Source organism: Ammospiza caudacuta, chromosome 3, assembly GCF_027887145.1.
Source record: "Ammospiza caudacuta isolate bAmmCau1 chromosome 3, bAmmCau1.pri, whole genome shotgun sequence".
NCBI classification, from domain to species: domain Eukaryota; kingdom Metazoa; phylum Chordata; class Aves; order Passeriformes; family Passerellidae; genus Ammospiza; species Ammospiza caudacuta.
Genome location: NC_080595.1, coordinates 112,113,739 through 112,243,199, shown reverse-complemented (window position 1 = coordinate 112,243,199; position 129,461 = coordinate 112,113,739). Strand labels below are relative to the sequence as shown.

At 44.9% G+C, this 129,461-nt stretch overlaps 12 protein-coding genes across 15 annotated transcripts; 4 read left to right on the top strand and 8 right to left on the bottom strand.

Annotated features, from left to right (window-relative positions):
* Positions 1-15,061: 15,061 nt before the first annotated feature.
* Positions 15,062-37,451, bottom strand: LOC131555598 (24-hydroxycholesterol 7-alpha-hydroxylase). 2 transcript variants are annotated; one of them, XM_058801721.1, is made up of 12 exons: positions 37,264-37,451; positions 30,691-30,826; positions 29,722-29,896; positions 27,985-28,134; positions 27,061-27,154; positions 25,512-25,610; positions 23,540-23,630; positions 22,363-22,496; positions 21,435-21,530; positions 19,508-19,596; positions 16,602-16,689; positions 15,062-15,889 (listed from the first exon to the last, which is right to left on the bottom strand). In XM_058801721.1, the coding sequence occupies exons 1-12, from the start codon at positions 37,438-37,440 to the stop codon at positions 15,818-15,820; spliced, it is 1,401 nt and encodes a 466-aa protein (XP_058657704.1). In that variant the 5' UTR covers positions 37,441-37,451; the 3' UTR covers positions 15,062-15,817. The 2 variants fall into 2 exon arrangements, with proteins under 2 accessions (XP_058657704.1, XP_058657705.1); XM_058801722.1 differs by lacking the exon at positions 19,508-19,596 and having other exon boundaries at positions 37,264-37,440.
* Positions 37,452-40,726: 3,275 nt separating this feature from the next.
* Positions 40,727-48,445, top strand: SLC25A27 (solute carrier family 25 member 27). 2 transcript variants are annotated; one of them, XM_058801723.1, is made up of 9 exons: positions 40,727-40,962; positions 42,479-42,649; positions 43,446-43,530; positions 44,196-44,318; positions 45,025-45,137; positions 45,770-45,854; positions 46,445-46,537; positions 46,834-46,936; positions 47,359-48,445. In XM_058801723.1, the coding sequence occupies exons 1-9, from the start codon at positions 40,860-40,862 to the stop codon at positions 47,428-47,430; spliced, it is 948 nt and encodes a 315-aa protein (XP_058657706.1). In that variant the 5' UTR covers positions 40,727-40,859; the 3' UTR covers positions 47,431-48,445. The 2 variants fall into 2 exon arrangements, with proteins under 2 accessions (XP_058657706.1, XP_058657707.1); XM_058801724.1 differs by lacking the exons at positions 46,445-46,537; positions 46,834-46,936; positions 47,359-48,445 and adding an exon at positions 46,002-46,247.
* A 2,461-nt stretch (positions 48,446-50,906) lies between these two features.
* TDRD6 (tudor domain containing 6) lies at positions 50,907-61,228 on the top strand. Its single transcript, XM_058802707.1, has 5 exons — positions 50,907-57,516; positions 57,968-58,086; positions 58,987-59,076; positions 59,498-59,555; positions 60,965-61,228. The coding sequence occupies exons 1-5, from the start codon at positions 50,907-50,909 to the stop codon at positions 61,024-61,026; spliced, it is 6,939 nt and encodes a 2,312-aa protein (XP_058658690.1). The 3' UTR covers positions 61,027-61,228.
* Positions 61,229-62,097: 869 nt separating this feature from the next.
* On the bottom strand, positions 62,098-72,351 carry PLA2G7 (phospholipase A2 group VII). 2 transcript variants are annotated; one of them, XM_058801873.1, is made up of 11 exons: positions 71,898-72,351; positions 71,601-71,728; positions 69,421-69,571; positions 68,747-68,840; positions 68,046-68,114; positions 67,414-67,561; positions 65,911-66,024; positions 65,544-65,635; positions 64,962-65,135; positions 63,815-63,963; positions 62,098-63,469 (listed from the first exon to the last, which is right to left on the bottom strand). In XM_058801873.1, exons 1-11 carry the CDS (start codon positions 72,289-72,291, stop codon positions 63,366-63,368), a joined length of 1,617 nt encoding a protein of 538 aa, XP_058657856.1. In that variant the 5' UTR covers positions 72,292-72,351; the 3' UTR covers positions 62,098-63,365. The 2 variants fall into 2 exon arrangements, with proteins under 2 accessions (XP_058657856.1, XP_058657857.1); XM_058801874.1 differs by having other exon boundaries at positions 62,100-63,469; positions 71,965-72,196.
* Positions 72,352-72,484: 133 nt separating this feature from the next.
* Positions 72,485-75,368, top strand: IMP3 (IMP U3 small nucleolar ribonucleoprotein 3). The gene has a single exon (XM_058801875.1). It carries the CDS (start codon positions 72,494-72,496, stop codon positions 73,049-73,051), a length of 558 nt encoding a protein of 185 aa, XP_058657858.1. The 5' UTR covers positions 72,485-72,493; the 3' UTR covers positions 73,052-75,368.
* A 4,030-nt stretch (positions 75,369-79,398) lies between these two features.
* Positions 79,399-86,398, top strand: ANKRD66 (ankyrin repeat domain 66). The gene is made up of 4 exons (XM_058802726.1): positions 79,399-79,431; positions 80,074-80,290; positions 81,630-81,858; positions 86,218-86,398. Exons 2-4 carry the CDS (start codon positions 80,152-80,154, stop codon positions 86,396-86,398), a joined length of 549 nt encoding a protein of 182 aa, XP_058658709.1. The 5' UTR covers positions 79,399-79,431; positions 80,074-80,151.
* Positions 86,399-88,863: 2,465 nt separating this feature from the next.
* LOC131556065 (taste receptor type 2 member 40-like) lies at positions 88,864-89,823 on the bottom strand. Its single transcript, XM_058802462.1, has one exon. It carries the CDS (start codon positions 89,821-89,823, stop codon positions 88,864-88,866), a length of 960 nt encoding a protein of 319 aa, XP_058658445.1.
* Positions 89,824-91,902: 2,079 nt separating this feature from the next.
* LOC131556016 (taste receptor type 2 member 9-like) lies at positions 91,903-92,856 on the bottom strand. Its single transcript, XM_058802396.1, has one exon. The coding sequence runs from the start codon at positions 92,854-92,856 to the stop codon at positions 91,903-91,905; it is 954 nt and encodes a 317-aa protein (XP_058658379.1).
* A 3,365-nt stretch (positions 92,857-96,221) lies between these two features.
* Positions 96,222-97,175, bottom strand: LOC131556052 (taste receptor type 2 member 9-like). The gene has a single exon (XM_058802442.1). The coding sequence runs from the start codon at positions 97,173-97,175 to the stop codon at positions 96,222-96,224; it is 954 nt and encodes a 317-aa protein (XP_058658425.1).
* Positions 97,176-106,790: 9,615 nt separating this feature from the next.
* Positions 106,791-107,744, bottom strand: LOC131556089 (taste receptor type 2 member 9-like). The gene has a single exon (XM_058802501.1). It carries the CDS (start codon positions 107,742-107,744, stop codon positions 106,791-106,793), a length of 954 nt encoding a protein of 317 aa, XP_058658484.1.
* Positions 107,745-117,114: 9,370 nt separating this feature from the next.
* On the bottom strand, positions 117,115-118,068 carry LOC131556042 (taste receptor type 2 member 9-like). Its single transcript, XM_058802428.1, has one exon. It carries the CDS (start codon positions 118,066-118,068, stop codon positions 117,115-117,117), a length of 954 nt encoding a protein of 317 aa, XP_058658411.1.
* A 7,316-nt stretch (positions 118,069-125,384) lies between these two features.
* Positions 125,385-126,338, bottom strand: LOC131556117 (taste receptor type 2 member 9-like). The gene has a single exon (XM_058802528.1). It carries the CDS (start codon positions 126,336-126,338, stop codon positions 125,385-125,387), a length of 954 nt encoding a protein of 317 aa, XP_058658511.1.
* Between the last annotated feature and the right edge of the window lie 3,123 nt (positions 126,339-129,461).

The window sequence follows — 129,461 nt, the reverse complement described above, 5'->3', positions numbered from 1 at the left end:
AAACACAAAGAAACCAGAACAAGCCTCCTGATCACCTTCACTTGGCCTCTATGCTAATCTATTTAAAGCAAGCCCGTTTCATAAGGGGCACACAGCATCAGCGCGTCACCGGCCTTCAGCCAGAGCTGTCACCTCACACGGGGGTCACTGGAACACTCGTTCAGCCTGGAACCTGAAATTCAGAACTGTGCAGGAATCTCACCCAGAGCTACCTGCAGCAGGAGCCATCACAGGGCTTCACTCCTAGAAAACACACAATGATAACTTGGAATAACATTTCAAAGTTTCCTCCTCTAAAAGGATTTCCTGCTAGCACAGTCAAGTAATTTATAAATTATTTAATTAATTACTCCAATGCAATGACAACGTTTTCAACACAGACAAAGACAAACCAAGCTACTGAATCTGAACACAAGCTACAATACTTGGAAGGGGACAGACAAACTGAATCACACACCTGACAACTTCTCAGAAGTTTAAGGAGGATAGGAGAGATCCTGCTGTGAAAGGTACCAAAGACAGTTAACAGAGATGATCATCTACACAAAAATTTTCTTCTTCTGTCCTTGTTTACTGAGATGTGTTAGCAGTTTTCTGTAATGTTTGACATTCTCACAGTATTCAGACTTCCATCTGTACAAGCATGATAGGCAACCATATAATTTAGCTTCACTGCCAAGATGAATGCAGCAGTTTCTTTACACTAATCATGTATTTTCATAGAATAGCAGTTTTCCTTTTCATCAGGGACGGGTCTTTTATCTAGTTACACATACTCTAACTAACTAAAAGACCAAACCATTTCCAAGGGCAAAACTTGAAAGCTAAAGACAGAGGCTGGTGTAAAGTATAACCCCTGATTACACTACAATTCTCATTTAATATGATTTCTTTCAGCTGTATAAACTTATCATACATTTGTTTTTAGGAACCTTCATTAAACTCCAAACTCAAGAAATAAAGGAACAGAATATTTTAAAGAGGTACAAAAGAATATAGGAGAGGTGAGGGGGAAAAAACCCAAACCAGCGAGTTTGGAGAGCTATCTATTACATAAGCATTAAACGATATTGGCTTGGGATCACGGAATCACAGAATGGTTTGGGTTGGAAGGGATGTTAAAAACCATCTTGTTCCAACCTCCTGCCATGGGCAGGAACACCTTCCACTATCCCAGGCTGCTCCAAGCCCCATGCAGGCTGGCCTTGGGCACTTCAGGGATGGGATATTCACATCTTCTCTGGGCAACCTCTGCCAGTGCCTCACCGGCCCCACAGTAAAGAACTTATTCCTAATATCTAACCTAAACCAACCTTCCTTCACTTCAAAGCCCCTTCATTCCCCGTCGGCTACAGCAGCCAAGTTTAAAGCATCCCGAGAAAAGCCTCTCTCTCTCAGGGCTCCCGGCGCCGCCCTGCCCGGAGCTGCCCGAGCGCCCGGTCCGGGTCTGCATCGCCGCGACCCCGACCTGCTCCCAGCACGGCCGCAAACCCCTTCCCACTTCCCCATCCCTCCTCGCAAGCTCCTCCGCACCCCACCGCGGGAGACACCGGCCCCGGCCCCAATCCCTCCCGAGGGGCGGCCGCCGCCTCGCCGCGCATCCCCCGAGAGCCGCGGGTGGAAGGAACCCCGAGGGCAGCGCGGCGCCGGGGCAGGACCGCGGGGCGGTTGCGTAACCCAGGTCTGCCGGACAGCGCTGCGGCCCCGGCGGGGAAGGAGCCCCTGGAGAGGCGGCCGTGCCCTTACCTGCGGCTCGCTCGCCCTTCCCTTCCCTGCCCGCCCGGAGTCCGCCTCACTCCGCGCCCAACGCTCCCTCAGAACGCCCCGCGCCCGCCCGCGCCGCGCCCGCCAAGGTGGAGGACGGGGCGGCCCAATCAGCAACGCCTCCGCCTAAACAGGCAGGAGGCGCCACCAATGAGAACGCGAGGAGTGCTCTGGTCCCGCCCCCCACACCCCTGGCCACGCCCCGAGCTCCCGCGGCGACCCTCCGGGAATCGGTGACCGGCGGGGCCCGTGAGGGGACGGGGGACAGAGGAGAGGGCACGGGGATGTACGGGGACAGATGAGCAGGGCCAGGCGAGCCGGGCAGGGATGTGTGGGGACAAGGGATGACCGAGGACAAGTGGCAAGTGTGTGGGGACAGGCGGGAGGGACACAGGACAGGTGAGAGGGACACAGGGCAGTGAGGGGACACAGGTGAGCCAGGGCGCGAGCTCCTGACACCCGAGCACACGGAGCGGTAGAAACCGGACCGTGTTTGTTGTGTTCTCCTGGCAAAGCTGCTCTCCTTCAAGGTGTCCGTGCCCCCGCCCTGAGGGTGAGGTGGGATTGGGTGAAGTCAGGTGGGGTGGAATGGGATGGGATGGCTTAGGGTAGGGGAGAGATGGGATAAGATGGGATGGGGTAGGGACATAAAGGGTAGATTGGAATGGGAGTGACGAGGGGTGGGATGGGTGGAGTAAGGTAAGGTAGGGAAGAGATGGTGTGGGATGGAATGGGAAGGGGTGGAAAGGAATGAAATGGAATGGAAGTGAGGAGAGATGGGTAGGAGAGAGGTGGGATGGGATAGAACAGGAGTGAGAAGGGATGATGGGATAAGGTAGGGGAGAGGTGGGGTGGATGGACATCCTCACAGTGCCAGGGCACCTCGCCATGGTTTTAGTGACAGCTCCTCAGGCCCTCCTGTGGTGATGTTGCAGGGGTCTTAATTACTTTGGAGGATGAAGCTCCCAAGACTGGGTTCCCCTCAAACTGTCCTTTGGAGTGAGCTCCATCTGAGACAGAGCCAGATCTTCAGGCTCACAGGTGAATCAGGGGTATCTCCCCACTACAGATGATGCCAGACCAGAAGAAGCATCTGTAGGGCTCTAAAAGAAAGTCACGTTTGCAATAGAAAAGGGCTGATGCTGGTCATGATTTTAAAAAGAAGAGAAAGCCCTCAGATGCCCCCAAGGCATGTTTTATTAAAAGAAGGGCTATTTTCTCTCTTCCAGCTGCACATCTGAGCCTAGCAGTGATTTTCTGTGGTCTCTTTTCTTTGGAATGTAATACAAAGGGATTTAATCAATAGGGTGCTACAGAAACGTAAATAGGTTTTTGTAAAGATGGCTTTGAAAATCTATAGAATGTAATGAAGAACGAGAAGACTCCCATGTAATTATTAAATACCCTATAAAAATCTATGTTAGGAATAATTCTCCATTAGTTAAAAGATATATAAATAGATGTGTGCCATTTATAGCAGCACTTTCCAATAATAGCAGAAAATAAATAGTGTGAAGAATGAAATCAATAGTGTATCCCACCTCATCTCTAGAGACAGCAAAGAGCAATGCACTGGAGATTGCTGTATTTGCAACAGAGGAGTTTCTTCCTGGGCCCTTAACTAAATATTGATTTATGCCTTGATACCTTTCAGAGTTTCTGCTTCAGTTCTACTTTTATTTTTAAATGTATAATAGGTAACTTATAATAGTAATTATTATTTTCATTGATTTGTCCTTGTGTCTAAAATATTGATCCCTGACCATGATCTTACTGCTTTAGGCATTATGCAGAACAGTAAGCTGTGGAACCACAGATGTCACTATATAAACTAATCAGATTTTGAATCAAATTATCTGCTTGTTGGTTTTTGTTTTGGGAATTAAACCTGGTAGGATATTTTCCTTGTCTCTATTTATGTGTGTTCCCTTTGCATGATGTGTTATTTTAATATTCTGAGTAGGAAGAGCATCCACTGGGCTTTTTCTGTCCTGCATTTTATGTTATACAATTTCCTTGTGTCTTCTTATCTCCATCCTCTTAACTGTACCTTGTGTCTCAATTTTTATTAATTTTCATATTGGGAAGGATGTTTCCATTGTGATGAAGCTGCCCTAGCATATGTTTTCCTTGTGGTAAAATAGGAATCTCTGCAGTTTTGAAAGCAAGTTACCCAACCCATGCTCAGGAAAAATCAGGAAAGCCAAGGTGAGCCCTTTGGGTTTATATGCATCCTGCCACTATTGCTAAGTTGAAGGGAGAAAAACCTTAAATTTCCCTGATTGCAGTGAAATGTCCTTCAAAGCAGATAATTGTAAGAATGGCAGCAGTTGCAGGATTTTAGTATCCCCTGTTATAAGCATTAAAGATTTCTGTTAGGAAAGGTCACACAACAATATATTCTTTAGACATGGAAAAATGCTGTTGCAAAAATAATAGGATAAGAGCAATTGAGAGAAGGTCCTTTGTGGAGTCCCACCCTTCAGGCCATGCACCCTGTGCCCCTTGAAGGCTGTGGCCATCTTCCCACAGCCCAAGCAGCTGCAGGGTGCCAAAACCTGGAGGAAGCTGTAATTCTGGAAAGGATACCAAAGGAGGTGATAAAACAGCTGCTGCTTGCAGGATCCACAAGCAGTGCTGTGAGCTCATCCCACAGAACTGAGTGGGAGTTTGTTACTGATATCCCAGAGCACAGGCTTAGCCCGTCTCCTCCAAACCCTGAGCTGCTCATTATCTTCAGCCTGCACCTGCTTCCCATCTCCAGATTTAATCTGTAAGCAAAAGTGGCCTCTCAAGTGTGCTGAAGCAGACACTGAGAGTTTCAACATTACTGAAGCACTGGAACCAAAAGGTTTTGCCCCCTGACAATGTTACCTTGATTTCTGATCACCAGAATACAAACCCTGGCTAAGGCCTGCAGCCCTTGCAGATGTTCTGGTGACAAATTTCCCTTTTTTAGAAGAAACAAATAAGTAATGCCTGAAAATCTGTAGATGCTCAAGAAGTTATTGCTTCATCTTTTACATTTCTGCTTACTGGGATAATCCCAAATTCTTTGGCCAGATATGGATTATGATTTCTTGCAAATGGCTGAGTCTGGAGATTAGAAGGGATAAAGCAAGTAAAATTAATGTTGACTCTGTCAGCATTATAATCTCGATTGTTTCTGTTACTTTTTTAGAACATAAAAAACACAGTTGGATCCATCTAGCTTTGTTCTTTGTCTCCAGCAGCCAAGACTGGATGCTTAGTAAATCAGTGTAAAAATAGGCTCTATGTTCTCCTGTTTACCTTCTAATATTCCAGCAGCTAGGGAGGTAGGGATTTCTGGAATTCATGGTTGAATACAAGTTACTCCACATAGTACCTGCCAGTGGTCCTGTTCTCTGGGAGTTTTTGACTCTTTTCGAGCCCATTTGTGGTTTTGCTTTCCACAATGTGCTGTGACAGGATAGTTCTTCAGTGTATGAAAACTATTTCAAGTCTTACCCCTGTTCAAGTGTTCCTTTGTTTCAGAGGCAGTAAATTGATTGTTTATACCTTCTCACCATCATCAGAGGACAAGGTGGATTGACTTGAGATGAAGGAAGAGGGCAGGTTTAGATTAGATATTAGGAAGAAATTCTTCCCTGTGAAGCTGTAGAAGCCTTGGCACAGGCTGCTCAGAGAAGCTGTGGATTCTCCATCCCTGGAAGTGTTCAAGGCCAGACTGGAGCAACCTGGTCTAGTGGAAGGTGTCCCTGCCCATGGCAGGGGTTGGAACAAGATGACCTTATAGGTTCCTTCCAAACTATTCTGTGATTACTTTCTAGCCTTTAATTGGATTTTCCTTCACCTCTCCCTTTTTAAATTTTATGTGGTTTTCTCTGTTTTCACTGGGAGACTTTATCACCATCCTCTCTAGCCTGTCTAATTTTACAAGAAAACACTATTTTGAAACTTTGATTCTGCTAAAATGACTGTTGAATTTTGCTGGGTCTGGAATAGACAAGAGCTGTCTGGCCAAGGGACTTGGAATAACTCTGAGCATCTGGGCTAAAGAGTCCTGTGACTCTGGGGGTCTCCTCATCATCTAAGGGGGAAACTACTGATTTTCAACATTCAGTTTCCCTTTTTGACCAATTCCTAGCCCCACACTGACATTTCCAGAGGGCTTTCCACTCCTGTCTCCAGATCTCCTGCAGTGCTGGAACCAGTGTTCGTGTGTGTGTGTGGTTGGGGTTATTTTTCCCCTGTGCATTGCTTTGCACTTATCACTGCTGACCTTCATGTGCTGGTTTATCACCCAGTCACTCAGGGCAGTGAGACAGCATTGCCTCAACACCTCTCCAGTGTCTGTGTGTGCTCAGCAACTGCACAGCAGCTTAGCTGCAACACATTACAGAGAAAAGCAAAACTGTGCAAAGCAAACACTGTCTCTTCTTGCTTTTTATCTACAGAGCATTTTACACCATTCTGAGTACAGGAATAATAATTACACAATTGAAAAATTCCTGCTGGAAAGGAGGCTATCCTCTACCTGCTGTAAAATTCAGTGCCTGTAGTGCCCTTGTGCACATTACTCCATGAGCAGGTTATCATGGAGCAGAGCTGTTTCCTTTGGGGGCTTGGATATGCAGGGAAGCACGTGCTCCAGTGGGATGTCTGTTCTCTCCAAATCTGGTACATGTGGGTCAGGCAAGTGTGGAGCCCTAGAGAGAGCTTCCAGCAGCTAAAGGGGCTACAAGAGAGCTGGAGAAGGACTTTTAGTAGGGGCATGGAGTGGTAGAACAAGGAAAAGGACCTTAAGCTGAAGGAAGGCAGGGTTAAATTAGGTATTGGGAAGAAATTCTTCCCTATGAGGGTGGTGAGGCCCTGGCACAGATTACCCAGAGAAGCTGTGGATGCCTCATCCCTGGAAGTGCTCAGGTTTGGGTAGGATGGGGCTTGGAACAATGTTGTCTAGTGGAAGGTGTCCTTGCCCATGGCAGGAGATGGAATGGAATGGGATGATCCTTAAGGTCCTTTCCAATCCAAACCAGTCTGTGATTCCATAGGAACCTGTGGCACTCCTCTGGAACCCCTGAGCTCCCATATTTGCAGTAGGACACCCCCTGCATTTTGGCTCTGTTGCTCCTTAAATCTCCTCTCTGGCATATCCCTGTTGTTTCTGAGCATCTTCAGGAGCAGACAGAGGTCAGACAAGGAGCTTGTGTCTTTTAAGGCAACCAGAACAGGAACAAAAAAATCTTTCCATTTAACATCTACTTCAGAGAGTGAGAGCTGTTGGAAAAAAAATGAAGGGCTTTTTGATTTCACATTGCAAAAATTCCCTATCTAACAAAGTCCCACAAAACAGAACTTTACTATCTTATAGCTAACCCTCTGCTTTAAAGACAACAAAAATGGCACGTCCCCATTTCTGTGGAAGGAATATTTTTAACCGAGAGATGTTTTTTCAGCCTAGATGCATGATAGATCAAGGGGAAAAACAGGTTTCATTGACTTTTAAAACAACCTCCATTTGAAGAAAGAAAAACAAACCTTTTGTACTGTAACAAACAGCATCCTTACAGTACAAGTGCAACCCTCAGATCTGAAATATGGCCAGATGCAAATTGTCACATTTGAATGAGGATGCTGAAATAGAAGGTTTTCATTTTGTTCCTTGTTTCTTTAAAATTTCTTTTAAAACTCCTTATGTCCTTTTCCAAGTGCTCTCAGCAGAGTCCTGGACTGTTTATTGCATAATTGGTTCATTAAGGTCAAGGCCTGTAGAAGCTACTGTGCATATTCCAAAGCAATCTTGGAGGTGTAGCCACAATTCAAGAGCTGACTGATGATGTCAGCCCAGATTCCTCAAGGATAAACGTGGTTTGCTGCCATGTGTTAACAAACAGAAACACTTGGTTTCTAGGATTTACCCAGTCAAACTACAGGAAGCTGAAACATCTGGCTTGTCAGAATGGTCACAAGGTTACAGAGGCAACAACAAAGATGCCAGAAAATTCAATCCAGGAAATGAGTACAGTTTAACCACAAGATAAATTTGTCTCTAAACACACTGTCTTACCTTGCTGATGCACTGATTTCGATCTTTTTTAGATTTTAATTCTCCATGAATGAAACTCCATGTATTTTCAGGAAGTGCTAAACATCATGATGGTTTTTAGTAAATAATTCTTACTACCTCTCCTGCTATTTCTTACATCTGTGATAAGAATTATTAGAAGTGACTTGCCCATTGTGACCCAAATGGAAATAAAAAAATGCAATGAGCCATAGCTATGTGACCTCAAGCCAAACACTTCCAACTCATGTACCTAAATATAGACACCTAAATAAATGGCCTGGTTTTCAGGAGCACTGTGTGACTCTCAGAGTTGTAGGTGCTCTTAAAAATCAAGATGCTTATTTAGGTATCTAAATACAGACTGAGCTTCTGAATATATTATTTAATTTGCTTCAGAATGTAAACAACTAAGAAAAAAACAAAAAAGCTACGAGAAGTTTTATTTTATATGTGCTAATTAGAAGGCCACAGAATGTAATTCACTGCAAGACACAATTTACTCCTCTAAAGCAAATATTGTGGTAATTAACGTTTATTAATTGTTGAGAAGTAGAATTTAGGAGCCCTAGTTCTGAAGCAATGCTTGACAGGTTTGATGGAGAAGTCCACTGTATAAGATTTATTTCCTTTTTATTAATCTTTATCCTTAATTATGGAGATTGACACAGGAAGGCTTTCCAAAATGTCATTTAAAGGAGCTTTTTTTATATTGAGAGATCGTTAAAAAAATTTTGAATGTTTCAGTCTCCTTAAGTGTGATCCATAATCTTCAGGCTTCTTGTGTTTTTCTTTTTCCTCTGAAATTTTCATTCATTATTCTGGCACTTTTAAGTGACTACTGAAGGCATAATTGGAGTATCATGGGAAGCAGAAGGCTGTGTTATTAGTCAGCATGACACCACATACACATCCAGTTAATGGAAAATAAGCAGGTAAGTAACAATTGAGACTCTATTTCTGAACCTGAATTGTGCCTAGAAGTGAAAACTTAATTTTTCAACACTTCTACTAAGACATAGTTTGCTTACACACTTTATCTTTGGGTATGCTTGCATTTATATCATTGCATTATATATTTTACACTGATTTTCTAGAGATCACATCAGTGACTGAGAGTGATGATGCCAGTGCCCCTGTCCTGCCAGCCCTTGTGCAAGGGGAGCACTGGGGATGGCAAAATGGAAACAGTCTTGGTGACACAGACATTTTTGGGCAGTCACAGCTTCCACAGCACTGAGTCACTGCAGCAGAGCAACCTCCAAGGAGTGTCCTCCTTGCACATCAGCCAGAGGGAAGGCTCTGCCCCCTCCTCCTGCTCTCCCAGCAGTGTGACACAGCTCCAGAAGGGATAGCCAGTGCATTCAGGAGTTATCTCCTACTGAGGCACTCATCTGCCAGGCTTACCCTTGCAGTGCTGCACTGCAACTTGAAGCTTTTCAGGCATTTGGCAGCCTGGATGTCTTAAAAAACCTGAAGGAAAATGTAAGCTCAGCTGAGCTCAGTTTACAGCTGAGCTGGGAAAGGGGAAAAAGAGAACTATGGAAGTTCCTAGGGAGGATGGAAACAGTAAATGGAAGATAAAAAGGAAAGATGAAGCAAGGCCTCTCGTCTGATTGTGCCCTTTGACTGCTCCAGGGCCACCTTGGGGAGCAGCCTGCTGTGCCATCAATGTCCTGCTCAGCCAGCCCACCCAGATATCCAGTGGCATGGCACCTTCCCGGGCTGTGACATCCAGTGGCATGGCACCTTCCCGGGCTGTGACATCCAGTGGCATGGCACCTTCCTGGGCTGTGAGAGCTCAGAGCCCAGCAGGCAGGACAGCAGGACAGCCCAGCAGGCAGGACACCCTCAGCTTCCAGCTCCTTTGCCCAGCTTCCCCCCTTGACCCCTGTACAAAGATGCCAATGCTGGAACATCTCTGTGTGGAGGGATAAATGTTCCTTCCCATGGTGTGGCAGCTCAGGGCAGAAGGGATTGCAACAAACCACCTGGATTTGTCCTGGCTTGTGGATGTGTAGAGAACTCATTTCCTACAGACCCATATGCCTGAATGTACAAACTGTGCATGTGCCCAAAACCTCTGAACCAGGCTGCAAGGCCAGAATCCACTGGAAAAATTTAGCTGGATATATTGATTTATACCCAAAGGACAGAATAAAACCATCTCCTGCTGATTCAGGCCTCTATTATTTTAAGGAACAACTAGATCATTGTGCTGAAACTGGCTTTTAACCAAGTGGTGCTTGATTTTACTTCATGGTAAGCAAAGACCAGTTGCCAGGTTTTCAGATAGTAAAACATTCCTTGGTTTATTTTCTCAGAAAAAGGAACTCCAAACCTCAGCTTTAATGCCTGAAAACGCCCTAGTAATTATCCCCTTTTTATCTGCATATTATTCCAGCTCTATAAACAAGCTTAAAATAGTAAATTGTAATATTAAGATTTGGGCAAAAGAGCATCAAAGGCAATATCTTCAGCTCTAGTGAATTACTTAGAGAGCAGAACTCTTTGAGTATCTCAAGCTGCTTATCTATTTTAACCTGGGAATCACATTCAGGGGGCCATGGCCTAATACTGCAAATCACTTGATTTTCTTCTGGTGTCAAGCAAACAGAAGGACACAATGCTTTTCTGATCATTGATGGTCTTCAGAACCAAGGTCAGATAAAAGGCCAGTGCCTTGAAACTGCCTTTGCATCTGTTGTCAGCAGTTACAAAGACCAACACTATGAACCCAGAGTGTTTAATTCAAATGAGTCCAGTCTGGCTACAACTGAGACCTTTGAGGGGAAGGTGTGACAGAGCCCCATCTTCAGCTTGGATCCTGCTTTACCAGTGCAAGACCCCACAACAAGAGTGGTTTGGACATGCACTGCTGAGGGACAACAACCACAGAGCCTCTCTTGGCTCTTGTTTGGGTCAGATCTTCACAGAACTCACTGGTAATTGCCTCTGAGCAAGGACACAGGAAAAAGGGAATGCCAGTCTTTCCATTCCATAATTATGCTTTGTAAAGAACATGATCCTCCTTAGGTTTAGATTTCTCTGCCCAGCTGCGATTACACGATCTGAGAAATGCACTCAGAGAAAGATGTTTTCTGCCTTGTGGACTACCTGGAAGTTGCTTTATGGAAGCAGAATGCCCATATAGATAATTTAGATCTCCCGACTCTCCTGGTTTATGTTGTGCAGATTCCTGAAAAGTAATGAGGTTGTCTTTTCCTCCTTCCTTCACCCCAGGAATGCTCACACTCCAGAGCAAGAGCTTCTGTTTTGGAGAAATGGGCAATTTTATTGTTAGGACTATTCATACAGAAATATAATTTCAGTGCTTGGTAAAACAATTCCATTTCCTCATCTGCAGTTCTACCTCATTCCAGGTAGGAAGCTGCTCATTTTCCTTTCAGTCCACTGCAAAAAGGCACACAAAGCTCCAAAGGCCCATCCACTATTGGAGAGCTCTGATCTCTCTCAAATTTATCAGGAGCTGTTTGCAATGTCCCAGCCAGGGCTGTTGCAGTGCTATTGATGGGACATGTAGGATCTCCTCTCCAGGACTGAAGTTCGTGTTTTTGTAACCAAAATCCATGTTAGGGCCTTCAAGCAAAGTATCCCATGTGACAATCATTTGCCCATTTGCTATCACTCTTTCCTCACTTGCCTTTTTCAAAGCTGGAAAGATAATATATGGTGTCTCTAGAGCAGGGAGAGTGCAGCTAGGAATGTTAGAGTATAAATGTAGTTCCTACTCACAGGCAGCTGCTACTCAGCCTTCTAGACAATGCTCCTCCATTGGGATTGGTTTTATGAAAGGAAGTTATCTTTCCACTCAACAAGAAACTTGTCCATAGTCTTTAAATGCCAAGCTTTGCATTAAAAACAAATTATTTCTGAAGACTGTGGGTTACAGCTGTTTCATCATCCTCTTAAAAACTGTGAATTAAGAGATTTAAAATGCTTCTCCTGAGTGTTTTGACTGTAACTCTACAAGCAGCATAATTTACCAGCAGCACACATCAGGAGGACATGTAGCTCATCCAAAGCCTTCCAGGCAGCCATTGCTATCAATAACCAGGCAGGAGTGCTCTGATGAGTGGGAGCAACAGCTTTTAAGCCATACAGACTTTGCAGCAGTAGGTAATTGTCATTATTACCCCAGAGTGAGGAAAACAGGGATGAAGTGATTCACCCAAAGAGCACTGTGAGTCAATAGGGGAGCTGGGAATAGAGCGCAGAATTCCCTGCATTATCCATTGGAGGCCTCAGATAATATCATTTCATAAATGCTCTATCTTTGTAAAGACTTTAGTGCTATAATTATCTTCCCAGGACTCTCATGGAAACAAGATATTTATAACTCCATTAAGCCTTTCCTGGTAATTTTATGATCAAAGTGAAAAACCCAAATAATGCTGTGCCAATCAGTCGCATGCCCAATGTCATCCAGAAAGGCCACATGATGAAAGCCTCTCCTTGGCTGTTGCAATTAAGTGCTTGCTATCTTCTGACTGCCTTTTCTGTGTCCAATTCCCCTTCTACCACATGGTGGACAGGGAGTATTTTGTGCAGTGTGATGAGCCACACATTTAGAATGTACCAAATAACTGGGAAAGATGCTTGTTGCCAACAAAGCCTACTGGTTTGGGCTATAAATGCTTCCTAAAATCCTTCCATGTGTGCCAGGTTCACCTAAAATGAGCAAAGCCATCTCAGTATTTCCACTAACCTTTGTACGTCCTTAAAATTGCAATGCAGATGCCAAGACTAACTGTAAACAACAGGTTAGGGACTGAGGCTTTTAGACCCTGGTTCAGCAAAGCACTTAAGCCTGTGATTAAATCAAAATCCATTCTTATTCCCCAGATCCATTTTAAGTGTTTGTTTAAGGCAAAACACATGCTTAAGTTGAGTTTTGCTTGGCAAAGTGCCTAAGTCCAGCACGGAGCAAGGGCCTTAAAATTAATTTCTTTTTGAGGGAAAGTCATTATTTTTAGCCCACCTCTCAATGGCACAGCACTATCTTTTAGTCCCCAGACAGCTATTTTGAGGAGGGTTATGTGCCAAGCTGAAAGATCTGGGTTCTGTGACAATCAGTGGCACAGAAAAAAGAAAGACCACTTGAAATACTTGGCTTGAGAGGGGCCTTTGGGGAGGCTCATTAGAGGGAAGACATGAAAGAAGTTGTGATTATTCTGGGAGGTGGCTGCTGATACTGTGGGTGATCTTTTCACTGTGCTGACTGGAGAAGATTCACTTACAGGAGGTCAACAATTTTAACTCAAAATGTTTTCAGAAGTTTTGTATTTCCACAGGAAATTCATTATTTCAGTGAAAATGTTTATACCCTCTTCAAAAGTATATAAAAGAATTGTCTGGAATGTGTTAGTTTCCTTATTTTTTTTCCCTGAAACACTTCTCTGAAGTACAATTATTAAAGGAAAATTCATGTAACAGAGTTTTATTTCTCATTCCTTGTAACACTACATTTCCTGTCCCATTAAGACAATTCTTACCATTGTTTCAATGACTTTGACACTGGAATTTATCAGGTAGATCTGGCCTTTGACACGTCTGGAGGAGGAACAGTTACATTTTCTAAGATTTTTTTTTGAGGGATGCTCTACTACTTTCCTTTTAACCCCCAGACTTCATATAGAAGGTAGAAATAAAAAAGGTAGCTTGAAATACATTTTATTTCTCTGTGGGCTTAAAAATCTTTGGCTTCTTACAGTCTTGTGGTAATGGCATGGATAAAACCTTACTCTGATTCCTGCTATGCCCTGATATGTAGGACAGCTTTCTAACAGCAGGGAGAGTCAGGTAAGAGGACAGATTTCCCATGGAAATTTGGCACTGCTGTATTTAAAAGCTGATTGAGCAAGCACTTGAAGAGGAATAATTTAGATACTCTTAATCCACTCCTGCACAGGGTATCTCAATGACCTTTTAATGCCCGTTTAACCCTGTCCCATGGGAAAGTCTTTCCCTCCTCCAGAAGCTTCTGGATTATTTCCAGGCAGAAGACCCCTTTTAGCTCTATCACTTGACCATCACATTGCTTTACTAATCCACCTCCCTTGTTTTTTTCCACCTTGGAAAATACAGTGAGTGCCTGGAGCTGTGATCCACAGCAGGGCAGTGATGGGAACCCACAGTCAGGCCCACTTTTCTTCACCTCTGCCATGAACAGGTATTTCTTTCCTGCCAAAAGCCTGCACTCGCAATAAAAACATGTCCTGCCTTTCAGGACCAATATTTTCATGGCTGATTCACAACTGATGGGGAGTTGCTAAATCCAGTAGCCCCAGAGAGGTGAGGCTGCTGCAGCTCCACGCCTCTGCATCCAGCAGACACATCTACAGATGTGTAAATGTGTGTACCCACTGATGGTTCCAGTGGCCAGCTCAGACAGAAACACTCAGCACTCAAACAGCACCAGTGGCCTCAGCCTGCCCCCTGCTCTTGCAGATCAGGGTGGAGGTCTGGTCTGTGAGTGCAAAGTATTTATAAAAATCGTCACAGAACCACAGAATGGTTTGGGTTGGAAGGGACCTTAAGGATCACCCAGTTCCAATCCCTTGCCATGGGCAGGAACACCTTCCTCTAGATCAGGTTGCTCAGAGGCCCATCCAGCCTGGCCTTACAAATATTATGGTCATTTCCAAATTTTAAAAATAAAATATACACTTCCAGGTAATACCATGCATGAAATCCAAGGGAATGGCTTTCAGTTATGGAATAGACAGTGGGACAGCAATTAAGATTGCAACTCATACACAGTTAACCATTATGAGCTAAAATAAAAGTTGGATGAATCACTTTCCAGCCATATAAATCACTGAAGTTGTTCTATCCATCATGAAGGTAAGCCAACCATGTAATGAATTATACAATGTGTTATTTTCCTATGCATGTTGTTCCCATAGTTTGTTCTGCTGTTCAAAGTCTATTTGTATTTTTTGCAAATACTTTTAAAATGATGTATAATTACTTATAGGACTAAAAATACATGCCAGCTATTATTGTATATTCAATCTGACAGCAGTTAAAGTGTTGGTATCTGAACTTATTTGACAGCATCTTCAAACAACTTTTACTAGGTACTCTTTACAGGATTAAAAATTCTTAGATTTGTGCAATTTGTTCTATAACTCATGGAAGGGAAAGGAAAAGCATTCTAGATAAAATAGACAACCAGTCTCATGAGCAGGAACAGCTTTCCTTGCAATCATTTTTTATTGGGAGCTAAATATCGTCAAACTTTCATTGCAAATTCAGGCAAGGACCGATTCTGAATCCTGTGGAGCAAAATAAAGCTCAGCAGAAATTTCAGGTGTTCCAGTGGAACAAGATGCTACTTGCAGTTTTTCCATTACAAATGCATTTTATTCACAAGATGCCGGCACTGGTTGCAGGCAGAGCAAGCCAGACCTTCACCTGCCCACACAGGCAGTGACACACAAGTCCCCACAGTTTATCAGGATGGAGCTGATCCAGAGGTCTCTGCTCAGACTGTCCTGGATTTTGTGCTCACCAGCACCAGGGAGCTGTTTGTTGTTACCAATGTGATTTCTTAGCATGAGGCACCAGTCTGGCCTTGGTTTGAAGCACCCTGCAGGAAGCAGTGACCTGGCCCAAGGGAGCTGCTTCTCTGCTGGTACTGGCACAGCTTCCACACAGGATTTCCAGACACTGAAGCTTTTTGTCCTGAATGTTTGGATGGTGAGTTCAGTATATCAGATTTGCAAAGTCAGTGAGTAATTGGCCCACAAATTATGAATGCAGCAGGAGAGCCTGGATTGAAGCACTGGGAGCTGGGCAGCCAGGGCAGAGCACAGGTATGACTGCACTGGTTTGGCACAGCACAATGTACAGCACTGAAAGCTGAAATCAAGAACTGTGCAGGCAGAGAAGCTGTCTGAAGATGTGGGATGAGGAAGCAGCTCAGTAGTCCATCCATCCAGCCTGGGCTGGCAAAGAAAGCTCAGTGCTGGACAACTCTCATTCCCGGCATTTATACCGGACCTGTAATGGTGCCATGGGTTGCTGTGTCCCCACCAAGTGTAAAGGGCTCTGAAAAAAGAAGAAATTCAGAAAAAACACATCAGTTAGTTTAGTTAATGGAATTACCATTGTGCTTTAATGTTAAGATATTCTTGCATCTTCAGTCTTAGAGAGCCAAGACCAAATAACAGTAATTATTTCTTGGCTTTGCTGAAGCCATTGAGTAGGACCTTCATGGTTAATTATTATTCCAGTCACTCTGTCAGGGTGACACATGAGCTCTTAAGAAATCTCCACAGTTTTGAATACTTTCAAAATATTCAAATAATGAAGTGGCAACTGTGCTGTTCTACCATAAGTGTAAAACCTTTCTGTGTCTCAGCTGCTCATTCAGTCTCACTCTAGTAATTTCCCTTCCACCCCTGAATGTGGAGTGGAAGAGCATTACAAGTGTTACTTCTGGTTCCATATCTTTAAAGTATTAGTGATCTCACTCCATATTTACTGTTTTTGTGAGCAACAAGTATCAAATCTTTGGTAATGTTTAGGCAACGATGAGACAAAATATTCTTGTAAGCTCTTGGTTATATAGCCAGTGCAGCCCCCACTAACTGGAACTGCTGGAATTACTCTGGATTTTCTGAGTTAAAACAAAGATACATGTTTTATAATACTCCTCTCAAAATTTATGTAAGCACATTTGAGCATGGTTGTTCAGCTGAGCCTGATGAATTAAGGGTATAAAGATGGACAATGCTACACAAGTGCATGGATCTCTTACCTCCTTTGGCACTGCATCCAACAGCACAAATTCATACTTGTACAGGAACAGCACAACCAACAGCTGGATTTCCATGATTGCAAACCACCTGCATGAAAAAGGAGGAAGCATTGACCAGACTGACCATGACATGTGTGTTATTATCAGGTAAGAAACAGGGTGTCTTTGAGACATTTTACACTCTGTGCTTTAGTTCTGCCTGAAAGTTTATCTTCCATAGGGAAACTGCTGTAGTTCGGGTTTGTTGCTCAGCAAAGAACACGAATGTGGCAGCTGCCCCTTCTTTCTCTGGTGAAACACTGGACTGACAGTATCCTTCTGACACCTATTTTAAACCAGCTCCTTATCATTATGGATTTTTCCACTGTATAAACATTTATGTTCTCCTAACACTTGCTGACTTGAAATAACTTCCTAGGAGTGAGAAGGCAGTCAAACAGAAAAGGCCATATGACTAATTGTGCTATATAAAGTTATATAATACAGCTGGGAGCCTGGTGACATCAGAGAGCAGTGATAGTGGGAGTTATTATTTAATGCGTCAGCATTAGGATGCAGTAGGAGACCCAAGGGCACGGTTTCTTTTTTCCGTAACACTCTCCCAAAAGTATTTCTTAGGCCTGAGAAGATTTTGGATAATTGCAGGTGAAACACTCCAGGCTACTGGTTTTTAAAGCTTGTGTGTACAATGCTTTCTGCATTCACCAGTGTGCACCTATGCCAGGTCATGGGATTACTCACTTGCAGAGTTTAGACACAAGTCTTATATACCCAGTTAAAATAGTAACACCACCTTGCTCTTGTACAGAGAAATGCTGGGAAACCTGGATGAAATAGCTATGGGGGAATTCACAGGGGAAGAGGCTACATGACTGCACATGGAGTTGGCTGGCAGGTGTGAAGGGAAAATAAAAAGCCCCACAGACCCTAGGTAACTCCTGCAGAGCCACCAGGCTCTGCACATGGAGCCACCCTGGGCTCTGGAGTGGGATATCCTTGTTTGTTTCAGCATAGCTTCAGACGCAAATTATCCCTGTGATTTCACACTGCAATTGCCTTGAGCTTTTGGTGGCCTTGGCTCAGGGGAATGGAGTGCAGGGATATTCTGATGGTTGTTAGCACAGCTCAGGTGGGATGTAGCCCAAGCTCCAAGCCTGCAGCACCATGCAAGGCTGGGTCCTTCCAGTCCCAGCTCTGTTTGCACAGCAGGGCCCTGGAGCCCAGTGCTTGAGGGGACAACAACCCATGCAAGACAAGCACAGTCACACAAGCAGTAATCATCTGGTTTGACCAAAACAGTCAAACTGACATAAAATTTTTCTCTTAAGTAAAAAATATGGCACAGAAATGGCTATTTTGGAGCTCTTCCCACATCAGTTTGGTAGAATATTTGACAGCTAAGTTATTTACCGGCTTTCAGTTTGATTATAGTAGCTTTTAATTTTATGCTGAACTCTTGCAATGGAGAAACTAAATGTTACATATATTTAATTTATAACCCTTGTTAAGGAAATAAATAAAAATCCATCTTAAACTTGAAATAGCATTCAGTTGTATGAAGGTAATCTGCAACCTGAATCTTTGATACAACACTTGATTTTTCTTTTTTTTCAAGACCATCACATTATTCTTTTACAATTGTCGCTGAAAAACCTGAAGGTGTGTGTTACCATGTGGACTGCCAAAGGGTCTGAAAGGGCTTTTTTGTTTCTCAGCAAGAACAAGATTCTCCATCTGTTGTCTGTGTAGAAATGTTATACTTTCCTCTCTAAACAAAAACTTATTTGAAAGATGTTATCAGAGTTCAGAGAACAGCCTGAACAAAGATATAGGTCAGGATACATAAACAAGAAGCTTTCAGAAACATTGTTTGCAGCTTTCCCTGTACCTGCAGATGCCTCTTGTGAATTTTGCTGTTGCCCTTGCTGGGAATGAGGCTGTGCTCAGATTTAGCTCAGGAATGTGGTACAAGCCACCAAGGTACAGCAGTGAGTGAGCACTTCCCTCTGACAAGCCTAAATGGTGAAAGAAGTTTTATTCATTTTGCTCATGTTTTTAGTGCCTTCACAAAGTTTATCTGGCCCTCATCTCTAGCCTGCCATAGGGCACAGATTACAGAATGCAGATCCTCTGCAACACCCTCCTGATTCCTTGCTCCACATGGAACTCAAGGTAAAACAACTGGTTCTAAGGAGATTTTTGTCTCGGAGGAGCTCAGGTTTTGAAGGCAGAGGATTGAGCACAGAGATGTTTGAACACAGGAACAAGGAGCAGCTGGCTCCCTGGACTTTTTCCAGGAAGAGGGACAGCAGAGAAAACAGCAGAAGGAATGCAGGAAGTACCAAGGCTGGCATTGCTGGAGGAGTGAAGTGAGACAGGATCTGCAATTTAAGCCATTATACAGTTCTGTGCGCCCTAATGCAAAGACCAGATTCAAACACAGAGGAGACAGTTAGGATACCTGAAGATCAGCAGAAATATCAATGGCATCACAGAGAATGGAAAGAGTCTCAGACCTGAGAAATGTTCTGTAGGTCTGTTTAGAACTGGTTTAAGGCAACCTAAGTAACTGTGTCTGTAAAATGGTGTGTATGGAAGTGGAGCAACTCTCCTTTGATGAAAAGAAACCTCAGCAGGGGCAGAGCCAGGTTGAATTTCCTCCCTGGGTGGGGGGCAATATCCCTTGATACACTGGTCTCAGATTCTGCCTGTTCATTGTGACTTCACCTGTCTTTTCCAGGAGTGAAACCACTTTCAGATCAGTTTAAACAAGGTGCAGATGGTGCATTAGGAGACTGACAAAGAGCAAAGCAAACACGTTATCTCCAAGAGTAAGAGAAACCCAGTTCAAGAGAGTTGTTCTCTGCAGGATTTGGGAATAAATAAACTCCAGCTGTTTCACTGACCTTCCTGGACACTGATGCTTCCCTCCTCCAAATGCCACAAAGCTGTCCAAGAAAGCATTCTTCTCTAAATTTGCCTCTTTCCAACGATCCTGTGGGAAGAAACTTTTTTTTTCCAAATCAGCCTTATATAAATAAAGCTTAACTTTATTTCTTCAGGCTAAAAATGACCTTGGACAGCTAATCCTCAATACAAAGTTGCACTAATACCATTTTTTGCATTCAACCTGTTAGTATTAGAGTCTGGATCCAAAAGTCAACACTGAATCAGGGAAAGAAATGAGGGTCCCATTTGAAGAACATTTAGGTGCCTTAAAATGCTGGAGAAGTTTTCAAAATTACCCCTAAAGCAGTTTCCCTATACGTCCTCATTTCCTAAATCCTGCATCTTGAGCTATTAAAATGCAACCTTCTCTTTTTAAATGTATCTACAAATGCAAATGTTCAACCAGTACTGAGGGAAGCCTCAGCCACAAAAGTGTGCCACGACACACAAATAGCTCACACACATCTTGCACAGAAAAAACATTTCTAAGACAAATGCAAGGTCTATGAGCTTTAACTGGTGTAAGCCAGTGTGTGAGAAGATGAAAGACTCTCCACAAAAAACAGCTTGTCTGTACCCAAAGGGATCCCTGCTCCATCCTAAATTGCTTTGAGAGGAAAGGGACTACACAAGGAACAAGGCAATACTGACTGAAGTTCTGGTGGGTGACACTGAGAGAAGCAAATCTCATGACTGCTGGGTGACAAACTGTACCAGCCTCCACAAACTCAGTGCTACTCTGCCAAGTAACACCCTGCCAAGCTTCTGCTGGTGAACTCCTCTGATGAAGCTGTCCCAGAGAAGACATCATCTTGCATTTATCTACTTTAGAGGTTTTTTTCAGCTAGGGCTGATTAGAGATTTCTGAGGAAGAAACTTGTCAGCATCAAAATCCAATAAAGAAGAAAAAAAATCTCCATGGTGATGAAGCAAGGTCATACATTTGGAATGACAATGTCCAAGGGGCACTCATCTATTCCTCTTGAAAAAAAGGGAGAGTTTCTAAAAATCAAACTAACTTGCTCTTTAGAAAAAAAGTTACTAAAAAAATAAGCTGCTGCATCAGAGTTTCAGCTTCAGATTTCAAAGAAGCAGGAATTGTTAAAAGGGATTTCAAATCAGGAAGAGTTTGCTAGAAGGGAAGTTTTGTTTAAATTACTTCTTGATGTATTTCTATAAAAAAGACAAACTGTTCTATATTGGATGGTGCTAAAAAGAGCAGTTACAAGCCTGCCCACACAGCCACCTGCAGTGGAATAATAATCAAGAAACTAGATTAACTACTGAATTAGCAGAGATAATACCTACGAGAAATCATCCAGGAGGGAGAGGAGAATACTTGGAATCACAGAATTGGTTAGGTTGGAACAGACCTCTAAGATCATTGAGTCCAACATTAACCCAGCACTGCCAATCCACCACTAAACCACATCCCCAGCTGCCACAGCTACACAAATCCCCTCCAGGGATGGTGACCATTTTCCTGGGCAGCCTGTTCCAATGCCTGACAGCACTTTCAGTCAAGAAATTTTCCCTAATATCCAATCTAAATCTTCCCTGGCACAATTTGAAGCTGGTTCCTCTCATCCTATCAGCTCTTACTTGAGGGAAAAGACTGACTCCTACCTGGCTGCAATCTGCTTTCAGGGAGTTACAGAGAGTGATAAGATCAGGATCAAAACGACACTAAAATAGTACCATATTATCTGCAACATGTCACTGAAATTAAAAGACATTTTATTTCCACAGGCTCCTCCTTTATGTCCCTGTATTCAAGGCCATTCTCCAGCCAGATTTAAGCCCATTCATCCATATACTTTTATTGTAAAATAAGTGAATGGAAGAAAAGGCAGCAAAATATCCACACTAAGAGTGACAACTTACAGGTTTGAACATTTCTGGGTCAGGAAAATATTTTGGATTCCGGTGCAACCAATATGGTGACAACATCAGCATGTCACCTGCAGGGATGGTGAAATTCTGAAAAGAGAAAAATCTCTAAGAAAAGAACTAAAAATCTCACAAAATAGTCCCTCCTTGGTAGTTCTCTTCCATCAGCAGAAGATTCTAAGAAAAGACAAGTGAGGGTGATAAAGCCATGGTGGCCACATTACATGTCTGAAGTTTCTTCTTGCTGCTGCTATTTTTTTCCATAAAACCTAAACAATGGGGAAGTTGGAAAGATTATTTGTGTTCTAATTTGGGTTTTTATATATCAAAAGATCAGAAGCATTATTTCTGTCTTTCCTGCTTCTTGATTTATCATGTGAGCTGTTTTCTTTTTCCTAAATATTTTGTTAAATACTTCCTTCAATGCAAAGAAACTCAAAGAAAGCCTTCTATGACAATAGATAGATTATACTGATAATTTGATCAGTAATCTTAAATAGTCACAAGCACTGATTCCTTAAGAGAGTGGATTTTTTCCCAAACATTTCTTTGCCAGATTCCTGAATGCTGGCACCTCCCTTCTGAATGGTAGTGAATAGGACAAAAAAGGAGTCTTATCAGTAACTAAAATGTAGATCCTTCAACTATTTTTGTGGTGTCTGATTCCTCTTTTATATGCCATCAGTATCTGTAGTTCAATTCAATTCAATCTCAAATCAATTCAAAACTGAAGGCAAGACTGTGAGCCAGACAATCCAAACCACTCATAAATTAATGATAAACAAATCTATTAAAAAGAATATATATGTGAGGCTGGGGAATATCTCTGTCACTGTAATTTTACCCAGATCTATTGGGAGGACCTTTTCCAGACAAATCACACAGCATTCTTTGGGGGGAAAACCCCACAACCAAACCTCACCTTAATTCTAATTGGGTTTATGACTTTCTTGGTGATGGCACCTGGAGACCTCAGCCGTATGGCTTCCAAAGTGCACCATTTAATGAAAGGGATCTTCTTCAGGTCTTCCTCAGACACCTCCAGTGTATCCTTACCTGTTGTGGCATGAGAAAGAAGACTCCATGTAAAAATTACATTTCATACTTGCTTTGATACAGGCTGGCATGTCTTGCTTTAGGACTGTGGGTGAAATACTTCAAGACCTCAAGGCATTGTTTACACCCAAAAATTGTCTTTATATTTCAAAGTAAATAAACAGACTCAAATCAGTAACATTTAAGAAAAGCCACTGGACATAATTCAATAACTCTAAGGTATAGATATGGCATTAGATAGAAGGGGCCAAACAAAGTCATGTTGGAAGTTAAAAGTCTTCAGAGTTTTTCTGTGCTTTCACAGGACACTGCATGGAAATCTCAGGGACTGTAGGCACCAAGACAAGAAGCCATGGCTGAGCTCTTGGACTCTGTTAACGTTAGAAAATGAAACAAGACCAGGAGAAAGACTTCAGGAATTTTTTTTATTGGTTAATTACTGGCATGTTTTAACCCATGTCAACAAAGAGCTCCTCTGAAAGTTTAACTCTGGTCCAAGGGACTGCATATGGGAACAACTACTCCCAATAGGTGACTGCTTTTTGAGGGAAAGAGGTTACTCATGGGGGGTCAACCATGCTGGAAAAATTTGCCTCTGATGACAGAAAAGAACATTTCCTGGTCCATTTTTTAACCATGAATAGCTGTAACTCTGGTGAACAGCACACCATGAAAAGCACCTGAACTGAAAGACCTCAACTATTAGTTGCCTGGAAAAAGCAAAAAAACTAGGAAATACAAATACAAATCTAAGTTTAAGTGATAGGAATGAAGAAACACATAGTGTTCTTTTCTGATAGGAACAAAGAGACAAACACATACTGTTCTTTTCCTACTTCCTTCTGCTAACATCAGAGATGGGTTTGCTTAGAAATACATCTTGATCATATACTGAGTAAAGACCTGAGAGCTGTCTATGCTATCAGTAGCACCCTTAATTTGAATACTCATTGTTCCCAGCCACTGACCAAGTGTGCCCTGTGCTGGGCCAACACAGGATAAATCACTTCCAGCTTCCAGAAGGACAAAATCACATTTATTACCTGCTTTGCCAAAAACAGAAGCCAGGTCTTCCATGACTTTCTTGTAAATGGCAGGATTAGAGAGTATGAAAGCAAGGGTCCAAAATGCAACCTAAACAGAATGGAAATCCTTGAACTGAAGGACATGGAACAGAATGACAGTATCTTTTTAGCAAATCACAGAGGCAGGTGAAAACATTTGGCCTTTTTAGTGTGTGCCTCCTGTGTTTGAGATGCATGGGAAGCTGTGCTTCCTGGGTAAATCCACATCTAAGGGCTCAGCTCCTGGGAGATTATGTCTAGTCATCTGCTGTGTACTTATCTTTAGGGAACATTATATAGCTTTGGCCTTGAGCTTTGAAACACAGAATCCTTTATTTTCAAATAACTAGGTGTTAAATGAACTACTAAATCATCATGCATGATTAGTTTTAGCTGCAGGAATGAAAGAAAAATAAATTCATACATTCATACTAGCATTTGCAGAAATGAGGTAAAATAATTTGCAGGGCATTGTCATAGTGAGTCACACTAAAATGGGCAGGAAAAGTTTTAATTAACAGCAAAACAAGGAGTAATATATCCCCTTTAGAAATAATTTGCTAACTGATTATGCAATGAAGTTGAAAATCAAAAAACTTAGGATAGGAGAAAATCCTCTTAAGCAGGATGAAACCAGAAGGACTGGCAGCAGTGCCAGGAGTCTCTCTCCTCTTGCTGAGCTAGCGGGAGGTGCAGCCTGCACACAGATCTGGTCGTGGGCCATCTGTGCTGGTGAGGGATGAAACTCTGACTGTTATTTCCCAAACACACTGACATGGATGCAGCCCTCCTTCTGAAAAGCAAATCATGTAGCTTAGCCTTCCTGTACAGCACTTGGACACTGTGGCTTCTCTCCATGGGCTAAGAAGGGATAACTGAATTGTTTCAGATAAAAGGGTTTAAAGTGCTTGTAAAAAATGCCCTTGGAAGGTGAAAGGCCTTTTCTTTCGTCATTCCATTCCCCAGAACAGTGGTTGTTACTATTCTGAGAAACAGAAAAATATCTGTATGTCTATTTACAGCTGAATATTACAGAAGAAAGTGTTGTGGAAGGAATGTCAGTTATCCTGATAACAGACAGCAAGCTATGCCTCCCACTTATGCCAACATGTGAATCCACAGAAACCTCACTGAAATGGATGAAATTCCCTTAGGCTAAACTGCAGTAATATCCAATCTCCAAAAAACATAGATATATCCGTTAGGGGAACATATAAAAATAACTCACTATCATGTTTTTCTAAATCACATCTGTAATGGACATAACTGTGCTGGAAAGAGCTTAGTAGTCATGGTAAATAAAGGATGTTTTTGCTGCTATGGATTTTTCATCTGAGAAATTCCTGTAAATGTCTTTGGTCAGCCTAAGCTGTCTTAGATATATTGGGCTTGTTAGCATACTTATATCAGTATCATTAATCCAGCAAATCCTTTTCTAACACAGAAAAAACTTAACAGCTCTAGAATCAAACTACTGCTTTTCTTCCACTGGCATTTGTACAGCAGATTTCCCAAAAATGAAAGAGAAAAAATCACTTGAGGGTTTACACACAGATGAAGTTACTCTATATTATGCTTTTGATATTCTTTACAATTGGTAACACCAGGGTATCTGAAATAGTCTTTTCTATAATACAGCCACAGTGCTTCAAAACAGAGTTAAATGCTCTTCACAGCTTAGGACTGTGATCTTAATAGCTGTGAGGCTTATGTTCCTGAAATGTTATGACAGGGGACAACATAATTTCGGAAAAATACAAGAAGAGCTTTTCTTGTCATTGCTTCTGTGACATTGCAGCCTGGGTATATTTGTAGTGATGCATGTGGGTGTGATAATCCCTTCTTTGGAATCCATGGAGTGTGTGTGACCTCTGCTTCAAAGCCTTTCCTCCCCAAATCCAGGCTTTGGAGCAAGAGAGAGAGAAGGTGTTTCTGCAGCTGATGTACTTACAGGCACAGCATTTGCTTGGGCAGCCCAGAGCATCAGGAGACCATACTTGGGAGCTAGATGTTTTCCCTGCAAGTTATCTAGGAGATGTTGTAGAAGTGTCTGTTAAAAATAAAAGAAAATAATCTGCATTTCCAAGAATATATTAAAATGTAGTTTGGGGCAGGGCTTACTAGAGCTCAAGGACTAGCTTCTCAAAGAGAAGTAATGTTAGTTATGGCTTTTTTGGAAGGCACAATGTAGAGATGACAGATATTAAAAGAAAGTGAGACTCACAGGCAGAGGGCAAGAGGAACTCAGTGCACCACTTGAATTCCTCCTGAATACTTTCACTGCTCTCCATTTCCTTAAAGTTTTAGAGGATTGAGTTCCCTCAGTCCCTATTGTTGCTTGTATGGAAAGAAAGGAAAAAAAAAATCTCTATTCCAATCCCTTCTCTACACCTCTGCTTTAAAGAACCTCAAAATGGGAATGAGCCAGTTGAACAAATGGAAATGAAGAAAATGTTCTCTCTGATCATGCCCAGAAGTGCTTGTTATAAAGAGATGGTCTGACACATCAGCAAACTCCCTAGTTCAGGCACCTTGTTGGCGACCTAAGCAGTGACTTCAATGGGCTGATATTTGGAACTATAGCAACTGTGCAATTAGGATCAGCTTTTGTTTATAGTATTTCCTTAAATGCAGGGCAACCATGCACTTGAGGCAAACCTTCCTGCCTACTTTTCAGAGGGGAAAAGGCCAATCTTGAATTTAAAAAATTGCTGATTTTTTCCAAATTCCCATCCAACCTAAGACACCAAGTTTGTGCTGCCCACTTCCTGCACCTTCTTTACCTCCCACCAGCTCCTCTCCAGCTTTCTCTTTCTTTCTGCTGATCTGGTTTATTTTATTAAATAAATTGCAGTATGTAAAGCTTTTGAAGTCTAAATAAAACCTGTTTTGTTTAATGATCTGTCCTACAACCATTTGGTAGATCAAAATTCCCAGGCCAGTCTGCCGTCACATCTGTCAGCCCTATCGGCAGAATTCCTGCCAGAGCTCAGGAGAATAACCAGGGGAACAACTTATCTCAGCTTTGACACAATCAATATTTAGGGTACTTGGCTCCCAAGCCAGTAATCTGCCATTTTCTACCAGTCTGGCTGTTGAAGGATCTCCTCACTCTGCACCAGGGTTTATAAATAGCACATGTAAGGTTTTGAAGTTTCACAGCACGGTGCCCTCAGTGGAACAACTGAAGGTTCTTTCTCTCACCTCTTTCAACTGCTCACTGCAGCGTGGGATTGCAGGCTCTGACCCCTTGCCTTAAAATTCCCCAGGGGAAGATGTTAATTCTCAGAATTGCTTAAAAGGAACTAAATGGAGGAACAGGAGTCTAAGTTATGGGTCTGTCCTTCTGCAGGTGCCAGCAATACTGGAACATTTGGGTATAACTATAAAAGCTGACATATTTGACTTACTCCTTCCAGTACTGAAGTAATTCCTGCCCTCCATTGCTTCAGTCAGAATATACAACAAAGTCATCTTATTTCCTAGCCTTGGATGTTTACCTTGGATGTGGTCTCTGAAGGGTTGGTCCTTTCAGCATCCAACACTACTTTCTCAAATAATTTTAGAAGCCATTTTTTGGATTTAGACCAGTTCCTGTAAAGAAAAGCAACAAACAAGAAGCACTTTACTGAGGCAACACAAACCAACATTTCCTTTTCCAGGAGAAGCCCTCCTTGGGTTGTTTTCCAAAAGCCCCTGGGCAGCAGTCAGCTGATGAACAGCCAAGTGATGACTGGCATGAGGAACAGCACGTCCAAGACCTTGGCCAGACCTCCTCTTGCAGCCAGGACCTGGGACTGCAACACTCCTACATCTTCATACTTTTTTATTACAGGTTTTCATTGTTGACTTGGACAGACTGCTTAGGCCAATCATCTTGAAGAAAATCAAGGCCATTTTTTTAGAGCATCCTCAATTCTTTCTGAAGTTATTCTGAGGTGCTAAAGGTGCAATGATGGCCCATGAGAGCACTGACACCATCTGGAAGCACCTCCCCAGGGTTTAGGTGTTTCTACCCAAGGTCAGTTCTGTGACAGTGCAGACATGTAACCTGGGATTGGTATTGGGAAAACAGCTGAGGTGTGGAAAAGAGCAGACAGACACCTCATTGGAGGCCCCCTGAGCTTGGGACTCACATTTAGGCTCAGGCCTTTGCTCTTTACCCCATTCTGCTACTCCCTGATAGGTCCAAGCTGGGCTCTGCTCACCTAGCCAGGTTATTTCTGCTTTATACCAAGAAAATGCACAAGACAAAGTCAGAACTTTTTTGAAGCATTTAGCTAAAAACCTGCTTCACCTGAGGGCACACCATCAGTATAAACTGGGCAACATCCAGGGGAAATGTCTCCCCTCCCAGGGTTGACCCTGCAGCAAGATAAATGTCTGTAGTGGGTACACCACAATCATCAGCTCTGCCCCTTTACCTCAAGAAGCACTCAGGCATCTGAGAAGCATATTCAAAGTCCTCATCATACTTCTGGAAATGCTCTTCAAACTCCTTGATTTCACTCGGACTGGTTGGGCAGATGCCCTTCCCAAACAGGGTGTTCACCACTGCTGGATACATGACATGCCTGCAAGGACAAGATGCCCAAGACTTAGGGGCCACAGGGAAGCTGTTGCAGCAGTTTTAGAGCAGGGTGCAGCATGTTGGATTGCCCACCCTGGAAGCTGTGGGACTCAAGGGTGACACCAGTATGGAAGGGTTGGCACAAGGCTCACATCTCCCACACTTATAAGCCCCACACTTATTTCAGATTTTAGACAGAGGCAGGAGATTCACAGAGCTCAGGCTGGTCCTCTACACATGGCTGAACTTCACCAGCTGGGGTTTTGTCACTCGAGTAGAAGCAGAAAGGCTCTGGCCACTGAGGTCCCCTTCTCCCCATGAACCACCCCTCTCATTTCAGTTTGACCCACATGAACCTTCTGGGCACTGCACAAACCCCTCTGGACCAAACATCCTGAAACATCCTCCCTCTAGCTGCAGCTTTCCTGGGCAGATAATGCTTTTTTGGTTTCTTTTCATCTCACTCTTTCATGCTTGCTCCTCTGTTATCCTGCAAACTCTGAGCTCCTTCCTCAGACCCTTCTGTACTCCAGGAAACTCTTGTGCAGCCTTTGCTGTGTTCCATGTGTTGCTAAATGGGTATTTCAGGGAACAGTGCTCACTTTTCTGATTTTCAGATTATTAGGAAGAGGGGGCCATCTGGTGGCTCTAAGGATTTAATTCTAAGACAGCTAAATAACATTTATTCAGAATGCTGCATTCCAATACTTTTACTTTGCCTTGTTTAGCAAAGCAGAACCAATCACCTCCTCCAAGATTTCAAAGCCCTCTCCTCCATATTTTTCCCAGTTAATCTAAATTGCAGTAACTGGAGTGAGAGGTGCCAAGTGATTTAACTGCACTAACAGCTGTATAATGCAGGAAAGGGCAGCAAAAGACAATGTGAATGTGAGGTGTTAGAAACAGGTCCAAACCAAAGGCAGTACCTGTCCCCATCCCTGGGAGTCTTCAAGGCCAGGCTGGATGGGGCTCTGAGTGACCTGCTCTAGTGGAAGGTGCCCATGGCAGGGGATGGAATAAGGGGATCTTTAAGGATCCTTCCAAACTAAACTATTCTAGGATTCCATGAATATTCAACTTGTAGTACAGATGGACAGACAAGATACAGGTGTTATCCCAGATAATCAGGAAGAAGAAAGAGTTAAAAGCTTTGTTGCTGTCACATGAAACAATTTTTTTTTAACGTGAAGTTCTGGCAGCCAAGTCAGTCGCAGAAGGTCATAGTTAAGCTTCAAGCTAAGCTTGGCTCAAACATGGAAACTTGTCAAACTGCAGAAGATTAAGCATTTTTTCTAAGTTCTTTATAAATAATGTGAAGCTTTTATCCCATCTTTTGGGAAACAGGGTTTGTTGGAACATGCTGTGTTTTCTTTTTTCTTCCAAACAGGCAGTTCAGATGCTTCCTCTAACTGGGAGAAACACCTTTCCATGAAACCCTGTCCACTCTGTGAGCCACTTTGAAACCATGAAGCTGTGATGAGCACCCTGACAAAACTTTTCTAAGACTTTTGAGCTCCAGCTGCTTTACAGAAATATTTCCCTTCCATGAAGGACATCCCTGAGTTAGAGATGTGCTGCAAGTCTCCCTTACCTTACCAGGGCATTGAGGTCTCCCGTGCCCTCTGTGCCCAGGTGAGCCATGTGCTCATGGAGCTCCTTACACAAAGTGCCTGAGAACATGTGCAGGTTACTGGGACTCATCTTCCCCTTCATCATGCTGTAGAGGTTACCATGGTTCTCATAAAATGCTTCTGCAGGAACAGAGACTAAATACAAAATGAAACAGAAACGTTTTGGAAAGCAGATTTTTCACTGAAAGATAGAGTGAACATTTTTACACTTAACTTCTAATTGAAATGCCTTAACCCTCATTATCCCAAAGTAAAATTCCCTGGAAGCTTCCTTGTAACCATGTAAAGATTTTGGTAATGACTCTGCTTCTCCCAGCCTGTGTAACATCTTCCTGCCTCGTTGAGCTTCAGTGCCAGAACCAACAATCCAGAGATTTCCCCCCAGTGGGATGTACAGAGATGTGCAGGCAGCCACAAAACTGAATGAAGTGAAAAAAACCAGTTTGTGTCTCCATGCTATAGAAGTACATCCTCATAAACACCTCATCCTTTTCTAATGACTGTTGCACTACTGTGTAGCAACTAATTATTGCTGCAAGTAATTATTGCTGCAAGTAATTATTGCTGCAAGCTGATTTTCCAGTGAAGTGATAGAATTACCTACAACTGCTCTTAACAAAGTACATGCATGTGGGGTGTCCAGCCACAGCAAAGGACCTGATCTCAAACTGGGACTGCTGGATGGTGAAAATAATAACATTCCCTGGATCAGAAACTTCTCATTCCTTGAGACTGAATCCAAACCCCTCAGCTGGTTTACAGTACTGGGTCATCATGGAGAAATTGAATTTCAGCATTCCACATCACAGTCATGGATTAAAATAAGCATTTAAGGCATGATCAAAAAGCCAACAGGCTTTTGGTTGGGATTTAATCTTCCTGGGTAACTAGATTTGGTTTCCTTTAAAAAAGAGACAGGTCTCAGTTACCTGCATTCTTGACAGCTTGCTGCACTGCCTGTTCAAAATTTAAGTCTTCAGATTTAAAAAATACTTCAGTTCCTTCTTCCTCAGTAACAAAAGTGAACCGTTTTCCCAGAGCAAATATTGTGAACACAGGTCCATGCTGGAACAAACAGAGATTTCCTGTCAGTACACTGTTAACACATTTTGCAGGAGCCCCAGCACGACTTCAGTGCTGCTGAGAGGTCAGGAGGGAGGACCTGGTCATTCCTGCCCTCTGCACACCTTGGCTCAGAACTGCACAGGATGAACATGAATCAGACCAAAATTTGCAGATTTATGACCAGAAGGGAATGTGCTATGTGTCTGACCTCTTGCAGAGTAAAGACATTTCTTCTCTTAAATTAACACTTTATATTTGAATTACCTTGCAGCTCAAGCAATACAACCTATGTGGATTTAGAGAAGTCAAGGTATGGGTTATTTTCTGCACACTCTGGCTGACACAGCAAAGTACCAATACTGTAAAAATCCATAATCCTACAGTTTCAGTCTACACTGTTTTAGCAAAAAGTCCATCCTCCTACATATTTTTAATATTTCCCTTCCCTTCCCCCTGTCTTTTCTCCTAATACCAATGATTTCTTTCTTGTAGAGATTAATATCAAAATAGCTAACAACCTTTGAGCAGAACAGATTGACTGACATTCAGGAAAGGTTTTTGATGCCATTAATCATTATTTCATCTTCCCTTAATCTAATATCCTATAGCGTTCTTGAAACTTCCAGCAATAGGAATTCAATTCTGAGTTCCTACATTGTCAAAATTAACACTGATGTTTGTAAATACTCTAAACTAGAAAACAAATGTGTAATATCTTCTGTCTGCCAGATGTAGGCATAAAAAGATCATTCTACCTTGCTCACATTGTTTATGCCATTGACTTAAACCATTTCTTTTGCTGTTGGTGTCTGTAGTGTAAATCCTTGCTTCATCAAAAGCTCTTTGAAGCCAAGGAGAAGATTCCTCCTGGCCTCAGCTGAATTTTGATTGTGCCCTTCAACTGCAAATTATTAAACAAAGAATGACAGTTCAAACTCTCTGGGGGATAATAAATAGAATATTGTTTTAATAACAAGTGTTCAAGGCCAGGTTGGACGAGGCTTTGAGCACCTGTCCACTGGAATTTGTCCCTGCCCATGGCAGGAGGTGGAACAAGATGAGCTTTAAGGTCCCTTCCAACACAGACCAATCTGTGATTCCATGACTCTATAATAGCTGAATTTCTAAGATGGCTTTTTGATGTCCATCTCCTCATCATCAGTCTGGATAAAAATCAGTGAATTTGTACCATGCTTAAAAATTAGATGTTTAAAATTTTAAATTAACATTAAAATGTACTTTAACTAATTTAAAAATAAAATTGAATTTGAACTAATAGCAGCCTGCAATAACACTTAATTATTCAATTAAGGTCACACTCAATTAACGATTGGAACACTTTATTTTAGGTGATTACATGTGAACAAGATGTCTGAGTTCCTATAATAGACAAAAGAAATGGAGTCTGTGCAGTCAGGGGATCCCGAACACCAATGCACCAGACCATCTCCTGCACTCCTGGTTTTGGAGGGAGCTGAGCTGCCCCTGGACTCCACTGACAGCACTGACTACCTGTCCAGAGACCATCTTGGTAACCTGCAAACACCCACACAACAATCTGGGTTTGAATCTCATCCAACTTCCTTCAATCAATTTAGAATCATTAAAATTAGACCAATATTTAACAAAACTGAAAAAGAAAGCTCCATAGATGGCCTTCTCCAGAATAAGTCAGCCTTACAGAGCAACACTGTCATGGCAGATATTCAAAAAAATCTTTCAGAAAGCAGAATTTTGTGTCCAAATAGATATGACATTTGATGAATGCAAAGCAAAATTAAACTACTAAGAAAGGTTTGAGAATCAAACTAATAAAGGCAATCTGCCTTAACAGAGGCAGATTAGAGACTTTTCCAAGCATGCCAGATGCAGGAAGTCTCCCAGTGTGCTGCTGAGCCTGATAAACACTCAAGGTGTAAGGAAACCAAGTGGGGAAGGAACCTGAGTTAGGATTACATCAGTGTAGGACCAGTCCCACCTTGGAGCCTTGCACTGAGAGTGAGGGACTGAGACCTTGTTTTAGAGGAAGTATTGAGCAGAACAGATTTAAACAAGTTCTAGGTAAAACAGTGATAAATATTTCAATTCAGAACTCTTGAGGAATTAAAATAAGAAGTTGCAGAACTCCCTACTGTGATCTGTTAAATCATTCTCAGCAACAGGAGGACCCACAGGCAAACATAGTGCCAGAAGGACCTGGGAAGCCTCAGAGTCACTTTGGTACTCAAAAAATTAGAGAAAGCATTATTAAAGATTGGAATTAGTAGTGGATAAATAGGATGTACTTCAAAAGAGCCCAGTACAGCTTTTACGGAGACATAAGGTTATGTGGCGTTAGAAGTATTTTCTAATTCATTCTTTGGAAGAAGAACTAAAAGTTTACCCGTGATCTGGAGTCATTTGAGAGTCTAAAAAATGAGAAGACCTAGAAATGTCACAGAAGAAGGCTTAGAATAATGACACTGAAATTACTCCAAAATCTATTTTGCAAGTGCTAATAAATGGCTTCAAACTGTAAGCAAGTAGGTTTGCACTGGATATCTGGGAGAAATTCTCTACTGTGAGGGTGGTGAGGCCCTGGCACAGGTTGCACAGAGAAGCTGTGGATGCCCCATCCCTGGAAGTGTTCAAGAGCAGGATGGATGGGGCTCTGAGCAACCTGGGATAGTGTAAAGTGTCCCTGTTGTGGCAGAAGGGTTGGAATGAGATGATCTTTAAGGTTCCTTCCAACCCAAACCATTCTATGATAATTAATCTGGAGCTCTTCTCTTGCTAGGAAAGGAGAGGAAAAAGGACAAGAAACATCTAAACCCATCCTGTGCTTGCATCTTTAATTTGTGTTTCTGCCCATTCCATCTCAGCGGGATATTCTGAGCTAGTCACAGTCAAAGGGATGCACAACATGCATGAATATTTCAATAAAAGGAGATTAAGTGAACTTAGATCCCAGGAAAAGATGAAAAGACAATCATTCTCAGTTCCTCATAATGTAAAAGCTAATGGGCTTGAGATTAGGAGTTAGATGGTTTAAAACCAGACAATACTTTATTTATATGGGTCATGATTAAATTAAGGATTCACTGCTGTGCATTGCTGTGAAGCCAAATTTATACATAGGGCAACAAAAGAGATTAGGTCAAATCATATAGATGCAAATTCCAGCCTAGCAAATCCCTAAACCAGGAGCTGGGAAGAAAAAGCAGGAGGACATACTCTCACCTGGGTGTGCTCCTTACACCCTGTGACTGAGCATCTCCTGATGGCTGCAGTCCCAGACAGACACCTGAATAACCAGATATAAAATACCAGACTGCTCATCTGTCAAAATGTGTAATTACATTGATGTTACACTGCAATAAAATCAGCTCCTGGAATGCACTTGTTTTATGGGAAGGTACCAACAGAATGCAGGCTCTGCTGCCAGCACTGCAGCCAGGTTACTGATCTGAAACAGCTTTAAGGACACTTCACAACACAGAGATATAGAAAGAAAAAAAAATCCTTTTAGGATTTATTGCTTTCACTCATGAAAGCTAATTTTTTTCCAAAGACTGGGAAACACTTCAGTGTCACAGTAAGAGACAGATTCAAGCCTAAAGAAAGTAACACTCCAGAGAAATAAAAACTTCTGAATTATGTTCTCCAAAATCCCAAAGGAAATCAGGGAAATAGTCATATTCCCCAGGGGCACTGACAGGGAGCAACCACTGTCAGCTGAGACAGCTGCACTGCACCAAGAGCTCTGCTGCGAGCTGGGAGCACTGGGTGGGTTTTCTCTCTCTCCCGTGGGTGTGCACACACACAGGGTCAATGCCATGTCCCCTCTCTAGCTCAGGGACAGCAGCATTTTGATCTTCTACACCTGGAACCAGTCACAGACCTTCAGGGACTCAGCTGTGGACACTGAGTATGGAAATGCTCTGCCAGAAGCCTTCTCCAGCCTGCTCCCCTCCACGTGTCCCTGGCAGGGTAACCCAGTGAGCCATCCCTCACCCAGCCACACACAGAAAGGCCGACAGTCCTGGACACAGCACCTTGTCCCAATTCAGCACTGTCTCTGAGAGGGATGTATGGATCCCACAGGTCCCCACACCAGTGCACAACAATCTCCTGGGTTTAACTGAACTTTTCCTGTTTGCTTAATCAGCAAACTGAGGAGAAGAATTTGAAATTTCTTACTAACTCTTATCATGTTAGCCAGGAGAACTGGGGAGCCACCTTTTGAACCCCTCATTAAGCAGATCACCCTGTATTTTATGGGGCATGGTGGTTCTGGTTATTTCCTGTCCTTTCCACACTGCTACAAAACTTGTCTCACCAGGCAGCTTTAGGAGGAAGAGGTGGTATCTTTTATTAGATGAGAGATTAAATATTTTATTAGAGTAGGGGAACTTTCTTTTCTTAGTCCCAGTGATGACACAAGGGGGAAAGGAGACAATTCTTCCAGCCCACATGTTCTTCCGTGGGAGGAAAATAGAAGCAGCAAACTCCAAGCAAAGGGCAGGCTGGCAGCAGTGGAACTTTACTGTGTTATCCAGGGCTTGAGAGAAAAAACAGTGAAGGACAGACACAAAAGGAATTAAGGAAGAAAGGAGTTAAGAAAGACATGAGTGTCACTTTGGCAGTCTGAAGGATTAATCCAGAGGAGGAATTGCAAGAGTCTCCCCTGAAGACAATGACCTTGCAGAAATGAGGAGGTTTCACACTGCCTAAAGCCTGTTTCTGTAACACCTTTTACGAGGGCAGCTCGCTCATATTAAGGACACTTAACCTTGTCCTGGCAGTATCAAGGAGCCTGGAATTATTGCAGATGGATTTTGCAAGCCCTGTAGTGCCTGTTAATGACCCCTCTGGCAGCAGCACGTGTTTGGTTTGGCTGTGCTCTCCAACAGTGCCTACTCTTTCAAAGGGAGCAGGCAGGAAAAGACTTATTTTCCCTGGCCTCAGGACAGTGTGCCAGTGTGGGAGGTGGGAAGGGAGGGAGACTTTCAGTGCCTGAGGAGGGTTTAAGGAGAGAAAGGGGACAACAAACAAGTGGCCTTCCTCAGAGGCAGGGAGACTGTCAGGTGATGGTGCTGCAGGCAGGTGGCCAACCTGGGAGGGATGGATGGAGACATCCCCCTTGGCCTAGGGGGACCACAGAGAGAGGTCAGAAGGAGATGCTGGACCAAAAGTCAAAGGAGAAGCCCTACCAGCAAACACACAGGAAAGGGAGGGATGTAAGAAAGCCTTCTTCTCCTTCTTTGCTTTGAGTTTTCAGCCATTGAGAATGTTTCTTGTTCTAGTTTCTGTCCCAACGAAACCAGAGGTTTATAAAGTCCTTCAGGTGTTCCTGGAGTGTGCAGATGTGTCAGCAGCTGCCACAGCATCATCCTGGATGATGATGAACACCAAAATTAATTAACCCAGAGCCAATGAGTGTGCATTTGCACAGATGAAAGCTACAGAAAAGACACAGTAATAAAAAAATAAAAAATTTAAACTGGCCTGGTCAAGCACAGAGAAGCCAAGAAACTCCAGATCATACCTCTAAGCTTACCCCATGATGCACCTAATGTGCTTTAATACAAGATTGACAAGCAAGCTCTTGTTGTTCTCAAAGATCAGATTTAATCCTCTGCTTCAACACCATGAGTTAATAACAAGACAAAAAGAAATACAAATATGAAATCTAGAAGCTCAAAATGAAAAAAGTAAATTTTAAACATCCAGTATTTATTGATGTGGGGGTTTTTTTTCCAAATTTCAGGATGTAACAGTTGTTTCATTTTTAGCTATTTTTTGCAAGTAATGGGGCTGTGTAGTCCTTCAGCATGAAACACTCAAGGTTGATGACACTGTAGTAGCAGGGGGAATATAATTCCTGAATGAAAGTGGGAAACTGGGGTTTATATCAGTTATTATTAAATATCTAGAAATTAAGAATTTGACCTCTTTCTATCCGACAGACACAGAAAAAGAAATTCAAGTCCAAGGGGTAAATCCTGACCCCTATGTTTAGTTAAGATTTTTAGGACAGAAAATTTGATCTGCCAAGCACATCTGTGTTGCTTGAATGCTGAGGGACTTTTTTCAGCTGGTGCTCAAAAATCTCAGCTAACTTTAGGCATGCAAATAAGTAGTTTCCTGGTCCCAGCACTTGGCATAGAGCTTTCCACATTATCTGAAACCAAGATTAACACACAGCCAGACTGCAAAAGCAAAACGGCAGAGGTCCAAACAGGATGATCACAGCACAGAGACCGTGCCTGGATCAGATCCACAACTCACCAATGCTGGTGGCACTAAGCCGATTCTTCACCATTTAAATGCTCCTGACGTTATAAAACATGACAGGAAAGGGCAAAACTGAAGGCAGGAGTTTCTGCTCGCCTTTCCCCCTGCAGGCAGCCACCCTGAGCACGCACCCACGAGCACCAGGCCAGCACACGCATTACCTCGTTCCTGGCTCGCTCTATGAACTCCAGAGGAGCTTTCCCGAACTGAAACGCAGCTCCGAACCAAGGGATCCAGCTCCTGATGCAAGGAGGCGAGCTCGGGTTTCTCAGCTGAAACAAAAGAGCCTTGACAATGAGAAGTCCCAGGAGCGCTGCCAAGAGCACAGCGAGATCCATTTTGCCTCTCGGCCGCTCGGCCCGGCCCCGGCCGCTGCTCCGCCTGCCCCGGCATGGCCGCGCTGGCCGCGCTCCGAGCTCATCCTCCCTGAGCGGCCCTGCGCTGCCACGGGGACAGCGGGGACAGCGTGAAAACCCTGAGCAGCGCGGGGCACAGCCCTTGTTCTGTTACAGGCAGAGCCAGTTCTGATCTGTTCTGGGATGAGGACCAACTGTGCTGCTTGCAAAACCTAGATATTGCTGTGGCAAAGCCTTGGACTTTGCAGTGGTTGCTGGAAGGCCACCCAGGCAGCCAGGGACACGGCCAGGGATACTGGCAAAGCAGTGCAGAGCCTTCTTCAATTTAAAAAATATGCAGTATTGAGATTACAAAGCAGAGAGCCTGTGAGTTGCAGACATTTAGCTTTCAGCAGGTCAGAGATGGCAAGAAACTTCTGCAGGCATCACCTGAAGCAGAAACCTTAAGAAAGAGATCTCTCACCTGTCTGAAATACCTCATAATAGGCTAGATGTGTGTCCAGTGTCTGAGGAGCAGAGACACTTCTGAGGTTGAACTGACAGATCAAAACCTGCTGGCCACCTCTATTATATCTGTGCCATGTCAGAAGACAAGGTTTCAGAGAGGTCAGATTAGTTTCTTTGCGTGTGTGAAAGCGGCACATCAAAATTACTTACAGCATACATTAAGTATAAAAAGCCCCTAGGAAGTGCTGTCAGCATCTACCCCCACACACCCTCAGCAGCTTTGAAGAGAGTGTGCTGCCGCTCAGGGGGACCTCAGCCGGCTGGAAAATGGGCAAAGAGGGACTTTTCTCAAAATCAGAGAATAACGGCTCAGAAGGGACCCCAAGGATCCCCTGGTCCAGCTTTTCCTGACAATAAACAAACAAACAAACAAAAATAAAGGACTTAACGAAGTTTGGCAAAGGGAAGCGCCAAGTTCTGCCACTGGGTAGGAACAACACCGTGCACCAGTACAGGCTGAGGGGGCACCTGGGTAGACGGGAACTTTGCAGATCTGGGGTCTTTGTGGACACCAGGTTGGTCAGAGATGAACCTTGAGCACCCTGGGCTGCATCAGGGAAAGTGCTGCCAGCAGATTGAGGGAGGTGATCCTCTGCCAAGAGTGAAGTGCCAAAAAGGGGTTGGAGCATCTGTCATTTGAGGAGAGGCTGAGACAGCTGGGACAGCTCAGTCTGGAGAAGAGAAGGCTCAGGGGATCTTCTCAGTGTCTATGAACACCTGAAGGGAGGGTGCAAAGAGGATGGAGCCAGGCTCTTCTCAGGGTGCCCAGTGAAAGGGCAAGAGGCAGTGGGCATAAACAAATACAGATACAAATACAGTTTAACTCATTTCCTATACAGGAAGAGGTGCACAAACAGGAACCTTTATACCTGTGCAGACAGGCAGTATGGTAAAAGTAGCACAGCAGAAATATACATGAATAGTAGGAGGTTGAGAGCTGTGAAAATTAGGTGTATGTTCTTCATTAAACAGTCATTTTGAAATACCTTGGGATGCTACATGTTGGTTGTAGGTGCAGAAGAACAAGCTCACACATGTCAGCTGTAAAAATTAAGGTGTTCTCCATTTTGCAAACTGTCTGGAACAAACAGATAAATCACTGTTAACTGTGATATTTCTACACTTCTGTGTTTAGCTATCACAGCTCTTTATATGTTTATTTCCTGGTTTTATTTCTCCATTAAAGTATTTCTCTTCCTATAAAGGGGTAAAGTGATAAGAGAGCTAAAGCCTTGTAATATTGGAGAAAATGCATCTTTTCATTATATGCATGGTATCTTTTCATTAACTGAGTAGTGAGTTTAAAGTGATCTATGTATACAGGTCAGACAATTCCTCAAGCTTCTGTGAAGACATTCATTAAAGGCTTTTGTGTTAGTTTTGGCCATTTTTGTTTCTTTTGTTTGGGTTGTACTTTTAGGGCATGATTTGGTGAAGCACATGAGATGCAAGGCACTGTTGTGAGGAGGACACAGCCAGTAGGAATGTGTAGCAGTCACTGCCAAGCTTTCCTCAGGCTGGGCAGTGGTTAATGTTTAATGGTTTTCCAAATGAACTAACACAGAGGCACTGGTGGGGGCACTGGGCAGTCTGGCTGCTTTCTCCAGCAGCACACAGCTGGCCCAGACCTGCTGCTGGGCTTCACCCCATCTGAAGTCCACACTCTCTCCCTCTGTATGCAGCCTTTGGTCAGACTGGCTTGGGACAGAAACCAAAAAATTCCATCTCACTGAGAATTTAAATAAATTAATAGGAAGGATCCTCTCTGCTGGTCCTGTCTTCTCAGAACTTGGGGATGTAGGAACTCCAGGTGTTTGATGGATCTCCATGAGTACTGGCCCTTCTCCACGCATCACAGAGCTGTCCATGCAAGCATCCACCTCTAGTCAGGCTCATTTCAAAGGTCCTGTGGGAAGAGAATATTCCTCTTCACAGCCATCCGCCAATCATCTGGTTTAAAAAAGAACCTATTTCTTCAGGCTAGAAATGACCATGGAGAGCTGCTCCTTCCATAGGATGCTGCAATGCTGTGAGGTTTATTTAAGGACAGATCTAGTTGTTGTTTTTTACTCCCTACAGCATGGTCATAGAGAAAACAGAATGACCCAGAGGTGTAGAGCTCAAGGATGGTTGTGAAACCTTCATCCTGGGAGGTTTTCAGGGGACCAAACAAGACCTTGGGCAACCTGCTGTAACTCCAAAGCTCTACAATAATTTAAGAGAAATTAGGACTGGCATACAACAGGACTTCAGCACTCCGCCAGGAAAAGCTTTAAACTTTTCACTTAAGAGCTCTGAGAAGTGATCAATTTCTGCCATCCCAGGCTCGCTGGGATCCTTGTTCAAGCTGCAGTGCTGCGTGCCTAATCCGCAGCCCCAGCTCGGCACGTAGCTGTTGCTAATGCAGCTCTTACCAAAGCAGATCTGGATCAATTAATCCCTCCCGGCTGCAGCCGCTTGACACGGGAACAGAATTTGGGGCTGCCCAGGCAGTGCTGCCAATGACTGCACCCCGCAAAGCAGACAGACCCCACGTGTAATCCTCAGCCTGATTAATGAGAACTTTAATTACTCTTTTTAATCTAGATAACGGACAAATCCGTGCGTGTGTCTGTACCTGCAGCGCCGGTTTCCAGGCACAGAGCAGCCTTGGTGACAGACTACATTTCCCAGGAGCCTGTTGAGTCGGAGTCTCTTGTGTCACTGCAGGAGGACCTGGCAGCTCTGCGGAGCCGCTCGGGCTGCTGCAGTTCCCGGTGCTGGCGCTGGAGAACCATGACCTTCCGCAGCTTGTCTCCTAAAGCACCCCGAGCTGACCTGCGCTAGGGCCCGCTCCTGCTGCGGACACAGCCGGGCAGGGTGGCTGGGTGCCCTCGGTTCATGTGAAATGCTAGATGTCACCCGCAGAAGAAGAGAGCAGCTTACCTCTTCCAGAGAGATGGCCCCGAGCCAGCAAATTCGCTCTGTCAGCCTGTGCAGCGGCTGTGGCAGAACTAGGTACAACTCACCGTGGTTTTCCGAGAGGGAAGGGGGGTCAGATTAACTTACGGGGGGCAGGGGGAACATCAGTCCCCGGATGCCTCATTCCTCAGTGCTCTGCTCCAGCAAATCTGCATTTCACTGTCGTGAACAGTTCCAGAGCTAGTCGTGGCTGTTCCATAATCTTAAGTGTTTTATGCCACCTGACTGTGGCTGGAGGGAGGGTTTTCCAGGATGAAATCTTTGCCTCGGAGACCGAAGGGCTGCAGTCATTATTAACTCAGTGCAGTTGTGACTAATTTAAGCTTTGCACTGGCTGGGTTTCCAGGGAAGGCCTGAAGAGGCAGGCAGATCTGTTGCCTAAGTTACTAGCAAGGCCTTATTCCTTCAGGAATTTACTTTTCATAGTCAATGAAGGTTAATCAAAGAAAAATCAACTCCTAAGTTTCTGGTCACAGTGGAGATGTTTATAAAAATGGAGTCGGAAAACTGCTTGGTGAAACATGGAATAGAAGCCCACTGGCATTTGTGCATCACTGCTTTGTGACCAAGTAACTTATTTTGAGTATTTTTCAGCACTTTCTTTATAATTTCTACAGGATCTTAAAGGCAAGTCAGTCACATTTCTCTAAGAATTTGTAACTTCTCAAGCTTTGTTAATCTTTAAACATGCATACCAAACTTAATGCACAAATAGACTGTAAACCTGCTGAGGCTTTGAGCAGTGAGTGCCTTCCCCTGGCACCTGATCCTGCTTTGGAAGGACCCTGGTGTGTCTCAGAGGTATCAAACAAAGACAAGCCCTGCTCCTTCCCTGCCACAGGCTGGGAAGGTCCATCACCAGGCACTCCTGGCCTGGAACTGAAATGAGGGCCACAGATATGTATCCATACTGTTTCAGGAGCTGTCCTGGCAAGCTGAGATCACCTTCACTGGGCACCAGTTATTTCAGTGAGAGAAATAACAGGCTAGACATTATTCCTGTGCCTGTATAATGAAAGCAAGCATGCTTTAGGGTGGTTTGTAGAACAGATAGGTATGTAAGTTTGTAAGGGAGTCTGAAAGTATGTCAGCATTATGATGACCTCTGTGGGGTTGTTCCTGACCATAACATGTGCTGCCACTGTGCTGGACAGTGGCTGGACAGAATTGGAAAGACCACATGATCAGTTGAGAGATATGACTGGTCTGTGTTCAGGGGGAGTAACTGCAATGGGATTTTTGATCTTGAGTCCCTCAGAAGGTACACATATTTGCATAACAAATCTGCAAAACTAAATATGGGAGAAAGTGTGTATGACAGGAATGTCATTTAGTTACTTGTGCCTAGAGCCACTTTTAACAGACCTGGATGAGAATTCTCCTTTTCTCCAGGGATCTCCTGGACCCTGTTGGGTACAGCCCCTGCTCCCTGCTGGTGCCTGCCCAGCCCCTCGGGCGCTGGCAGGGCGTTGTGGTGAGGCTGTTCCCGGCACGGGAGCTCTCCCTGCAGCCGCACTCCTATTCATGTGTGTTCCCGGCCCTTTGTTCCCAGTGACATTTCCCCTGGATCTCACGAAAACCCGGCTGCAGGTCCAAGGTGAAGCTGCGGCCGGGCCGGCGGTCCCGTACCGCGGGATGCTGCGCACGGCGGCTGGAATCGCGCAGGAGGAGGGGGTATGGAAGCTCTGGCAAGGAGCCACGCCGGCCGTCTACCGCCACATAGGTGAATATCTGCTCGTGATGGGACACGATGGGTCCTGCCTCCTGTGGCCAAGCCTTTTGGAGTGAGCTTGCCATGCTTTCTTGTACTTTAAATAAATCTGTGAGGAGTTTTCAGTCTAGCCCTGCAATCCCACTTTGAAATATACGAGATTTCAGATCAATAGCATCTCTTCCTTCCCTTTTCCAGTCCTTCATGGCCTTATTCTGGCTTCTGGGAAAACAAAATATAAGTTCTCTGTCATCTTTGCATGAAGGTCTTGTTCAGGAAGTCCAGATACTCAGAGTTCTCAGAAGAATAAATGTCTCATGTGTGAGGGAAGTGGAGACATATTAGGAAAAGGATGGGAAAAATTATGAGGTTGGAAGCACAAGGGAAAAATACAATTGCTTAAAAGAAATGCATCAGCGGTTTGCCACAAGTAACAGCTTTCTGTGCTTTAGTTGGAAATACAGTGACAAGAAGAAACCTCAAAAGCACTTGTGGAGGTTTTGTGCTTGGCATCAGCCCAGAAGGAGGCGATGCAGTCCCATATCCTTAGGGGGCAGGCAAAGCTGTGCTGCCTCCTGGCAGACTTGTGGCTCAGCAGAGAGATTTTTTTGATGCTAAGATGCCCTGGGTCTCCCTCTGACACCAGGCAAACCCCTCACTTTCCCCATTCAGATCACAAACATGAGAGCAGTGACCAGTTGACCCAGGCAAGCTCTGGAGTGCCATAAACCAAGGTCTTGGTCTCTCTCTCATTTTGACCTCCAGAAATGCAAACCCAAGAACTGTCTCCTGCTTTTGTTTCCCACAGTATACACTGGTGTCCGGATGGTTACTTACGAACATCTCCGTGACTCCGTGCTTGGCAGGGCAGAGGGTGAAAGCTTTCCTCTCTGGTAATGTTGCATATTCATGCATATTTATGGCTTGCTTGGGGATTGTGCTTACTGTAGGAGACCTACAGCCCTATCTTAGCTCTAAAATGTATTTGATTTTAGAATGGGATTGATAAAATCTACTACAAAATACTTGTCATGCCCAGTGCTGCAGGAAGGGGGACCTATGGATAATACTGAAATTTCTGATTTTACTAAAATAAACAGACCCATAAATTAACACAGTTCATCTAGTAGCAGTGGGAGAGTAAGAAAAGTTTTATATATCAGCAAGCAGTTTGGAATTTTAGGTGGGCATTTAGTTATAATAAATGAAGCATCATCCTTTACTTGTGTACTTTGCCATCCTGCTTTTAAACCTTAAGCAAAGAGCAAAATGTAACCTTGTTTAGTTTTTTTTTTCCCTCAGGTAAGTTTTAACCCTTTTTGAAAATTGACAGAAATATTACTGACTACTTTAACAACCTGTAGCCACAATTATTACCTTTGCTTTGGCTGTTAATATATGGAATAACCATTTACACTTGTTCCACCTGGGTTGGGGTGCTGAACTCTTCAGCTTGAGCCCTGTGACCTGTGAGGATTTTCAGTGTATTCTGGAGCATAATTTCTCTCCATTTGGCAGGAAAGCTGTGGTTGGAGCACAATTTCTCTCCATTTGGCAGGAAAGCTGTGGTTGGAGGCGTATGTGCGGGTGCCATTGGACAGTTTTTTGCCAGCCCAACTGATCTGGTGAAGGTGCAGATGCAGATGGAGGGGAAAAGGAAGTTGGAAGGAAAGCCATTGCGGTTGGTTCCTCTCAGAGCTGGTGTTTCTCCCCCTGTTACTGATCACTCGTTAGCCCAGGGTGTGTTGCTCTGTGTTTTCTGCCACCCCTTCTCCCCAGCTGCTCTGTGCCCTTTTACAGGGAGAGCACCCAATTGCTCTGGGCAGTTAAAGGGGGAGGGATTCTAGACCTCCTCCTTATTCCATTTGTACTCATCTTCTTTATTCTGATTTATTGGTCCCAGGGACCACAAACCCATCCTCTGTGCTGCAGCACATCCATGCCAGCACTGCACCATGGGGAGGGAAGGACACTTTCTGAAGATGGAAGAAAGCACGAGTGAAATGGCTCATGCAGGATGCATAGGCACAAGGAACGCTGCCACACAGCAAGGCTTGAGACTCTTCTGCAAATACCAGGACATGCTGCTCTTTGCATTTCAAACTGCTGCCATCATTTGGTGTCACATACATTTTGTATTGTAACCCAGTGTGGGATCTAAGGCTTGTCTGCTGTTAGGGACCAGATCACTGCTTTGCGAGGCAACTGGTATCTCTGGTAAAATATTGTGGCATGAAAGTCAAAGACAAATCCAAAAATGGATCTGGAGTGCCAGATCCTTGCATGGATAAGTTCCTAATCTTATGTGAGGACCCTGTGCAGCAAAGTACTGGAACATGCAAAGATTTCACTGGGCCATCTACCCACAGGTTTCATCTTGATTTCAGGTTTCGGGGCGTGCACCACGCATTTCTGAAGATCCTGTCTGAAGGAGGAGTAAGGGGACTTTGGGCTGGATGGGTACCAAATGTCCAGAGAGCTGCTCTGGTGAATATGGGAGGTAAATGGAATAACTTGGCATGCAGCTTTTTAGGCTCCACCACAGCTTTAAGAAAAAGGAGCTCAGCTGCTCCCTTTGTCTTAGGGCCCTGTTTGGAGCACCCTGCAAGTGACCTCTGCCTCGTGCACCTGTGTTTTGGTCCTGTGGAAATCAAATGGCTTAGAAGTAACAATTTTTACCTGAATTTAAGGTAAAGTGAGCCAGAAGCTGAATGGGTCCCATGGCCAGCAAAGCAGGGACTTCACCAGCTTTGTGCCCAAGTGAGGTGAGCAGGGCAGAGCCAGCAAAGGCAGCCAGGCTCACCCAGATCCAGATCCGTAGGGAAGTGTGTGGTGATGAGGCAGGTGTGAGACCAAGCCAGGAAGCTGAGCCAGCAACAGGGCTGGTGAGGGTCACCGAGATACAGCTCAGCATCATCTGCAAGGTAAATCAGAGCAGATGGGAGCAGGAAGGAGAATGTACTCACAGGTCTAAAGACAGGACTCGGGTGCCATAGCCCTCATTAAAAACGGGGGCAGAGTGCCAGCTGTGCCAAAGGCAGGAGCCTCAGTGGAAATGAACATCCTGTGCTCTGAACAGCACACAGCATTCACTCCTGACAGTGCTGATTTTTCTCATTATCCTTTTTACAGATCTGACCACTTACGACACAGTGAAACACTTCTTGCTTCTGAACACGACACTTGTGGACAACAGTGTGACTCACAGTGTCAGCAGGTGCCATATTCTCCAATTACCCCTTTTCCACTGTGGAGCATTTCCAGCCTTGCTGTCTTCACCTGCCTCTCTGTGCCAGCAGAATACCCCATTCTTTGATTTTGATACTGCTGATGAAATGCAACTTTAGAATTATTTTTTCCTTAGAGAACATCACTTTATAGAAGACACAAGAGAAAGGATGCAACCATTGCTACAAAACTGCCGTCACTAGAAGTGCCTTGTTGGTACATTTAAACACCTTTGCTCTAATCTGTGGGAGCACAGTGATACAACTTCTGCAGAACATCCTCTTTTACTCTCTTAAGTGATGAAAAAATCTGCTTTATATAAACGATATTATGAATTGCCTATTGTGGGTCCTTCATCCCTGACTCAGAACTGCACACAGAGGTGAGGGCAGCTGGCTCTGGGAGGACATGTAAGCAAGAGCAGTATTAGTAAGCCTCCCAAATTGAGTTTATGAGTTATTACTCATGATTTGATGATTACTGTTTTAATATATCTTTATTATAAGAACTGGAATCACAATGCTGAAATTTTTATGACACATCTTGGTTTCTTCCTTAAGTATCTGTTGCTGTTGGCAGTGTCTGCTCTGGGCTGGTAGCAGCTGTGCTGGGAACTCCTGCTGACGTGGTCAAAACCCGGATAATGAACCAGCCAAGAGATAAGCAGGGAAGGTATGGACACTTCACAGACCACCTCAGCAGCCCATTGAAACCATGGGGCTGACTGATTTCACTGGGAGTGAAGTGCTAAGTTGATAATTTGCTCTTCATCATTCTAATCAGATGATTTTACTGATTTAGTAAATGTCTGGGGGGTGTTGTTGTGATGGCCACCTACTCCAAGGAGCTCACAAAAGCACTCTGGCTTGTAGAAAAATCTCACCACAAATTATTTTTATGAGGGGGATGTCTTATTTTTTTAATTGTGTATGTGTAATCCTAACACTGTTCTCCTTGCATGTTGCTAGAGGTCTGCTCTATAAATCTTCCATGGACTGCTTGATTCAGACTGTGCAGGGTGAAGGGTTAATGTCTCTGTACAAAGGCTTTATACCAACCTGGATGCGAATGGTACGTGCTTTTAAACTCTCTTTATGAGAACAATTGGCATTAAAATGTGAGGAGTGTGGATGCAGCCCTAACCCTATGTAAAATTAAAATTTTTGTATGAAAGACATAATCATAGAATTGGTTTGGGTTCAAGAGACTTTAAAGATCATCTCATTCCAAACCCTCTGCCATGGGCAGGGACACCTTCCACTTGCTCAGAGCCCCGTCCATCCTGGCCTTGAACACTTCCAGGGATGGGGAGTTCAGGGATGGGGAGTTCTGCCTCTCTGAGCAGACAGAGGCTTGGGAATCTCTCTGGGAACCTGAGCAACATGAGACTGAACTTAAAAATATGATTTTTAAGAGGAGACAGTTTAATCTAATGGACTTCTTCTTGGGTTACTTTTGTTTTAAGCCTCTAACTTCAGTGTTTGCTTTCACAGGCACCCTGGTCACTGGTATTCTGGCTTACATATGAACAAATCAGAAGGCTGTGTGGAGTTACTTCTTTTTAAAACCTTCAATATTCACAGAGAAGAGCAGTCAAGCTGAATTCTCATTCCACAGGGTAGTAGGATCACATGCATAGCTTGTTGCTCCAAATCCAGTCCTTACTGGTTGGGAACAGCCATGACTTAAGGATACTATTTGATTGTCAGACTCCTACATGAAATTTATATTATCCACAGGATAAAACTGTCCCAACAATACTTCAGCTACCAGCCAGCATCAGCTTTCTGAACCAGAAAGCAGGAATAAAAAACATTCTACCAAGCAAATAGAACATAATACTGTCTGTTTGATAATGGAGATGGTTTCTATTGCTAAAAAACAAGAGCAGGTTGATCAATGCACTGAATAAGTTCTGTGGCTAAACATCTATAAAATTAATTGTGAATTTTTGTTGTTAATTTGCACACAGATCAAAAACTACCTCTCATTAGTTTGATATGTCAGCAAACCAAACCTGTAGTGCTAGGTATTAAAAAAGATAAAAGCAGTTACCTGATTCCAAATCTGCTTTGCACAAAAAGTGGAAGGGTTTGTGTTTCTCTTACTTCCCCAGAGACTGCCTGACCTCTCCACTCAACTCTTGAAGTAAGATCATGATTGAAATGCAGTCCTGTCCTCAGAAAATCAAAAGCCTGGTTTGTTCTGCAATGCTCAAAGGTCTCAGGATATTCCATAGGACCAAGGTGAACTACTTGTCCCGTGACAATCTCAGTGCTGATGTGGCAGGCTGGGTCATTTTCCATGGGAGTGTGCACTCTGCCCACTTTACATCTCAATGGAAATACAATGTTCTCTTCAATAATGCAAAAGGTTTGAAAAGGTTTGAACAGGAGTGATTTATTTATTTTTAAACCTAAAGCCTTCCAAATTTCACAGAGAAGGAGACTACTGCTGTTTGTCACTAGGTTCACCTTTGGCAATCAAGGGTCAAAAATGCAGTATTAAATGCAGCCGTGAGTAGATAAAACAAAGCTGGCTTTGATTTAGTAATATCTAGTAATTGAGTTAATGTAGAAAATGTGGCTCTTTGAATAAATACCCAGGATTTCTTCTAGTCTTTGCAGCCAATGTCTCCAATGTGCCATTTTCTCACTGAACACAGTTTGGGTGTTTTCTTGGCTTGCTCTTGTTTTTTCTGATTATACTGTAGTTCAGTTGTGGCTGTGTGCATTTGGGGTGTGCTTCCAGCTTGGAAAACATTCATCTCACCATTATTAGGGAGTCACAGAACCACAGAATGGGGCAGGCTGGAAGGGAACACAGTGGCTCATCTGGTCCCACCTTCCTGCTCAAGCAGGGTCAGCCAGAGCACAGGGCACAGGATTGCACCCAGCCAGTTCTGGAATATCCCCAGTGAGGGAGACTCCACAGCCTCTCTGGACAATCCACTCCAGGTCTCAGTCACTGCACAGTAAAGTTCTTCCTCATATTAAGGCAGAATCTCCTGTGCATCAATCCAACGGTTTTCTTCAGAAATCCTGGTATTTTTCTGTCATCCTGAGAAACAAGTCCCAGTTCTTTCTGTCCTGTACTCCAGCACCAGCAATGACAAAGCAGCAAAGCTGCTGCTTCAGTTCCATCCCAAGCACTCCTGCCTGCCCTCCTGTTAGCCTGATAAGCCAGTGACGGATACACAGCTTTACCTTTCTCACAAGACAGAATAAGTACTTTTATCATACAATCATAGAACAGTTGGGGTTGGAAGGGACCTCTAAGATCAGTTCCAACCCCTTGCCATGGCAGGGACACATTGCACTATCCCAGATTGCTCCAAGCTCCGTCCAACCTGGCCTTGGGACACTTCCAGGGATTGGGAATCCACAACTTCTCTGGGCAGCCTGTTCCTGTGTCTCACCACCCTCACAGGGAAAAATTTCTTCCTAATATCCAATCTAAATCTGTTCTCTTTCAGTTTGAAGTCATTCCCCCTTGTCCTGTCACTCCAGGCCCTTGTAAAAAGTCCCTCTCCATGTTTCTTGCTGGCTCTCTTCAGGTACTGGAAAGCCACAATCAGGTCCCCTTGAAGCTTCTCTTCTCCAGGCTGAACAATCCCAACCCTCTCAGCCTTTCCACGAAGGACAGCTGCTCAACCTCTCTGATCATCAGAGCCAGTATATTAACTATAAGCAGTGTGTAAAACCACTTTTAGCCTGCATTCCTCAAAGTTGCCATAAGCTACTTTTATGGGCACAAGCTTGTGAAAAATCACTGAAACTCTTAAGTTTTGTTAGAATAACCTTGATACACTTCAATTAATAAAGCTTGAAAGAAGAGAGGTCTATTGATGAAACTGGATACAAGGAGTGCACAATTTATGGACCACAAAGACATTCTGCAGAAAACAGCAGACAACAAAGAGACTAACAAAGACTCAGTATGTGTGCTGGAAAGTCCCTATCTGGGAAAAAAGATAATAAAGAGACTGAAAAATTTAGACTAATTTGCAAAAGTGAGAAATCAATATCCAACAGAAGACAGAATACTAATTAATGAACAAGAATTCTGTAATTTAGAGCCAGTGAATATTAATTTGCTTGCTAAAACCACATACATAAATAAACATAAAAGTTCTGTATCTGCATCTGTGTAGAGATCAGGATTTTGTCAGCCAGACCCACAGGACCCCCTCTTGGCCAAGAATAAAGTAATGCCTGACACGCTAACACTAAAAAGACAGTGTTAGAGGGTTTATTTATCCCAATGATTTCACAGGATTTGGTGTCACTCAACTTGGTGTCACTTGTAAACTTGCTGAGGGTGCACTCCAACCCTTCACCTATGCAATTAATGAAGATACTAAATAACACTGGTCACAATACGAACCCTTGAGACACAGCTCAAAATAAAAATGGCAAAAATGCCTCGTAAAAATCATGTAGTGAAAAACTTCTTTAACTCTTAATAAATCTCTCTCTTCAGCTGTGAATTGTTAGCGGTTCCTGACGGGTGCCTGGTGCGAGCTCCCCGCCCTCACACCACGCCCCGCCCCAGGCCGCCGCTGGCCAATAGCCGCCAAGCTCCGCACGCGTGTCCCGCCCTCTGCGCCGCTCTAACCAATGGGAGCTAAGCGGGCTCGGCGCGCTCTCCCCCTCATCCCGCCCCCGCCGTCCCGCCGCCACCCGTCCCTCGTGGAGCGCTCCACCGTGGGCGAGGGCAGCGCCGCCCGGCTCTGCCCTGAGTCCCGCGGCGCCCCGGACATAATTCCGTAACCCTCCTCTTAGTGGCGCCTCCGCGCACTCTTAGCGTAGCAGGAGCGGCCCCACGTCTCAGCTGGCTTGACCTCTCCTTTTCCCCTTTCGCTTCGCGCCGCTCTCCACCCCACCGAAAGGATCGAAATGGACTCGGCCGCTGGGGCAGCCGCTAACGGCTCCCCGTGGGTCACGTGGGCGGCGCGTGCTCTATATGAGGCCGAGGGGCGGAGGGCGTGGCGTTCATTCGCCTCGTGCGGGGAGCGGAGGCGGGCCGAGGTGGCTTCGCGATGAGCTCTGGGCCGGGGTCCCTCGGCCGGGGTGATACCGTCACCCTGCGGGTCCACGCCGTGGGTCTGTACCCCGAGGTGCCCATCCTGCGGCTGTGGGGGCTTCTGGGGGAAAGCAAGGCTGACTATGCTCTCCTGTACCGCGAGATCCAGGCGGCGGCAGGGCCGCGCCTGGCGGCCCGCCCAGAGCCCGGCGGGCCGGGGGCCAGCGAGACCAGGCTGTGCCCGGGAGACATGGCGCTGGTGGAAGTGTTGGGTGCGTGGTACCGCTGCTGTGTGGTGAGTTGTAGCGCCCAGGGGTACCGTGTTTTCCTGCTGGACGAGGGGTACGTGGTGACCACGTCTGCCTATTACCTGGCCCGGGGCTGCGCAGAGCTGTTCCAGCTGCCCCCGGAGGTGCTGGGCTGTGTCGTGGCCGAAGTCATGCCCTGCCACAGTAACGAGGGGACAGCAAGTGGGGATTCACCCGTGTCCAAGTGGACCGTGGAGGCGATGGAGTTCCTCAGCTTCCTGCAAGGCAAGGAGGTGTCTGGTGTGGTGCAGGAGGTGATAATGCCGCAGGTCATCGTGCTCGAGCTGCCCCAGCTCGTGGCTCAGATGCAGCAGCTGGGCCTGGCCAAACGAGTCTCTCCCAGCTGGTTCTGCCAGGTGCTCAGGCGCTGCCTGCCCTCTGGCCAGTTAAAGAAGCAGCTCTGTCAGCAGCCTCCAGCGTGTTCCCTCAGAGCTTTTGCAGTTCCACAGCTTGTCCATGTGTTGCTCTCATACCAGCCTCTGTCACCTGCCTTGGATTACTACTACCCTCAGCTTCAGTTGGATGTGACAGAGCCTGTCCTAGTGACCCATGTCTCGGACCCACACCACATTTACTGCCAGTTGCAGTGCCTGTCACAGGAGATCTGTTGCCTTTCTGAGACCATGTGCCATGCTTATGACCAGTGGGAGCAGGACTTACTGCCCAAAGTGGGCTCGCCCTGTGCTGCCCGTGGGATGGATGGCCAGTGGTACCGTGCCATTCTGCTGGAGCTCATTGCTGGGGAGCAGGACCAGCATGCAGCTCTCGTGATCTTTGTGGACTATGGCAAGAAGGAGACTGTGAGCAGAGCGAACCTGCGCCATTTGCCTGCCGAGTGTTTCCGCATGCCTGTGGTCACCTACGCGTGTGCCCTTCAGGGTGTTTCGGATGGGGGCTGTGGCTGGTCCTCGCTGCAGGTTGATTTGCTGAAAGCGCTGGTGCTCGGCAGAGGAGTGAGTGCTCACATCAAAGCCTTTAACTCCTTTGAGCATCTCTATTATGTGACTCTCTATGGGGAAAATGGTGTTGATTTGAACCATCTTTTTGGGTCTCAGGCTTGCTGCCTGGCCAGCAGTCATGTGAGCCAAACTGAGGATCATGAGCAGTTGGAAGTAGAGGAATCCTTAGTTGAAGAGTTGGGATTGCCACCAGAAGCACCTCCTGTTTTAGCCCATGGAGATTTGGCTGCTGCTGGTGGTGTGTATCTGAAGACCTGGACATTGTACAGTGCACAGGTCTCCCACCTCCAAGACCCATCTGAGTTCTGGCTGCAGCTCCATGAGTATTACCAGCTCTTCAGGCAGCTGAGGCAGAGCATGTGGAATTTTTATTCCCATTCCACAAAGCTGGATGGTGCTGGGTGGGACCCACAGCCTGGATCCCTTTGTTGTGCCAGTGGGAACGAGGGTGTCTTTTATCGAGCAGTGGTTACCAGGGTGCTGGACACTGGGGTGGAAATACACCTGGTGGACAGAGGCAGTACAGAAACTGTGGATCTGTGTGCTGTGAAGGAGCTGCTCCCTCGGTTCAGGGAACTGCCTGCTTTAGCTCTGAAGTGTTGTTTGGCAGGTGTCTCCCCTCCAAGAGGGAGCTGGAGTGAAGCTGCTGTGTCTGCATTCAGGGAGATGGTACTGAACAAGGAGCTAAAGGTTTGGTTTTTGAATGTGCAGGGTGACAAATACATGGTTGAAATTTTTGACCAGTCCCAGTTAGGAGAGGGAAGAGTAAGTAAACTCATGGCCCAGGGGGGTTATGCTAAGTACCAGAGGTATGAAATACCCAAGACTTGCAAGAAATCAGATGAGTCTGTGACACAGGCCTCTCCCCTAGTGTGTGCTGCAGAGGAAAGCCAAGTAAATGCAGAGAAGAGGCTCAGAGAAGAATGCAATCTAAAGAGCAATGATAGAATATTTGATTCTCCCATGGGTGTGGTGGTCAGAGAGAGCCCTATTGCAGCCTTTCATAATTCTAAAAATAGTGAATCTCTTCTTTCTCGAGACTATGAGGGTAAGGAAAATCTGCACACCTCTTTGAGGCAGAACTATGTGGAAATTAAGCCAGGCTCCTCTTGTGGAGGCCATTTAGAAGTGGGAAGTACAGTTCATGTGATTTTGTCATATGTTGAGAGTCCCAGTTGTTTCTGGTGTCAGTTAAGTAGAAATTGCCAGGACCTTGAGATACTAATGGATGAAATTCAGGAGCATTGCAAGAATTCATCTAAGCCACATGTTTGGCCAAATCTTGTCTGTTTAGCCCAGTACTCAGAAGACAAGAAATGGTACAGGGCTTTAATAGTTAGTGAAGGAGTTTGTGCAGAGAAAGTAGAAGTCATCTATGTTGACTATGGCAACAGAGAGCAGGTGTGCCTAACGAAGCTGCGAGCAATTAACGAACGCTTCCTTAGGTTAGAGGCTCAGGCATTCAGGTGCAGCCTTTACAACTTAATCCAACCCAATGGTCAAAATCCTTTTGCTTGGGATGAAGAAGCAATTCGGGCCTTTCGTCAGTTTGTTGTCGATTCATCATCTGACCTTGACCTAAAGTGTACAATCTTTGCCTTGGCTTCAATAAATAGGGACCTGTTTAACATTGTAGATCTAATCACACCTTTTCAGAGTGCTTGCCAGTTTCTCACTGAGAGAGGTGTAGCCAGACCTTTGTTTCCTCAAAAGCATCTGGAATCTTTGGTCCAGCTTCACTCTTTCTATTATTCTAGTCATGGCATCAAAATTGGGAGTGAGGAAGATGTTTATGTTACACATGTTGAGAATCCATGGACATTTTACTGCCAGCTGGAAAGGTGTGGAGATACCTTGGCACAGCTGGCTGATAACATTGCTTCCCTGAGTGAGACAGTGGCCAGCTCAGGATCCTTGGGGAAGTCTGGGACCTTGTGTCTGGCAAGGTACTCTGACAGTCAGTGGTATAGGGGAGTAATTATGGAAAGGCAGCCTAAAGCTAAAGTCTTCTTTGTGGATTTTGGGAACACAGAGACAATAGAGACAGATGATCTGCTTCTTTTGCCCAATGATGCTTCTGATATCTTGCTTGTGCCAATGCAGGCCATAAAGTGTTCTGTGTCTGATGTATCATCTGTTTCCAAGGAAGCTGCAACATGGTTTAAGGAAGCTGTCCTGGAAAAGAGATTAAAAGCAATAGTGGTAGCAAAGGACTCTGATAATACACTGTTGGTTGAGTTGTTTGATAGAAATACTCAAATTAATACAAAACTGAAAGAGCTGAGCCTAAACAGTACAGGACTGCGTGGTCGTGTACACAATGAGACTTTGTGCACTGGAAATACAAATGTGCCTGAGAGGAATGAGACTGCAGGGTCCCCTTTCAGTGCAGGCAGGCCTCTAGAAAGAAGAAAATGTCGACCTGAAGCCCAGCAAGAGCAAGGGAGCAGAAGACACTTCAAAGAAGTTGTAAACCTTTTCCAGCACTCTGTGAAGGGTCATGTGGCAGCTGGATTGCTAGAACCTAATGAGGTGCTTAGCAGTAAGAACAATCCAGTCTTGCTGAATAAAGTAGGGGAGGAGTCTCTGCTCTTTTCCCCGACGGATACACTGTCAGATACTAAGTCTGATGCTGAAGGCAGGTGTATAATGCTTAAAAATGCATCTGATCTGCCTCCACAGAAGATAGTGCCAGCTCTTAAAACCTTAGTGTATGTGTCTTACGTCAGTGACCCCCAGGATTTTTATGTTCAACTGGGGAGTGATGAGGTTCAGCTTAACAACATTTTGGAAAGTTTAAACAATGGTAAATCAGTGAAAGACCCTTGTGGACAGCTTTTCCAAGCAGGAGATTTAATCAGTGCTGTTTATTCAGAAGACAGCCTGTGGTATCGAGCTGTAGTAAAAGAGAAGACTTCTGACAATTCAATAAGGGTACATTATATTGATTATGGTGACACTTCTGTGATCAGTGTCAATCAAGCACGCAGGCTCCCTAAGAACTTGTCATCTATTCCAGCAATGAGCATTCACTGCTTTCTAGGTGGACTCAAATGCAAAAAAAATGCTGGCTGGACAGAGAAAGCAGTGTTTTACTTCACCAAGAGAACAAGTGAAATCCTGCTGTCGTGTGAATTTGTAAAGAAGGTTGAGGATAAATGGGAAGTTATTCTCAGTGACCATCAAGGTATAATAACAGTGGATTTAGCTGATAAAGATCTTGCAAATAGAGAAAGACTTTTCTCAAGAAGGAAAATTGATAGAAGAGAGAACCATGATATGATCACTGGCTGTGAGTCTTTGCCTCCTCAGGTACAAAATGAGACTTCCTGTGTAAGTGATTGTAAATCATTTATCTGGAAATTTCCAGAGGCAGGTCAGACTTTAAAAATTTACGTCACAGTAGTAAATAGTCCAGGATACTTCTGGTGTCACCGTGCTGATACCAAAGACGTGAGCTACGTCGAGAAAAAAATAGAGGAAGCTGAAAAGCTTGGACTAAGCTCTCTGAATGATGGCAAATCTTGTATTAAAAGTGGAGATATTTGTCTAGCAAAGTACAGTCAGGATGGGTGGTTCTACAGAGCTCAGATCAGCAGTGTGAGTGATGACAGTGTCGTTGTCAGACACGTGGATTACGGAAGCGAGGAAAACGTCAGGCTGGAGATGATCCGACAGATGCCATGTGAACTGCTCAGAGTACCTGGGCAAGCTTTTGCATGCTGTCTCGCAGGTTTCAGTCCCCCAGATGGCTCATGGCTTAGTGAAGCAAATAAGAAGTTTTATGATATGACTGAAAACCTTGTATTAGAAGCTGAAGTTGTAGAAATTTGGGAAAATAAAGATTCTGAAGTCCCTCTGTGTGTTGTCAAGTTGGAAGCTTCTGGCAATAGTATTAATGAAGAGATGAAGCCATTTTGGAAGGCTAACAAAGAAACTGATGACAGTGATTTCTCAAACCTTTGCAACCCCCTAAAGGAAAACAGAAGTTCAGACAGCAATTTGGGTCTTTGTCTCAACAAAGAAAGTACTGCTCCTTGTGGATTAGCTCAGGAAGAAAGTCAAAGTGCTTTATTTTGTTCTGATCCTTTCCTGGGTGTAACTTCTGAATGCTTAGAAACTGCAGAAGCAAATGTGTCAGTGGGAGCTGCCAGTGGGAAGGCTGATGGTGGATGTGAAATAGGAGAGCGTGAGAACAGTTTTGATAAAGAGAGACCTCTGTCTGAAGGTGACAGTGATAACACTGTGCTGCTAGAACCAATGAGAAACTGCAGCCCTCATATTGTGGGCAATGGAATGAAAGCTCAAGAGCAAGACCTGTCTGAAATACTGTTTGGAGAGGAGGCTGAGCTGAAAGCAGAAGTGGCAGGCAGTGCTCCAGCAGCCAGCCTTTTCCTAGGAGAGGAACAGGAGCTGCAGAGATTGCCAGTGCTCCAGGCACAGCCATCTGCAAGCAATGGAACAGAGGCATTAGGACAACTGGGTCCATTAGAAATGCACTTACCATGTGATGATCTAAATGAGCTCCTACAGGGGCTAGAGGGAGTTATGGAAAAGCCCTCCTGTGGTGAGGGAACAAAGGAAGCACTGGAAGCCAAGTCTCTGGAAATGCGGGCAGCGTCAGGCAGTGAAACAAGAGAGACGGTGTTGAAGCAGGAATTGCTGGTGCTGCCAGATGTGAGGGAGGAGACAGGGCAGTTGACAGCTCTGAATTCTCTTGAAATTTTGCCATTACTTAATGAGAAAGAAAATCTGGTGCCTCCAGTTAGTGACAGAGAGAAGTCAGTAGAGCTGATTCCATCTGATGTTCGGCCTTCTTTGGGAGAGGAGACCAAGAAACTGCAAGCAAATTTGTCTGGAATTCATGAAGCAGAAGCTATGCTAGATGATTGGATGGAAGCAGACCATCCTTCCCTAAGGCTGTCATCGTCTGGTGGTAGACCTGAGAAAGAGCTGCCTCAGAAGATGCATGACAAGCAATTGATGCTAGGAGCCAAATTTGAGCCCTTTCTGGAACTGGTACTGCCTAATGCTCAGCCTCCTGAGGAAGACAGGGAGGAAGATTTGTTAGGGCTGGAACATGCTGTGCTACAGAGTTCTGCAAGTAGTAGAAGTCAGTTTTCATTTCTTTCAAAAGACTCAGCAAATCAAAGGCCTGTTTTCTCTGTGAAATCATGTGACTGTAAAGTTGAGAAACATAAGGGGTGGCAGAAGAAGAAAGATGACTCTGTGGAAGAATGGATGGAGCAAGACTTGACTGACTCATTTAAAGAGAGTGAAAATATGTGTGTTCAGTCTTTAGGCTGTAAGCCTGGGGAAGACAAAAAGCAAAATGAGAACTTGGCTGACTGCAGTGCAGGTAAAGTATCTGATTTTAAAGGGTTAAATAATCAAAATGTTGTGCCATTCAAAAATGAGAATAGCTTTCTTGTAAAAAACCCCAACTTTTATTCCCTAATAAGTTATTTTGTTAGTGTTCATGCTTTGATGAGTTAAGGACAGCAGACTGGGTTCAGTTTCTCATGGGTAATGTGACAGTCTCAGCAACTAGTCTTACTGGGGAAGATTAATGATTTTGAGTGGAAATCCATTCTGAACATGAAGTGCATTTGCCAGATTTGTTTGGGATGACAAATTTTTAACTTTCAAATATCAAGTAGTTTGAAGGGAGTGGGGCAGCAGTGTTTGAGGTATCTGAGAGTTGATTTTTGAGGGGTTTTTATAGGGTTGATTTTTGTGGCGTTTTGTGAGTTTGGTTTTTTCTTTTTTTTTTCCTTCCTCCTCCATTGCTAACTTACCATTTCTTGTAGCACACCATGACTATCCTTGTAATCTGAAGGGCTTTGCTGTTGGTTCCAAATGTGTGGTGTGGACTTCTCTCAAATGGTGTGATGCTCGCATTTTGGAGGTATCTGAGAAGGGTACCAAGGTAAGTGTGGTTTGAATACTCCTTCTGCACTCTTAAGATCTCATCCTTCTTTAGTCCTTCTTTAAACTCTTAAGTAAATCTTTTTCAAAAATTTTGTTACAGAATTTAAGTATTTCAAGGGCTGATTCTGAATTTATAGACTAGAGAGAAACAGTGGTGTTTCAAATAGAGTTGATGATAAATGTCAACACTTGATGTTCCTTTCACATCTTATTCTCTTGTATTGACTGGGAATACTGAAGGATCTCACTCCAGTTTGAGGCACACACGTGTATGATTCTGTCTGGCCTTAAGTTAGTGTTCTGCAGTGGAGCTGTGTTACCATTACATGCTCATGAAACTTGCCATTATTTTATTGGTATTTTGAGGAGTTAGTGCTAGATCAGTAGGAACTTGGGAAGAAACTCAAACTATACTGCAAGTAATAATGAATCCACAACTATTACTGCTTCAGTGAAATGTGTGTTGCAAATCCAAAAGGTCATTACATAAAAGCATCCTTTTGAAAGATTAAATGTCTGAGATTGTGCAAGCCAGCTCTAGTGCTGGTAGATCCCTTGGGTGTCCAAAACTAAGCTCGGGTGCATTCAGATGAGAGACAGTGTCAGGGATTATCCTGTAATGATATCCCTATTCACCAGCTTCCTTCTGGTTCTGATCTAGTAGTTGTTTTGCAGCCCTTTTCTCACTATGCTTGGGTTAGGAGCCCAGAAGAGCCTTGAGCAGCCTCAGTCCCTACATTCAGTTTTATTGGAGATCAGCTTGTTCTTCTTTACAAGATCCAGACTTCTCAACACCTTCCCTGAGGCACAGAGTCCTCAACTGTGTTTTCCTACTGCTGTGTCTTGCTTGTAAGTGTATTGCTGCTGTGCTAGATCTCCCTTGGCTCTGTCTGTACAGGTTTTGAACCTCTGCAGTGGCAATGAGGAGATTGTGCATCCTGAGAACGTCTGGAACGGGATTCCTGACGGGGCTCGCAGATCATCTGAGGTACAGCAGTGTGGTACTGGGCTGGGCAGGACAGGGCAGGTTTTTAGAGAGGCTGCTAGCTAATTGCTAAGTCATGAAAAATACTTCTATTGTGGAGTAATTTGGAAGGAATAATAAGGTTGTCACCAGTGTTCTTCATGAAGGACCTACCAGTGGATGAAAAACTCATCCACTCATCCGGAGTTCAGGTCATGAGCCATGTTGCTGGTGATGATAACAGCATGAATTTCCAGTTTGTTCTTCATATGCAGCCTTTGTATCCAAGTGAAAAGTGGGCAGAAGACTAATGTAGTGAGTTATAAGGGAGGAAAACAATAGTAAATAGGAGTCCAGTAAGAAGTTAGTCTAGTATTAAAGGAAGCACCTCAATGGAAGTCATGGCAATAGTGCCAGCTTCCTAACAGGATCCCTTTTTGTGTAGGCATTTACCCCTGCAACAGAAAACTTGCAGTCCTTACCAGAGGAGTCCTTACTTCAAGGTAAGTCTGCCTCAAGGCCCCACATGGGTTGTGTACTCTGCGTTTGAATGGTTTCTAATTTTCTAGGAAATGCTTTATTTTAGAAAATACGTTTGAAACACTAATTTGAGCTTATGTAGTTGATACTGCTGGGGTTTTCTTGATGGCATTATGTTATGTATGTCAGTTTAAGGATGGCTACATGGAATGAAAGCTGCTACTGTGTCTGGATTACAAACCAATTTAGTATTTCTTTATTAATCTAATGAGTTGAGCCTCTTGGAACAGCTGGGGTGGTTGACCTAAGTTATAGATTGTGGCAGGGCTTTGAGTGTTGCCATCAGCATGCTGTTTTTGGTCATGTTTCTGAGTCAATGTGAGCAACTGCTAGGCAGACTCTATTAAGCATTTAGTTTAGCATTTGGGTGCCCCAGTTCCACAATGTATAAATCTAAATCCATACTAATACCATTTTAGTTGTTGTAAGGATAGTTTGTAAATAGTACATCTTTATTGTTACTTAAAAATTTTGAAGTGTTACTGGTAAACACATCTTAAGTGTACCAAATAAGTAGTACAGGCTCTTTTTGTTTATATGCTATTATGGAACTGTAAAGCAGTTCTGGTTGAAAGGGGCCTTTCCTGGTGGTGAAAGCAGGGCCAACTTAGATCAGGTTGGTAAAGAAAAGCCTTACTGCCAGTTCTGGAATCTGTCCAAGAATGGAGACTCCAAAACCTGTCTGGGCAGTTTGTTTCTGTGGCTGTCTGATGAAGACTAAACTGAGTTGAAGTGGGAATAGCGTTTGTGCTTTCAGGTGTTAATTGGTGATTGTATTTCAGTATAACTACTGGTTTATGGGTAACAGATTAGTAAGCTTGCAATAGAGATTGGGTTGCCTGTTGAGCAAGAAAAAGGTAGTTAAAGAATTTGATAAAATGTTAAAACGGTCAATCTACAAACTCTCTCCCAAAATTGCATCCCTCAAATGCAGGATTATTCTTGATTTTGTGGATTTTTTTCTGTTCTTGAACGCTTTGCATGGAGTTAGTGTGTGCACTCTCAGCCCCAGCACAGGAAAGGTGAGTCAGGGTCATGCACCCACATGTCACAGAGCTGGAACTGCTGCACACACTGCCACTGCCTGGAAAGGCAGTTTGAGTAGGAGGAACTCAGGGTGCAAAACCTCCTGCAGTGGTTTATGCCAAGCCCACTGAGGGATGGAATAACTTGAACTCGTAACTGAAATCTGAGAGCACTGCTGCTTCATCTTCTGCTGTTTCAGCTGTTTTATCTTTGTATAATAAGTGTAGTCTTTTAACATGGTCCAGTATGTCAGTAGTATTTAGTCTGAAGCCCTTTTGATCTTTATGCCCTTATACACATTTATAGAAACATCTTGATGGGTCTAATCTGTGTTTATTCCTTATAGAAAAGCAAACTGGCTGCAGTAGCAATTTAGCTGAAGATGCTCATGTCCTCCAGCAGTGCTGAAACCAAGTGGCACGTTGACCCCATGAAACTGAATAAGTGCCTCTGTGTGAAATGTTCCCATGAAAATGTGTTTGTGGGAACAAAAATACCAGCAGAGCATTGAGTGGCTTATTTTTTCTACCTAGCTGACCAAATACTTGTCACTGCTGAACTTGCCTATAAAGGACTAGTGTTGGCAGACTGTTATTTTCAGCTTGTTTTCTTACAGCTGTTGTTGCTAGACTGTTATTGTTAGCTTGTTTCTTATAGCTGTAATTTCCTAAATAAGAATTTGCCTCTTGACTGGCTTTTTTTTTTTTTTTTTTTGACTGAGGGTGCACTGACTTCTATGGAGTTTTTCGTGGGTGGTTCTTTAACAGAAGTTTCTTGTGAGTTTCTGTATATGCTATTGTGTTGTACAGCACTGCTTTCTGATGTTTGCTTTTGGAAAAGTTGCATTGTTAAGTGTTTGTTTTTTCTCAAAAAAAGTTGAGGAGGGTATTTTTGGGGGGTAGGGGTGGGGAGGTTTTTTCCCTCCATAGGGGAGCATAGTTGTTTTGGGTTGAAGTCTTGCATTTGCTGCTGTTGTAAAGCAATGGAAGAAGCTAGAATAAAGCTTTGCCTGGCATATATTGGTTTCTTTGTGTGTTTTAATGACTTGTCTGTTCCTGTGCAGAAGCCCAAATGCTGTGTGAGGGCTGTTCTGCAGTCACTGGTTGTGTGTTTTGACCCTAACCAGCTCTCTAGAGCACTGTGAGCTATGCTGAATGTTTTGAAATATTAATTGTACTTAATTAATTGAACTTGCTGCAGTTGTGCTAATGAAAGATGAAGCTTTTCCTATAAATGTGAAGAATACCCAGTGGAATGGTTTTGCTGCCACATGTGTGCAACATGCCCAGCTGTTTGAAGGACCTGCTGCTGTTTTAAGGACATCTCACCTTTTACTCTCCTTCTCAGGTGTTAAAAAGGGGGTGCTGCTTTATAGGGGTGTCCCATGTATAGCATAGCTGCTCCCTCCTCTTCAGAAGCTGTGGATTTTTCATGCTGAAACAAGGACTTAGGAACCCAAGGTGGCTGATAGTGAATCTCACAGTAGATCTCAAGTGTTAGTGCTGACTCAGTAAGACAAACACGTTTATTTGCTTAATAGAGACAATACAATTTAATTAAATTCTGAAAGATCTTAGGTGTTATTGCAATCTCATTTTAAGATCACGGATTATGTAAAATACTTAATTACACTGTTAATTTCTTAATTTGTTTGCTTCAGTGGTTTTGTTTATAACCTGATTTTGAAATGAACAGAATTTAGAAGACACCCTTCCATGGGGCAGCTTCAGGCAGTTCTGATCCAAAAAGGAGAACCTAAAAGGCCACCCAGGTGGGGGCTGACAATCTTTGTCCAGGTACTATCACTGCTGTCTGTATCTGTCAGTGGGAGCCAACTGGGTCCCCTAGAGACCATTGTGAGTACCTGGAGAAAGCTGAGTGTCTGGGGAGTGTTTCCTACCTGACCAGACCTCAGGAGCTGAAGCAGTGCTAACAAGGACCATGTAAAGGGAGCTGGAGAGGTGCCACATCTGTATTTCCCCTGCAGTCTGACTGTGTGATAGTGGAAACACAGACAAGGGAGGAGCTGCTGGAGCTTTGCCCACAGGCAATTACAGTTGCTACTAGTGTGACCCAGGGAAAAGCTTCTGAAATACAAACATCATCCTCTATGTATGGCACTAAACACATCTTAGGTTTAAGTGGATTAAGCTTCTGTGAGGAGTCCTGTGTCTGGACTTCCTCTGCTGTCAGCTGAAATCCTTCCTGTAGCTTTTACTGTGACTTATTTTAAAAAGACAGTCTTGAACATCACCCTCCACAGGCATCTCTAACTCCCAACTGTTGTCAGAGCACAGCTGAAATACTTAGAATCTAAACAGGAAAGTGGTGGTTTGGGTTTTTTTTTTTTTGTCTCTTTTCCCCTACCCTGCAGGAAAGGCTTGGTCGATGCAGACTGACATAAAGCTTGGTAAACAAACCTGTAGCTGAATTCCTTGGAGCTCAATCTGTCTTTCTGCAAACTTGATTCTAGTCAAAACCAGAAAGAGCATTTAAATTACACCCAGTGATTTCCCCAAGCTGCTTACAAAGCAGAAGTTACCCTATTACAGTATTTCAGAGCATCCCACTAACTCAATTGAACAGAAACCTCTGTTTTTATGATTATGTAACTTAGTGCCTTGCCTTTTTTTTTTGTTCCACGCCCCAAAAGCTTTGTTGGTGTTGAATGCCACCACATGTCTCAGCAATGTCTGACCAATATTAGTGTCCTGATGTCCATGGCATACAATACTCCTTTGTATTCCTTACTCAGGTTCAGCTGGAGATGTGTCAATGTTGGTTCCAGGAATAACATTGGGTCCTATGCCATCCACAAGTGAATCCCACTGATCAAAATCCTTCTTAAGACCTATAGGGTGGGGGAAAGAAAACCAAGTGGCCATGAGTTAAGTGACCAGCTTTTTGTCAAACTACACTGAAAAATGAAATCAATTTGGCAAAGTAGGGAAGGAAAAATGTTTTAAGGAGGGAAAAAATGATACTCCAGATTTTTTGTACCAGAACAAAATGTCAGTGATTTTCTCTGAGTTGCCAAGATTACAAAAGTAACTGACAAACCTCTAGAAGAAGTTTGACTTATTTTTTCCACTGACACACTTATTTTGATCTTGTTTTAAACTGAATGGTTATATAAAAAGCTTCACAGGAATGAAATATTAGTCAACTTCCTACTTTGCTGTAAACAGATACATACTCAGATGTTTCTGTAGGAAGGCTAATGAAGCATGATTGCTGATATCAATAGCTTCATTTGGATCTATTTCTCCTTTTAATTTGAAAAATCTTGCAATGATTCCTCCGCTCACAAAGGTGAAATCAGGAAAACTCTGATGTACGGACCCCCTGCAAAGAAAAATGATCAACAGCTTTGTAAGACTACATTAAATTGCCTGATTAAAAAATGTAAGACTTCGAATGTCGAATGTCTTGTGCTGTCTTTAAGATAAAACAGGTAATCTCACAAGCAAGATCAGCAGGAAATTCTGCCCTAACCACAGAAGGGAGGAAGGTTTGTACATGCTTGCTGTAAGTCACTGTAACTGCAACAGCAATAGAGAGCTGGTTTGGCAAAGCATCAAAATCAAGTTGTCTCCCTGCTCAGTGGTGCAGGGTAGAGCCATCCCTCCCCTGGCTGCAGAACTGCCCCCAGAAGGCTTTCAGCTGTTCAAATGCAGGTGCACAGGGCTCAGCACAAAGCTTGTGCCCCAGGGCAGGAATGCACACATTGGAGTGTCTTAAACTTGGGGACCCTGGCTGCTTTGAGATGCCTCTGTCCCTGCTGTGGGGGATGTATGGTTAATTTAAACATACAGTGAAAACCTGGGCCATGAGGACAGACATAATATCATTTAGGCTGGAAAAGACCTCTAAGATTATTAAATTCAACCATTAACCCAGCACTGCCATTCCAGCTCTAAACCATGTCCCTCAATGCCACACCTACATCTCTTTTAAACACCTTCAGGGATGGTGACTCCCCAGCTTCCCTAAACAGCCTGGTCCAATGCCTAACAACAGTTTAAATGAAGAAATATTTCCTATTATCCAATCTGAACTGCCCCTGGTATGACTTCAGGACATTTCTTCTTGTCCCCTGGGAGAAGAGCCTGACCCCCCACCTGGTTCCACCTTCCTGTTAGGGAGTTGTGAGTGAGGAGGTCCCCCTGAGCCTCCTTTTCTCCAGGCTAAACATTCCCAGCTCCCACAGCATCTCTTCCTCCCCAGACTTGTGCTTTAGGGACTGTATGTCTGTCTGTCTGTCTGTCTGCAGTTACCTGTAACTGCACAGCTCCAACAAGAGCTTCAACCACAGATGGAAATGATAGCTCCTGAGCACTTACTTGATAGTGATCATCTTCTTGTTTGTGTCATTGGAGATGAGCTTCTTAATCTTTAAGATGTTCTCAGCCCACTGGAATTTTTCAGAGTTGATAAAAAGCAGTGGTTGCTGGACGCTGTTTTGGTAAATGTCATCACCTACAGGAAGCATCCATACATCGAGGGCAATGCCACACCTGCCAAACACATCTGGATATTGGCACAGAAGCAGAAAGCTTGGAAATTCTGAGCATGCTTTGAGTTGCAAGAGACATGGGAAAGAGAAAGTCTTTCTGATACTGAACAGGTAAATGAATCACTTTGTATCATAATTATCTCTACTCTGGGGGAAGAGAATTAGTCCATTCTTTCCATTTGTTGGTCTCCACTGACTGCAGGGTCCCACAGTATCATGATACAACAAGATGCAGCTGTTATGTTCCACCATATCCCCACACCTGGAAAAAGCATGGCTGGCAAAAGCAAGACATGCCAAACAACTCTCTTCTTCAGGAGTCAGTTAGTAGTTGGGGGATCCTAGGTAAAGTGCCCTGCTCCAGACCTCTCAAGTGCCAAATGTCTCTGGCCTTGTTTCGCATACTTACCTAAATCTTATTTCTTTGCTGAGACTTTCAATAACTGTAGCACCACCAAAAGAGTGTCCCATCACAGCTATTCTGCTAGTATCAACAGAATCCTGTCAAAAAAATCCAGGTGCTGTAAGAGACTTTCTTTCCCAAACTTAGGTTTTTAAAGGAAATAATTTTTTTAGACATTAGACCCTACTGAAGTAGGAGGAGCATAATTTCAGCTCTCTTATTCTCTATCCAGCTTTGGATGACCTGAGAATATTTTCAGAGATCTACACATTGATCTTCAGAATACTTTACATGAACCAGTTTAGAAATGGAAGGGGGAAATCAGAAGCATTATTAGATGTTTAACAAAATGCAGGTGGCATCTTCTACTCACTTTTAGGCTGTTCCAGTCAAAGTCTGAATGTAATACATTTGTTACTTCCTCTCCTGAATTGATTTTAAGAATGAGATTGAGAGCTTTAATACACTCCTGTGCTCTTTGCTGCACCTGGGGAGAAAGAAAGGGTGGGGCAGAGCAGTGGAAGGAATCATCAGACAACTGCCAGATCTGACAGCCCCTTGGACACAAGACTTACTCTGATAGTTTTCCCCCACTATTCTGAACTGCAGAATGGAGCCATCTGACAAACAACAAAATTGGTTTCTGGTGGTGTAAAGAGCTGAAGCTCTTGTGTAGAACCTCTGCACACAGAGGCATTTATCCCTGTAGCGTGCACCAAAGGCCATCAACTCCTTCATCCTGTCACTGCTTAAGAGAAGGGGTTGTTGGGATGTACAAAGGCTTAAGTTGTAAAACTCCAAGGAAGGCTGACTCACTGATGCTTCTCAGGCTGGATAAGCAAATGTCATTCCATCACTGCCCCATCACACAATAGCCTTGAAACTGTCTTTACACTGGATAAACCAAATGAAGAAAAAGTTAAGCCCATCCCATTTTTTATATATACTCATCCTTGAAAACTGTAGTGAAGCTGTTGCAAAAAAAGATTTTCATTGTTCCATAACAACAGTTTTTAACTGGTGTGTCAGTAAAAGAAAAGCTTCAAGAAGAACCAAGGAATAATAGAACCAATGAATAGTAGTGATCTTGGGAACCAGTGTGTAGGCAGCCAACAAGATGTCTGTGCATCACTGAATTTCAAATAAATCCCAATCTCCCGACTTCTCTACTTGTGAAATTTGCAGACAACAGCTTCTGAAGGTTATTTCCAAGCTCAGATATTATACTCATGGGTAGGACATTTTACTCATCCAGGAAATGACTCTTGTACTATTGTCTGTATGGCCCAGGGAGATAAAGAGAAGCACCTCCCTGGCTAAGTTTTCATTAGCTGGAAAAACCACTCACATATTTTAAAGGTCAAGTGTATGCTTGGAAGAGCTTGTCAGTATGGCCACATTTCATCCAGCTTGGATACTGCTTATGATAAATTGGAAGTCTGCACTGTTTACATTGCTAAAATACACCTTCAAGTGTGGTAAGGACTATAAAACAAACATCCCACTCAGAGCAGACATGATTTCTCATTCCATGGAACAGTAAATGAAAGTTAATGCAAGCCTAAGGCCACACAAACACTTGAGCTCAACTCTGTGTCACTTTTAGGCTGGGCTGGGCAGCAAAAGTATAAAAGACAGAGAAGAAACAGCAAGTTGATTGGAACCAGAAGAGAAACAGATGACTCAGCTCAAGAGTGCAACTTCAAGAAAAAGCTTTGTCGAGGGAGCAACTTGTGCTCTGAAGAAAGCTATTGTTGGCTGTTCCACAGGACTGGATCAATTTTCATATCTCTGCTCCCCTGGGCAAAGGGAGACTCTGCTAGCCCTAAACACAGCCCTCCTGCCACACTTCCCAGAGCAGAGCCAGCCCAGGCACCTGCTTATGGCGCAAGCAACGCTCCTCCTCGCCAGTTTTCAGTTTCCTGTAGTAGATCCACTCCTTCTCCATGTTAGGTGGAGACTCTTCCTGTGACTCAGAAACAGACCTTCTTTTACAATAATATGTGGCTGAAGCAGATTCATCTCTGTAATACAAGAGGAGGTTATTTCTGAGAGTGCATTCCATTTGGATTGAGATGCAGTCAGCAAAAGTTTCCAATTTCACTCATCTGAAGAGACTCAGCTATCAACCAGTGCTGTTGCAATTGCAACCCAAGTGCACACAGACTTTCTAAATAATACAATAACCCCACCAAAACTCCCACATCCTCTGTATTCTTCACCTACTTTATATTCTAACAAAAAGAGTGAAAAAAATAGCATATCTGAAATGCTATCTATGATAGCACAAATGATATCCAAGACTTTTCATTCTTGGGCTTATCTAAACAAAAGTCCCTTTGTTTGGAGAAGAGTTGAGCTATGGGCAGTGTGGGCAGGACTGAAAAAGAGATGTTAGTTTTTCTTTTTTAAAAAAATCCTGAAGCTCTTCTTTTAGAATAAATAACATTCTGTTCAATGTGAGAAAGTTGCTTTCCATCAGAACTCCCAAATGCACAGCACACTCACCTGTGCTCCACAGCAGCCACTATAAAGCCCTGAGAAGCCATCTCTATGCAAATAGCAGAATAGATTGTCCTGAAATAAAAACCACACTCAGGTGAGATGGCATTCTTTCAATTCCATTGCTCTTTAAATGCTGACCACACTAGGTATGCACTAGTCTCCACTCAATATTTGTTCTCTTTGAATCTGCTACCCAGCAGAGCAAGATTTCATATGTCAGGCACTAAAGCTTGTTCACAAAACCTTGGTACTGTTTTACTGTCTGTTCAGAAAGGAAGATGCCACTGATTTTTAATAAGTAGCACACACAGCACTTTGCATCTTCAAAGAGCTGTCCAAAAACTAACCAGCTAATTTTCACAACATCCTTATGGGCTGGTAAATATCTTCTCCTCCATCATAACAAAGGTAAAACACAAATGGAGCTCTGAGCAACCTGCTCTAGGGGAAGCTGTCCCTGCCCACAGCAGTGATGATCTTTAAAGGCCCCTTCCAGCCCAGGCTGTTCAATTATTCTGTGACCAACCATAGACCAGCCCTGCTGTTGTTTCAGTGGGGCTAATGACACACAGCAGCCTGTTCTTCAAATCTGTTTCAGCTCCACAAAGATCTCACCCCCCTACTGAAATCTGTTCAGAACCACCCTTGGAGACTGCTGTCTCCATAGACAACAAAACCAGTTTATCAACAAACTGCAAAATTACCGAAAAGCTCCGAGTCCATGGGAAAAAACAAGAAGTGGGTATTTTTCTCCTGGCTTAAAAGCAGCATTTGACTTTGCAGGACAGGTCACTGAACCTAAATAAAAATGGAAGTGTACATCATTATTACTGGAATGAGAGAAAGCATTTGTTCCTGTGTAAAAGATCCCAAGAATGTAGTGATCACTATTATCAGAGCAATCACCTAAAGATAAGGTACCAAGACTCATCTTTAAAATAGAAAGCAAAAATGGATCTGCTTCTGAAAATACATTCTGCTTGGCAGAAAATACTTGTCTTCTCCCATCCACAGTCTGGCACAAGGTCTACATATCTCTGAAATCTTCATAGTCAGGCATCCAGGTCTTGCTGATATTCAGACCTTAGGATCTCTCTGACTTTTGTATATTTGCACATTTGCTTGTGGGATTTAAATCGCAACACACAGGTGCAGCTGACCTAGAGCAAACTGCCCAGACACTTCACACTTCTATCCACAGCAGTCAGGGGCTGCTGAGAGCTGGGGTCACATTCAGCACTCTCACTACACAAACCCATCCCACAAAACCACACTTTTTTACTAAAAACTCTTTTTCAGCCCTGCAGCAGTAACACCCTACTCATGGAGCATGGAGGCAGTGACAAGAATAAAGGAATAAAACCAGAAGGAGTCTTACCAACATAGTAATGGAAGAGCCTTTCTCCTACAACTCGGTACATATTAAGGAAGTCAGAGAGTCCCTGATAGTACTCTTTGTCTGGAATCCATCGTGCCTCTTCCATATCTGTGGCATCATATGCTGGATAGTACAGGCGCAAAAAGCTTCCCTGGGATTAGGAAAAAATTTTTTTACAAAAAGGAATATTGGTATTAATTTATATATGGCACAGAAAACGGAAGATTAAAACATTTATAGAAAAGGTTTTGGTAGCAAGAATGCAGTTCAAGAGAATGATGAGACTCTCATGAGAAAATTATTATCATCTACAGGCTTTGATGCCAATCCTACGTCAGAATCTTCCTGTGCCTACAATGAATTTAAAGTAACATGAGATAGACATCATCACAGGTGGAGATACACATCACCTTCTCTAGGTTAGCTTAAGGCTTATTAGAAATGCTTCATTTAATTAAGCTAATTATTACAAACACTCACTACCTCTTTGCTCAGTCCAGCATCTTGCTGAATCTTTTCTTCCATCTTCTTCACTGGGAATGGTTTGATGATGTGTTTTGGTAAGTTTTATAGGGCTGACTGTTAAGGGGTGACTGAAGATGACCTGAGAGCTGGAGCACCTCTCCAAGCATGACAGGCTGAGAGAGCTGGAGCCATTCAGCCTGGAGAAAATAAGGCTCTCTAACGTGGCTGTAGTGTTCCTGCCTGAACTGAGCAGAGGCTGTCAGCAAAGCCCTTGGGCAGCTGCACAGCAAGGGAGAACAATACATCCCTCTTCCTCCTCATCAAGATGTTCAGAAGTGTCTTGTAGTCCATCCTTCTAAACACAACTTTGTTAGCCTGTGTTTCATCTGCCTCTCTGTCTTACCACTAGTTCAAATCTCTTACTGTCTGCACTCCAGGTATCCCAGGAAAGTTCCCAAGCTTTCCACACACACAGGGACCTTCCATACCCCCTTGTCAATCTTTTTCCATCACAGACAGCAGCAATGTACCAATGCACAAAGCAGACTTCCCAGAAGATGAACTGTGTGCAGTTTGCATTCTTATTTCCTGGTTTGCAAAGGAATTTGCAACACCCCATTCAAATTCACTGTCTTGCTTTTGGTTTAGCAAGTTACAATCATGGCCAAAATAAACATAAGCTTTGAAATAAAGCCTGATTTCTTGAACACTAATTTATCAGTTTACCAAAAGTTTGTTTTATGAAGCTTGTTTTTATTCACTTATCAAACTTAAATCAACCTTTGACACAGAGACCATTGTGGAAGAACTTTCCTCCACATTGGTAGTGATATCAGCTTGATCTCAGAACAGTCCCAGTGAACCTCCCCAATGACTAACTGATTACCAGAAAGGGGAAGAGGTTCATTATTTATGCCTGAGAGAACTGCAGTTGTTCATAATGCTTATGTAAAAAAACTCACATGGGCTGACTGCAAAGAGAAACTCATAACTTCTCTGTGCTGATACAGAGTAAGCTCAGTAAAGGAAAGCATGTGAACCATCACAAACTGATCTCAAGTTCCACTCCATCTCGCTACTCTGTGGAGTAAAATCACAGTGTAAATGCAGGTGTATTCTCTCAAAGGCAAGAGGATTGGAAATGGAAACTCACAAGGAAGCTCACTACTTGTCTGGTTAACGCCCCTGTCTTATTATTGTGGCTTCTCACTGTGCTTAGCTCTTGCAAAACTGATATCCTGTTCATCTCCAGTAAAATCTCAATAGACATCTCGTCTCTTACCCTGCAGCTGAAACACTAGATAGGCTCATCTCCCAACCCTGCCAAATCCTGTTGAGATCTTTGTGATGAGAGCAGCCACAGTCACAGAGACTGCATGTGGAGTCTCCTCAGGAGCCCAGCACAGGAGGCAGCAGTGGGGTGGGTGGGAAGAACCCCCTGGGTCTCAGGAGGACACAGTTTCTTTGCAGTATCTTTTGTAGGAGAGTCAGAAAGGCAAGGACGTTAGAAGAGGGAGGAATTGGCCATGGGAAAGGCTTGCAGGTTACATCCATCTGGTAAATGCCCAGCACACATCCTACACCAGGATGGAGAGGATAGAAAGCTCAGCTGTGAATGTCAGCATGGAGCACACAGGCAAGACCTTCTGCTTTAAAACTGCAGCCATTTGTTTCACTAACATTGTGGCTTAAATCCAAACAGTCGAGAGCTTTACCTCAACTGCATTTTCTGTCATCAGGTCTGTACATCCAACTGAGTGTGGTCCCTTTCCTTCAGGGATCCTGTAAAACTTCTCAGTGCTGTTGGTGCCCCACATTTCTATTGGTGCCTTCACCGACGAATCTGGGGGAAAAAACAAAAGCAAATCAAGAGACCACCATGGCCTCTGTGACCAGACCACCCACTGTAACAAATCCAGCACGCTGAAAATCCAGAATTAGGGAAATGAAGATTGAGCCAATACGGAAATCTGCTCGTAAGAAACAAAGAAATCCCGAATTGTCAACCTGACCTGTTCTATTGGGGATTTTCCTTGTTGTATCCTGAATCCCAAGAAGGAGACAGCACGGTGCACTTACAGAAAAGCGGGATGAAACCTTTGGCTGGCGAGGCCGCGGCGGCACTCGGGAGATGTGCGGTGCTACGAACCGCACAGAGGGAGGATTCTGCTGCTCCTCGAGGAAAACCGGCCTGTGCATCAGGGGGAGTGGGATGTCACAGAGAAACACAACGCCGCTGCCATTCTTCCAGAAGGAATGACGAGTCCCAGGCTCGGCCCCAGGCGAGACGATGTCGGGCTGTCCGTGCCGGAGCGGGTGTCGGGGCGCTGTGGCCGTACCTGGGGTGACCCCTCCGCGCCGGGCTGGCCCCGGCGATGCGCAGAGCGCGGGGGAAAGCAGCCGCATCCCGGGTTGGGCTCTATCTGCCGGTGATCCCTTGGGGAAGGAGACACGGAGCCATCCTTCTCCCCGTACCCCGCCGCCCGGGGCGGGGCTCCCAGTGCCATGTCACGGCTGCTCCTCCCCGGAAAAGCCGCGGGGCCGGCGGCCGCTCCGCCCCGGAACAGTCCCTCTGAGGCGCGGCGCGGCGAATCCCGGTCCCGCAAAGATGGTGCGGAAACTGAAGTACCACGAGCAGAAGCTGCTGCGGCGGCTGGACCTGGTGAACTGGGAGGCGTCGGGCGGGAACTTGGCGGAGGTGCGGGCGCTGCGGCGGTACCGGGTGGGCCGGCGGGAGGATTACGTGCAGTACAAGGCGCTGGCCCGCGCTGTGCGCGCCCTGGCGCGGCGCCTCCGCGACCTGGGCCCGGCCAGCGCCGCCTTCCGCGCCCGCTGCGCCGCCGCGCTGCTGGAGAAGCTGTACGGGCTGGGGCTGGTGAACAGCCGGCAGTCGCTGGCCGTGTGCGAGAGCCTCTCGGCCTCCGCCTTCTGCCGCCGGCGCCTGCCGTGCCTGCTGGTGAAGCTGCGCATGGCGCAGAACCTGCGGCACGCCGTCACCTTCGTGGAGCAGGGGCACGTCCGCGTGGGGCCCGAGGTGGTGACAGACCCCGCGCTCCTCGTGCCCCGCGCCGTCGAGGACTTCATCACCTGGGTGGACGCGTCGCGCCTGCGGCAGAAGGTGCTCGACTACAACCAGGAGCGTGACGACTTCGACTTGGCCGCCTAAGCCTGCCATGCCTCACAGGACACGCTCACCGATAATACCACCACGGGATATTCACACACCTGCAAAGGGAGCCAGAAGGAAACTGTGCGCTTCCAGTGTCGTACTGACCTGCTCCTGGCTCCCTTTCACAGCTGATGCTTCCATTCATCCATTCAGAGGAACAACCTTTACACATCCCCTGCTTCAAGAATACATCCAGTGGCCTAGCTCCATCATCATCCCTGCCAGCTGTCCTGGTTTAGGGCAGATTTTTCTTCTTCCCCGCTTCACGCTCAGACCTAAAGGTGCAGAACTTATTTCTGGGCTCGATACAGATGGGGATACCAGCATCACCCCAGGACACATCTCAGCTCCATCATCGTGCCCAGCTCCCTCATCCTTAAAAGTGCATCTCCATCATCCTTACATCCCATAAAGCAAAAGTGCTTGGAAAAGTCTCTGCCCAGTTGCAGGAGAGGATTTTAGTCAGGCTTAAGTGCTTGGCAGCTTAACAGCAGCTGCTGGAAGGGGTTTTAAGCCAAGCTGAGCGACTGTTTGAAGACTGAGTTCAGCTGCTTCACTGCTCTTTTTCCAAGAGGTTGTTCTGGTTCCTCCTTTGGCTGTTGAATGCACAGGAATCAGTTACTTCTGGAAGCGTTTTCTTTTGCTATCAAGGAATAAGGAGAGGATTTCTCGGGGCCAGCAGTAAACAAGAAGGCCAAATACCATGTTTCTGGAACTGTTAAAAGTTTTAGCCAAAAACGGAATTAAAAACAAACCAAAAAAACTTTATTGTCATGTGAAGTTGTGAAGGGATGTTTGATGCTTTGAGTTGTGTCTTTGCTGTGTCGGCTTCCTGATGACCATTATGAATCATTTATGGATGAGGATCTAACTGGGGAGGTGTTGGAGCAAAAGCTGGTGTAACCATAACTGCAGATTTGGGGGAACTTTGCATTTAGTACATTAGCCAGGGTCTGTTGGGAACTTTGTTCATTTTTGATAAAAAAGCAGAAAAACAAAAATAAAACTGTTGGGTTTTTTAGTTGGTGAAGAAATGTGGGGACTGCTTTATGATATAATTTCTCTGAGTTTATTCTGATTTTTAAATGGTCCAGTAAGCCCTGTTTCTGAACTTTTTTTTTATTTAAGTTTTTATGTAACTTATGTAAGTCTGGTTTTATTTTAATAGCTAGAAGGCTATTACTAAGTTGTAACATGTTTATCCTAGGAATGCTCTCGTTCCCTTACCTGGGGCTGTGAAAGGATTTGGCAGTAGGTTTAGGAGCAGAGCTGTGACTGTCCATCCCAAATCCCTCTCAAAGCTCTGGATGTGGATGCCTTAGTGTGGCTTTTTTGAACAGAAAGTGTTCAGCTGAGGTATGTTTTGGAGGTACTGCATGACCATAATCTGTAACCAAATATTATGTCAGGCTTTTATAAGGCAAACAGAATGTTTACATTTCTTCCCAATCTCATAAGCCAGCTGTATTAAGCAGAACAATTAATAAAGCAATAGTAGATATTAAGAAAAGGACACTAAATGGGTGGATAAACCACTTGCCTACTACTGCTGTTTGTACCTGAATTTATTTCAGTAACCATAACCTCAACAACATCTTAACCTTTTTTCTTAGAGCATGCATCTTGCTCTAAGAAATGCAACCTGAAAAAAAGTTTCACACATGAAGCCTGACTTTTAAAGACCTTCCCAGCTTCCCTTTCCTCTAGAACAGTGCCATCATTTCTTGGGAAATTTAGAAGGTGCCTTATTCAGGTGCAGGTTAAAGCAGTGCTTCTGCTGTGCTTTACTCTCTTGGGAGGAATTTAAGTAACAGCACAGTGACTGTGCAGGGCATTTTAGTACTGAGATGCTGAACTCCTGCTCTGCCCAGTGTGTCCAGCCCTTGGAGGAACTGTAGAAAAGGAAATGTCAAACCTCCAGCTTGTCAGCATCTGCAGTTTATATCATCAGCCCATTCCTTTTGTATGAAACCTACTTTTTATCATCAGCATCTGTAGCAGAAGAGAAATAACCCTGTAGACTGTTAAGCAGTGGGAATTGATTTCCCAAGAAATATGTAGGATAACAGCATCCATCACCCCTGCTCTCCTCCTATGGTACTGGAAATCAAATTGTTATGTTCTCTAAGAAATCAGGCTGTGTGTTTATATGTTTGTGTGCTTTAGCTCTGGAATTTCTTAACTGTGCTGGTTGTACAGTAGCTGAGACCTGAGATGAGTGTCCTGCTCCTCAGTTTGTAGCAGCTGGCATCCTCACACATCCCTGACCAGAGCTGGGTCCGCTTCAAGTACAATAAACAGATAAAATGGAAGTTCCAGCAGCACAGCCACATTCCTGCTGATGATGACAACCAGGGAAATAATGGCTTCTTTCCTTGTGTTCCACAGTGGTTTTGCCTTTAGTTCCAGGTTTGGGTTTGTTTTCCAGAGCTGACATGCTGTGGCCACTGCTGGGTGGTTCCCACTGCAGTTCTGGAGCTGAGGATTGAAAGGGCACTGGAAGCAGCTCCTACAGCCTTTCCCAACACTTGGATAAACATGGAGGCTTTTGTTAAATTCCAAGGCTGATCCAATGTCAGTAAATTTGGCACAGTTTCCATGGTCTTGTGTAAACTGGCATGAGGATATGATCCAACATTGCCCTTTTTTGGGCCAGGTCCTTCAAACTCTCCCCTCCAGAGCTCCGGGGACTTGCAGCAGGAGAACTTTGCATGTGAGAGTAACAGGATGGGGTCCTGGGTGTCACTGTGCTTCTTCCCTGTACCTTCTCAAGTGGGCTTGATGTTCCTCAGGTGCCCCAACATCTCCGTGTGTCTTGTGGGAAGTTGTTGCTGCAGGACAGAGGATGGTGGTGCTGGTGATGGGGCAAACTCACTCCATACCTGACAAAACCTGGCAAATGCCACCTCCATATGTGCCTGTCCCAGGAGCTGGGGGGTGCAGGGGTACCAGCTTCTCCAGAAAGGGAGAATGGGGCTGCAGGGGGGTCTGGGAAGTGCAAAAGCCATTGGAAAACAGCGAGCAGTTTCCAGGCAGGAGCTCTCACTTGGATAGTGGGCAGCAGGAAAGGAGATTTTACCAGGGCCTTTGGTTTTAGGTTCGAGGGGGTTATTTTTTTTCTCTGGTTTTTTTTTTTTTTTTTCCTTTTTGTTTTTTCTCTTCTCTTTTTTTCCCTTTTATTTTTTCTTTTCTTTTTTTTTTTTTTTTCTTTCTTTTACTGACCTTGGCTTTCCCTTTATTTGAAAGCTGCCAAAGCAGAGAAGCTGAGGCTGAGGAATGTGGGGGAGCTGGAGGAAGGAGTCCTTCACACTGACACCTTTTGTGCTGCAGTGTGTAAAAAGCTGAGGCTGTCACTGAAATGCAAATGTGTGGCTTTTCACTGATCTAAGCTCCATTTTTTTCCCAGTAAACAAGAATGCTGCATGTTTTAAAGGCTGCTTTCATGACATTTTGGTGTGGCTTAGTGCTGACCTCAGTCAATCACTGACAGCACATCACCATGAGCCTTGGGGCTGAGGAAGGATATGGTACATCCCCCCTCTCAAGATGGGAAATGGAGACTGAGAAACAAAGGTGGAACTGGGCAATTCCCAAGTTTTTGGGTGATGGTCCTATATCCTGGGCTAGGCCAGGGCCTCCCAGCCCTGCTGAAGGGCACTTCCCCATGCTCATGTCTGCAGCACTCCCCAGTAAGAAACCCCATAGCAGATGGAAGCATCACTGTCCCCTTTTTGAGCTCTGAACAAGGTTTTAAATACATCCCCTGACAGATCTGACCCTGGAGACTGCCATTTCTCATCACCAGGGAATGGGATCACCTTAGTCCCTATCCCAGAAGCCAAAACACTTCAATATTCACTGAATCTGGGGGATTATTATCTTAAGAGTTATGTCAACATTTACATGAGAGCCCCAGCTCTTGTCCCTGCTTTTAAATACACCATTTTAGGCAGTGAAGCATTTTTTCTGACCCACTGTTTGCTGTTTTAGGCCTGCAGCAGGACTTTGTAGCAGGAAACTTGCCTGCTGGGAACTACCCCCTCTCACTTCTCTGCAAGCACGGCAGTCTCTTCCTCCCTCGTATCAGCTGATTTTGAAGACAAAAAGTGTTTTGTTCCCAGCAGGCAGAGAAAGGGGAGGCTACCCATTAATGAGAGATGGAGATCTGAGCATGTCCCATTCCTTCTGGAGCTGCTATTAGGGGATCCCATGTGTCCCCAGCAGGGTGTCACCACAGTTTGATCCCACATGTCCCCAGCAGTAAATCACCACAGTTTCTGCGCTGCTGTGAACACGTCAGCAGGGTTGGTGAGTGCAAGCCCAGGCAGCACCACCACCCCAATCCCTACCCAGAGGAGCCACCAGCTCCTGAGAGGTTGGAATGGCTGTGTCACAGGGTAAAGTGCAGCCAGGCTGACCCGGCGGGTCCGTGTGGCTGACATGGCAGTCCTGAACTTGTCCCTTGTACCTGAGCTTGGACTTGAAACACACCAGGGGAGCCATGTCCTAAAACCACCTTCTCTCCACACCATCTCCAAGAGCAGCTGGGGCACAGGGTCCCGTGCATGTATGGGGATGCTGGGCTTGGAGAAGGTGAATGCTGTGCCCTCAAACCTCCTACACCTTGGAATGCTGTGCCCTCAAACCTCAAACCTGGAAGAGCCTTCAAACCTCCTACACCTTGGCCCTCTCAGCTTCCCCGAAGAATGTAGGTGGGGAAGGAACGCTGGAAGTCACCTAATCCAAACCCCTGCTCAAAGCAGGGCGCACATGGGGCTGCCTCAGGTCTGCATGTCTCAGTGCGGGACACCTGAAGCACACTTTAATCACCCTCGCTGTAAATTATATTTTCCTCTTCCATCTAGTCGAAGTTTCCCCTGCTGCAGCCTGGGACTGCTGCGTCCCATCCCCACGCTGGACACAGCCATGTTTGAGGCGGGTTATATTTCCCTGAATGCTGTCCACACACGGATAGGCAAAGCGACATGTCCTCTGTCACCCCTGTCACCCCGTTACCCGGGTGTCATTCCCACCCTTCCACAGGGATTTGGGGCTGGATAAGGGGCTGGAAGGAAGAAAGGAAGCGGAGGAGCGCGATCCCTCGAGGGCTGGGCACAGGGAGTGCGAGCACTGAAGCTGCGTGAGGTGCTGCGCAGAAATTAACTCCTTAAAATTCTCCTCACGTCACCATTGCTCCTCCCGTGCTCCCCCCAGATCCTCTTTTTGCTCTTTGCGGGGCTTCACGTACCTGCTGTGCGGTGTCCCGGTCGTCCCCTGCTCCCGTCCCGCCGTCCCAAGGAGCGGAATGTCCCCTCTGGCCACCCACGGCCCTCCGGAGCCGGGCGAGCAGCGGCTGCTCCCTCAGGACGCCGCCTCTGTCGCAGGCACAGCGACTGCCGGGCTCTCCCCGAAGGGGAGGGACCAAACTTTGCCTTAGTTTCCAGCTGAGACAATCTGAGAGAAATCCTCCCTGGGCCTGGAATACAAAGTTCTGCTATGGAGGCATGCCCAGCACTGCCTGCGCGTCCCGGCGGAGCCCGTGGCTGCTGAGGTGCTGGGCCGTGCCCCGGTAGGGCAGGGACAGAGTCATGTGCGGGCTCTTTGTGTGTGTGAGCTCGGTATCTCCCGGCTGGGGCTGGCTCAAGCAGCAGGAACCCCGAGGGAAAATTCCCCCGGATGGGTTGCAACACCCCGTGGAGGAGCTGCAATGCCTGTGGCCGGGTGAGCAGCGGAGGACGGCGCTTTGGCTCAAGGTTGTGCTGTAAAAATACAAATCTTTTCCTGTGTCCTTATAAAGCGGATAACCACAGTCTAGGGAGGCAGATCCCACTTTGGGTGTGACATCTGGGGTGGCTGCAGAGGAGTTTAGCACAGGTTCCTACCTGTGGGGCAGATCTGTACTCACCCTGCTTTGCATAGTCCTGGCGTTTGCCCCCTCAGTCATGCTGAATGCAGGGAGTTCGCCTGAAGTAATAAAAGATTAATTTTGTGAGAGATCCGCAGCTGTGAAATGCCCCAATGAGCTGCAAGGCTAGCAAAGGGAGGCAGCAGGGGAGGTAGAATTTGGCTTGGCTTAAATTGCTCATGAAGTTGCTCCTGTGGACTGTCCCCTTGGACAGCTGCTGAGTTCCTGCCTTGGGATCAGCAGCTTCCCTTCCCTAACAGTATGGGTATGAGCTGAAGCTGGAAAAGAATACGAAAGTTGTATGAAAAGGTCCAAGATTTTTTTTTCCTGTACTCTTGTCCAGACTTCATTTCAGTGATGGGCTGGATGCATTAAAGTTTGACATTTTCAGGATAGATTTGATGCTGGTGAAAGGTGTTGGAGAACAAGTCAGAAGATCTTTTTTTTAATCTAAAGGAACAGGTTCTTCAAGGTAAGTGAGAGACAATGAGGAGGAGGAAGCAGTACACAGGTGGTTAGAGTAACAGAGATCCCATGATACTTCTTTGGCCCACTAGGGGCTCCAAAATTTAATTTTCTTCTTTATATATTCAGATTTCCCAGATGTGCAGGAGTCAAACTCAGTAGAAGACAAATATGGGTCTTTCTTTTGGATCTTATCTACACAGTCCAACCACCCAGGTGTGAAACAGGCTATGAATCTTAGTTTAAGACCATTCATCCTTGCCCTATCATCTCTTTTTATATGCTTAATTATTATCCCTTTTTATCATTTTCACTAAAGAACATCAGAGGATGCTTGCATAGATGTTTCTGTTTCTGATTTTCTCTGCAATAAAATGCTACCAGTAATGCTGCAGCACTGGCAAGGGAGGAGCCAGTTCCCATGGTTAGTGAGCACAACAAACCTGTAGCAAATGTTCAACTTTAGCTGCAAGTCCTTTATATAAAGGACTGCACTTTGCTGCAGATTTCTGTGTCTACAGACCAAAACTCACCATCAGTATGTGATCACTGGTTTGAAGATAATTTATTTTTTTCCCCCATCATTCCTTTTTCCTGTTTTTTGCATAAATCTTGGTTTCTCATGGTGCCTGTCTCATTTTTAATCCAGGAAGCTGCTGAGAGGAGCTGACCATCAGTGCACACCACTGAATGAGCATCTCTCTGTCACCACGTGCCTTCCTGCAGCATGACAGAGCTCCATGAAGCCGTGGCTGTGGGTGACTATGACCTGGTTAAGAAGATTTTGAAGGCAGGGCGTTGTGACCCAAACCAGAAGGATGTTGACTGGCATGGCAGGACCCCCCTGCACTGGGCTGCTGCCAAAGGTAAGGGCACCCCCAGCTCTGCTGCCTCTGTGAATGGACATCATAAAAGGTGATGCTGATCACCTGTGATTGTATCTAGGCTGGCAAAATCTCAGCTTGTGTTTGGTAATTTTGTCCCTAATGTGCAAAAAAAAAAAAAAAAAAAGTTAAATATGCATTTAAATGGGAACTTTGCCTACAAAATAGTCTATGAGACTGCTGTTAAACTGATTTTTAGCTTTTTTGCTTCCATCGCACAACAATTTGCAATTTACATGATGTACACATAGGGAATGGCTGCTTTTTCCCCCTTTTCTAAGAGATGACTCCCTGAGTTTGTTTCTCATGTACACCTGTGGGAAAGAGCAGGAGGTCAAACCCACTGTATTTACACCAGGTATTTATCAAACCAATTAGAACAAAATAATAACTGCATTTTTACATTGCTCTTTATATCCCCACCTTTTGAATGAACAATGCAGGACCAGAGCTGCTTGCAGCTCCCATTTGGTCCTTCACCTTCAGAAGTGTCTGGTAAACTCAAATATCCCTTTGCAGCCCAAAAAATAGATGATGCAACAATAAATAATGTATAATTCCACACAGTGTAAAATGGGAAACTGGACCTCTACTTCTCTGTGCTACAGTATTTGTTGGGATCTCATGTCATCACATCTGTCTTTGCTCAGAAATCAAGTGTGTGATTTCCTGTTTTACACTTAAGACCATGTATCCAGCATCAAATGGATTATTAGGCATTTGAACATTAGCAAAGGGGACTGAGCTACTTAACAAAAATGATGGTGAGAAGCTGACAGAGCCTAGATGTGATTTGGAGTAGTCTAGCTCAGTCAAGGCAGTGTGAAGTGGTTTAGAAATAACTTTTTTTTTTTTTTTTTTTTGCTTCTTTAAGCAATTCCACTAGTTAGAAAAATGTGAAAGTGAATGAAGAAGCAGTAGTTTCTCCACCTGCTATCAAAAAATCTTTGTTTTAGTAAAGCTGTTCACAGATCTTCCCATTCTCAATGTTTAAATTTTATTTTGCAATTGAACTAAAAATCAAAATGAAGCAATGAAATAGCCAATTGGTCAATGACTAATTGAGATGTGCTGTTCAGAAATTAGAAAGCTTTTTGATTTGGTTGTTGTTTTTGTTGTAAATTTATCCTGGAAAATGTCGAGTTTGAGAGAAAATAACCAGCATTTTCAGTTCAGTATCCCCGATATGATAAACCAGATAGTCAGGTGGTTGAAATCTGTGTCTGAGGGAATTATGACCAGCTGTGTGTGACCCCCTTGTGCATCCCGAAGGTATAAATTGTAAAGCATCTTCTCTGCTGGCTTTGCTGCGCGTTGCCAGGGCGGTCGGACCTGGTCAGGCTCCTGGTGGATCACGGTGCCCGGCCCTGCCTGCGGAGCGATGTGGGCTGGACCGCGGCGCACTTCGCTGCCGAGGCGGGCAAGCTGCGGGTGCTCCGCGCCCTTCACTCCCTGCACGCTGCTGTGGATGCCGCCGACCTCTTCGGAGACACTCCCCGGAGGCTCGCGGAGATCTACGGACACCGGGAGTGCTGCAGATTCTTGGAAAAGTGAGTAGTGGTGGCAGGTCTCGCTGCGGCTGCAGTGAAAATTAACTTCACTGCTCCACAGAGGACCAGAACACACAAGGTGTGTTACTATCTTCCCACCCAAAGCCTGCTAAAGCCCTGACACACAAGCTGTAGTGGACGAGCAAACACGGGCCTGTCAGGGGGAAGCCGTGAGAAGACATTCTTTTATTCCCCTGCCTCCTGCGGTTTCCCTTGGTATGTTTTCAAAATCGTTACCACTTCATGACATCATTATTTTTGTAAGGATGTTGCAGAGCCGTTATTAAGCAACTGAAATAAAAGCAACAACTGGCAAGTGTTAAGCCCTTACAGTGGTGAATAGCAAATGCACGGGTTGAATTCTTTAGGAACAGCCCTCGGCAGCTGTGTGTGTGTCTGTGTGTGTATATATATTTATATGTATATCATTTGGCTTTCTTATAGTAAAGAAAAAAAGCCACCCTATTTTTTACATAATCACTATAAATTAGACCACTTAATAGGATGGTCATATAGTACTTCCAAATTTTGGGAAAATCTTTGCTGTCTTAATTGCTTACAGTTAGCACTGTGGCAGCACATGCCATAATAAATATGTTTTTTAATGGTTCCCAATTACCATTCCTGTTTTTCAGCTGTTGGCTCGGCTCACAGGTATTTTCATCCTTGCAAAGGTGTTTCCCTGGATCAGGATGCTTTACTGCAGAGGTTTGAGCTGTGTCCCATCCTTCATCTCTGTAAAGGAGTGGGACAGATCACCAGAGGCCAACCAACTTGTTCAGTGCAAGCCACGGTCCCAACACTACTTTACTTCAACACACTGCCCACAAAAGACACATGTGCCAGACCCTGGAATGCTGAGAGCTCCCAAAAGTGTTTTCTCCCTGGATTTTTCTGTGACATTAGAGTCCCATCATCATCCTTCACTGGCACCACTTCCACATTCTCAAGACTGCTTTGATACCATATATATCTTGTTTGTTGTTTTTTTAATAGGCATTTATCCAACTCAAAGTCTCCAGCTTGCCAGTGCAGCACACAAGCTGCCAAGTTTGAAATCAGGCACGGTGACAGGCAGATATCTGAGGAGGCCAGTGCCTTACAAATGCCACTTTTCATTAATCCATATAAACTTTTCTGTAGGTACTCCTGTCCTTCTGCTGTACTTCTTCAGCTTGGTTCCTGCTGAAATGCCCCATGCCCACCTTTTATCTTGACACATCAGAGTCCTTCCAGAAGAAAAGACAGCCAAACTGGGCAAAATTTCCCTGTACAGAGCCCAGAAAACTTTGTAGTGGAGGCACAAGCTCTGGTTTCCAAGCTCTGGTTTCCAAACTCTGGCTGTTGGAAGCTGCTAATAGCTTTGCATTTTAACTGCCCACCCAACACAGAATCATAGAATGGTGGGAAGGGGCCTTAAAGCTCATCTCATTCCAACCCCTTACCATGGACAGGGACCCCTTCCACTAGATCAGATTGCTCAAAGCCCTTTCCAGTGTGATAGAGCTGAACACTGCCAGAAAAGGGCATCCAGACCATCTTAGAGCTAAAGTCTTTTTGGGTTTGGAACTGACACGCTGTAATCTTCCACTATTCACCACTTTCCTTCCACACAGATGTATCAGCTCTTCTTACTTTCAGACCCTCAGTTTAAAGGCATTTAGGCAGCCAGCAGCTGATAATGAAGCTTTGCAAATTAGATTTTTTTACTACCTATCCAGTGTCTAGGTAGTAAAGCTCAGGTCGGCCAGACCTCTGAGAATGGGGCATTGTCTTCAAGTGGAGATTCTCTTTATACTCTTCTCAGCTCTTGGCATACTTAGTTTCTACACCAGAACAGGTAAATATTATCTAATCCAGAAGATGAAAGTCTGCAGACTTCTGTCCCTTGGATGAAAAATTTATAGCAATTACTTGCCTATTCAATGCTGTCTGTTTTGCACTAATCTCACCAGTAATTCCTGCCAAGTCTGTAGAATTTCCTGTGCCCTGGATGTGCTCCAGAGCCATAGGAGCAGGGGGCAGGGGAATTGGCTGGATAATGCCAAAGGGCAATGCCTGTGGCAGGCAGAGGTGCCTGGGAGAATGATTGACAGGTTGATTGCCAGAATGATTGACATCATCATCTGAGACACCTTAGCAACAGCCCATGGTGACTCAGGTCAGCTGATGAAGGGCTTTCTGAGGTGAATGACTCAGATTTAAAGTGGAAAATTCATGATTTAAGGTGGAAAACTTGTCTTTCAGAATCACATGCTGGCCTGACTCATCCCAGAGCTGCATGGCTCAGCATGGCTGGGATATCTAATGACTGGAAGATGCTTCAAATGCCCAGTCTAGAACACACGCAGAACCTGTACAATCACCTCATGGCCATAACCCAGCCTGTGGGCAGCCACAAGTTTATCACTGAGGCTCAGGAATACTTTTTAAAACCAGCCACTATCATTTATGACCACAGTGGATGCTTTCACCCTCAGACTGGCATCACATCGGCCAACTTGGAGTAAACTAGGAGGAATGGTTGTCACTTGTAGTGTAATTTCGATTACTGTCTGCTCCTTCAGATGTGCAGAAGGTCCCAGAGGTGATGTCCCCGGTCAGGCAGTGCCAAAGAGTACAAGGCAGCACTGTGTATGCCTGAGACAGAGAATTAAGAGTGTGCTTGCACAAAATACTGTGCGGCACAGAGCATCTCTGCTTTCCACACAGTAGTGTGTGTGGGATATAAATATGAGGAACATTTTGTTACACACCATCCCTGTCATATTTGGATATTTGCCTGTCATGCAAAAAGAGAAAAAAGGAAATTTTTAAAACCATCTGAGGGTCTGCACCAACTGTAGGGCTGATGTGCATATCTACATAGGCTATGAGCATCCAAATCCTTCATTAATCCAAATTCAGCCCCCTCTAGCACCATGTGACCCTTGCATGCTGTTTGTTGGTCCCCAGGTGTTGCCAGCTGCCTTCCTGGGCCAGGCCACGGAATTATGCTGAGGACTGCACCCACATGGAAATATGACATGTATCAACATGTAAATATTATTAACTTGCAAATATTAGGAATATTCCGCTGCTGAGTATCAGTACCATTCACTGAGGTTTGCATGAACATGCAAAAGTTAGGAAACAGCTGCTTTCAAAACAGCTGCTTCTGAATAGCAAATGCGTATTTTACATTAGATTTGGCTTGCATGAAAAAGGCTTTACTCTTGATGCTATGAGACCTACCAAAAAAGGCACAGAGCCCATGTCTGCTGCCAGCCTCTCTGCAAAGTGCCAGCTGTTGAAATTGTACCCAAGGGTCCTGCTGTCTAAGATCAGGGCATATATATACTAATGTGTAAATAAATAAAGGAATCTTTATATTTAAAAGTTTTATAGAAAAAGGTTTCTTGCCCTTGGGAGCAGATACTTAATAGAAGACAATAGGGTAGTTCAGTTGGAAGGGATCTACTGCTAGTCCTATGTCCTGACCACTTCAGGACTGACCAGAATTTAAAGCATCTTAAGAAGGCCCAAATACCTCTTAAACACCCGCAGCTGTGGGGCATCAACCACCACTGTCAAACATAGGCCCTGTGGAGACCTTAGAGCACCTTTCAGTACCTGAAGGGAGCCTACAAGAGAGCTGGAGAGGAACTTTGGACAAGGGCATGGACAAGGGGGAATGGCCTGGGTAGGTAGGATTAGATATATTAGGAATCAATTCTTGACTGTGAGGCTGGTGAGGCCCTGGCACAGGTTGCCCAGAGAAGCTGCAGCTGCCCCATCCCTGGAAGTGTCCAAGGCCAAGCTGGGTGGGGCTTTGAGCAGCCTGGTCTAGGGGAAGGTGTCCCTGTCCATGGCAGAAGGTATGGAATGAGATAATGTCCCTTCGAGCTGAAACCATTCTGTGATTCTATGACATGGAAAGCCCACGTGATGAGATCCATCAATATGGAGCTGCTGACTTTGCTCTGTGCTGGCAGCTAGAACAGCATTGCACTCATGTGACAGAAATGCTCTCTTACAGAAAAGAAGGATTTTTCCTGATATTGGATGGTTTTTCTGACAGAGATTCCTGAATCCTGAGTGTCTACAAAATCAGAGCCCTGCAGGAGGAGGAAAGGGTTGGTCTTCTCCTTGGCAAGATTTACACTTGGAATGTCCATGTCTGGATGCAGGCAGTGCTGGGGCCCAGGGGCTCCCTGTGAGGGGAGGTTGGGGCTGCACCATGCTAGACACACTGTGGTCTTTCTCAATTGTGGGTGGCATCAGGGTTTTGACCTGACTGAGACACAAGCCCTGAGCCCCCAGATGGGCACCCGTGAACAGAGATGTGTGTGCTGTGCTCACTCTTGGTTTCTCTCCCAGAGCAGAGGTGGAGAGCAGGAACTACTGCAGGAAAGCTGCTCTGAGAAAAATCCCCTTAGACCAGAGAGATGAAGACTGGGAACTCAAGAAAGAAGAGCTTAAGAAAAATCCACCATGTTTTTGGGAGAAGGGTACAGCCTCTATTCTAAAGAAAAATGGGGGGAAAAGGGGGAAGCAGTAGTGTTTGGTGCCTGTTTGGTGCCCCTGAGCACTTGCAATGCAGAGCAAAGGCACTGGCAGACTTCAGGTGGATCTGTAGTGTGATATTTGTGTGAACAGAATAAGCAGAAGGCTACAAGAGTGCATCCTTAGAGACATGCTGTAAATAATCTCCTTAAGAGCTAGAAGAGCTTCAGCCTCTCTGTGTGTTTCTATGTATCTGATCTCTAAAATAAAAACAATTGAAGGATATGTTTAAATATACCAATACTGTAAATCACTGCAATGTTTAGAGTTCCTGCAATGGCAGTTACACATATTGCCAGGGAAAAAAATAGTCTTGATCCTACCTGATTCACAAAAGCATCTTGGATTGTGGTTCTGCTTGCTCTGCTGATGTCTGTGGCCTTTGCATCTTTACTTCTGTCACTGAGTCAACCAGGAGGCTCTACATGGACTTGCAGCCTCTGGTGATGCCTGTCTCATTTCTTGGAAGTGAGATGTACTTGCTTCTTCTGGATAAAGCTGAGATATTAATGCTAAGCTTTCACTTGACACATGGGTCCAACAGCCTGAATCTTCCATTCCTGGCCCAGTAAAAGGGAAAATATGCTCCTTCCTTGCTGCTTTCAGACAGCTGTGACTACCAAGGGTACTGGAGCACTGCCTTTTTTTAGCATTGTCCCCAGCCATATTCATGTTTCTGCAAATAGAAAGGGTGTGCAAGTGTTATTGAGTTCTGCTTCTGCTCATCAATGCTTTCCATGGCAAAAGCATTTTTAACACTTTCACTTCTCAGTCATAAAGACTTGGAATGTGACTCAGAGTGGTTTTCTATACTGTACCAGCACAGGGCAGCCCTTCCCATTGAGTTCTGACACCTGTCATGTGTCAGCTTCCTCAGGCTGGGCACATCCTGCATCTGTCCCCATGGGCTGTGCAGGGTGGTTGTGCTGATGGACACCCTGTCCCCTGCAGTGCCAGCTGAGTGGGGCTGGTGCACAGGAGTGGGATTCTGTGCTGGCTGTCACATTTTCATGGGGATGGAAGGAGGGATCTGCAGTGTGATTCAGTGGGACTGTGGTGTTTTATGTGGTGATTTTTGCAGGCTGGATTTTGCCTGCTGAGTCTTGAGGCATGTGAGATTGGGAGGGATAGATGTTGCACAAGATGTAGAGTATGAGATGGATCTTCCAGGGCTTTCCTGCAAAAGTGGTTGGGATTGTCATGTTAAAGGATGAAGATCATGAAGAGCAGCAGGGGAAGAAGGGATGTGTGGCTTTTTGTCCTTTCAAGGTCTCTCCCAGGGGAGATGTGTCCAGAAGAGATGCTTACAATCTGCCTTTGGACCTGAGCTGCTGGTAGAAGTGACCAGTTCAGGTTCTGCTCCATTCTGCATGTTTCACCTGCTGTGGTGGGTTGACCTCAGGAGCAGCTAGATGCCCACCCAGCTGTTCCTTCACTGTCACCCTTAAATGGGGTGGAAAATAGGATGGAAAGCTGATGGATCGAGAAAAATACAGTGAAATCACTAACCAGTTACTCTCACAGATGAAACAGACTTGATGTGCAGAAAATGAATTTATTTACCTACTAAAAGTACAATAGGATGATGAGAAATAAACACAAACTAGAACCCGCCGCCTCCACCACCCTTTCATCTGAAGCTCAACTTCCCTTCTTCATCTCCAGCTCCTCCACCTCCTCTTCCACAGCAGCACAGGGGGAAGGAAAATGAAATTGCAGTCAGTTCACAGTGAGTTGTCTTCTCCACTCCCTTTTCATGCTGTTTCCCTGATCCAGAACAAAACTTGGGTATTTCACTGAGCCAGAGTGCAGTGGGAAAAGCCAAGCTCATCTCCAGATGAGAGCAGGCCAGGAGAGCAGTCCCACAGAGCAGGCAATCCTGTCCTTGCAGGCAGTGGGGCACAGAGGACACGCAGGGCTGGAGTGGGCAGGGGGCTCTGCAGCCCCTGAGCTCCCGGGGCTGTTCCTGCCTCGCTCTTTGTGGCTCAGTGACCACCTCTGGGGAGTGACAGGGCTCAGCGTGTTCACACTGAGCTGTCAGCCACTGCCAGGCACTCATACAGCCCATAATATATCACACAGAAGGAAAGGTAAACCAAAATACAGAGAAACCCTGCAGTTGATTTCCATTGTTTCCATCAGAAAATGCCAGAGCATTTGGTGGCCAGTTTGCAGTATTTTAACACACTTTTACGGCCAGCCCCTGTACCAGGTCTAAATAACTTTGTTACTGACAATAATTAAACTCAAATAATTATCTACATGAATTTATAATTGAAAATATATGGTGTAAGTCACATTAATTTAGTTCATAGTATTTGAATTATATATTTTTAATATCAGTGATGAGAACATTTGTATCATGTACAATGCTTGGAAAGTTGCACTAGAGATTAAACTACTTGTTTTCTATAATGTAGTATTACCATTTTGCATGAGCTCCAGATTTTATTACAGTCCCTAACTCATGCAAACCTTGCGTTTTACACTTCTTTCTAAGGGAAGAATCTTTAGCAGTGCCTTTTCTAATTTGGGGTTGCTGAAAACCAGAACAAGGGAGTGAAGACCCGGAAAAATGTACTGAAATACTAAAATGAGAAATGTCATATGATTTAACTTCTTTGTGACATAAACCATATTTAAGACCAAACATACAAAGTTGATGCTGTACACCACTAAGAAGGAGAAAATAGATTTCATGGCTCTGATGTGGGCATCCATGCTGAGGTCCTTCATGGAGTTGGTCTGCATCGTGCACTTGTGTCTCCAGAGAGAAAAGAGAAGGAAAACAGCAGAAAAGATGACTGCCATGAATGAAGCAGCATATTCAAAGCCAGCGAGAAAAAAAGAAGGGAAAAAATGTTTATCCATTTTGATATTTGCTGTCCCAAAGTTTCCTTGTCCTGTGGAATTGCTGTTGCAGTGCGGTGTATCAGCGACATCATAGGCAACAATGCCAACAGCCAAAGCTAAAATCCCTGATCCCAACAAGAGCCAGGGCACCATCCTGTCAATTTTTAATTTCAGGTAGATGAAGAACCTGTTCCTGAAAGTGGCAATTTTTATACAATAAAAACCACAAAGAGAGGCTGAAAACCACAAGTTGCAATGATCAAAAAAGGCTTGAAAAAATACAGCTAGTTGAAGTATGGTATGAACATAAAGGTAATTGGGATAAATAAAGGAAAGAAATTTATATATCCAGGCAATGCACAAATACCAAAACCTGGAGCATCCCAGCAGCAGCAAGATCTTCTCATTAGAGTTCAAAGTTTTCTTTTTGACACAGGCAATGCAAAGCACACAAACGATGAAAGCATTGATCCACATGCCAGCAAATGCCTCCAGGGTGATGATGGACACATTCAAGACCCCATATGAAGTGACATTGTATTGCTGTGTGGGATGACAAGCTTCCATGGTGTGAGCTGGTGATCAGAGCTGTGCTGGCCAAGGGGGCTGTGGCAGCAGAGCCTGAGGCAGGTCAGTGGCTGCTCTTGGTGGAGTGTCAGGGATGGCAACAGGAGCTTTATAGAGCTGCTGCTGCTGCTGCTGCTGGGGGGGTTTGGTGTCGCTGCTGTGGGCACAGGGCAGGTGCAGGGATGTAAATGTGCTGGGTATCCCCTTACCCGGGGCCACTCTTGACTATTTGAATGTTGGTTTGGGGGGGCTGTGCTGGGTGTCACAAAGAGCAGAGATGTTTTTCTGTGGTGTTTTGATTTTGAGACTGATGCCTGTTTGATCAGTGTCAGGCTTGAGGATCTGAGTTCTTCTATTCCTTTGTCATCTACTATGTCCAATTTTTTTTTGATTGCATTAATTTTAAAATGTTATTTATTTTGTATTTTTTTTTGCATTTATGATGGGCAGACTATATGCCTTGAGGGAATTTTTGATTTCCTGATAATGCCTGTTCTCTGCTTAAGGCTTTGATATGAGTTTCCTCCTCTTTTTCTGAATTAATAGAAAACACTCTGTGGGGTTGTTGGGGTTTTTTTCCTTGTTTGTTTGCTTGCTTGATTGCTTCTTTCTTCTCCTCTCCATGTCTTTGTGAATAGAAGTTATTTCTATTACAACCTGTATATAGTTGAACTGTCTGTGCTGGGACTGTGCAGGACCACACATGGCTGAATTTTGGGCTCAGCTCTGCATGGGTAATCTGGCCTTTTGAAAACAAAAAAATATAAAATCACTATCTCAAATACCAGATTTTCAATGCATGGAATGTGTGGATTTGGTCTTTAAAACCCAGGGTCTGCTTTTAGTTCAAAGCCATCCCCTCCAGTGTCATTGGAGAAGGGGAGAGATTCACCAAGACTTTGTATCTGCCACCCTCTGTGGAGACTGTGAGGTCTTGGGAAAAGGAAATATTGTTGTGATTAAGATGTTACTGTGGTTTAAAACGTTGTTTCTCTCATTTCATGAACAGGAACAAATCTTTTTGAAGGTGATAATATGAAAAATACACACCTGGCGCTGAGTATGCAGTAAATTGTTCCTCTGAGCCAGAGCTGGTGAAAGAAATTAACAGTTAGATTCTGTTCTGTTGATGTTGGAATTATTTAATTTTACATGACCTGCTGTGGATTGTTAAACTTGGACACCTGCCAGACCCTCAATCCTCTTTTTCACTCTTGCTCTGCAACAGTTCAAGAGGGAAAATAGAAGATGGAAAACTCATGGGTTGAGATAAAGATGGGGAGATCCAGTTACTGTCATGGAGAAAACAGACTCAAATTTCAAAATATTAATATAATTTATTGCTGTTTGAATATAGAGTAGGATGGTGAGGAACAAGCACAAAACTAGAGAACTGTCCTTCCACCCTTCTTCATCACAGCTCAAAATTCACTCTTTCATTCCCAGCTTCTCCACCTCCTCCCCAACATGGTGCAGGGTGACATTGAATAGGCGTTGCAGTCAGTCCATAAAAAGGTTTCTCTTCCACCCCTTCCTCTTCACTCTGTCTTCCCTGCTAGAGTGTGGACCCCATCTGAGGTCTGCAGTCCTTCAGGATCAGATGTCTCCAATATGGGCGCTCCTCAGACTGCAAGTTCTTCAAGATACAGCCACCCCACCCAGTGTAACAAGTGATAATATTGCAAAAAACAGAGACACAGCAGAAAGAAATATAAACCCAAACACAAATAAACCTGATGCTGAGTACAGTAATTTTTCAATCAGCAATTGCCAAAGCGCTTGAGGAAGATTTGCAGTACAATTATTGCCCCTTTGTAACCAGCCCACATACCAGATCTAAATGAATTTGTTATTGACAAGAATTGAACTCAAAGAATTACCAAAATGAAGTACTAGCAATAATCTAATTCATACTTATTTGACTCAAAGAATTTGAAATATTTATTCTTAACTTCAGTGCTAAAGAAAGAACATCTGTATCATCTACACTGCCCAGAGAGTTGCCCTAGAGATAAATTGACTTGTGTCTTATAATGAAATATCAAGATTTTGTGTGAGATCAAGCTTTTATTACACTTCCTACTTCATGCAATCCTTGCACTTGACACAGGATATAATCCTTATCAGTGTCTTTTCCAGTTTGGGATTGCTGAAAATCACAATAAGGGAATGAACACCTGGAAAAGCGTACAGAAATATTAAACTAAGAAGTGCCACATATTTTTCTTCCTTTGTTGAAGGAATTAGTGACAGAATCAAAAATATAAAGTTAATACTATACATTATAAAAAAGGAGAGAATAGATTTCATGGCTTTGATGTGGGCATCCATGCTGAGGCTGTTCATGGAGTTTTTCTGCATCTTGCATTTGTGTCTCCAGAGAGAAAAGAGAAGGAGAAGGGCAGAAGAGATGACTACTGTGAAAGATGTGACAAATCCCAAGCCATAGATAAAATATATCTGGAAAAAATTTTCACCCATTTTGTCACTAACTTTTGAAAAATTTCCTTGCCCAGTGGAATTGTGGTTGATACTGAGCTCTGTAACAGCGATATCATAGGCAATGATGCCGATAGCCAAGGCGGAAAGCAAAGATGCCAACAAAAGCCAAGGCACAATCCTGTCTGTTTTTAATTTCAGGTAGATGAAGAACCTGTTCCTGAAAGTGGCAATTTTTATACAATAAAAAACACAAAGACAGGCAGAAACCCACAAGTTGGAACAATTAGAAAAGCTTTGAAAAAGTACAATTAGTTGAAATGTGGGTTGAACAAAAAGGAAATTTGGATAAGTTGTTGAAAGGGAGCAATATACCCATGAGAAGCACAAATACCAAAACCTGGAGCATCCCAGCAGCAGCAAGATCTTCTCATTAGAGTTCAGGGTTTTCTTTTTGACCCAGCCAATGCAAAGCACACAAACGAGGAAGGCATTGATCCACATGCCAGGAAATGCCTCCAGGGTGATGATGGCCAAAGCCATGGCCCCATATGAAGTAACCTTGGGTTGCCGTGAAGGGTGACAAGCTTCCATGGTGTGAGCTGGTGATCAGAGCTGTGCTGGCCAAGGGGGCTGTGGCAGCAGAGCCTGAGGCAGGTCAGTGGCTGCTCTTGGTGGAGTGTCAGGGATGGCAACAGGAGCTTTATAGAGCTGCTGCTGCTGCTGCTGCTGGGGGGGTTTTGGTGCCGCTGCTGTGGGCACAGGGCAGGTGCAGGGATGTAAATGTGCTGGGTATCCCCTTACCCGGGGCCACTCTTGACTATTTGAATGTTGGTTTGGGGGGGCTGTGCTGGGTGTCACAAAGAGCGGAGATGTTTTTCTGTGGTGGAGAGTGTTTTGATTTTGAGACTGATCCCTGTTTGATGTGAAAGACAGAGCTTTTCTCTTGCCCCCTGTCATTGAGGTGGCATAGAATAACCCCTGAGTGCTGGCCCTGCCCTTTCCTGACTGCTGTATCTTCTGAACTGAACCCTCTCCTGAACACGTGTATCATCTACCTGGAGATGATAAAAAAATTAACAAAAAAACATTACCCTGGCAAAAATTAACCCTGTCTTGGTCAGAACCAGGATAAAATATTACAATAACAGGATCACACTGTGACTGTGGCTTGGAATCAGCTCAGCATGAGGAATGTGGTACCTTAAAAAACTAAAGGTGTATATAAATCAGAATCTCCAGTGCTGAGTTTTCAGATCAAGGAAATAGGGATCAGGTGCTTGAAAGACAGGAGTCTGCTTTTTGTTCAAATCCATGCCCTCTGGCACCACTGAGGAATGGGAAGGATTCTGCAAGGTATTGTATCTACCAGCTTATGTGCATTTTCTGTGTGTCCTTGTGCATCTCAAAATGCATCAGACTGCTAATTTTATGCATATGGAAGGACACACAGCTCTATTAGGATCTGAGGGACATGACACACAGCCCATATTGCTTCCATCTGAGTTTGGTTTAGGCTGAAAATCTTCCCTCTCCAGAATACTTCATTTTATAGGAAATCCAAGAGTATTACCCTTAGTTAGCTAACTGGTTAGGCTGTTAGTTGTTCAGTTTCTTCTGAGAAAATCTATTCCATCCATAACTGGCCTTCTATGTGCAGATGGCCATAATTGTTTCAGAATCCTGAAAGCAAAATGAAATCTCTTCAGGGCAGGTATCATGAACTTGTTATGGAAATATAAATTCAAATCCAAAAGCCTCCTAGCCCCAGAAGGTGGTTTAGCATGTTATCAAGTGGCTTTAATTATTTGTTTGCTTGTTTCTCGGCAATTACTGTTTAAGGAGAGTTGGTAGTTGGGTGAGGCAGCCTGCTAGTATGTATGGTCTTTGGAAAAAGTCATACTGCAGTGATTGAGAGGTTGCTCTGCCCTAAATGTTGGAATCTCTCAGTTCAGAAGCAGGGAGGAAGGTTTTTGCAGGTGAGATGAGCAATGCACACCTGGCACTGGGTGTGAGGTAAAATAACCCTCTGAGTGTGAGCTGGTAAAATAAATGACCAGTTCAGGTTCTGCTCTGTTCATGCTGGTGTGAAGGAAACTTTCCTGTCTCACCACCCAGGAGGCCTCTGACAGTCACGCCCCAGCACCAGAGACTGTCACTGCAGGCACCAAAGCCCCTTCACCGTGGGCAGCTGCTCCACTCCGCTCCCTGCACACACCACGCTCACAGCCAGACCAGGTTTCCTCTCCAGCTTGGCACTGGCTTTCCCATAGTGGAATCTCAGGCCTCTGGATCTTTCAAGCACTTTAGTCATGGCACAGTAGCACAGAGGCAGCTCAAGCTGGGTGCCTCTGAGGAGGTAAGCCAAACAATTGGATCCCTGGGATTTTGTGTCCTTCCTGTCTGTGCACATGATGACTGGGGTGTCCTGAGTGTCCAGTCAGCTGGCTGGTGCCACAGGTCCCTGTGCCCTTTGCTGTGCAAGGCCTGGCACCATGCTTGGGACTCCCAGCACTTCCCCACAACCTGCAGCTCCCTCCCATTGCAGCTGCTCCCTGAGCTGTCTGCCCTGAATGTGTTCCTGCCCACTGGAACTATTTCACATTTCACTCTCATGGGGAGCTGTCCTCGGGCAGCTCTCAGAGCCCCACTCAGTCACTCCTTGACTCTCACTCTGGAATAGGACAGGGCTGACAAATAAGGTGGAACTGCTCATGAGTCAAGACAAAGACAGGGGAATCACTCCGCAATTATTCTCACAGACAAAACAGACTTGAGACAGGGAAAATCAGTGCAATTTATTGCCAATTGAAAACAGAGTAGGATGATGTAGAACATGCACACAACTAGAATATTTGCTCTTCACTCCCCAGTAATCTCAGGCTCGATTTAACTCATTTAGACATTCTCTAGCACCTCCTCTCCTCAGGAGCACAGGAGGACAGGGAATGTTGTTGTCAGTTCATAAAACATTGTCTCCTTCATTTTTCTCCTGCTCCAGCATGGCTCTCTCTCATGGCCTGCAGTCCTTCAGGACTTCTCTTTTCCTAGAGGAGCCACAATGGTCGCTGATGAGATGAGCGATGTCTGGATTTGGGACCATTGGAGTGCCTGGAATTGGCTTTTCCCAGCATGGGACAACCTTGACCTCACCTGATTGAGACCCAACAGGCCCCAGCTGTAGCTCCTGGCCCAGGCACCCCGTACATCTGCTTGTGGGTCGCTGTGAGATGAAGCTGTGGCTTCATTCCACGCTGCCCCTTGCACAAAACCCACCTTCCTGGGGCTGTAAGTGAGCCAGAGTGCAGTGGGAAAAGCCAAGCTCATCTCCAGGTGAGAGCAGGCCAGGAGAGCAGTCCCACAGAGCAGGCAATCCTGTCCTTGCAGGCAGTGGGGCACAGAGGACACGCAGGGCTGGAGTGGGCAGGGGGCTCTGCAGCCCCTGAGCTCCCCGGGGCCGTTCCTGCCTCGCTCTTTGTGGCTCAGTGACCACCTCTGGGGAGTGACAGGGCTCAGCGTGTTCACACTGAGCTGTCAGCCACTGCCAGGCACTCATACAGCCCATAATATGTGCCACAGCACAGGGCCACAGCAGAAGGAAAGGTAAACCAAAATTGAGATTAAGCTGTTGTTTCATTCAGTCTATTCAATGAGTGAAAATCATAATTTTTGAGGCAGGTTTGCAGCATGATTATTGTCCTTTTGCATCTACCAACTGTACACATTCTAAACAACTTTGCTACGTAAAATAATTTGATTCCAAGAGCTGTTTTAATTAAATTCAAATATAAATTCATTTGTGTCCTACTCATATTAGTTTAAAGAGTTTGAATTGTATATTCTTACCATCTATGCTGAACTTCTCTACAATCTATTCTGCCTGGGATTTGCAATGAACATTAATTCAAATTGTTTTCTCTAAAGATATTTTGCATGAGCTCCAGCATTTGTTACAGTTTCTACCTCATGCAAAACTTGCACTTCACACAAGAGAGAATCCTAAGAAGCGTCTTTTCCAGCTTGGGATTGCTGAGAATGAGAAAAAGGGAATGAACACCTGGAAAAGCATATTGAATTAATTGAGCAAGAACTAGCACGTGACTTTGGTACGCCATTGAATAAACTAGAGTCAAGATCAAAAACATGAAGTTGATGCTGTACATTATGAAGAAGGAGAGGACAGATTTCATGGCTCTGATGTGGGCATCCATGCTGAGGCTGTTCATGGAGTTTGTCTGCATCTTGCACTTGTGTCTCCAGAGAGAAAAGAGAAGGAAAACAGCAGAAATAATGACTACCATGAAGGAAGTGGTGAATAAAAATCCAATGAGAAAATAAAGAGGGAATAAAAGTTTCTCTCTTCCAATAGCTGTTTTCGAAAGGCTTTCTTGGCTGGTGAAATTGAGGTTTCTACAGACAGTTTTATCAATAGTGTTGTAGACAAAAATTCCAGTAATCAGGGAGAACATCACTGACCCCAACAGAAGCCATGGCACCATCATGTCAATTTTTCCTTTCAGGTGGCTGAAGAACCTGTTCCTGAAATTGGCAATTTTTATACAATAGAAACCACAAAGACAGGCAGAAACCAACAAGCTGGAACAATTAAAAAAGCTGTAAGAACCTTGAAGTAGTTGAAATATGGGATGGACCAGAAGGTAATAGGGAAAAATCTCTGTGACAAAGACATATATCCACGAGAAACACAAACACCAAAACCTGGAGAATCCCAGCAGTAGCAAGATCTTCTCATTAGAGTTCAAGGTTTTCTTTTTGACCCAGCCAATGCAAAGCACACAAATGATGAAAGCATTGATCCACATGCCAGGAAATGCCACCAGGGTGGTGATGGCCAAAGCCATAGGCCCGTATGAACTGACATTGGATTGCTGTGCAAAGGGAGAAGCTTCCATGGTGTGAGCTGGTGATCAGAGCTGTGCTGGCCAAGGGGGCTGTGGCAGCAGAGCCTGAGGCAGGTCAGTGGCTGCTCTTGGTGGAGTGTCAGGGATGGCAACAGGAGCTTTATAGAGCTGCTGCTGCTGCTGCTGGGGGGGTTTGGTGCCGCTGCTGTGGGCACAGGGCAGGTGCAGGGATGTAAATGTGCTGGGTATCCCCTTACCCGGGGCCACTCTTGACTATTTGAATGTTGGTTTGGGGAGGCTGTGCTGGGTGTCACAAAGAGCGGAGATGTTTTTCTGTGGTGCAGAGTGTTTTGATTTTGATACTGATCCCTGTTTGATCAGTGTCAGGCTTCAGGATCTGGGTTTTTCTTTCCCTTCATAACCTCCAATAAAGAATTCAGTTTTGGATGTGTTAATTCAAAACTATTCTTTATTTTGTTATTTTTTTAAATAATGGTGGGCAAAGCATTGGCTTGAGCGAATTTTAATTTCCTGATATTCCTGTTGTCTGCCTTATGCTTTGATGTGGGTTTCCTCTACGGTTTTGCTGATAGAAGAAAAACATAGTATAGGATAGGCAATTTCCTTCCTTCCTTCCTTCCTTCCTTCCTTCCTTCCTTCCTTCCTTCCTTCCTTCCTTCCTTCCTTCCGACACTTCCTTCCTTCCGACACTTCCTTCCTTCCGACACTTCCTTCCTTCCGACACTTCCTTCCGACACTTCCTTCCTTCCGACACTTCCTTCCTTCCTTCCTTCCTTCCGACACTTCCTTCCTTCCTTCCGACACTTCCTTCCTTCCTTCCGACACTTCCTTCCTTCCGACACTTCCTTCCTTCCTTCCGACACTTCCTTCCTTCCGACACTTCCTTCCTTCCGACACTTCCTTCCTTCCTTCCGACACTTCCTTCCTTCCTTCCGACACTTCCTTCCTTCCTTCCTTCCTTCCTTCCTTCCTTCCTTCCTTCCTTCCTTCCTTCCTTCCGACACTTCCTTCCTTCCTTCCTTCCCTCCTTCCTTCCGACACTTCCCTCCTTCCGACACTTCCTTCCTTCCGACACTTCCTTCCGACACTTCCTTCCGACACTTCCTTCCTTCCTTCCGACACTTCCTTCCTTCCTTCCGACACTTCCTTCCTTCCTTCCTTCCTTCCTTCCTTCCTTCCTTCCTTCCTTCCTTCCGACACTTCCTTCCGACACTTCCTTCCGACACTTCCTTCCTTCCGACACTTCCTTCCTTCCGACACTTCCTTCCGACACTTCCTTCCTTCCTTCCTTCCTTCCTTGCTTCCTTCCTTCCTTCCTTCCTTCCTTCCTTCCTTCCGACACTTCCTTCCTTCCGACACTTCCTTCCGACACTTCCTTCCTTCCTTCCGACACTTCCTTCCGACGCTTCCTTCCGACACTTCCTTCCTTCCTTCCTTCCTTCCTTCCTTCCTTCCTTCCTTCCTTCCTTCCTTCCTTCCTTCCGACACTTCCTTCCTTCCGACACTTCCTTCCTTCCTTCCTTCCTTCCTTCCTTCCTTCCTTCCTTCCGACACTTCCTTCCGACACTTCCTTCCTTCCGACACTTCCTTCCGACACTTCCTTCCTTCCTTCCTTCCTTCCTTCCTTCCTTCCTTCCTTCCTTCCTTCCTTCCTTCCTTCCTTCCTTCCTTCCTTCCTTCCGATACTTCCTTCCTTCCTTCCTTCCTTCCGACACTTCCTTCCGACACTTCCTTCCTTCCTTCCGACACTTCCTTTCCACACTTCCTTCTGACACTTCCTTCCTTCCGACACTTCCTTCCTTCCTTCCGACACTTCCTTCCGACACTTCCTTCTTCCGACACTTCCTTCCTTCCTTCCTTCCTGGAGGTGTAGGGAAGTTGTTTCTATTACAAGAGGATTGTGAATATGTATTGTCTATGATGGGACTATTCTTTATTTTGTTATTTTTTTATATTGATAGTGGGCAGAGCATTGCCTTGAGGGAATTTTAATTTCCTAATATTCATGGTGTCTGCCTTATGCTTTCATTTTTGTTTCTTCTATGGTTTTGCTGATAGAAGAAAAACATAGTATAGGATAGGGAATTCCCTTCCCTTCCCTTCCCTTCCCTTCCCTTCCCTTCCCTTCCCTTCCCTTCCCTTCCCTTCCCTTCCCTTCCCTTCCCTTCCCTTCCCTTCCCTTCCCTTCCCTTCCCTTCCCTTCCCTTCCCTTCCCTTCCCTTCCCTTCCCTTCCCTTCCCTTCCTTCTTTCTTCTTCCCATATGTCCGGGAGGTGTATGGAAGTTATTTCTATTAAAACAGGAATGTGAATATGAACTGACTGTGCTGGGACTGATCTTGTGCAGGGATATTAAATGAAAATTTTAATTAGGTAAATTAAATTGCAACACAATACCATGGTTGGGACCTGGCCTCAACTCCTTGTGGGGAATATTTCACCTTAGAAAAATAATGCTATAAAATCAGTGTCTCCAATGCTGAATTTTCAAGCATAAAGATACGGATCAGGTGCTTGACATGCAGGTGTTTTCTGCTGGTTCAAATCCACCCCCTCCAGTATATTTTGAGAAGAGGAAGGGTTATCCAACACTTTGTATCTCCCACCCATGAGCATATTTTGGATGCCCTTGTGCATCTCAAATGGCACAAGACTCCTGTTTTTGTGCGTCTGGATGGACACACAGCTGTATTGGCATCTGAGTCACGTCATACAAATATTGAATTGGTACCATCTGTGCTTGTTCAGGCAGAGCTGCTTTCCTCTCCAGAATGAGTTTCTTTCTCCCTTTATGACATGGGGAATCCCAGATGATTAGCCTTAGTTAGCTGGCTAGTTAGGTGAATCATTGCCTAAATTCTGGCCCATTCCATTACTGCTGTGTATCAACTTCAATGCATAATGTTATGTTTATGTCCTTAACAACTGGAGAAGAATGCTCTGAGAAACAGTTCCCATGGAGAAAAATTTTCCATTGCCCCTATCCCAGATGACAGCCTGGGAAATAAGATTTTTTTTGTTGTGGAATCCCTGTATGACTTGCCTTAGATAAAGCCTGCTTTTTCCAGATCTCCAGGCTGCCTATGTACCATTTTCAATGGAGTTATGGCTGTGTTACTGCTGGCCAGCCCGAGCAGTGCAGCTCTGCCCCAGCTGATATTCCTAATGTGCCCTGGTGATAACACAGATGCTGAGGAGTGACAGACTGAACTGCTATCAGTGAATCTGGCTGAGATCTCCATCCAGATAATGAGGCCAGGAAATCCTAATCTCAAGCTCCTGCATGCTGGTCTCCTGCACCCTTCTTGCCTTATCTCTTCTTAACAGTCCCAGCTCACTACAAGCAGGGAGGAAATGCAGAAATTTTGCAAGTAAAATAATTCAGAGCATCCTCCCTTCTTGTTTTCACCTAATTTTGGCACTGTTTTAAATTCACAAAAAAAAAAAAAAAGTATAGTAACCTGACATGGTGCAGCAGTGCATCTGAGTCAAACCTCTGACTTTGCTCCATGCCCTCCACCAGCACAGCATTGCACTGATGGGACAGAGCTGCTGTATTAAAGAAAAAGGATTTTTCCTGATATTGGATGGTGTTGTGGAGAGAGCTCCATAAACCATGAGTGCCTACAAAATCAGAGCCCTGCAGGAGAAGGAAAGGGTTGGTCTTCTCCTTGGCAAGATTTACACTTGGAATGTCCATGTCTGGATGCAGGCAGTGCTGGGGCCCAGGGGCTCCCTGTGAGGGGAGGTTGGGGCTGCACCATGCTGGACACACTGTGGTCTTTCTCAATTGTGGGTGGCATCAGGGTTTTGACCTGACTGAGACACAAGCCCTGAGCCCCCAGATGGGCCCCCTGTGAGTGCAGCTGTGTCTGTGCTGTACAGGTGGAGAGCAGGAACTGCCACAGAGGAAACCCCCTTAGACCAGAGAGATGAAGACTGGGAACTCAAAAAAGAAGAACTTGAGAGAAACCTGCCATGTTTTCTGGAGATCTGTACCACCTCTTCTCAAAAGAATACTGGAACTAAAACAGGGAAGCAGTAGTGTGTTGTGTCTCTGGTAGCCTCTCTGTTTTTTTGGTAGTGGGGTTGTGGTGCTGCTTCCCCCTCCCCTTTCCAGGCTGTGAGCTGAGAAATGCTCCTTAGGCCTCGGCCTTGATGAGCAGCACCTGGGCCCAGGTCCTCTTGAGCTTATCAGAGCTACTGTCTGCTCCCAGGAACTGCTGCTGCCTAATGAGATCCTGGGCTTTTTTTATGAACAGCCTAAGAAATCAGTGTTTTTGCCTGAATAGCAGAACATCCCGGTTCTCACACTTTCAAAGAAGCAGTGTTAAACTTGTTCTGCAATAGGCCAATGGGAGAATAGAAGGTCTTACTGTCATGTAGAAAACAGACTTGAGTTGAGAAAAATGAATTTATTTTATTGGCTATTGATAATAGAGTAGCATAATGAGCAACAAACATAAAACTAGAACCCTTTGCCTTCCCCTTCATCTGCACAAATCAAAATTCACTCTTACATTCTTGGCTTCTCCACATTTTCTGCCACAATGGTGTGGGGACAGGGAATGGGGGCTGCAGTCAGTCCATAAAAAGTTTTCCATTCCTTCCTCCTCACTTTCTTCCATGCTCAAGTGTGAATCCCATCCGTGGGCTGCAGTCCTTCAGGATCAGGCAGCTCTGACATGGAGTCACCGTAGGCTGCAGTCTTTCAAGTTGCACCCTCCCTACCCAGTGTTAGAAGTGATAATATTGCAAAAAACAGAGACACACCAGAAAGACATAGAAACCCAAACACAAATAAACCTGATGCTGAGTACAGTCATTTTTCAATCAGCAAATGCCAAAGTGTTTGAGGAAGGTTTTCAGTAATCTTATTGACCTTTTGCATCCAGGCCATGTACCAGATCTAGATGAATTTGTTATTGACAAGAATTGAACTCAGAGATGTTCCAGCCAGGGGGAGGAGCCAAGCATTCCTACCTGGATATACTCTGACATTTGGAACACCAGAGGCAGCCTTTTCCCACTGGATTCCCAGAGGAAGACAAGGCCCATCTACATCACCACTGCACCTTCAGAAGAAAACTACACCCTTCTACAGGATCACTGCTTCAACAGACCCACACCTGTCACTGCAGGAGGGCTGCAGCCACCATTCCACCAGGCTGCTACCAACACCCAGCCCCACAAGGTGTCAGGTCATGTTCTGACTCGGGGAGTAGGTTTTCTTGTACCTTCCATTTATATTTTTAATTTTCCTTGTAAAGAACTGCTATTCCGATTCCCCTATCTTTTCCTGAGAGCCCCTTAATTTCAAAATCATAATAAGTTGGAGAGAGAGGATTTACATTTTCCATTTCAAGAGAGGCTCATGCATTCCTTAGCAGATACCAGACTTTTCAAACCAAGATAGTGATTATGGCCACAGTTGTGGCCCTGTATGCAGTGACATTGGATTGCTGTGGAGGGTGACAAGCTTCCATGGTGTGAGCTGGTGATCAGAGCTGTGCTGGCCAAGGGGGCTGTGGCAGCAGAGCCTGAGGCAGGTCAGTGGCTGCTCTTGGTGGAGTGTCAGGGATGGCAACAGGAGCTTTATAGAGCTGCTGCTGCTGCTGCTGCTGGGGGGGTTTTGGTGCCGCTGCTGTGGGCACAGGGCAGGTGCAGGGATGTAAATGTGCTGGGTATCCCCTTACCCGGGGCCACTCTTGACTATTTGAATGTTGGTTTGGGGGGGCTGTGCTGGGTGTCACAAAGAGCGGAGATGTTTTTCTGTGGTGGAGAGTGTTTTGATTTTGAGACTGATCCCTGTTTGATGTGAAAGACAGAGCTTTTCTCTTGCCCCCTGTCATTGAGGTGGCATAGAATAACCCCTGAGTGCTGGCCCTGCCCTTTCCTGACTGCTGTATCTTCTGAACTGAACCCTCTCCTGAACACGTGTATCATCTACCTGGAGATGATAAAAAAATTAACAAAAAAACATTACCCTGGCAAAAATTAACCCTGTCTTGGTCAGAACCAGGATAAAATATTACAATAACAGGATCACACTGTGACTGTGGCTTGGAATCAGCTCAGCATGAGGAATGTGGTACCTTAAAAAACTAAAGGTGTATATAAATCAGAATCTCCAGTGCTGAGTTTTCAGATCAAGGAAATAGGGATCAGGTGCTTGAAAGACAGGAGTCTGCTTTTTGTTCAAATCCATGCCCTCTGGCACCACTGAGGAATGGGAAGGATTCTGCAAGGTATTGTATCTACCAGCTTATGTGCATTTTCTGTGTGTCCTTGTGCATCTCAAAATGCATCAGACTGCTAATTTTATGCATATGGAAGGACACACAGCTCTATTAGGATCTGAGGGACATGACACACAGCCCATATTGCTTCCATCTGAGTTTGGTTTAGGCTGAAAATCTTCCCTCTCCAGAATACTTCATTTTATAGGAAATCCAAGAGTATTACCCTTAGTTAGCTAACTGGTTAGGCTGTTAGTTGTTCAGTTTCTTCTGAGAAAATCTATTCCATCCATAACTGGCCTTCTATGTGCAGATGGCCATAATTGTTTCAGAATCCTGAAAGCAAAATGAAATCTCTTCAGGGCAGGTATCATGAACTTGTTATGGAAATATAAATTCAAATCCAAAAGCCTCCTAGCCCCAGAAGGTGGTTTAGCATGTTATCAAGTGGCTTTAATTATTTGTTTGCTTGTTTCTCGGCAATTACTGTTTAAGGAGAGTTGGTAGTTGGGTGAGGCAGCCTGCTAGTATGTATGGTCTTTGGAAAAAGTCATACTGCAGTGATTGAGAGGTTGCTCTGCCCTAAATGTTGGAATCTCTCAGTTCAGAAGCAGGGAGGAAGGTTTTTGCAGGTGAGATGAGCAATGCACACCTGGCACTGGGTGTGAGGTAAAATAACCCTCTGAGTGTGAGCTGGTAAAATAAATGACCAGTTCAGGTTCTGCTCTGTTCATGCTGGTGTGAAGGAAACTTTCCTGTCTCACCACCCAGGAGGCCTCTGACAGTCACGCCCCAGCACCAGAGACTGTCACTGCAGGCACCAAAGCCCCTTCACCGTGGGCAGCTGCTCCACTCCGCTCCCTGCACACACCACGCTCACAGCCAGACCAGGTTTCCTCTCCAGCTTGGCACTGGCTTTCCCATAGTGGAATCTCAGGCCTCTGGATCTTTCAAGCACTTTAGTCATGGCACAGTAGCACAGAGGCAGCTCAAGCTGGGTGCCTCTGAGGAGGTAAGCCAAACAATTGGATCCCTGGGATTTTGTGTCCTTCCTGTCTGTGCACATGATGACTGGGGTGTCCTGAGTGTCCAGTCAGCTGGCTGGTGCCACAGGTCCCTGTGCCCTTTGCTGTGCAAGGCCTGGCACCATGCTTGGGACTCCCAGCACTTCCCCACAACCTGCAGCTCCCTCCCATTGCAGCTGCTCCCTGAGCTGTCTGCCCTGAATGTGTTCCTGCCCACTGGAACTATTTCACATTTCACTCTCATGGGGAGCTGTCCTCGGGCAGCTCTCAGAGCCCCACTCAGTCACTCCTTGACTCTCACTCTGGAATAGGACAGGGCTGACAAATAAGGTGGAACTGCTCATGAGTCAAGACAAAGACAGGGGAATCACTCCGCAATTATTCTCACAGACAAAACAGACTTGAGACAGGGAAAATCAGTGCAATTTATTGCCAATTGAAAACAGAGTAGGATGATGTAGAACATGCACACCACTAGAATATGTGCTCTTCATTCCCCAATAATCTTAGGCTTGATTTAAGTCATTCAGACATTCTCTAGCACCTCCTCTCCTCAGGAGCACAGGAGGACAGGGAATGTTGTTGTCAGTTCATAAAACATTGTCTCCTTCATTTTTCTCCTGCTCCAGCATGGCTCTCTCTCATGGCCTGCAGTCCTTCAGGACTCCTCTTTTCCCAGAGCAGCCACAATGGTCGCTGATGAGATGAGCGATGTCTGGATTTGGGACCATTGGAGTGCCTGGAATTGGCTTTTCTGAGCTTGGGACAGCCATGACCTCCTCTGGTTGAGACTTTACAGGCCCCAGCTGTAGCTCCTGGCCCAGGCACCCCGTACATCTGCTTGTGGGTCACTGTGAGATGAAGCTGTGGCTTCATTCCACGCTGCCGCTTGCACAAAACCCACCTTCCTGGGGCTGTAAGTGAGCCAGAGTGCAGTGGGAAAAGCCAAGCTCATCTCCAGGTGAGAGCAGGCCAGGAGAGCAGTCCCACAGAGCAGGCAATCCTGTCCTTGCAGGCAGTGGGGCACAGAGGACACGCAGGGCTGGAGTGGGCAGGGGGCTCTGCAGCCCCTGAGCTCCCCGGGGCCGTTCCTGCCTCGCTCTTTGTGGCTCAGTGACCACCTCTGGGGAGTGACAGGGCTCAGCGTGTTCACACTGAGCTGTCAGCCACTGCCAGGCACTCATACAGCCCATAATATGTGCCACAGCACAGGGCCACAGCAGAAGGAAAGGTAAACCAAAATTGAGAGAAACCTCTTCATTGCAGCCATTTCATTCTGTGAATACCAAAACATTTGTGGCTGGTTGGCAGGATTGTTATTCCATTTTTTGCATCCAGTTTGTGTTCCAGTCTTGCACATTTTACGGTTCTATTTAGAGTGTAGAAATTTGGCAGAAAATAAAGCCCTTGCTGGTCCTCAGTGATCCAAAGGCATGGGTGCATCTCAGTTGCATTTCTGATTCTGGCAAATTCAACATGTAAGTCCTGTAATGTTCAATAAGAACTTTCAGAGTCATAGAATCAGAACTCATGCATTTTTTTGTAGAAATAGAAATTTGGAATTGCCACTAATAAATGCAGTCACTGTACTTGCTCTAAATATATTTATGAAAAAAGAAGCAAATAAGGAAGAGCAATTCGTAATTCATTATGCTCAACTTCACCACCAGGTGAGCCTATGAACAGAATTTCACCAGGGTTAAATCTGACACAGTCAAAAGAGCAAATCTTAACCAAGGGCTGTTCCCTGCTTTGGGGAGGAGAGCAAAGCAATCCTGCTGTCCTGTCTGCACAGTGGGGTCATATTCCCATCCTCTGCCAGGCAGGATTTGAAATGCCAAATCGATCCTTTTGGGAGAAATGCAGGTGAGGCTGCAGTCAAAACACCTCCTTGCTGCCATGGTGAATGGGGGTGGGCAGCCAGCTGCTGTGGAGATGAGGGATAGCCAGGGTTGGGATTGCAAAGGCTGTGAGTCTTGGGCAGGGGCTGAACACTCAATTAGCATCACTCCCTGTTCCACTGGGCCCAGGCAGAGGTGAAGGGGCTCTGCCTGATGATCCATCACCCCACCAGCAGACTCTCATGCCCGCATTGATATCTTCACCACACAATGGCATAGGCATTATTCCTACCAACAGGGCTAAATTACTTTGTTAAAATACATATCTCAAAGATTCAGCTAAATCTACATATGAGAATAATGTATTTAGCTCACAATATTTTAGCTCAAAAGAAAAAAATTAAGTTTTCCTAACTTGGGTGTTGAAGCGTGAACATCAGTATCATCTACACTGCCTGGAGAGTTGCATCAGAAATTAAATTACTTGTTTTCTACAGTAAAAGATGAACATTTTGCATGGGGTCTAGCTATTATCACAGCTCCTACTTGATGAAAAACTCACACTTCACACAGGAGAGAGTCTTCAGCATTGCTTTTTCCAGCGTGGGATTGCTGAAAATTAGAATAAGGGAATGAACACCTGGGAAACCACACAGATAAATGGATATAAGAAGTGTCATGGTAGTTTCATCCTTCATGGTATAAATTATTGTCAAGATCAAACATACAAAATTGATGCTGTACATCACTAAAAAGGAGAGAACAGATTTCATGGCTCTGATGTGGGCATCCATGCTGAGGTCCTTTATGGAGTTTGTCTGCATCGTGCGCTTGTGTCTCCAGAGAGAAAAGAGAAGGAAAACAGCAGAAAAGAAGACTGCCAGGAATGAGGCAGCATATCCAAAGCCAGTGAGAAAAAAAGATGAGAAAAAATGTTTATCCATTTTGATTCTTGCTTCCCAAAAGTTTTCTTGGCAGGTCAAAGTCAGGTTGCTACTCTGCGCAGTTTCCATGAGGTCATAGACAACAATGCCCATAGCCAAGGCTACAATCTCTGACCCCAACAAGAGCCAGGGCACCATCCTGTCAACCTTTACTTCCAGGTAGATGAAGAAGCTGTTCCTGAAATTGGCAATTTTTATGCAGTAGAAACCACAAAGACAGGCTGAGACCCACAAGTTTGAATAATTAGAAAAGGTTTGAAAAATTGCAAGTAGTTGAAGTATAGTGGGAGCATAAAGATAGTTGGGATAAATTTTTGAAAGGAAGTGGGATACCCATGAGAAGCACAAATAGGATATCCTGGAGCATCCCAGCAGCAGCAAGATCTTCTCATTAGAGTTCAAGGTTTTCTTTTGGACCCAGGCAATGCAAAGCAGACAAACGATGAAAGCATTGATCCACATGCCTGCAAATGCCTCCAGGGTGATGATGGCCACAGCTGTGGCTCCATGTGCAGTGACATTGAATTGCTGTGGAGGGTGGCAAGCTTCCATGGTGTGAGCTGGTGATCAGAGCTGTGCTGGCCAAGGGGGCTGTGGCAGCAGAGGCTGAGGCAGGTCAGTGGCTGCTCTTGGTGGAGTGTCAGGGATGGCAACAGGAGCTTTATAGAGCTGCTGCTGCTGCTGCCGCTGCTGGGGGGGTTTGGTGTCGCTGCTGTGGGCACAGGGCAGGTGCAGGGATGTAAATGTGCTGGGTATCCCCTTACCCGGGGCCACTCTTGACTATTTGAATGTTGGTTTGGGGGGGCTGTGCTGGGTGTCACAAACAGCGGAGATGTTTTTCTGTGGTGGGGAGTGTTGTGATGTTCAGGCTTTTCCCTGTTTGATCAGTGTCAGGCTTCAGCATCTGGATTCTTCTGTCCCTTTTTCACCAATGATGATCTCTCAGAGTGGGGTTTGCACTGAGCAAAGCACATCCAGGGCAGTGAGATGAGTAATTAAGTCAGGGAATCATATTCTGAAAAACATTCATATTGACCTACTCTACCCTTTGTGTCTTTTCTCTTCCTACTAGTCTGACCTCAGTACAGGCCAAGGGAATCTGTAGATATTTTCTACGTAAAGTAGTTCAGGGCATAATCTTTGCTGCCATCTGATTTTAGACACTATTTTAAGTTTTGAATTATACAGGACTAAAAACAAATAGTACATTCCTTTTTAAATCAAATGTATCTGTCCTGTTTTACTGGCCCTGAGCTCCAAGCTGACAACATCTCAGATTACATTATAACACACAATAAAATTTTCCAGTGGTACCTGAACAATGCCCTGAATGTCCAAAAGCCTGCTTGTTTGTCTCAGCATTAACAGTTTACCTAATGAAATATTATCTTTATGTGACCTTTGCCAAAATTACTCCAGTCAGGGAATTTTGCTAACCATCTTCCACTCTTTTGTTCAGGAAGATATGTTTATATATGCTTCTATTTTTAATGTACACTTATTATTTTTTTCTATCTAGAATTACAGGTATTTATAATACTTTTAAAGCAGAGCAACTGCTGTCGTTTTCCTCTGCTGTGTATTTCAGATCTGAATGCTGGATTTGTGAACCTGTAGGTATTTGACAAGTTGAGTCTTGTGTTGATTTCAAGCCCTGCAAAAGTAAATAGACTTACCTAAAAATTGGGAAGCTTCATGGGTAATTTTTTAATTAAAAATGTGCTTGGTGCCAGTTTGATATGACTGTTTTTCCAGCTCAGGAGACATTTGCTTTTGTAGGACATACATTGCAGTACATTTCTGTGTCTGAGTTTCTCTGTGTTACAGTGGAGTTAAAACCAATGGAAGCAGATTAAGAAAAGGTATTATCTGCATTTAGTGACACCAGGTAGTGATTGTGTCCAGGAATCCAGGGTGGATCTGCACTTAGGTGTGGGAATACTGATGCACAGCAATTTTGGGCACTTCATACAATGTGGAGTAAGAGACCAAAAGGCACCTGCTGTACTTCCCAGAGTGGAAGAGCAGCAGCTTTTCCCATCACCAAGTTTTCCCCAGAACTGCAGCCAATGGAATAATGTGCCTCCACTGCCCTCCAGAGAGGACAAAATGCAACTGGTGCTGGAGTCCCTCTGCTGTGGAGACAGGCTGAGAGCTGGGGCTGTTCAGCCTGGAGAAGAGAGAGCTCCAGGGAGACCTGAGAGCCTAGCACAGTGCCTAAAAGGCATCCTAGAGACCCCCTATATATATACCTAGGAAAGCAAACATATGTTCTCAGAATGACTTATCTTTAGACACCTGCTTTAGGTTCTTGAGTTATTTCAAAGTTAAGGGTACTAAAAACCAAGTGTTTCTCAGACAGCTCTGCATTTGAGTCATTTTTTTGCTTCCTTTCTCACATCCACTGCCAAACATGTAGAAATATTGCCTTGGTGCTGTGTTTTGACTCTCTTTGCTTGCCCGTGAAAACAGCCTTGACACGCTGTATCTTGAGACATGCTTATTTTGCTAGCAGTATGTCCTGTTCAGCTTAGGTGTCAGCAACAATCCTTCCTAAAAGAAAGTGTTAAAGAACATTTATTTATGTTACGTGAAGGATTAGTGCTCTGGGGCCCTTCTTCTCTAAACAAGAAAAGATCTCTGTACTTTTTCCTCTGCAATGTTGTCTCTTATGAATAGATTCCTACTTTGATTTGTTTAGAGAAAAATATGTTGCTTAGCTTAAAGGGCTGACTTCTTTCTAGCACAGGCCCATTTCCTACTCAAAACCCACTTAAGCTGCCTGCCTTGTGCTGCGGGTAGGAGTGTCATGGCACAAGCCCTTTTCTACCTGATTGCTGAACATAGCAGTGAACATCCTCACATCCATGACTTGTAATTTCAGATGTGAAATGGAGGAGCAGGATTCCATGCCTAAGCTAACGGCCCTCAGGCACTGCAGGGATTTTGGGGCCACGACTGTGGGCACAGGGCAGGTGCAGGGATGTAAATGTGCTGGGTATCCCCTTACCCAGGGCAGTGTCACTCTTGACTATTTGAATGTTGGTTTAGGGGGGCTGTGCTGGGTATCACAAACAGCGGAGATGGGTTTTTTTTGCAGTGGAGAGCGTTGTGATATTGAGACTGATCCCTGTTTGATCAGTGTCAGGCTTCAGGATCTTCTGTCCCTTTTTTGCCTATGATGATCATGCAGAGCCCTGGCTGTGCTCAGCAGGTCAGGGCACTCAGTGTCCTTTTCAGTCTGAGAGTCTGGGCACTGCAACATTGAGCTCAGATGCTGGAGAAGTGGAGTTCATTTTGATGCTTCACAGGCATTGAAATCCATGTTGGTTTTTCCAATGGCATTGCATTAAGCATAAACTGATGAGCCCCAAAGTGGGCCAGGTAATAGGAGCGAGAAATCAAAGCTGGATTTCTTTACAAGTTTAATTTGGGGCATAGGACGTAAAAGGGTAAAAATCGGGACAAGTCCCTGTGCCAGGATTCCCATCTCATCTGCTTGGGAAAGTGAAGCCTTTCAAAGATGGCACCATGCTGAGTTTCCCCACACTGCAGTGCCCTAAAGCTTCCAAATGAATTTAGACCCTGAAAGCTGTGAGACTTTTCCAAGAAAAATTGTGTCAAGCTCTGCCGGGCATGGACTGACCATGCAATTTCGGTTAGCACAAGACCCGTCCCATTTGGCCTTGAACATTTCCTTAGGAAGTAACATTTCCTTTTAGGAAGGGAAACGGAATCTTGCGAACCCGAAAAGAAAAGCTTACAAACACTTTGAAAAGGAGATATGATCAAATGAAATGCAATTGAAAAAAACCCAAAAAAATCTCGAAAATTGGGAGATTTAGTGTCTTCAAAAAATGGTCTGTGCGGAAGTAAACTGCAGTGCAAAGGACCAAAACATGCCAAAACTAAGCTCACAAATGTTGCAAAAGCAGGGGAAAATTCAAGGAGAAGACACAACTTGGAGGAGAAAATACAAGGGACACGGCATGGCTACTGAAAACAAAAAGAAATATCAAAAATCAATCTTTGCAAAAGTGAAAGCCATCAAAAGGCCTGGCTTGCCATTCAGTGCAGGGACATGGACCAAAGCTTTCTAAAATTGATTCATAAAGCTCCCAGGAAGAGAAAAGGACTTACAAATACTCTGAAATGGATGCATGATGCAAAGAAATGCGATGGACAGAAAATCAAAAAGAAAATTGGGAGTTTTAGTGACTACAAGAAAGTGGTCTGGGAGAAAATGAGGTGCAGTGCAAAGGACCAAAATATCTCAAAACTAACCTCTCAGATGTTGCAAAAGCAGATGAAAAAATCAATGAGGTAGGGATTTTTTAAATTGTATTTGAAAAGTTTCATAATTTATTGGCAAATTCTCATGGGCAACTCCTCACAGCACTGACTCCTTCTTCCTCACAGCACAGCCAACAAAAAACAGATCTGTTATCAGCCACCTAACCCGCTTTTTAGTAGCACTCATCCTTACTAGTCACAGCTGCTGCGTATCGAGGGCAGGCCTGTTCCTAATCTTTGGTAGTTAGTACAGCTGCAACTCCTCAGGGGCAAGATTACCTTCTGCAGCACTATCTTTATTTTCTTACATTCTATCCCCCCACAATTTCCCCTTTTCTTTAAATTATAAAGTTGTAGCATCTCTAGAAAGATATGTTTGAGTAAATTTTTATTATGAAGTATTCACATATCTCACTTAGTGTACAGATGTTCAGGCAACATGCCACAGTAAGGTCATACCTTTCTAAGTTCTGATTTAGTTTTGCTTTTCTCAGTCCAGAACATCACCCTAAGGCTTTTCATAAATTAATGTTGTGTTTACTATCTTTTGCCGGGCCCTTTGCAAAAGATAGTAAACCCAGTACAATCATCTTCTGCGTAATTTCCATTTGTCTTTGGAATGTGTCTGTGCGCTGATCTCGATTCATTACCCAAACTTACATTAGGTATCATCAGAAACCCGTACACTTACACTTCTAGAATATAGACAATATCAATAGCTGTACAACCTTATAAGACAACCCACAAGAATAAGTTAAAGGCTATATATTAGGGTAGTAACAAATCAACAGTTACATCATTTTATCAATAGCTATACAACTTGAACAACATCAATCCAATACCTGTTGACTGTACTTATGCTTACAGAATATAAACTTTTACACTTATGCCTAATCAAAGATCAAGAGTTGTAATTCACACACTAAATGCATGTGTTTTACCAGCAAAAAAATACACCATATTGAATGGTAGAGCTACTCTGTCCCCAGCTCCCACTGCTGCTTTAATAATTTGCTTCTTCCTTTTAGTTTTTTGTTGTATTAGTTGGTTACTGTAAGCCTCTCAGTTTTCCATGTAGATAAAACAATCTGTTCTTCACTTGATATATTATTTCACAGTGTCCCCAGTGGGTCACTGTACCCCAGATGTCAAAATCTGCCAGGTCAGGACCAGGCAGCATCCTCTGCTGCTCTCAGTGCTACGCTGGGCTCCATCTCCGGCTGCACCTCTCCCTAGAGCCCAATCCCGAATCACATTGAGTTACTGTGGAAATGGCCACTATACAGTTTTAGAGAGCTTCTCTTACATGTTGTCTGTGCAGCTCTGACTCTGCCTCTGAGAGCTCCATTTTGCTTTTGTTCCAGTGCTCATGTAGCAGTGACTTAGCAAACCTCCCCCTGTACTCCTCAGGGGCCATGCCATTGCTGAGGCACTGGCTGCTGCTGTGGCCATGCCATTTGCCACTTCTGTCACGCCACTCCTGTGTCCTGCTGCACACTCTGCCATTCAGAGGGAACGCAGCACTGCCCTGGGTCCCCTCTGGACTGCAGCCATACCTTGGAAGGGGGTGTGGGGCTCACTCCAACACACGAAATAAGCAAAGTGTGTAGTGTCCGCTCCTCATATCCAGCACTCTTCTTCTTAGGGGTGGTATCTCATACATTGTCCAGACTTCTAGGCTCCCAGGTCTGCTTGGCTATGACTCATCTAGGTTTTTAGGCTCTTAGTCTGTCTGCTTAGCTCCAAGGCTCCTGGTTTGCGTAGCTCCACCATCTTAGTGCTCTTAGGTCTGCAGTCATTTTCCTAAAACCCCTCAGGATGATGTCACTTAATATTTAATTCCTTTTTTCACAACCACCATGGGATAATGTCTTTACAGTTCTCTCTGCAGTCCTCTACCCGAATCAACACAGGATCACCAATTATTTTTATATTACTGCAAAAGTTCCATACTTTCTAGGCTAATTCTCATGGGCAGCTCCCCACAGCACAGATTCCTTCTCCCTCACAGAACAGCCAACAAAAAACAGATCTCCTCACATTCAGCTAAGCCACTCTGTTATAGCACTCATCCTTGCTAGTCGCAGCTGCAGCCTGGGCAGGCCTGTTAAGGGCAGGCCTGTTCTTAATCTTTGGTAGTTAGTACAGCTACAAATCCTCTGGGGTGAGATTACCTTCTGCACTATTTTTATTTTCTTACATTATATCCCCCCACAGGACACAACTTTGAGGGGAAGATATGAGGGACATGGCATGGATACTTGAAAAAAAAAAAATCTTCATCAAACTGACAGCCATCAAAAGGCATCGGATGCCATTGGATGTAGGGATGTGGAGCAAAGCTTGCCCAATTGATCCCCATGGAAATAGCAAGATTTCGTTTCCCTTCTTAAAATGACATAACATTTCAGAACCACAGCAACCATGGAGATCTCATCTAATGCTGTGGTGGAGGCAGGAGAAATGAAAGCCCAAGCAAGAGCTCTATGGCTACAGGAAATGAACCCCCAGCATTTTCTCTCTTCCAAACGCTGATAGTCATGTTTTCTGTGGGATAGAACAGCCAGCAGGATGTTACATGAATATTCATATCACATGCTCCTAATTGCATTGATTGGCCGCCATAAAGACTTGGAATGTGACCCAGAGCAGTTTTCCATTCTGTTCCAGCACTGGGCAGCCATTCCCCATTGAGTTCTGACACCTGTCATGTGTCAGCTTCTCCAGGCTGGGCACATCCTGCATCTGTCCCCATGGGCTGTGCAGGGTGGCTGTGCTGATGGACACCCTGTCCCCTGCAGTGCCAGCTGAGTGGGGCTGGTGCACAGGAGCGGTATTCTGTGCTGGCTGTCACATTCTCAGGGGTTTCATGGGGATGGAAGAATGAATCTGCAGTGTTGTTTTCTGGGACTTTGTGTGGTGTTTTGTGTGGTAACATGTGCAAGGTGCTGGATTTTGCCTGCTGAGTCTTGTGGGATGTGAGGAGGGATGGATGTTGCACTGGATGTAGGGAATGAGATTGATCCTCCAGGGTTTTCCTGTGAAAATAGACAGGATTATCAGATAAAATGATGAAGTGCAGGAGGAGCAGCCATGGGGAAGAGGGGTTTTGTGGCTGTTTCTGTCCTTTCAAGGCCTTTCCCTGGTGAGATGTGTCCACCAGAGATGCTTACAATCTGCCTCTGGACCTGAGCTGCTGGTAGAAGTGACCAATTCAGGTTCTGTTTTGTATTTGTTGGCACTATTTCATGTTTCACCTACTGTGATGGGTCGCTCTCAGGGAGCAGCCAGAACTCCACTGAGCTCTGCCTTCTCTCTCACCCACAGGAAGGGCAGGGATGAAAAAAACGGTGGGAACACTCAGGGTTCGTAATAACAGCAGGGAAGACACTCACCAGTTACTGTCATGGACAAAATGTATTTGACATCAGGAAAATTAATTTCATTCATTTAAATATAAAAAATAGAGTAAGATAATGAGGAAGAAATGGAAAACTTGATGCCACTCCCCCCACACACCTATCATCTGAGGCTCAACTTCCCTACTTCATCCCCAGCACCTCCCTAACAGCAGCACAGGGGCAAGTCGAATAGGGGCTGCAGTCAGCTCTTAACAAGTTGTCTCCTCCACTCCTGACTCCTCAAGCTGTTTCCCCAGTTGAAAACAAAGCCTGTTGTCTGGGTGTTTCACTGAGCCAGAGTGCAGTGGAAAAGCCAAGCTCATCTCCAGGTGAGAGCAGGCCAGGAGAGCAGTCCCACAGAGCAGGCAATCCTGTCCTTGCAGGCAGTGGGGCACAGAGGACACGCAGGGCTGGAGTGGGCACGGGGCTCTGCAGCCCCTGAGCTCCCCGGGGCCGTTCCTGCCTCGCTCTTTGTGGCTCAGTGACCACCTCTGGGGAGTGACAGGGCTCAGCGTGTTCACACTGAGCTGTCAGCCACTGCCAGGCACTCATACAGCCCATAATATGTGCCACAGCACAGGGCCACAGCAGAAGGAAAGGTAAACCAAAATTGAGAGAAACCTCTTCATTGCAGCCATTTCATTCTGTGAATACCAAAATATTTGTGGCTGGTTGGCAGGATTGTTATTCCATTTTTTACATCCAGTTTGTGTTCCAGTCTTGCACATTTTACGGTTCTATTTAGAGTGTAGAAATTTGGCAGAAAATAAAGCCCTTGCTGGTCCTCAGTGATCCAAAGGCATGGGTGCAGTTCAGTTGAATTTCTGATTCTGGCAAATTCAACATGTAAGTTCTGTAATGTTCAATAAGAACTTTCAGAGTCACAGAATCACAACTCATGCATTTTATTGTAGAAATACAAACTGGGAACTGCCACTAATAAATACACTCTAAACTAGCTCTAAATATATTAAGGAATAGAGAAGCAAATAAGGAAGAGCAATGGGTAATTCATTAAGCTCAACTTCACCACCAGGTGAGCCTATGAACAGAATTTCACCGGGGTACAATCTGACACAATCAAAAGAGCAAATCTTAACCAAGGGCTGTTCCCTGCTTTGGGGAGGAGAGCAAAGCAATCCTGCTGTCCTGTCTGCACAGTGGGGTCATTATTGAAGTGAAGGGGAGACGACCATCAGATTGATGCATCGAACTCCGATTTATTGATTGATCAGTCACTTTATATAAGAGTGTTAATTAACTTCATGCATATTACAAAATCCAAGCTCCTGATAGGCTAACAGAGAAAACTCTAACCACTCCTTTTGTTTTACAATACCTATAATTGTTTATTAAAAACAGAACCAGTGTTCCCACTGTGATATGAAAGGTTCCCAAAACTTCCATATCTGTTCCCAGGGTGCCATCTTTTCCCAGAGAGGATGTTTTGCTTGTTATAGGAAGACTGTCTGAGAACCTTATTGTTTATAAAGTGATGCATGAGAGAGCCTAATTGTTTATAGAAATCAAGCCTGGGAACTGCTTTTGGAGCTGCTTTACAACTACCTTTTACTTTTCTCTCAAAGGTATGCCTTCATGGCCTTTTTCTTTAAGCCATGCTTGAACTAAACTCTCCACAGGTCATATTCCCATCCTCTGCCAGGCAGGATTTGAAATGCCAAATCGATCCTTTTGGGAGAAATGCAGGTGAGGCTGCAGTCAAAACACCTCCTTGCTGCCATGGTGAATGGGGGTGGGCAGCCAGCTGCTGTGGAGATGAGGGATAGCCAGGGTTGGGATTGCAAAGGCTGTGAGTCTTGGGCAGGGGCTGAACACTCAATTAGCATCACTCCCTGTTCCACTGGGCCCAGGCAGAGGTGAAGGGGCTCTGCCTGATGATCCATCACCCCACCAGCAGACTCTCATGCCCGCATTGATATCTTCACCACACAATGGCATAGGCATTATTCCTACCAACAGGGCTAAATTACTTTGTTAATATAAAAATATTTTTCAAAGATTTAGCTAAATCTAAATATGATAATAACATATTTAGCTCATAATAATTTAGCTCAAAAGATACAAATAAAGTTTTAATAATTTGCATGTTGAAGAGTGAACATCAGTATCATCTACTCTGCCTGAAGACCTGCATCAGAAATTCAATTACTTGTTTTCTCCTATAACAGATCAACGATATGAATAGACTCCAGCTAATATCACAATTCCTACTTGATAAAACCCTCACACTTCACACAGGAGAGAATCCTCAACAGTGCTTTTTCCAGCTTGGGATTGCTGAAAATCAGAATAAGGGAATGAACACCTGGAAAAGCAAACAGATACATGTATATAAGGAGTTTAATGATATTTTCTTTCTTCGTGGCATAAATTATTTTCAAAATCAAACATACAAAGTTGATGCTGTACATCACTAAGAAGGAGAGGACAGATTTCATGGCTCTGATGTGGGCATCCATGCTGAGGTCCTTCATGGAGTTTGTCTGCATCGTGCGTTTGTGTCTCCGGAGAGAAAAGAGAAGGAAAACAGCAGAAAAGGTGACTACCAGGAATGAGGCAGCAAACACAAGGCCAGCAAGAAAATGAGAAGAGAAAAGATGTTTGTTCTTTCTGATAGTTACTTCCCAAAAATTTTCTTGACTGGTGGAAGTAATGTTGTTCATCTGCAGAGATTCACTGAGGACATAGGTAAAGATACTAATAGCCAAGGCTAAAATCTCTGAACCCAACAAGAGCCAGGGCACCATCCTGTCAACTTTTACTTTCAGGTAGATGAAGAAGCTGTTCCTGAAATTGGCAATTTTTACGCAGTAGAAACCACAAAGACAGGCTGAGACCCACAAGCTGGAATAGTTAAAAAAGGTTGCCAAAGATCTAATTAGTTGACGTATGGTTTGAACATGAAGGATATGGGGATAAATCATTGAAAGGAAGCGATATATCCATGTGAAGCACAAAGAGGAAATCCTGGAGCATCCCAGCAGCAGCAAGATCTTCTCATTAGAGTTCAAGGTTTTCTTTTTGACCCAGCCAATGCAAAGCACACAAACGATGAAAGCATTGATCCACATGCCCACAAACACCTCCAGGGTGATGATGGCCACAGTTGTGGGCCCGTATGAAGTGACATTGGATTGCTGTGGAAGGAGAGAAGCTTCCATGGTGTGAGCTGTGGAGCAGAGCTGTGCTGGCCAAGGGGGCTGTGGCAGCAGAGCCTGAGGCAGGTCAGTGGCTGCTCTTGGTGGAGTGTCAGGGATGGCAACAGGAGCTTTATAGAGCTGCTGCTGCTGCTGCTGGGGGGGTTTTGGTGCCGCTGCTGTGGGCACAGGGCAGGTGCAGGGATGTAAATGTGCTGGGTATCCCCTTACCCGGGGCCACTCTTGACTATTTGAATGTTGGTTTGGGGGGGCTGTGGCAGGTGTCACAAAGAGCGGAGATGTTTTTCTGTGGTGGAGAGTGTTTTGATTTTGATACTGATCCCTGTTTGATCAGTGTCAGGCTTCAGGATCTGGGTTTTTCTGTAGCTCATTTGCCTATGATGATCATGCAGAGCCCTGGCTGTGCTCAGCAGGTCAGGGCACTCAGTGTCCTTTTCAGTCTGAGAGTCTGGATGCTGGTACATTGAGTCCAGAAGCTGTAATACTGGAGTGTATTTTGATGCTTCACAGGCATTGAAGTCCATGTTTGTTTTTCCAATGGCATTGCTTTAAGTGTAAGTCAAGGACCCCATATTGGGGCAGGTGATAGGAGCCAAGAAAATAAATGGGGTACTTTTTACAAATGTAATTTGGAGCATGTGGAGGGAAAGGGTAAAAAACTGGGGTGATTCCCTGTGCCAGGGTTCCCATCTCATCTGTTTGGGAAAGTGAAGGCTTTCTAAGATGGCTCCATGCTGAGTTTCCCCCACACTGCAGTGCCCTAAAGCTTCCAAATGAATTTAGACTCTGAAAGCTGTGATGTTTTTCCCAGGCAAGTTGTGTTAAGCTCTGTGGGGCATGGACTCCCCATGCCTTTTGGGGTAATGCAGGACCTGTCCCATTTGGCCTTGCACATCAGGACCGCAGCAACCAAGGAGATCTCATCTAATGCTGTGGTGGAGGCAGGAGAAATGAAAGCCCAAGCAAGAGCTCTATGGCTACAGGAAATGAACCCCCAGCATTTTCTCTCTTCCAAACGCTGATAGTCATGTTTTCTGTGGGATAGAACAGCCAGCAGGATGTTACATGAATATTCATATCACATGCTCCTAATTGCATTGATTGGCCGCCATAAAGACTTGGAATGTGACCCAGAGCAGTTTTCCATTCTGTTCCAGCACTGGGCAGCCATTCCCCATTGAGTTCTGACACCTATCATGTGTCAGCTTCTCCAGGCTGGGCACATCCTGCATCTGTCCCCATGGGCTGTGCAGGGTGGCTGTGCTGATGGACACCCTGTCCCCTGCAGTGCCAGCTGAGTGGGGCTGGTGCACAATTGAGGGATTCTGTGCAGGCTGTCACATTCTCAGGGTTTTCATGGGGATAGTAGAATTGATCTGCAGCATGGTTCGCTGGAGCTCTGGTGTTTTCTGTGGTAACATGTGCAAGGTGCTGGATTTTGCCTGCTGAGTCTTGTGGCATGTGAGGGGTTGATGCTGCACTGGATGTAGGGAATGAGATTGATCTTCCAGGACTATTTTTGTGCAATCAACTGTGGCTTTCAGGTTAAAGCATGAAGTGCATGTGCAGCAGTAACTGGGGAAGTAGGGATGTGTGACTGTTTCTATCCTTTCAAGGCCTTTCACAGGAGAGATTTGTCCAGCACAACTGCTTACAATCTGTCTCTGGACCTGAGCTGCTGTTACAAGTGACCAAATCAGGTTCTGTTTTGTATCTGCTGGCAATATTTCATGTTTCACTTACTGTGATGTGTTGCGCTCAGGGAGCAGCCAGAACTCTATTGAGTATGGAGGAATGGCTATATGACAAAGGCCACGTCAGCTCTGGATAGCTGACCAAGAATTGGGAAAGTACCAGACCCAGCTAATCTGAGTCTCTGAGGGCTGCAAGGACACTGTGTCCTTGAGCATAGCTGTGGTGCGATAACAAGGTGCTGTAGTTGAGAGAGAGACATGAAAAAAAGAAGATGTAAGTTGTAAGGAGTGGGGAAGTAAGAGAGGAGCTGATATCTATAGTATAAGCAATGGAATACTTGGCTAACAGAATATGTATGAGCTTATTACTTATTGTGCATCAATATCTGATGCTCCCATCAATAAATGAAGCTTGCTGATCACTCATATTGAACATCCAAGTTCTCCCTCACCGCAACATAATGGCGCCTTGAACAGGGACTCTAATGAGGGGCTTGGACCTGCAAGCCACGGTCTGTGCAGTATCTGTGTCGGTCCTGATGCAGCATGGGAACTGATAGAGTGGACTCCGTGCCTCGAGCGATCCTAGTGAGGGGTTTGGGCCAACTAAGCACCGCCGACGTCTTGCAAGGTCTGCAACAGCGCTGACGACTAGATTAGAAGGTATGGAGGGGCAAGCGGTGTATGATCTTTTTAAATACGTTTTAGAAAAGCAGGGATTACAGGTTATCGACCTGGGAAAAGAGCTCCCGGGATTGCTTGAATATGGGGTTGCAAAAGGGTGCTTTGTAGATCCCAACCAGGTCTTTGAGTATTTAGAGTGGTGTTGGTTTGGGGATAAGTTATGGGAAGCTGTGCTAGATGATTGCAAGTCTGCAAAAATGTTGTCTAAATCTTGGCGGATTGTCTCTAATGCACTAAAACAACACCAGGCAGAGCAGAAGGCTGCTCAGGCAGCCTCTGCTTGACTGGGAATGCCTGTTCCTTGTGAGAATAGCGGGGCCTCAACATCTGCGTTCTCTTATCCCCTGCCCCCAGCAACTAACACAGTGTATTTGCTAGTGGGGACAGCCTTGGCAGCAACCGCCTGAGCCGCTCTTTCTGCGCCTCTGCTGGCAGTGGAGGATTGGCACCGCGCTCTGGCTGGAGGGGACGACGGGGAAGGAACACAAGAAATGCTTGACCCAGAGGCGGTGCGAATTGCTAGTGAAAGACGTAAGGCATGGCGAAAAAACAGGAAAGGTGATAGCCGCAGGCAATCCAGCAGCTGCTGATGCCTTACTTGAGGTAGCTTGTCCGGTGGTTTGCGCCCCAAATCCTGCTGGAGGCTTGCAAGCTACGATTACTGCCTTAGATTGGAAGTGGCTAGCACAGCTCCGTGCCACTGTAAGTGAGTGTGGTATACAAGGAGGACCCACTCGCCAGATGTTGAATTATTTGTGGGGAGGAAACATACTGTTGCCATCAGATATTAAAAGCCTCATGAGGCTAGTGCTTACCCAGCATCAACAATTGTTGTTTAATGCTCACTGGCAGGCCGCGTGCCAAGAGTCTGTGGCTACCCCAAGACAGCCAGGAGATCCGCTATATGGAGTTACTGTAGAGGAGCTTATGGGGTTAGGGGCATACCTAAGGACAGAGGCGCAAGCACTAATCGGGCCCAAGAAGCTGAGGGAGGCTATGAGGTTAGCCCGGGTGGGGCTCGATAGGGTGAAATCCCCAGGAGGTATTCCCTCATATATGGGAATTAAACAAGGAAGAGAAGAGAATTTGGGTTGTTTATTGAGAGAGTGGCAAATGCTATCCAGACAGCAGGGGTCCCTGAATATATGCATGGAGCACTACTAAAGCAACGTGCTCTACAAAATTGCAATCCCACCACTTGGAGTATACTTGTCACACTCCCTGGTACTTGGACTGTTGAGGAGGCTTTGGAATTAATGGCTCAGGTACCGGTGGGGCCACAGGCTATGTTAGTGGAAGCAGTGAGAGAACTGGGAAGTAGTTTAAGGGAACAGGCACAGGCGACACAGAGTCAGGTGTTGGCAGCTCTTGCCCCCTTGCAAACGTCAGTAAATTGGCCACAAGGAAAAGGACTATCACAACTCCGATGGTTCCACTGTGGAATTGCTGGCCATATGCAACGGGATTGTACAATGAGAGCTGTGTGGTGCTGGCGCTGCAAGTCCAACACACACAAGGAGTCAGCCTGCTGGCGCGCCTCGGGAAACGGGAAGCCCAGTGGGAGGGGTCGCCCCAGTCCGACACAAATGGCGGCCCAGAACCCGAGTGCCTTCCCAGCACAAGCGCCTCCTCCCTCCGCCCCACAACCAGAGGGAGCCTCGGTTTGGACCTGGCAACCTCAGTAGACTGTACCTTAATAGACTGCAAGCCGCAATGTATCCAAACGGGGGTCAAATGGCCTGTTACAGCAGGCGGACAACCAGTGGGAGCTTTATTGATTGGACACTCGTCTGCCAGCATATTGGGACTTACTATTGTTGTTGGACTAATTGATGCCGATTATACAGGTGAAATACAAACAATGGCGCAAAAGCTATTCCCGCCATTGTTCATTCCGGCCGGATCGCGAATTGCTCAATTGATCCCCTTGCCTCAATTAACCAGAAAAACTTTACCACTTGGCGAGCAGCAACGTGGTGAAGGTAGTTTTGGTTCCACAGGAACAATGTCATTGTTAACAGTGGACTTAAAGCATCGTCCTAAAAAACAAATTGACATCCAGTATCAGGATTAAACCATCACCCTGGTTGCACTCTTAGATACCAGCGCAGACGTCAGCATCATAGAGACGCAGAAATGGCCACCCCAGTGGCCCACCCACGAAGCAAACTCTACATTCACAGGAGTAGGAGGACTCATGCTTGCATGGAAATCCCCTCTGCAGAAAATTATTATGGAGGGAAAGACTGTCACCTGTACAGTTTCTGTAATACTGCTCCCTGAGGGTGTCCACGCCTTGCTGGGCGGCGATGTGTTGGCACAGTTGGGAATGGTCCTTACCACAGATCTCCCTTTATAAGGATGGCCATTGGAAGGACTTTCCCGATCCCACTCCGATGGAAAACAGAGGAGCCGGTGTGGGTTGAGCAATGGCCTTTAAAAGGGGAAAGTCTCATTCAGGCACACAAGCTGGTACAGGAACAGTTTGAACAAGGACATCTGCGGCTATCTGTTAGTCCTTGGAATACTCCTATTTTTGTCGTCAAAAAAAAATCTGGCAAATATCGGCTCCTGCATGATCTATGTGCTGTCAATGATCAGATGCATAGTATGGGAGCCCTGAAGCCCAGACTGCCTAAACCTGCAATGCTCCCTGAAGGATGATATCTGCTGCATTTAATCAAACATTGCCTGTGCAAAAAGCAAACAGGGGAATTGTGAAGGAATGGCTACGTGACAAAGGCCACCTAGACATGCTTTGGATAGCTGACCAAGAATTGGGAAAGTACCGGACCCAGCTAATCTGAGTCCCCGACGGCTGCAAGGACACTGTGTCCTTGAGCATAGCTGTGGTGCGATAACAAGGTGCTGTAGTTGAGAGAGAGACGTGAGGAAAAGAAGATGTAAGTCGTAAGGAGTGAGGAAGTAAGAGAGGAGCTGATATCTATAGCATAAGCAATAGAATACTTGGCTTACAGAATATGTATGAGCTTATTACTTATTGTGCATAAATATCTGATGCTCTCATCAATAAACGAAGCTTGCTGATCACTCATATTGAACATCTGAGTTCTCCCTCACCACGACAATTGAACTGTTCCTTCTCTCTCACCAACAGGAAGCGCAGGGGTGAAACAGAGGATGGAAAAACTCATGTTTCAAGATAATGGCAGGGAGATCACTCACCAGTTACTGTCAGGGACACAATGCATTTGACATCAGGAAAATGAATTTCATTCATTTAAATATGGAAAATATAGCAGGATAAGGAGGAAGAAATGGAAAACTTTATTGTACTCCCTCCACAGCCCTTTCATTGGAGGCTCAACTTCCCTCCTTCATCCCCACCTCCTCCCTAAAAGCAGCACAGGGGCAAGTCGAATAGTGGCTGCAGTCAGCTCTTAACAAGTTGTCTCCTCCACTCCTGACTCCTCAAGCTGTTTCCCCAAATGAGAGCAAAGCCTGTTGTCTGGGTGTTTCACTGAGCCAGAGTGCAGTGGAAAAGCCAAGCTCATCTCCAGGTGAGAGCAGGCCAGGAGAGCAGTCCCACAGAGCAGGCAATCCTGTCCTTGCAGGCAGTGGGGCACAGAGGACACGCAGGGCTGGAGTGGGCACGGGGCTCTGCAGCCCCTGAGCTCCCCGGGGCCGTTCCTGCCTCACTCTTTGTGGCTCAGTGACCACCTCTGGGGAGTGACAGGGCTCAGCGTGTTCATACTGAGCTGTCAGCCACTGCCAGGCACTCATACAGCCCATAATATGTGCCACAGCACAGGGCCACAGCAGAAGGAAAGGTAAACCAAAATTGAGAGAAACCTCTTCATTGCAGCCATTTCATTCTGTGAATACCAAAATATTTGTGGCAGGTTGGCAGTATTGTTATTCCATTTTTTGCATCCAGTTTGTGTTCCAGCCTTGCACATTTTTCTGTTCCATTTAGAGTGTAGAAATTTGGCAGAAAATAAAGCCCTTGCTGGTCCTCAGAGATAAAAAAGCCCAGGTGCAGTTCAGTTGAATTTCTGATTCTGGCAAATTCAACATGTAGGTCTTGTCATGTTCAATAAGAACTTTCAGAGTCACAGAATCACAACTCATGCATTTTATTGTAGAAATACAAATTGGGAATTGCCACTAATAAATACACTCATTGGACTAACTCTAAATATATTTATGAAAAGAGAAGCAAATAAGGAAGAGCAATGGGTAATTTATTAGGCTTAACTTAACCACCATGTAGGCCTATGAACACAATTTCACCAGGGTTAAATCTGAAAAATCAAAAGAGCAAATCTTAACCAAGAGGTGTTCCCTGCTTTGGGGAGGAAAGCAAAGCAATCTTGCTGTCCTGTCTGCACAGTGGGGTCATATTCCCATCCTCTGCCAGGCAGGATTTGAAATGCCAAATCGATCCTTTTGGGAGAAATGCAGGTGAGGCTGCAGTCAAAACACCTCCTTGCTGCCATGGTGAATGGGGGTGGGCAGCCAGCTGCTGTGGGGATGAGGGATAGCCAGGGTTGGGATTGCAAAGGCTGTGAGTCTTGGGCAGGGGCTGAACACTCAATTAGCATCACTCCCTGTTCCACTGGGCCCAGGCAGAGGTGAAGGGGCTCTGCCTGATGATCCATCACCCCACCAGCAGACCTCATGCCCACATGAATCCCTTCACCACACAGGGGCTGAGGCATCATTCCTGCCATCAGGGCTAAATTACTTTGTTTATATAAAAATATTTTTCAAAGATTTAGCTAAATCTAAATATGATAATAACATATTTAGCTCACAATAATTTTGCTAAAATGATACAAATAAAGTTTTAATAATTTGCATGTTGAAGAGTGAACATCAGTATCATCTACACTGCCTGGTGAGTTGCATCAGAAATTCAATTCCTTGTGTTTTACAGTTTTCAAGATTTTGCATGCACTCCAGCTGTTATCACAGCTCCTACTTCATGAAAAACTCTAACTTCACACAGGAGAGCATCTTCAGCAGTGCCTTTTCCAGCTTGGGATTGCTGAAAATCAGAATAAGTGAATGAACACCTGGAAAAGCACAAAGGTACATGTATAAAAGGAGTTTCATGATATTTTCTTTCTTCGTGGTATAAATTATTGTCAAGACCAAACATACAAAGTTGATGCTGTACATCACTAAGAAGGAGAGGACAGATTTCATGGCTCTGATGTGGGCATCCATGCTGAGGTCCTTCATGGAGCTTGTCTGCATCATGCGCTTGTGTCTCCAGAGAGAAAAGAGAAGGAAAACAGCAGAAAAGGTGACTACCAGGAATGAGGCAGCAAATACAAAACCAGACAGTAAAAAAGTAGAGAAAAGATGTATATCCTTCCTGATAGTTACTTCCCAAAAATTTCCTTGACTGGTGGAAGTGATGTTGTTCATCTGCAGAGTTTCAGAGAGGTCAGAGATAAAGACGCTCATAGCCAAGGCTACAGTCTCTGACCCCAACAAGAGCCAGGGCACCATCCTGTCAACTTTTACTTTCAGGTAGATGAAGAAGCTGTTCCTGAAATTGGCAATTTTTATGCAGTAGAAACCACAAAGACAGGCTGAGACCCACAAGCTGGAATAATTAAAAAAGGTTGCCAAAGATCTAATTAGTTGACGTATGGTTTGCACATGAAGGATATGGGGATAAATCATTGAAAGGAAGTGATATATCCATGTGAAGCACAAATAGGATATCCTGGAGCATCCCAGCAGCAGCAAGATCTTCTCATTAGAGTTCAGGGTTTTCTTTTTGACCCAGCCAATGCAAAGCACACAAACAAGGAAGGCATTGATCCACATGCCCAAAGACACCTCCAGGGTGATGATGGCCACAGTTGTGGGCCCGTATGAAGTGACATTGGATTGCTGTGGAAAGAGAGAAGCTTCCATGGTGCGAGCTGTGGAGCAGAGCTGTGCTGGCCAAGGGGGCTGTGGCAGCAGAGCCTGAGGCAGGTCAGTGGCTGCTCTTGGTGGAGTGTCAGGGATGGCAACAGGAGCTTTATAGAGCTGCTGCTGCTGCTGCTGCTGGGGGGGTTTTGGTGCCGCTGCTGTGGGCACAGGGCAGGTGCAGGGATGTAAATGTGCTGGGTATCCCCTTACCCGGGGCCACTCTTGACTATTTGAATGTTGGTTTGGGGGGGCTGTGCCAGGTGTCACAAAGAACGGAGATGTTTTCTGTGGTGGAGAGTGTTTTGATTTTGATACTGATCCCTGTTTGATCAGTGTCAGGCTTCAGGATCTGGGTTTTTCTGTAGCTCCTTTGCCTATGATGATCATGCAGAGCCCTGGCTGTGCTCAGCAGGTCAGGGGACTCAGTGTCCTTTTCAGTCTGAGAGTCTGGATGCTACAACATTCAGCCCTGATGCTGGAGAAGTGGAGTTCATTTTGATGCTTCACAGGCATTGAAATCCATGTTGGTTTTTCCAATGGCATTACCTTATGTGTTAGTGATGAGACACATATTGGGGCAGGTGATGGGAGCCAAGAAAATAATGCTGGTACTTCTTACAAGTTTAATTTGGAGCACATGACATAAAAGGGTAAAAATCAGACAAGTCCCTGTGCCGTGATTCCAATCACATCTGCTTGGGAAAGTGAAGCCTTTCAAAGATGGCTCCATGCTGAGTTTCCCCCACACTGCAGTGCCCTAAAACTTCCAGATGAATTTAGACTCTGAAAGCTGTGATGTTTTTCCCAGGCAAGTTGTGTTAAACTTTGTAGGGCATGGACTGCCCGTGCCCTTTGGGGTAGTACAGGACCTGTCCCATTTGGCCTTGCACATCAGGACCGCAGCAACCAAGGAGATCTCATCTGATGCTGTGGTGGAGGCAGGAGAAATGAAAGCCCAAGCAAGAGCTCTATGGCTACAGGAAATGAACCCCCAGCATTTTCTCTCTTCCAAATGCTGATAGTCATGTTTTCTGTGGGATAGAACAGCCAGCAGGATGTTACATGAATATTCATATCACATGCTCCTAATTGCATTGATTGGCCGCCATAAAGACTTGGAATGTGACCCAGAGCAGTTTTCCATTCTGTTCCAGCACTGGGCAGCCCTTCCCATTGAGTTCTGACACCTGTCATGTGTCAGCTTCTCCAGGCTGGGCACATCCTGCATCTGTCCCCATGGGCTGTGCAGGGTGGCTGTGCTGATGGACACCCTGTCCCCTGCAGTGCCAGCTGAGTGGGGCTGGTGCACAGGAGCGGTATTCTGTGCTGGCTGTCACATTCTCAGGGGTTTCATGGGGAAATGGAAGAATGGATCTGCAATGTTGTTTTCTGGGACTTTGTGTGGTGTTTTGCGTGGTAAGATGTGCAAGGTGCTGGGTTTTGCCTGCTGAGTGTTGTGTCATGTGAAGTTGGGAGGGATGGATGCTGCACTGGATGTAGGGAATGAGGTGAATCTTCCAGGGTTTTCCCATGAAACTGGAGAGGAGTGTCAGATAAAAGCAGGAACTGCATGAGTAGCAGCTGAGGAAGAAGGGATTTGTGGCTGTTTCTGTTTTTTGAAGGCCTTTCATAGGGAGATATGTCCAGCAGAGATGCGTACAATCTGCCTCTGGACCTGAGCTGCTGGTAGAAGTGACCAATTCAGGTTCTGTTTTGTATTTGTTGGCACTATTTCATGTTTCACCTGCTGTGATGGGTTGCCTTCAGGGAGAAGCCAGAACTCCACTGAGCTCTTCCTTCTCTCTTACCCACAGGAAGGGCAGGGATGAAAAACACGGTGGGAATACAAGGGTTCGAAATAATGGCAGGGAGATCACTCACCAGTTACTGTCATGGACACAATGCATTTGACACAGGGAAATGAGATTAATTTATTTTAAAAAAGAAAATAGGGCATGATAATGAGGAAGAAATGGAAAACTTGATCCCACTCCCCCCACACCCCTATCATCTGAGGCTCAACTTCCCTACTTCATCCCCACCTCCTCCCTAACAGCAGCACAGGGGCAAGTCGAATAGGGGCTGCAGTCAGCTCTTAACAAGTTGTCTTCTCCACTCCTGACTCCTCAAGCTGTTTCTCCAGTTGAGAGCAAAGCCTGTTGTCTGGGTGTTTCACTGAGCCAGAGTGCAGTGGAAAAGCCAAGCTCATCTCCAGGTGAGAGCAGGCCAGGAGAGCAGTCCCACAGAGCAGGCAATCCTGTCCTTGCAGGCAGTGGGGCACAGAGGACACGCAGGGCTGGAGTGGGCACGGGGCTCTGCAGCCCCTGAGCTCCCCGGGGCCGTTCCTGCCTCGCTCTTTGTGGCTCAGTGACCACCTCTGGGGAGTGACAGGGCTCAGCGTGTTCACACTGAGCTGTCAGCCACTGCCAGGCACTCATACAGCCCATAATATGTGCCACAGCACAGGGCCACAGCAGAAGGAAAGGTAAACCAAAATTGAGAGAAACCTCTTCATTGCAGCCATTTCATTCTGTGAATACCAAAATATTTGTGGCAGGTTGGCAGTATTGTTATTCCATTTTTTACATCCAGTTTGTGTTCCAGTCTTGCACATTTTACGGTTCTATTTAGAGTGTAGAAATTTGGCAGAAAATAAAGCCCTTGCTGGTCCTCAGTGATCCAAAGGCATGGGTGCAGTTCAGTTGAATTTCTGATTCTGGCAAATTCAACATGTAAGTTCTGTAATGTTCAATAAGAACTTTCAGAGTCACAGAATCACAACTCATGCATTTTATTGTAGAAATACAAATTGGGAACTGCCACTAATAAATACACTCTAAACTAGCTCTAAATATATTAAGGAATAGAGAGGCAAATAAGGAAGAGCAATGGGTAATTCATTAAGCTCAACTTCACCACCAGGTAGGCCTATGAACAGAATTTCACCGGGGTACAATCTGACAGAGTCAAAAGAGCAAATCTTAACCAAGAGGTGTTCCCTGCTTTGGGGAGGAAAGCAAAGCAATCCTGCTGTCCTGTCTGCACAGTGGGGTCATATTCCCATCCTCTGCCAGGCAGGATTTGGGATTGCCATTGCGATACTTTTGGAGGAAATGCAGGTGA

Bases quoted from the DNA above. Each gene is read 5' to 3' on its own strand.
- LOC131555598 (XM_058801721.1), bottom strand. From the start codon at position 37,440: ATGGATCTCGCTGTGCTCTTGGCAGCGCTCCTGGGACTTCTCATTGTC. The intron at 29,897-30,690 runs GTAACTGAGACC...TTTTGTATTTAG, and splicing joins GCAAGCTGTCAAGAATGCAG to TCTCTGTTCCTGCAGAAGCA. The intron at 23,631-25,511 runs GTAAGTACATCA...CATTCTGTTTAG, and splicing joins CCCAAGCAAATGCTGTGCCT to GTTGCATTTTGGACCCTTGC.
- PLA2G7 (XM_058801873.1), bottom strand. From the start codon at position 72,291: ATGCGGCTGCTTTCCCCCGCGCTCTGCGCATCGCCGGGGCCAGCCCGG. The intron at 69,572-71,600 runs GTAAAGCTCTCG...TCCTAATCCCAG, and splicing joins TGACAGAAAATGCAGTTGAG to GGAAGCTTTTTGCGCCTGTA. The intron at 68,115-68,746 runs GTAATTTTGCAG...TTTTTATTTCAG, and splicing joins CATGGACTCGGAGCTTTTCG to GACAATCTATTCTGCTATTT.
- IMP3 (XM_058801875.1), top strand. From the start codon at position 72,494: ATGGTGCGGAAACTGAAGTACCACGAGCAGAAGCTGCTGCGGCGGCTG.
- LOC131556052 (XM_058802442.1), bottom strand. From the start codon at position 97,175: ATGGAAGCTTCTCCCTTTGCACAGCAATCCAATGTCAGTTCATACGGG.
- SLC25A27 (XM_058801723.1), top strand. From the start codon at position 40,860: ATGTCACCCGCAGAAGAAGAGAGCAGCTTACCTCTTCCAGAGAGATGG. The intron at 45,138-45,769 runs GTAAATGGAATA...TCCTTTTTACAG, and splicing joins TGCTCTGGTGAATATGGGAG to ATCTGACCACTTACGACACA. The intron at 46,538-46,833 runs GTATGGACACTT...GCATGTTGCTAG, and splicing joins CCAAGAGATAAGCAGGGAAG to AGGTCTGCTCTATAAATCTT.
- LOC131556016 (XM_058802396.1), bottom strand. From the start codon at position 92,856: ATGGAAGCTTGTCACCCTTCACGGCAACCCAAGGTTACTTCATATGGG.
- LOC131556089 (XM_058802501.1), bottom strand. From the start codon at position 107,744: ATGGAAGCTTGCCACCCTCCACAGCAATTCAATGTCACTGCACATGGA.
- LOC131556065 (XM_058802462.1), bottom strand. From the start codon at position 89,823: ATGGAAGCTTGTCATCCCACACAGCAATACAATGTCACTTCATATGGG.
- LOC131556042 (XM_058802428.1), bottom strand. From the start codon at position 118,068: ATGGAAGCTTCTCTCCTTCCACAGCAATCCAATGTCACTTCATACGGG.
- ANKRD66 (XM_058802726.1), top strand. From the start codon at position 80,152: ATGACAGAGCTCCATGAAGCCGTGGCTGTGGGTGACTATGACCTGGTT. The intron at 80,291-81,629 runs GTAAGGGCACCC...GCGCGTTGCCAG, and splicing joins GCACTGGGCTGCTGCCAAAG to GGCGGTCGGACCTGGTCAGG. The intron at 81,859-86,217 runs GTGAGTAGTGGT...TTTCTCTCCCAG, and splicing joins TGCTGCAGATTCTTGGAAAA to AGCAGAGGTGGAGAGCAGGA.
- TDRD6 (XM_058802707.1), top strand. From the start codon at position 50,907: ATGAGCTCTGGGCCGGGGTCCCTCGGCCGGGGTGATACCGTCACCCTG. The intron at 57,517-57,967 runs GTAAAGTATCTG...CATTTCTTGTAG, and splicing joins CTTGGCTGACTGCAGTGCAG to CACACCATGACTATCCTTGT. The intron at 59,077-59,497 runs GTACAGCAGTGT...CTTTTTGTGTAG, and splicing joins GGGCTCGCAGATCATCTGAG to GCATTTACCCCTGCAACAGA.
- LOC131556117 (XM_058802528.1), bottom strand. From the start codon at position 126,338: ATGGAAGCTTCTCTCTTTCCACAGCAATCCAATGTCACTTCATACGGG.